Here is a 144,179-nt window from a genome sequence, read left to right as displayed (position 1 = left end):
ACACAGGAAGCGGCGCAGGTCCTAATCCAGGCACTTGTCATCTCCCGTCTGGATTACTGCAACTCGCTGTTGGCTGGGCTCCCTGCCTGTGCCATTAAACCCCTACAACTCATCCAGAACGCCGCAGCCCGTCTGGTGTTCAACCTTCCCAAGTTCTCTCACGTCACCCCGCTCCTCCGCTCTCTCCACTGGCTTCCAGTTGAAGCTCGCATCCGCTACAAGACCATGGTGATTGCCTACGGAGCTGTGAAGGGAACGGCACCTCCATACCTTCAGGCTCTGATCAGGCCCTACACCCAAACAAGGGCACTGCGTTCATCCACCACTGGCCTGCTGGCCCCCCTACCTCTGAGGAAGCACAGTTCCCGCTCAGCCCAGTCAAAACTGTTCGCTGCTCTGGCACCCCAATGGTGGAACAAGCTCCCTCACGACGCCAGGACAGCGGAGTCAATCACCACCTTCCGGAGACACCTGAAACCCCACCTCTTTAAGGAATACCTAGGATAGGATAAAGTAATCCTTCTAACCCCCCCCCCTTAAAAGATTTAGATGCACTATTGTAAAGTGGTTGTTCCACTGGATATCATAAGGTGAATGCAACCACTCCACCAATTTCTTGTTAACAAACTATTGTTTTGGCAAGTGGGTTAGGACATCTACTTTGTGCATGACACAAGTAATTTTTCCAACAGCTGTTTACAGACAGATTATTTCACTTATAATTCGCTGTATTACAATTCCAGTGGGTCAGAAGTTTACATACACGAAGTTGACTCTGCCTTTAAACAGCTTGGAAAATTCCAGAAAATGATGTCATGGCTTTAGAAGCTCCTGATAGGCTAATTGACATGATTTGAGTCAATTGGAGGTGTACCTGTGGATGTATTTAAAGGCCTACCTTCAAACTCAGTGCCTCTTTGCTTGACATCATGGGAAAATCAAAAGAAATCAGCCAAGACCTCCACAAGTCTGGTTCATCCTTGGGAGCAATTTCGAAACGCCTGAAGGTACCACGTTCATCTGTACAAACAATAGTACGCAAGTATAAACACCATGGAACCCAGGGGCGGAAATCCCGGGGGGGACGGGGGGGACACGACCCCCCCATCCTGGGAAAAATATGATTTGTCCCCCCCAATATATCACTGAAACATAACTATGTAATTTAAATAATATTAATAATACGCAATGAAAGCAATTGTGCTGATTATAGACACTTAATAGCGCGTTTTTAAGTTTCAAAAGATTGCGACCCCCCCCCCCGCCCTTTGCCTCACAATGGTTTGATCCACTGCCAGTTCCTTAGTTTGCACGTAACTGCCGTGAGGTTCATCCAGTCAATCGCGCACACACACACTAGCTGAATATGCAGAGCTAGCGTGCAAATATTAACTATTAAGCTAGCTAGTACCTATTCCATTTATGTGGCGTCGTCAAAGATGGAATCAGCATGCAGATGATGTAAGTTAGTGCTTCAAAGTCCCTGTGATAAGGTTAGCGATAAACTGAAGTCCAAACTGAACACAACTACACTCTCTTTTACCATTGTCTAAAATATATTTAATGGTCTCGTTGCAAAAGCTAAATTGTCGCAAGAGAACTGTTATTTATTTATTTTATTTCACCTTTATTTAACCCGGGTAGCAAAGATTATAGCAAACACCACTGAAACTGAATTGGTGCTCGCTAGCTTTGCAAATTCAGCTATTGTTGGAAGCCAGCCAATATGAAACAAACTATTAAAATTACAAAAGGTTGCAGCATATGTTGTGTAAATGGTGAACTCATACAGCTGTCAACTCTTGTCATTTTAATCCGTTTCACATTTGCTAGCTACCTTTTAGATCGAAGCCCAAATAGAATGATTGAAGATGATAGAAGCCCATCTCCTACTGTAAATAACCTACACACTGTGTGTGTAGCCAGCCAGCCAGCCAGGTAGAAAAATGGCAGAAAAATAAGACAGACATCAGAGTATTTTTCAATGCACCAAAACGCATAGTAAGAACCCTAGTAGCCTAATATCTCAAAGACTAGTTGATAAAATGTTCATAAGAAAGAAATTAAATTCTAATGGAAATGTTTCACAATGATGTCATTAGGCAGAGCAGGCAACAGATGGCACACAGACAGCAGAGTTGGGGACAGATATGCAGGGACAGACTGGCAGAGACAGGGAGTCTCAGGTAAGTTTGTTGAGTCTTTGTTTGGCAACATTATGAAAGGTTCTCCATTTTTTTGACTTGTAAAATAGGAACATATTTTAAACTTAAACTGGTGACTGAACTAAGATTTGTTAAAGGCAATGGTATTGCTGTTGTGATTAGTTGTGTAGTTTTGGGTACCGGTAGTTAGGAGTACGGCAAACACCTTATTTCTTTGGTTCCTCAATATACATTTACCATATTACAATGTAGGCTATGTGTTACAGCACTATTTTTGGTGTCCCCCTCAGGAATTGCTCTTGAAAGAATTTCATGTAATTGTCCCCTCCAAAGTGGATATCAGATTTTTGCCCCTGATGGGACCACACAGACGTCATACTGCTCAGGAAGGAGACGCGTTCTGTCTCCTAGAGATGAACGTACTTTGGTGAGAAAAGTGCAAATCAATCCCAGAATAACAGCAAAAGACCCTGTGAAGATGCTGGAGGAAAAAGTTACAAAAGGTTCTATATCCACAGTAAAACGAGTCCTATATCAACATAACCTGAAAGGCCGCTCAGCAAGGAAGAAGCCACTGCTCCAAAACTGCCATAAAAAAGCCAGACTACCGTTTGCAACTGCACATGGGGACACAAAGATTGTACATTTTGGAGAAATGTTCTCTTGTCTGATGGAACAAAAATAGAACTGTTTGGCCATAATGACCATCGTTATGCTTGGAGAAAAAAAGATGAGGCTTTAAGCTGAAGAACACCATCCCAACCATGAAGGATGGGGGTGGCAGCATCATGTTGTGGGGGTGCTTTTCTGCAAGAGGGACTGGTGCACTTCACAAAAAGATGGCATCATGAGGATGGAAAATTATGTGGATATGTTGAATCAACATCTCAAGACATCAGTCAGGAAGTTAAAGCTTGGTCGCAAGTGGGACTCCCAAATGGACAATGACCCCAAGCATACTTCCAAAGTTGTGGCAAAATGGCTTAAGGACAACAAAGTTAAGGTATTGGAGTGGCCATCACAAAGCTCTGACCTCAAACCTATAGAAAATGTGTGGTCAGAACTGAAAAAGCATGTGGGAGCAAGGAGGCCTACAAACCTGACTCAGTTACACCAGCTCTGTCAGGAGGAATGAGCCAAAATTCGCCCAATGGAAGGCTACCCGAAACGTTTGACCCATGTTAAATAATTTAAAGGCAATGCTACCAAATACTAATTGAGTGTATGTACAGTAAACTTCTGACCCACTGGGAATATAATGAAATAAATAAAAGCTGAAGTAAATCAATCTCTCTACTATTATTCTGACATTTCACATTCTTAAAATAAAGTGGGGATCCTAACTGACCTAAGACAGGGAATATTTTTACTAGGATTAAATGTCAGGAATTGTGACAAACTGAGTTTAAATGTATTTGGCTAAGGTGTATGTAAACTTCCGACTTCAACTGTAAGTGTGCAGAATTATTAGGAAACTAAATTACAAAAATAATTTCTCCCGACTCACTTGCTTATTCTCAATTTGTAGAGTAAGTGTAACAAATAAGTAACACAAAATGACAATTAAATAACATTTTTGGCCTTTCAAAAATATTTAGTGAGCAATGTAGCCACCCTTCTTTTAAATAACTGCCTTGAGCCTTCCATCCATGGAGTCTGTCAGTTTTTTGATCTGTTCACGATCAACTTTCGCTGAAGCAGCAACCACAGCCTCCCAAATGCTATTCAAAGAGGTGTATTGTCTTCCCTCACTGTAAATCTCACGTTTGGGAAGGACCCACAAGTTCTCAATAGGATTTAAGTCAGATGAGGAAGGGGGCCAGGTCATTATTTGGGCATCTTTGAGGCCCTTGCTGGCTATCCAAGCAGTGGGATACTTGGATGCATGCGATGGAGCATTGTCCTGCATAAAGATCATGGCCTTCTTGAATGCTGAGGACTTCTTCCTGTACCACTGCTTGAAGAAAGTATCTTCCAGTTTCAGTCCATCTTCAAACCGAAAAGGTCCAACTACCTCATCCTTAATGATAGCAGCCCATACCAGTACCTCTCCTTCACCTTGCCTGACTCGAAGTGGTGCCCTGTGTCCATTATTGATCTAGCCATGGGCCCATCTATCTGGTCCATCAAGAGTCACTCTCATTTTATCTGTCCATAAAACCATTGAAAAATCTATCTTTAGGTATTTCTTTGCTCAATCTTGACGCTTCAAATCTTGAATCTTATTCAGTGGTGGTCGTGTTTCAGCCTTCTTGACCTTGGCCATGTCTCTGAGCACTTGACACCTTGTAGATCTGGACACTCCAGGTAGGTTGCAGTTCTGGATTATGGTGGCACTGGAGGATAATGGGTTCCTGGTACCTTGACGGTTAATTAAGTATTTTGCAGTTAGTTTGCGCCTTTTCTTCTCCATGCATTTTTTGCACCCCAGTTGACTATTCGCAACAAAACGTTTGATTTTCCGGGGGTCACGCCTCAATAGTTTAGCTATTTCAAGAGTGTTGCATCTGTCTGAAAGGCATTTGACCATTTTTGACTTTTCGGTGTCAGTTAAATCTCTTTTGGCCAATTTTACCTGAGGTAATGAAGCTGCCTAATAATTATGCACACCTTGACATAAGGTGTTATTCACTTTCGCCACACCCTCCCTCATTACACAAATACATATCACCTGAAAATGATTCAATCCAATAAGCATTCAAGTGTATATGGTTTGGAGTTGGAAAATGTGCATAGAAATAATGAGAAGATCAGAATACTCACTTGTCTAATAATTGTGCATGCAGTGCAGAAACAGATTGAAAGCAGAAAATGTTGACTCATTGGGATGTAAACTTTAGGCACTGTACTTGTTTTGGGAGATTGTTAATACATGCACTTTGACATTTTCATTAGTGTACCTCTTGGGCACATGGATTTTCATTGGGTGGTGTTTGATGATTTCAAACCCAAAGGTCACGGGCAGTCCAGTAAGATCAACTTTGATCAGTTGAATCAATGTGTTGTCCCAGGTAAAACACATAGGAGGAAGGAACTTGTCAAACCTTGTTAGTGCTTCTTTCCACTGAGATAATTAGACAGCCAGGACTGAGTCGAGTTTGTTTGCAACGGTGCATGAAGATGCAATTGTGTGATGGCAGGATAAACAAGAGAACAATTTCCTGTCTGAGAGATTCTTAGTTGCTCCCTCTTAGACTGAATACTTCAGCCGCTGTGAGTTATCAAATTAGAGAGAGAGAGAGAGAGAGAGAGAGACAGAGAGAGAGAGAGAGAGAGAGAGAGAGAGTTGTTGTCTATAGTTCCGCATCTGATATGAACATACCCACAATTAATGCTCAAACTGACATGAAATGACCTGTCACTCATTCCATCTCTAGCAGCTGTCCTAATTTAGCTGCCTTTGGGATGCCTGTGATGTGTTACTGGGACAGAGAATAAGTCACATAATCAGGTCTCTGAGTCTGGACAGTCTGCCATATAGACCAGTCCGCTCATCTCCTGACCCCCTTCGTTCCCTCTGACCAGCCCTGCTAGCCCCCCATCTCCTCTAGTCAGGCTTCCAGTCACGTGGGCCCAAGGAGCCCCAGTCAGAGAGGCCCCATCACAGGCTCTCATCAGGGACAAGATAGCGGTCTGTGTTCTCCTCATAATCAAAGCAACAGATGCCATTAGTCTGTGGTGGGTTGGCACAGTTTGGCCTACCCCTGGGTAATCAATTTGCAATGGCAGATGCTCACAGGGGTACAAATTTCCATGCCTCGCAGCAGCTGTTCCCAAATAAATATCAAGGATCGTTCTTTTTCCGTCTCCCTCTCTTTTCCAATCTACTTTTATCTCCCTGAACTATGTTGTTTGGTATGCCAGCAGTAATCCCAATGCATGTTTGTATATGTATTGAAAAAGTTTGATCATATGCTTTTGTTTCTTTATCTTGTGCAAACAAGTCCGTCTGCAAATCACCCCCTCCTTTTTCTCTCTATTCTCCTGTCTCTTCAGTCCACGCTTTCCCTCTCTCAGGGATACGTGGTGCATCTGAGATCGATATCTCTCTCTGAGCTGCCAGCAGAGGATGGGTGGAGACAGATGAGATAACTTTGGCAGCCGCTCAAAAAAAGTTTCCTCCAACATCAACACTGATTAATGGCAATTAAAACATCAGCAGGTGAATGGATGAATGTATGAACCCACCAGTGGAGCAAAGTGGCAAAGCAAAGGCACTCATAAAACAAACTCAAGTCATTCATGTAAAGTCCAGGTTTGTTCAGCACAACTATGATAAATGTTACATCAACATCAGCATGCCTACCTGTCTTTACCTCCATGACTCTGCAGGACACTGGATTCATCAAGCCCTCCCTGTATAGCGTACAGCCCCAATCTGGCAACCATGATGGTGGGCTATTCTCTGAACCTTACGCATAGTCCACCTTCAATGACTCTAAATGTCTCGTTATTGTGATGAAAAGGCAATTATTTCCATTGTGCTTGTCACACACCCGAGGAGTTTTGACAGATGGCGGTGTGTCGCCTGGCAGCCGTGTCCATCCATTCTAATTAAGTGGTTGTGTTGGTGTGGTACCGGCACAGCGGGGAGCAGGCCGCAAGGAGAGGGCTGGGGGAGTGGTGGGTCGGGGACTGGGGAGGAGTGGTCAGGAGAACAGCGCCACCAAACAGGAGGTGCCAAACCTGGCATTCCAGCTGGTACACTGGCTGTGGTGAGACCTACTGTACACAAACCACCCAGACGAGAATTACTGAAGGTCTGGCTAGGATGGGACGTCTGCTCAACTTTCTGGTGAAACATTCGTTAACTTTGTTAAACATGATTGGAACACCTCCAATATCCTTTGAGTGCAGAGTGAGAGAGGGAACATGGCAAACAGACAAGGTCGTTGGATGATCCCTGCCCTTTTCTGCTCACTACAGAAACTCTGGTGTCAGGGGGCCAACCAAGGAGTGGGCAAATGTGTGTTGTCCTTGACTTATTGACTCCAGGAGTCAAGACCTGTGGGAATTGAGACACACAACACAGGGCTAAAAGTGGCTGAGAGTAAGGAACACACTCAGCTCTTGTTACTGTCACAGAGCAGCAAACACTGGTGCAAGTTCTTCATCCAGTTCCTTTCTCTCTCTTCTTCTCTCGTTCTCTCACACTCTTTCAAATTAGTGATCTATTAAAGTGTGATTAAATGTAGATGAAATGGCCTTCTGTTGCTGATAAAGAGGGCCTTACTACCAATCTCTCTCTCTTTCTCTCTCTCTCTCTCAAGCTCTAACCTCTGTGAGTAGGAAAATATAGACGGTAGTGCTGAAGGGTTTGCTCATTGAGCTGTCTGGACTGTTTTGCCTTATCTCTGTGTGAATTGCACTCAGAGAAAATTGGAATGGTGTCCCTGGTCTCACTGGGCGTGTCTTCCCTTCCTCACCAGGCTCAGTGTTGTAGCTAGTGGAGTCACACAGACCCATTACTGCTGTCTCAGTGGGCGCTGTGGACGAACTGTCAAAGCACTCTCACACCTGGGGCTTCTCTCTTGCTGCCGCCTCACACTACACTAGTAGAGGTTTACTGCTGTTTGGTGGTTACTGAAGTCTGAAGTCATTGACACAAGTAATATCTGCTGTGTTTTTGGTGGTAAAATACATTAGATAGATACAGCAAACACCTTTGTAGCAGAACCCTGATCTGTTTCCTTGAGTCTATTTATATCATTGTGATAAGATGATATTGATGTAGTCATTCATGACAATATGTTGTATCTCATTCTCTGGTGGTTACACTATATTTCCACTCTTCATCTCAGACTGAAATACGCTGATAAGGAGTTCAGAAATAGAGGGGTGTTGCATAACAACCACGTGGGGCAAAGAGTAGCTCTTAGCCCCGGGGTCAAGGTTGATGTGACCCTGCATCCAGAGATGTGGGGCTCGTATGGGATCGTTTACCAGTGATAGGGAGAACCGAACACATGAATGAATTTGGCTTCCCAGCTGATTTCCTTTGGGGAAACTTCCATCCGCCGCTCCAAAAAGCAGCATCCAGGGCACTGTAAACCCACTCTGTTATCTTTCCACCTCTCTCTCTCTCTCTCTCTCTCTCTCTCTCTCTCTCTCTCTCTCTCTCACACAAAACACTCTCTTGATCCCCCTCTCTCACTTTCCTCCTCCTCCGTTTCATCCCACGGTGTCTCCACACTCCTGCTTTTTATTAGCTCTTTTTAAGTTTCCAATTGAACGGTTGAAGAGCAGTACAGAGAAAAAAAGAGTTGATCCTACAACGCAAACAATGAGATTTCCCTCCCTCTCTCCTTCCTTCTCCTCTATCTGGGAGTGGAGAGGAGATTAATGAGACTCAAGCACTTCCTAATTAGACAGCCATTTGTTTCCGAGCGCTCCCCAGTAGGGTTGTGAAGTAGTGCCTCGCTCTTCAACGGGACCCTGCAGTGCTACGTCCTGGGGTTGGGTAATTCACTACTTACAAAGAGCCAAGCCTACCACTGGTGGCTCTGTACCCCACACAGGACATGGAGAGGAGCTGGAAGGGAGACAGAGGTGGAGTTTAGGCTGCTCGCTAGCTTGCCTTATCAGCAGACTGGTGTCAGTCAGAGTGATGTGGTGAGGCGCTAGCTAAAGCTGCTGCAGAGTCATTGACAGAGGATGAGTTGGACTGGCCTCCATCCATGTCCTTCAACCTCTACTTAATGTATACTGCAGTGACAATTACATTAGGGGTGGCGAACAACAATACATGGCTGTTTGCTGATGATGCTTGAGGGTTTTAAGCAGAGGAGGCTGCTTAAAACCACAGTGTTGTGTATGTATAAAGCCACAAAACCTTCCTACTGCATAGGAAACTTCACCGGGCTAAATAAAGCGTGTTTGGCACTGAACACATCTTTTGAGAGAGAGAGAGAGTTAACTTTGTGGAGTGGAACCTCCACTGTGCTGTACTTATCACAGTAGATTAATGTGGTAATTTCTCCCGAGGTGTCACAGGCCACATTTGGCCTTGTGAGGAAAATCAATAACAAAAATGATCAGGAGTCAACCATCTGGAATGTGTGTGATAGTGAAATCCATAGGAGCGTATGAGGATGAGTCGATTCCATGTAGCCAGACTACAGGCTCATTGACTGCAGGGCAGAAAACAATAAATGTATCAACCAGCGCTGATGGATCGTGCTGCCTACAGAGACAAAGGGAACTTGGAATGTGTTCTCGATGACACGGCTAACTGCATTTCCCTCTTTGCGGAAGGGATTTGAGATTTTAAAACCAGTGTGTCACCGGTGGGTGTAGCTGGTGCATGGAAGTCAGGCGCAGGAGAGCAGAGATGAGTGAACAAAGAAGCACTTTACTGAGGCAATTGTAAGAACAGAACGCAACCGCATCACAAAAACAAATGCCCAAAGAACAAGTGAGGCAGCACAAAGTACAACAACCTAGTACAAAGTACCGGCTGCCACAAATCACGGGTACAAAATAAACCCGGCGCAAACCAGCCGGAAGCGTGCCAACCTAGACAATAAACAATACCCCACACAGACATGGAGGGAACAGAGGGCTAAATACACATAGTAATCATGAGGAGATGTAAACCAGGTGTGCGGGAAAACAAGACAAAACAAATGGAAAATTAAAGGTGGAGTGGCGATGGCTAGAAGACCGGTGACGTCGACCGCCGAACGCCGCCCGAACAAGGAGAGGGACCAACTTCGGCGAAAGTCGTGACACAGTGTTGGAATGGGAAAAATGGACAATTATGGATCAACAGTTGTTAATTGAAGATTGATAATTCAGGGCTGCTGTTCATCATTTCACATTGCATTTTGTTCATCTAGACTAGTCTGCCACAATTGTGAATAGTAAGGTTGTGATGAATCCATATTCAAATAGGAAATAAATATTTGATAACATTTATTATTTTCTAAGTTGTCTCTATTCTTTATCAGACCAGATTGATTGACATGTTGAGAAGTGGGACATTCATCCACTGATATGGATCATTCAGATGCCATTGGTTCCACTTTGATCTATTTTTGACTTGGTATTACCAACACAATCTCTGGCATGCATACAAACACTGAACACAGTCCACCAATAGCATTAGCATGTCTCTCTGCTATGCATGTAAGTTGAAAAGTCAGGGGGAAAGTAGGAATGGAGGGAGGGAGGGAGGGGAAGGAGGGTCCAAGTCCCATTAGGGCACTCCCATTGCCCTTGTCTTGGGCACTGCCAAAGGCATGCTCGACAGGGGTTTACAGTCAGTAGTAAAGCTAGCAGCCAGTGGTAGAGCCAGCAGTGGAGCCAGCAGCCAGCCTTAGAGCCAGCCAGCAGTAGAGCCAGCCAGCAGTAGAGCCAGCAGGAAGCCTTAGAGCTTGGAGCTAGCAGCTAGCAGTAGAGCCAGCCAGCAGTGGAGCCAGCGGCCAGCTTTAGAGCCAGCCAGCAGTAGAGCCAGCCAGCAGTAGAGCCGTAGAGCTAGCAGCTAGCAGTAGAGGCAGCCAGCAGTGGAGCCAGCAGCCAGCCGTAGAGCCAGACAGCAGTAGAGCCAGCCAGCAGTAGAGCCAGCAGTAGAGCCAGCCGTAGAGCCAGACAGCAGTAGAGCCAGCAGGCAGCCGTAGAGCTTGGAGCTAGCAGCTAGCAGTTGAACCAGCCAGCAGTGGAGCCAGCGGCCAGCTTTAGAGCCAGCAGTAGATCCAGCAGGCAGCCGTAGAGCTAGCAGCTAGCAGTAGAGCCAGCCAGCAGTGGAGCCAGCAGTGGAGCCAGCAGCCAGCCGTAGAGCCAGCCAGCAGTAGAGCCAGCCAGCCGTAGAGCTAGCAGCCAGCAATAAAGCTAGCAGCTAGCAGTAGAGCCAGCAGTGGAGCCAGCAGTCAGTCGTAGAGCCAGACAGCAGTAGAGCCAGCCAGCAGTAGAGCCAGCAGGCAGCCGTAGATCTAGCAGCTAGCAGTAGAGCCAGCCTGCAGTGGAGCCAACAGCCAGCTTTAGAGCCAGCCAGCAGTAGAGTCAGCTAGCAGTAGCCAGCCAGCAGTAGAGCCAGCAGGCAGCCGTAGAGCTAGTAGCTAGCAGTAGAGCCAGCCAGCAGTGGAGCCAGCCGTAGAGCCAGACAGCAGTAGAGCTAGCCAGCAGTAGAGCCAGCAGTGGAGCCAGCAGCCAGCCGTAGAGCCAGACAGCAGTAGAGCCAGCCAGCAGCAGAGCCAGCAGGCAGCCGTAGAGGTAGCAGCTAGCAGTAGAGCCAGCCAGCAGTGGAGCCAGCAGCCAGCTTTAGAGCCAGACAGCAGTAGAGCCAGCCAGCAGTAGAGCCAGCAGGCAGCCGTAGAGCTAGCAGCTAGCAGTAGAGCCAACCAGCAGTGGAGCCAGCAGCCAGCCGTATAGCCAGCCAGCAGTAGAGCCAGCCAGCAGTAGAGCCAGCCGTAGAGCCAGCAGTGGAGCCAGCGGCCAACCGTAGAGCCAGCCAGCAGTAGAGCCAGCCAGCCGTAGAGCTAGCAGCCAGCAGTAGAGCCAGCAGTGGAGCTGGCGCCTGAGGGGATGGCTGCCATTTTACGGGCTCCTAACCAACTGTGTTATTTTGTTTGTTTTTTCGCAATGTTTGTAACTCATTTTGTACATGATGTGGCTGTCAAACTGGACGATCATTTTTTCTTTAATGAGTCCAATGCAAAGGATATAATGCTTTATCAAGACAAGGCCCAAATCCCTGTCATTAACGTGAAGAAAAGACGGAGAAAAGAGGGAGGAGGGTGGGGTGCCTTGTAAGAATTTGCCGACGAGTATGTAAACCCCCACTACCCTCCTTATTATTGGCCAACGTGCAATGATTGGAAAACAAACTGGATGATCTACGATTAAGTGTCACGATCGTCGTTGTAATGAGTAGACCAAGGCGCAGCGTGCGTAGAGTTCCACATGTTTTAATAAATGAAACTCACCAAAACAAATACAGCAGCAAACGAAACATGAAGTAATGGTGTGCACACAGGCACAACACAAAAACAAGATGCCACAACTAAAGGTGGAAAAAAGGGCTGCCTAAGTATGATTCCTAATCAGAGACAACGATAGACAGCTGCCTCTGATTAAGAACCATACTCGGCTCAACACAAAGAAATAGACCAACTAGATTGCCCACCCCACATCACACCCTGACCTAACCAAACTAGAGGAAAATAAACGTCTCTCTAAGGTCAGGGCGTGACATTAAGACTGTCCTACCAACGGGATGTGGCTGAACGACGACACGGATATTATAGAGCTGACTGGCTTCTCCGTGCATCGGCAGGCAGGACAGAGCAGCTACGTCTGGTAAGACGAGGGGCGGGGGTGTGTGTCTATTTGTCAATAACTGCTGGTGCGCGATGTCTAATATTAAAGAAGTCTCACGGTATTGCTCGCCTAAGGTAGAATACCTCATGATAAGCTGTAGACACTGAAGCAACACTGAAGCATGCATGATGCACTTTACAAATTACTTCGACTAACCTGTACCGCTGCACATTGACTAGGTACTGATACCACCTGTATATAGCCTCGTTATTGTCAAGTGGAACCATCCGGTTGGATAGAAATAACACCATTTTCGATGCACGGTCATTTGCAAATTGCTACTCTAAGAGCTTTGGATAAGAGCTAGGTAAATGAGTAAGCCGTTAGGATAAGGGGAATGTAAATATAAATGACAATTGTTTTAGATATATTTGACCTTATGGTCGCTGGAGACAAATGTGAAACCAGTCATATGGCAGCAAACTGAAGTCTATCAACATCTTTTCCACTGTGAAGTTTATGATATGTTGGCCTTATAACTTGCATTTGCAGGCCACGGATGCAATTTGGAGACCTAAGCTATAGGCTTCTGTAGTCATGCGCAAATGACAGTAAACCCACGGAGTTGATTTATGATTCATGGAATGTTTTAATTATATGCCCAGACTTTTCACTGTTTTTTTTTAAATATTAGCTACTATCCACCGTCAGTTATACCCACATACATTTATATCTGTCACTGACTTTACTGTTAGTTTCCTTACATTTTGTATCATTCCATTACATCATGTAGCCTGTCTGAATCATTATGGAATGTAGACCATATGTAGCAGTTTAAACCTGGAGCATGGCGCACTGTTTACGACTGGACCGTTGTCATCACAGTTCCTTGATTAGTGATGGTTATTAGGGTAGATTTTATAAGACTACTGTTCAACACCTATTGTACACTTTTCTCACCTTCCAATATTTAATGGATTGAATAATTGAATATGGTAACTTTCAGGATTAATCAAACCACTGTATGTTTTATTCACCAATATATTTAGTGCATAAAGGCTCTCCAACCCTGTTTTTTTTATTAATAAATACTTTCCTAACCCTAAATAATATACAAGATCAGAGTAAAGTACTGTAAAGGAGACTAATATGTGTGTATTTATATGGCTTTCTTTCATTTATGCCAAATATTCTGAACGTTCTCTTCATATATTCTAGTGCAGGGCTCTCCAACCCTGTTCCTGGAGAGCTACCTTCCTGTAGGTTTTCACTCCAACCTCATTTATAGCTAACCTGATTCAGTTTATCAACCAGCTAATTATTACAATCAGGCAGTGCTCTAGGAGCAGTGAGTCTGTCCAGAAAATTTCAAATTAAAGGTACACCAAATTTAAAGGGATGGCTTTAGATAAATGTACTGAAAACCCTATTGAATGAAAACTCCTTCAGAAAATCTATTGCCTAGCAAGTGGGAGGGTTTTCAGTAGTGTTTTCATCTTATTCCAACCAGTGTTGTAAACATTGAAATTAAATACATTGACTTCGTCATCAGAAATAGGTATACATTGAAATTGCATTGAAAATTCCACATAGAAATGTTAAACATATTTTTCATCCTATATTCAATATATATATATTGGGTGGTTGAAATTACGTAGAATTTTAAATTTGATTATACATTTTATTTGACCTTGTTTCAAGGTTGATAGTAAAATGTTATGCTTGAATCAACATCCCTCACAGTCCAATGATTTCTGCCTGGTCAGGGACTCCTACTGGTATAGGAGGAGTAATGCATTTCAGTGAGAACAAGTCCACCATCCAGATGCCTACCTCTATATACCCTGCTAAGCAAACAAGCTGTGTTGGTTTCAGCTGAACTATCATGTCAACACATTTAGACATTGATCAGCTTTCATACTCCTTTGTGTAGACTACCTAAATAACATAGAATAGTCGAAAGTAATTCTAACTTTTCATACCCAAGCAGTATGTGGAAGTAAATTCAGGGTGAGGTTGGGTTTATGACTACATTGACATCTGATTTGCCCAACAAAGGACACCATCATTTCAACGTGTAGCTAGATATACTATCATTCATCCATGGTTGATTGGATTATGGGATGTTTAGAAGTTGTTACCATTAGCCCTGTAAATAGGATGTCAAATTCATGATAATAATAAAACTCTTTTACCATAGGCGATGGTTGACCCCAGGTAGTATCAGGATAATCGAATTACATCTTCCAATTACTGCTACAGCAGATAGGCTGCTACGGTGTGCTACTGCTACTGTGGTGTCTGGGCTGTGATGAGAAATGAGGAGGAACACAAAACAGTAACCAAGTGTTGCCAACTTTATTACTATGCCCTGCTGGCATAAGCAATGGCCCTGATTAGATTTAGAGCAGTCCTCCACACAGAGGCCTTTTCAATGCCCCATGAATCATTAGCCCATTACAACCCAGGCTACGGTCTGAGGAGGATCCTGTCGTTTTAATGTATTTGTTTACTGTGTGATGGATTAGTATTTCATCAGATATTGGCGAAATGTTACAATTTGATCGACTTTAAGATAATTTACTATTCAGTTTGAATAGTAAAATATTTTGTGGATGATTTTTTTTTCTCACTACTTGATTGCTACTTCACTGGATTATATTGTAATGGTCAGCCTAGAGGATATTTCTGTAGCCTACACAGACGGACACAAATCTACTGTGCCCTTGCCCTTGCCATATACAGAATTTTATGGCTATTTTATTAAAATGCTCCACTACAAACACAGAGAAAGAAAGATTTATTCTGTAGCGTCCTGTTGTATATGTTTGAGGGATAAGTGAAGATTGTGCACACAGTCATGTGTTTTTTTTTAACCCTCCTGGATACAAAGTTTATGTGTGTGTATTTTTCATTTGCAAGCATTTGACAGCCATTTTCAGCTGCTCATGTTAGCTGGACTCTCTCTCTGGCTCGCCCCCTCCCCTGCCCTCATCCCCCCCCCCCCCCCCCCCCCCCCCCCCGCCACCACAACTGATAGGATCCTAAGCCCTATACTCAAGGTGACTTAGTGTCTGGGAAAATGTATGGAGTGTGAGGTACTGTAATTAATTCAAAGCACGGATGTGCCGAGAATGCCGTTACACAGCCCTTCTGTAGATGGCGCAGGACTCAGCCTGGAGTGTGGGAACGTATTAGCCAGCTGTGTGTGTGTGTGTGTGTGTGTGTGTGTGTGTGTGTGTGTGTGTGTGTGTGTGTGTGTGTGTGTGTGTGTGTGTGTGTGTGTGTGTGTGTGTGTGTGTGTGTGTGTGTGCATGTTTACAGCTCACTGATCCACATCAGAGATAAGTAACATGACATGAGCACTGTGAGAGGGGGAAGGGAGCGGAGCAGAAGAGTAATACAATGAAATGCGTTTTGAAACAGTCTGACTGCCATACGGATTAGAGGTCGACCGATTAATCGGAATGGCCGATTAATTGGGGCCGATTTCAAGTTAACAATCGGTAATCGGCATTTTTGGACACCGATTATGGCCGATTACATTGCACTCCACGAGGAGACTGCGTGGCAGGCTGACTACCTGTTATGCGAGTGCAGCAAGGAGCCAAGGTAAGGTGCTAGCTAGCATTAAACTTATCTTATAAAAAACAATCAATCTTAACATAATCACTAGTTAACTACACATGGTTGATGATAGTTTATCTAGCTTGTCCTGCGTTGCATATAATCGATGCGGTGCCTGTTAATTTATCATTGAATCACAGCCTACTTCACCAAACAGGTGATTTAACAAGCGCATTTGCGAAAAAAAGCACTGTCGTTGCACCAATGTGTACCTAAACATAAACATCAACGCCTTTCTTAAAATGAATACACAAGTATATATTTTTAAACCTGCATATTTAGTTAATATTGCCTGCTAACATGAATTTCTTTTAACTAGGGAAATTGTGTCACTTCTCTTGCTTTCTGTGCAACAGAGTCAGGGTATATGCAGCAGTTTGGGCCGCCTGGCTCATTGCGAACTGTGTGAAGAACATTTCTTCCTAACAAAGACAGCCAACTTCGCCAAACGGGGGATGATTTAACAAAAGCGCATTTGCGAAAAAAGCACAATCGTTGCACGAATGTACCTAACCATAAACATCAATGCCTTTCTTAAAATCAATACACAGAAGTATATATTTTTAAACCTGCATATTTAGTTAAAAGAAATTCATGTTAGCAGGCAATATTAACTAGGCAAATTGTGTCACTTCTCTTGCGTTCATTGCACGCAGAGTCAGGGTATATGCAACAGTTTGGGCCGCCTGGCTTGTTGCGAACTAATTTGCCAGAATTTTACATAATTATGACATAACATTGAAGGTTGTGCAATGTAACAGCAATATTTAGACTTAGGGATGCCACCCGTTCGATAAAATACGGAACAGTTGCGTATTTCACTGAAAGAATAAACGTTTTGTTTTCGAGATGATAGTTTCCTGATTTTACCATATTAATGACCTATGGCTCATATTTCTGTGTGTTATTATATTAGAATTAAGTCTATGATTTGATAGCGCAGTCTGACTGAGCGGTGGTAGGCAGCAGCAGGCTCGTAAGCATTCATTCAAACAGCACTTCCCTGCGTTTGCCAGCAGCTCTTCGTAATGCTTCAAACATTGCGCTGTTTATGACTTCAAGCCTATCAACTCCCGAGATTAGGCTGGCAATACTAAAGTACCTATTAGAACATCCAATAGTCAAAGGTATATGATATACAAATGGTATAGAGAGAAATAGTCCTATAATAACAACAACCTAAAACTTCTTACCTGGGAATATTGAATACTCATGTTAAAAGGAACCACCAGCTTTCATATGTTCTCATATTCTGAGCAAGGAACTTAAACGTTAGCTTTTTTACATATTGCACTTTTACTTTCTTCTCGAACACTTTATTTTTGCATTATTTAAACCAAATTGAACATGTTTCATTATTTATTTGAGACTAAATTAATTTTATTGATGTTTTATATTAAGTTAAAATAAAAGTGTTCATTGTTCATTCAGTATTGTTGTAATTGTCATTATTACACACATATATATATATATATATATATATATATATATATATATAAAAATCGGCCGATTAATTGGTATCGGCTTTTTTTGCTCCTCCAATAATCGATATTGGTATCGGCGTTGAAAAATCATAATCGGTCGACCTCTAATACGGATTAATGGATGAAACTGGTAGTTAATTGATGGCATGCCACTTCACTGGAGAATAAATAGCCATGGAGTCACAGGGTCAATAAGTCAACCTGACTTTGCCTTAGGAAATAATATGCAAGTATCATCCTCACCATTATCACCATTATCATCATCATCATCATCATCATCATCAACATTCTTCTTCTTCTTCTCATTCTTCCCATACTCATGTTGTGTCCTTTCCTGTGTGTCCCTTTGGCTGTTGTCCTCAGTAAGTGGTTCCACTTACACCGCCGTGGGAGTAGAGGGACCCATCTGCAGGGCCTGGGTAATGAATGATCACAATCAGCCTCCATCAGGACCCTCAATCTGCTACAGGGAAGACTGCATGCCAACGCACCTCCAGCACCAGCACACCCTGATGGGCTCGCACTAACCCTGGGACAAGATGTCAGGGCATCTGCCCCTCACAAACCCAGAGTAATGCTCATACCCTGGGGGACCAGCTCAATGTGGACAGCCTGGACTGGGGGCTTGATCATCAGAGGCCACCGGCCGGCTGGTCGGCCCAGAGACAGTCCCATGGTCTGATGGGGTTATGGGTCGGCAGTACAAGAGAGGCTAATATGTGCTCACGACAGTATGTGTTCCATCCAGACTCATTTCAACTTTGGCAAGAGATGAGACATGATGAGATGGACCATGAGGATCACATTTCATTATAAGGAATTTCAGTTGAATAGTCTCAGAAAGAGTACAATCTGTTTTGGTTAGTATTTGTCTCCTCAAGGGCAGCTGTCCAATAGACGTGATAAAATCTTCAGTGTCAATTTCAAAGTCAATGTGAATCATGAAGGTTTTTTACTACACGCCTCACTAATCTACAGGTGTCCTCTGTATGTTGTGCCACCCTGTTCCACCCATACCCAACAAGATCGGGCTAACACTGGCAGCGTCTCAGATCTCATCACCCTGAAAGCCTTTTAATGTCCACTAAAGCCTAGTAATGCCCCATAAACCTGATTCCCTTCTGGCCCTGGCCCTGCCATTCAACTGCCACTCAACACTGGCACCTCCTGTCACTGTTTGCCTCTGGGACTGTGAGCCAAGAATCAACAGTTTCAGTATGTGTTGTGGGTGCAACAAGTATCAGTCTCTCACATGGATGTATGTCTTCTATATTTAAGAAATGTCCATGTTATGCCCACTTGTCGGAAATGCATTAGCCAACAGAGCTAAGCGAGAATTTTTAATCTGAGCCAAAATGCAACCCAGCTATGAAAAATGATAATTCATATACTGTAGATATTTTGTATTGATATTTTCTCCACTGAGCAGTTCCGTCCACACATTACTTTAAACCTGAGGTATGATGAACAGGGGCTGATTTGGTGCTTAACCTCTATAGGCTAGGTGGGACGTGACGTCCCACTCTATTCAACAGCCAGAGGAACAGCGTGGCGCGAAATACAAAAACCTCAAAAATGCAATAATTTCAATTTTTCAAACATACAACTATTTTACACCATTTTAAAGATAAGACTCTCGTTAATCTAACCACATTGTCCGATTTCAAAAAGGCTTTACAGCGAAAACAAAACATTAGATTATGTCAGGAGAGTACCCTGCCAAAAATAATCACACAGCCATTTTCAAAGCAAGCATATATGTCACAAAAACCCAAAACACAGCTGAATGAAGCACTAACCTTTGATGATCTTCATCAGATGACACTCCTAGGACATTATGTTATACAATACATGTATGTTTTGTTCAATCAAGTTCATATTTATATCCAAAAACAGCTTTTTACATTGGCGTGTGATGTTCAGAACATGCATTCCAACCAAAAACTTACGGTGAATTTACTAAATTACTCATCATAAACGTTGACAAAATACATAACAATTATTTTAAGAATTATAGATACAGAACTCCTTTATGCAATCGCTATGTCAGATTTTAAAATAGCTTTTCGGCAAAAGCACATTTTTCAATATTCTGAGTACATAGCTCAGCCATCACGGCTAGCTATTTTGACACCCGCCAAGTTCGAGGCACACTAAACTCAGAATTAGTATTAGAAATATTGTATTACCTTAGCTGACCTTCGTCAGAATGCACTCCCAGGACTGCTACTTCCACAAGAAATGTTGTTTTTGTTCCAAATAATCCATAGTTATGTCCAAATACCTGCGTTCAGGTCACTATCCAAAGGGTAACGCGCGAGCGCATTTCGAGACAAAAAATTCAAAATGTTCCATTACCGTACTTAGAAGCATGTCAAACGCTGTTTAAAATCAATTTTTATGGTATTTTTCTCGTAAAATAGCGATAATATTCCAACCGGACAATAGTGTATTCATTCAAAGAGGAAAAGAAAAACAGCATGCTTGCGTGAAAGCGCATATCCAATCTCTTTGTCACCAGGCAGACCACTGAGAAACTGAGCTACTATACTCTGCCCAGAGACAGAAGACACCTCAATCCGCTTTCTGAAGGCTTTAGAGAGCCAATGGAAGCCTTAGAAAGTGCAACGTAACCCCACAGATACTGTAGTTTCGATAGAGAATCAAGAGAAGAACTACAAATTCTCAGACAGGCCACTTCCTGCTTGGAATTTTCTCAGGTTTTTGCCTGCCACATGAGTTCTGTTATACTCACAGACACCATTCAAACCATTCAACCATTTTAGAAACTTCAGAGTGTTTTCTATCCAAATCTACTAATAATATGCATATTCTCGTTTCTGGGCAAGAGTAGTAACCAGTTTAAATCGGGTACGTTTTTTATCCAGCCGTGAAAATACTGCCCCCTAGCCCAGACAGGTTAAAATCATATCCGTTCCCTTTCCCAACATCTTTTCCCCCTTTGTAACTCTTGACCTTCAACCCCTTCATCCTCCCTGCACCTCACCAGCAGTATGTTTCTGCTAGAGCCCTGTATAGAGCCAGGTGAAATAGATCCATCCATCCACATGGTGTCCTCTACACCACCACACTTAGTCATGTAACTCTTTATCCCTTCACTTAGCCTCGCCTGTCATTACCACCTGATTTATGTTGCATGAAAGATACATTCCATCATGAGAATACAATTTTGATGATAATTGTTGGAGCGAAATAGAAAATAAAGGGAAGGGGTATTCACATGGGATCTAGATTGCTTTTCCCCCACTATGATGATATTTATCTTCAAGATGAGACAATATATCAGGAGAAAGTATCAATTATAAAATTCTATGGAAATTAATTTCATAGTTACGTTCCAGAGGAAGATATAATCTAATGAGTATCTGTGTCTGTTTGGATGTTCTCTGATGTGTCATCGCATTTGTATGGAGGTGGTGGTGCAGTGACTACAGTAGTAGTAGTTGTAGCAGCAGTAGCAGTAGCAGTAGCAGCAGTAGCAGTAGCAGTAGTAGCAGTAGCAGTAGTAGCAGTAGTAGCAGCAGTAGCAGTAGTAGCAGCAGTAGCAGTAGTAGCAGTAGTAGCAGTAGTAGCAGTAGGATCAGTAGCAGTAGCAGCAGTAGTAGTAGTAGCAGTAGCAGCTGTAGTAGCAGTAGCAGTAGTAGTAGTAGCAGTAGTAGTAGTAGTAGTAGCAGCAGTAGCAGTAGTACCAGTAGTAGTAGTAGTAGCAGTAGTAGCAGCAGCAGTAGTAGCAGTAGCAGTTGTAGCAGTAGTAGCAGCAGTAGCAGTAGTAGCAGCAGTAGCAGTAGTAGCAATAGTAGTAGTAGTAGCAGCAGTAGTAGTAGTAGCAGCAGTAGCAGTAGCAGTAGTAGCAGTAGTAGCAGTAGCAGTAGCAGTAGCAGAAGCAGCAGTAGCAGTAGTAGTAGCAGTAGTAGTAGCAGTAGTAGCAGTAGTTGTAGTAGTAGCAGTAGGATCAGTAGCAGTAGCAGCTGTAGTAGCAGTAGCAGCAGTAGCAGTAGTAGTAGTAGTAGTAGCAGTAGTAGTAGTAGTAGCAGCAGTAGTAGCAGCAGTAGTAGTAGCAGTAGCAGTTGTAGCAGTAGTAGCAGCAGTAGCAGCAGTAGCAGTAGTAGCAGTAGTAGTAGTAGCAGTAGTAGTAGCAATAGCAGTTGCAGTAGTAGCAGTAGCAGTAGTAGTAGCAGCTGTAGTAGTAGTAGTAGCAGTAGTAGTAGCAGTAGCAGTAGTAGCAGTTGTAGTAGTAGTAGTAGTAGCAGCAGCAGCAGTAGTAGCAGTAGTAGTAGTAGTAGTCGTAGGAGTGTATAGCATGAACAGCTATTATCTTTCCCACCTATCCATGTACATGTATATGTAGCTAGCTGTCATCAGTGTGGTGGAAGGAGAGTTCAAGGATTCGTTAGACAAACTCCCAGCAGGGCCTGGTTTTGGTCTCCATGGTGACCTGCCCTGTTGGTTAGTTTGGGTCCACACATCATGGCTGGGCTAATGAGGGAGGGCTGCACAGGTCTGAACATGTTGATTAAACATACCACTAACCCTGTCCCAGGGTTAATCAGTCTATTCATCCAGCCATGCCTCATTGACCCCTGTGTTCTCAGATCCCTGCTCTGGGCCTGCCTGGGTGGGATTATACATTTGGGGCTGACCAACCTGTATGTTTTGTACACTCCAGCCCAGCACACGTAGGGCCAACAGAACCAGAACCATGGAGGAAGCAGCAGTCAGTGTGGCTGAGATAGGATGGGGTGAGGGGTAGTACTAAGGCAGAATTAAACCTATTTGCCACAGGATAAGGGGGTTAAGGTTTGCTGCAACTCTCACAGAATGAAAATCCTGTTTTGAATGCCCTCTAAAGTAACTGTGCATGAAGAACAGATAGATATATAGACCTTGGGTTTCTCTGACTACAGCTGTACATCAGGAGGGCTTCAGGCATCATCTTTTTTTTGTGATCTGGGCCTGAATGAACAGTAAAATATGTAGCACCATGCTGAGGGAATCAAGAGTGAAATTGTATTCATAAAATATTCCCTCAGGTTGGATATAATCTTGTCCTATATTTATGTGGTAATTCTGAGAAGTGAATTGGCGGGCATTGACCGCCTTTGTAGGCCTACCCCTCGTGAATTTCAACATTTCAAGAAGGAGCGCGAGAGGGAGCACATTTGTCACATTACAAAGCACGCAGATCACAGAATTAGTCATTAATTACTGTGTGAAATGAAAAAGATTGTTCTGAGCAGTGAGCATACTGAAAGAGTGCCTATATTGCTCTGAAAAGGTTCATTTTGGGGAACTTGAAAGGGTTTTATTCAGCCACGATGCGTTTCTCACACTTATTAAGTGCTAAATGCATTAATCTCTCTTTGTTGAATTAGAAATCACGTTTCAATGATATTTGGCTTAGCTGAGAAGCACTCATCGCTCAGTGATATCAGTGAAGGGATCCCAAGAGCTGGAGCATAAGAGCATAAGATGTTCAAATGAAGACCTTCAGAAATATTACCTCAATAGCACATCTTGATTTTCCCTCTTTGTATTGTACTGCATACAGTGCATTCTTTCATACAGTATCTTGAATACATAATACCTATTGTTGAATAATAATGTTTTTTACTAGACAAGTGGCATTCACACACATATTATAAAAACACCTGTGACTTAGTTGAACTAGCAGAGAAATAATCATCTTTCCATAGTGTGCAAAGCTGTCATCAATGCAAAGGGTGGCTACTTTGAAGAATCTAAAATCTAAAATAGATGTTGATTTGTTTAACACATTTCATGATACCATATGTGTTATTTCATAGTTTTGATGTCTTCACTATTATTCTACAATGTAGAAAATAGTAAAAATAAAGAAAAACCCTTTTGACTGGTACTATATAAACTCAGCAAAAAAAGAAACGTCCTCTCACTGTCAACTGCGTTTATTTTCAGCATACTTAACATGTGTAAATATTTGTATGAACTAGAGGTCGACCGATTATGATTTTTCAATGCCGATACCGATACCGATTATTGGAGGACCAAAAAAGGCCGGTACCGATTAATCGGACAATTACATTTTTTACATGTATTTTATTTATTTGTAATAATGACAATTACAACAATACTGAATGAACACTTATTTTAACTTAATATAATACATCAATAAAATCAATTTAGCCTCAAATAAATAATGAAAGCTGGTGGTTCCTTTTAACATGAGTCTTCAATATTCCCAGGTAAGAAGTTTTAGGTTGTAGTTATTATAGGAATTATAGGACTATTTCTCTCTATACGATTTGTATTTCATATACCTTTGACTATTGGATGTTCTTATAGGCACTTTAGTATTGCCAGTGTAACAGTATAGCTTCTGTCCCTCTCCTCACTCCTACCTGGGCTCGAACCAGGAACACATCGACAACAGCCACCCTCAAAGCAGCGTCACTCATGTAGAGCAAGGGGAACAACTACTCCAAGTCTCAGAGCGAGTGACGTTTGAAACGCTATTAACGCGCACCCGCTAACTAGCTAGCCATTTCACATCGGTTACACCAGCCTAATCTTGGGAGTTGACAGGCTTGAAGTCATAAACAGCGCAATGCATTGCAAAGAGCTGCTGGCAAAACGCACAAAAGTGCTGTTTCAAAGAATGCTTACGAGCCTGCTGGTGCCTACCACAGCTCAGTCAGACTGCTCTATCAAATCATAGACTTAATTATTATATAATAAACACACAGAAATACGAGCCTTAGGTCATTAATATGGTCGAATCCGGAAACTATCATCTCGAAAACAAAACGTTTTTTTCTTTCAGTGAAATACGGAACCGGTCCGTATTTTATCTAACGGGTGGCATCCCCAAATCTAAATATTCCTGTTACATTGCACAACCTTCAATGGTATGTCATAATTACGTAAAATTCTGGCAAATTAGTTCGCAACCAGCCAGGCAATGAACGCAAGAGCAGTGACACAATTTCATATTAGCAGGCAATATTAACTAAATATGCAGGTTTAAAAATATATACTTGTGTATTGATTTTAAAGAAAGGCATTGATGTTTATGGTTAGGTACATTGATGCAACGACAGTGCTTTTTCGCAAATGCGCTTGTTAAATCATCACCCGTTTGTCGAAGTAGGCTGTGATTCGATGAGAAATTAACAGCCACCGCATCGATTATATGCAACGCAGGACACGTTAGATAAACGGATAATATCATAAACCATGTGTAGTTAACTAGTGATTATGTTAAGATTGATAGTTTTAATAAGATAAGTTTAATGCTAGCTAGCAACTTACCTTGGCTTCTTGCTGCCCTCGCGTAACAGGTAGTCAGCCTGCCATGCAGGCTCCTCATGGAGTGCAATGTAAGGCAGGTGGTTAGAGCGTTGGACTAGTAACCAGAAGGTTGCAAAAACGAATCCCCGAATCCCCCCTGAACAAGGCAGTTAACCCCCGTTCCTAGGCCGTCATTGAAAATAAGAATGTGTTCTTAATCTGATTTGCCTAGTTAAATAAAGGTGTAAAAAAACAAAAATAATATCGGCAAATCGGTGGCCAAAAATACCGATTACCGATTGTTATGAAAACTTGAAATCGGCCCTAATTAATCGGCCATTCTGATTAATCGGTCGACCTCTAGTATGAACATAACAAAATTCAACAACTGAGACATGAACTGAACAAGTTCCACAGATATGTGACTAACAGAAATGGAATAATGTGTCCCTGAACAAAGGGGCGGGGGGGTTCAAAATCAAAAGTAACAGTCAGTGTCTGGTGTGGCCACCAGCTGCATTAAGTACTGCAGTGCATCTCCTCCTCATGGACTGCACCAGATTTGCCAGTTCTTGTTGTGAGATGTTAGCCCTCACCCTCCAATCCAACAGGTCCCAGACATGCTCAATGGGATTGGGATTGAGAACACTGACATTCCTGTCTTGCAGGAAATCAGGCACAGAACGAGCAGTATGGCTGATTACCATTGTCATGCTGGAGGACCATGTCAGGATGAGCCTGCAGGAAGGGTACCACATGAGGGAGGAGGATGTCTTCCGTGTAACGCACAGCGTTGAGATTTGCTGCAATGACAACAAGCTCAGTCCGATGATGCTGTGACACACCGCTCCAGACCATGATGGACCCTCCACCTCCAAATCCTCCAAGGCCTCGGTGTAATGCTCATTCCTTCAATGATAAACGCGAATCCGACCATCACTCCTGGTGAGACAAAACCATAATTTGTCAGTGAAGAGCACTTTTTGCCAGTCCTGTCTGGTCCAGCGACGGTGGGTTTGTGCCCATAGGCGACGTTGTTGCCAGGTGAGGAACTGCCTTACAACAGGCCTACAAGCCTTCAGTCCAGCCTCTCTCAGCCTATTGCAGACAGTCTGAGCACTGATGGAGGGATTGTGTGTTTCTTGGTGTAACTCAGGCAGTTGTTGTTGCCATCCTGTACCTGTCCCGCAGATGTGATGTTCAGATCTACCGATCCTGTGCAGGTGGTGTTACACGTGGTCTGCCACTGTGAGGACGATCAGCTGTCTGTCCTGTCTCCCTGTAGTGCTGTTTTAGGTGTCTCACAGTACAGACATTGCAATTTATTGCCCTGGCCACATCTGCAGTCCTCATGCCTCCTTGCAGCATGCCTAAGGCACATTCAAACAGATGTGCAGGGACCCTGGGCATCTTTCAGAGTCAGTAGAAAGGCCTCATTAGTGTTCTAAGTTTTCATAACTGTGAACTTAACTTATTTTTTTTTTACCTTTATTTAACTAATCAACTCAATTAAGAACACATTCTTATTTTCAATGACGGCCTAGAAACAGTGGGTTAACTGCCTTGTTCAGGGGTAGAATCACAGATTTTTACCTTGTCAGCTCGGCTATTTGATCTTGCAACCTTTCGGTTACAAGTCCAACGCTCTAACTGCTAGGCTACCTGCCACTCCCAATTGCCTACTGTCTGTAAGATGTTAGTGTCTTAACGACCGTTCCATAGGTGCATGTTCATTAATTGTTTATGGTTCATTGAACAAGCATGGGAAACAGTGTTTAAACCCTTAACAATGAAGATCTGTGAAGTTATTTGGATATTTACGAATTATCTTTGAAAGACAGGGTACTGAAAAAGGGCAGTTTCTTTTTTTGCTGAGTTTATATGGGTGGGGACTCAGTCAGGGTCTCAACTTAATGTTGAGGGTTAGAATAGTAGAATACACAAGTAAAAATGTTATATACACTGAGTGTGCAAAACATTAATAAGACCTGCTCTTTCGATGGCGTAGACTGACCAGGTGAATCCAGCTGAAAGCTATGATCCCTTATTGATGTCACTTGTTAAATCCACTTCAAAATGTATAAATGAATGGGCAAGACAAAGGATTGAAGTGCCCTTGAACGGGGTATGGTAGTAGGTGCCAGGCGCACTGGTTTGGGTGTGTCAAGAACTGCAACACTTCTGGGTTTTTCACGCTCAACAGTTTCCCGTGTGTATCAAGAATAGTCCACCACCCAAAGGACATCCAGCCAACTTGACACAACTGTGGGAAGCATTGGAGTCAACATGGGCCAGCATCCCTGTGGAACTCTTTCGACATCTTGTAGAGTCCATGCCCCGACAAATTCAGGCTGTTCTGAGGGCAACTCAATATTAGGAAGGTGCTCTTAATGTTTTGTACACTCAGTATATTTTTTGGAAGTTGATCCGGGGGCCATTTGCCCATCCCTGACCAGTGTGGACAATGATGGATGTGGTGTGCCAAAGCTCCCCCTAGTCATTGGTAAATAAGTAAAGTGAGGTGTTGATGAACACCACCCTTTGAAGCCTGTGTGTGTGTGTGTGTGTGTGTGTGTGTGTGTGTGTGTGTGTGTGTGTGTGTGTGTGTGTGTGTGTGTGTGTGTGTGTGTGTGTGTGTGTGTGTGTGTGTGTGCGTGTGTGTGCGTGCGTGCGTGCGTGCGTGCGTGCGTGCGTGCGTGCGTGCGTGCGTGCGTGCGTGCGTGCGTGCGTGCGTCTTGGCAGAATCACTGATAGGCTAATGTCATTGGAATCCCATGATGAGCCCTGAGGGAAGATTTACTGTCACAGGTATCACTGCTCAGACAATAGCATGGCCATCCTGGTCATATAGACAATTCAAAGCCTCTGTTTGGATTTGTTACCTAACTGAACATGTTTCTATTCCACTTCATCTTTTTAAAATGTATTTACGATGTTCAGCAGAATACTCATACAGTGATTTGATAGATTGATGACATATCACAGTTTCTGAACAGATTTTGTGGGGTGTTAGTAAAATACAAATGTGTTCTTGTCTTTTAAGGAGCTGTAGTTTACTTGTCTGCCCTATTGTTGGCATGTGAACTGAACACAGCGCTGTCTAGTGGATCTGATATCCAGTGACCTTTCTGGATGAGTCAACAGAGGTGGCCCACTTAATGAACTGAAGCAGACACAAACATCTAGAGTGCTGGGACCTGACCTGCTATTCCATTCTGCTGGCATTACAGACCATATGTGGAGTTTTACTCAGAAAAGGAAAATATAGACAATTCCAAAAGGGCCTTGAGGTGGCCTTGTCATTTATTAAAGAGTAGAGTAACAATGGAAATACAGATGATAATTAAAAATGTTCCCTTTTAAAATCCAAGTCAAATTACATCAGTGACCACGGGAGCCAAAAAGCCTTAAACAGACAGCTTTCCCTAGAGCTCCTGGACTTACAAAAGTTGTGGAAGACATTTATGTGGTTTGATAACAGAAGTATTATTTTCTTTTTATATGTGTCTAAATTTAAATGGAAGGATACCGAAATGATTGAAGAGAAAAGTAAAATGTGTCTAAACTGAGTGAGCGGCTACAGTGTATTGTCATCCAGGTCTCTCTCTCTCACAGCAAGACAGCATTTAAAAATATTTTAAATAACAATCAGCAGGTTAAATTTGAAGGTATTAAATACTATTCAACATTGTCTTTTCTTTTCGTATCGCTTAATGTTTACTTGACAATGTCCCAGCAGTAACAGCCTTTCAATGTCCTCTACTTCCTTCCATCAGCCAAGGATATTATTGCACTGAGTAAACACTCTCAAGTCATCCATATTCATAGCTAATTCATTCATTTTTGCCTAAACCAAAGGCTGAGGGGGAGGCCCCAGGTAGGCTTCCCCCTCCCCAGAGGGAGGGATAGTCCATCAGCCTGAAGGTATGAAGGGGGAGGGGCTTGGGGCTCAGACCTCAGACTCCAGACTGGATACCCTGCCCCAGGTCTTTGGCACATAGGGACTGTTGACTCTTCTGGCTACCAGGACCTCCCTTCGATCCCTGCTTCCAGATCCGGGTAGGGGGGGCTCCTCCCGTGACCGCCCCACCGCACCCTCGTAGCCCCCAAACATATTGTTCTGGTACACTACCTGCCGGTCCCCCATACGGGGCAACAGGGCATTGTTGTTAGGGCAGTGGCTTGCACAGGGGAACAAGTGGCACATGTCCTTGTCGTAGAACGGGCCGGGCCCCTGGGGCAGCGGCCCCACGTATACCGGCAGGTCTGTGTAGGAGTTCAGGTAGGTGGAGTAGTGTCTGTGCACCACAGTGGAGGAGGAGCGCCGCAATGCGGCTGCGTTCTGCAGGATAGCCTCCCTGTAGGATGGTAACCGGGTGGACTGGGAGCACTTGAGCTTCTGCTGCTTGTAGGGGTAGGAACGCATATGGGCTGGGTCTAGGTAGGCAGGCTCAGCGGCCAGGGGGTAGCACAGGTTGTTCCCCTGGCTGCCGTACAGCTTGTGGGGCTTGGGGTTGGCCACCACTACGCGGGGGAACAGGTCAGGCATAGTGGAGGTGGAGGGCTTCTCGCCCAGCTGGCGAATCCTGTCACTGCTCCAGGTGGCCTTGAGAAAAGAGGCCTGGCGGTTGACCTTGTCCTTCCCCAGCAAGGGCACATCCTCCATTTCAGGCTCCAGGTAGGGCTTCAAGCAGGAGTTGCAGCTGCCGCTGCCGCTGGGGTAGTGGCCCCCCATACAGGCCAATGTTGATGCAGAAGGGGCATGGTTGTTCAGGAGGTGGTTGGCCCTCAGCTCAGCCAGACAGGAGGTTGGCTCATCATAGTCGTTCCTCCCCCTGGTGTCTTGGGCCTCAGAAAACACGTAGCTGTGGGACCTCTTCTTCCTGCCCATGTGGTCAGGGGGGTAGCTGAACTTCCGTCCCAGGGGCCGCTTGTGGTGTTCCACATAGATGTCAGGCACCTGGAACTCTCTGTAGGGGACAAACGGGGAGGTGGGGTGCCGGGGATGGCTCTCCACGTACAGCCTGCTGCTGTGGTGGGGGTGTGGGTTGTGACTGGAGGTGCTGGGGGGAGCAGGGTCCCTCATGGCGATGTGGGGGCTGCTGAGGCTGGAGATGGGTAGGGTCCTCTCGTAGAAGTGGTGGCTGCCACGGGCCGGAAGGGTGTAGCGGAGCGGGGTAGGCCGTGTCACCACCCTGGATTTGTCCAGCAGGGGCTGGGTGGCGCTGTCCGAGTAGTGGATGGGGAAGGTGGAAGCGAGCGCCCTCTGGGGGTAGGGCGAGTGGTTGTCTGTGATGCTGGAGATGTAGGGCAGGCGGCTGTGGCCCATGTCTATAGTGGTTGCCACCCGAGGCGGAAGGCCAACCCGCACATTGTCGGCTCCTCGCCGGCTCCAGTTCTCTATGGTCTTGGTGGCATTGTCCAGGGAGTTCTCCACTCTGGTCGAGGTCACGATGTCCTTGGCTGTCTGCAGCATCTTCAGCATGTTGGCCTGGGTGTAGTTGGTGGTGACATCAGGGTTCTGCAAGTTTCCGTTGCGGTCAGATTCCTCCACACCGTTGAAGCAGCTGTAGATTCCCTGCAGAGACAGCGAAGGAGGAGGAGATTAGCATCCATCAAAAAGCCTTGTCAGGTGTTGGAACAGATCCACATTTCTCACCCTACACAAAGTTTGACAAGATTAAATCCCACAGGTGTTAATTATCTTTGGCCATTGTTTCTAATCATGACTTTACAAAACATTATTGCTTGTGTTGATAACATTCACTTTGAGCAAATGCAATTTCTATTAACCTGTCTGACCAATGAAGTGAAGACAATTACACAGAGAAGTGTGAAAGCCAAATTAGATTCAGTATTGTCCAAAAGAGTTTATAGACAATATGTTTTGTTTTGAAAGCTTGTATGCATTCAGGTCGGTGTTAAACACACAAAACTGTGCAAGACAGTAAATGAAAAAGCAGGAGCTGACCATGCACTTGCTAAATTAGTTTTCCAGTTTTTATTCGGACGGCTTTATGTTACTTTCAAATTGGGTCTCAGTCTAGAATGCTTAATCTCACCTCACCACTGTCAACACTGAGATGGATTGTTAATGGGCCTATTTAAATTCAATTTCAGATGGATCAGGACCGTAACAGTATTGCATGGTCTCCATAAATTAATTTTATGGCTTTTTACTCATTTTATTTTTGCATCAATTTTATTTTAGTGCCCTTGAAATATCCTGTTCATGTACACCTTTGACTTAGTGCATTACCAATATTTCCCAAGCATTACTGTGAGGCAAAAATCTAAGAAAGACTGAGAACTTTATGGTCAGGAAGTAGAAGATTTTTTTCTGCTGTGTTTGTGAAAAGAGAAACAACACATTTTGTGGTTTCTTAGACATTGCAAAATTATGCCGTTGTTGCTGCTTTCATTGAATTGTTGCTTACACTGTATGTAATTTCTTTATGGAATTCATTACTATAAAAAACGGGTTTGTACCTTAGATTAACAGATCAACTTTCCCATGGTGATTGGACCACATTCTCTCTGCAGAACCCAAGGCCTTCGCAATCTAAGACATGCCTCAGTGTGTACATCCCATTAGGCCTATGTACACCCCTGTCCCTCGGAAGAAGGATCAGCCACACCTACCCTGCTGATGGCGAGCAGGAAGTCGAGGCGTTCAGACTTGCGTACTGAGTGTCTCAGCTTCCAGTAGAGCAGATGTTCCCAGCTGAACACCAGGAGACTGAGCCCCATGGCCACCAGCAGCATGTAGAAGACGCCCGCCATGTTATCTATGTCCAGCTTACTGCTCATCACTTCCTTCTTCTCGTTACGACAGATCCCTGTGAGCCACACCGTCTGCAGCTTCTGTGTGTCACCTGCAGAGAGTGGGAAGAACAGAACACAGAGAGGCTTGAAGGTGTTCATTAAAACACTCTTGCGCCGGTTGTTGTCATTGTGTGTCAATGCCAATCTCACACCCTCATCACTCCCCTCGACACACCCTGACTCAGCATTTTACACTTGGATCACAGTCAAAACTCTATGTTACAGTACCTCTGAGTGATCCATGGTGCAATGTACGCCAGTATTTTCATTAAAGTTGAGTTTTTTCTAATCTTGAGGCTCTGCGGGCCTATACTAGCTTACTTGTGTGAGTTACGCATTTTTATCATTAATGGGCAGTTTACCAGTTTAGCAAATTTGTGAGTATTTGGGAACTAAAAGGATAAGTACACCTAAGAAGTACAATTAGCCGCCCATCCCACTCCACACGAGGTTAATTGTAATTTACCATCAGCTAGAAACTGGAGCAGGGCCAGGTCTATAGGACGTTTCCATCGGGACTCCTTCTGCAAGGCGATGCCGTAGCCAGTGGTGGCAAAGACCTTCCCACTGCCGATGGTCACCAGCTTACAGCCCTCGTCTTTACCTGCCATGTAGTTCAGCACAGCAGCGTCATAGATGAAGGCATCCAGTTTCCTATATATAATAACAATAGGGATTTATCTTGTGGGAAAATGCAATGATAGACAAATGTATTTTTAATTACTATTTAATTACCATGTAATAACTTATCTAATGAATTATAATTTCATCAAACATAAAATATTTACTTAGACATTTCAGAATGTGTTACGCTGATGTCTGTTTTCTGTCACTATAATGATTATTTACAGAGTGTTACCCTGATTTGAGGCTGTTGAGGGCGTCCTCCACACCCTTCTGGTTGTATTTGACCATGTGGGCATGCATCTCAGGGTAGTTGCTCCGGATGTTCCTCTCTGTGCTTCCATTTGGGACCGTACCAAAACGAAATGGTGGATACTGCTCCTGTGGCTTCTGGAACTGTTTGGGAAATGTAGAAGTTTGAATTATAAATGCATGAACAAGAAACATTTTGAACAGGATACCCAACATGTCTAGGAAGAATATATGCACTATTCATCATTTTTATATATTTTTTAAATATCAAATACATTGACATACTTGCATATTAAGTAATAACATTTTTTTTTTTCCACCCTCTCCTAAGATCTGATGTCTCAACCCTTTTAGGTTCAAGATAGCACTTTATTTCTAAGAGTGTATGATAGATATGCCAAGCAAACCCAGAGGAGTGAATATAAACCTCAAAGAAACGAACACAACGACACTGATGACCTTGTCCTTGACTACACTAGACCACTGTCTCTTTGATATCTGCCTGTACCCTCAAGTGCTGTTCACTCAATTAAGTGGTCAGCTAAGGTTACCCTCTCTATAATTCCTCTCTCAATTCGACAATTAGAGGGCACAATGAACAGAAATGAAGTCCAGGCCATACTTTCCAGAGAATTAGAAAATTACTTCTTCCCCCTTGACTGTAATAAAAACTCCTAATTTCTCCTTATTTTGCCATGCCCCTTTGACACAGAGTGGACCATGTTCATTTAAATACCCTGACTGTGCAATATACTGGAAATAAATTGTACTTGTTCATTAACGCAAATACTTCAGTGAGCGATAATTCCTAGTAACCTTGGCTTGTCAGAATGAGAGAAATGTCCTCTGAGCCATTTCACATGAATTAATGAGACCCTTGGTGCCAGTCTTATGCATCCCACGTCTCACTGCTGTCTGGTGGAGGAGCTGGAGAGATGACAGAGTGTTGTCCTCGTTCCCATTTGTCCTGTATCCTGTACACTGGCTGCATTAGGACACTCAGCCTGTGTTCCTCATCTCACCCAACAGACCAAGGTTACACTGCTGCTATGTGAATGAGGGAATGCTGTAGCAGTGTGATAGTGCCCCCAGGGCACAGGATGTCATACAGTGCTCTGTGTTGTAAATGCCTGTTGGGAAGCAGTGAAAACCCTGACTAAAAGTATGGATGACGGTTGACCCATAGAGCTTGAGTCTAGCTGGCCAAAGTTGTGTATAGGATTCTTACAAAAATCTGTTAACATCTGACAGCTTGTACAGAAAGGAGAGACTAGCACAGACAGGGTCTAAAGAGGGAGGTGCCTGTCTGTACATGATGTCACTCTGAGGAAATGGCAAGGTCTTGTCCATGCATGACTCCATGCCTGTGAAGTGAACAGTCCCAGGAGGAGAAACAATCATCTGTCACTACATAAACACCAGTTACTGTCCTTTAACCAGTTTGTATTCCGCACAAGCCTCTAGTTTGAAACACTTTCAGAGAACGTTCCTTTTTAGAGATCATACACCTCAATTTAAATGTTCCACCTGCAGTGTCCAGTCTGTCTATTCTCTCTGAGCTTCTGTGGAATCTGCCCTGGTTTTGATCTGTAGACTCACTGTCAAAAGACACTTTATGGGTTCTCGTCTTTTTTTCACAAAGTAGAGCTAATGGATTATGTGGGAAGAATATTAAATGAGTTCCCGGAATTATAATGAGCAGTGGACAGCTTGGTCTTTTCCCTCAAATGCCTCTCTAATCCCTCAGTGCCTTAAAGCAGAGAGTCTACAAATCATTTCTAACACTGAAGGTTTAACATGGATTTCCTTGTCAATACTGGTGTAGAGCACCTCCACAGGCCACACAAATATGCATAAGTTAATACTAGAATATATAATCACTGGCAGCTTGGCAAATCCACTGGTGTAATACAATCCAGGGGATTTTCACAGACATCATACCTAAAGACTTCAGGGATCTAATTTAATTTCACCACAGACGCTGGGTATCCTATTATGTTTTTAGTATGAGTGGAAAAAGTCACAGTCATGACATTGAGGCTTTGCCCGTGGTTATTTGTATTCTCTCAAACCGTTCGCAGCCAGGCACTGTTTGCTCATCAGAAATAGGCCACTCTATATTTTGCCTAAGCCTAACATCAAACACTACAGTATGTCCATAATTATTTTCCCTTTCAAAGACTGAACACAGACAGAATCACCAATGACTGATGAATCCTCCTACCTTTTTGTCACTCAGTCCAGAGACTGTGTCAGTGTATTGCTCCTGGATCATGAAGGCTGCCAGGTTGGCAGTGTAGGAGGCCAGGAAGATGACAGCGAAGAAGGCCCATACCAGGACCATGACCTTGCTGGTGGTGCCCTTGGGGTTCTCAATTGGAACAGAGTTGTTGAAGACGATGCCCCACAGCAGCCACACAGACTTCCCAATAGTGAAGGTGGGGCCTCCGGGATCTGGAGAAGACAGGATGGTGGTTGTGGTAAAGACAGAAGGGATTCAGAGCGGGCGTATATAACATGCGTTTGCATTCCATTTCAATGTCATTTAATATTTTCTGTGATATAATATAGAGTTCTTTCAACCTACTTTGCCGTGACTTTCTACCTTTGCTGATACGGGAGGGTAGAGGTAGAGGGAAAGGTGGTCGGAGCTGACACTCACCCTTGGCGCTCACCAGACTCCGGTTGTACCCCACAGGGCTGCAGTACTCAAAGATAAACACTGTGACAGCTACCACCGTTAAGCACATCACAAACATCATCACCCACACCGCCGGACTGTAGGGCTCTATAGAGGAGGAGGGAGAGAGGAATCAGAACACCTATAGAAGAATCAGAACATCTTTCTGGTAATTGTTGAAACCATGTGCTCTGACAGCTGCTTGCTAGATAATGGCTAGGACAACGTGGTATTGTATTACCATAGTAGCACACTGTCAGCAGCTTCTGAAAGGGATGCTCTTTAAGAAGTATTAAAGTAAGTAGCGTAGCCTTGAACGAGCCTTGAGCTTTTGCGAGTCGGAACCACTCATAGGAGAAGAATCTCCTGTTTCTGTAGCGTGAGGCAGCTTGTTGTACAATAAACTCAGTTTTGAGTTCTAAACTCTGTCCAGAGAAAGTACCATTTGCCATCTCTGTTTTCAGATGGTAAAACAAGCTTTTTTAAGCCAAGTCATTTGTTATCTCTGTAGAGAAACGTTTTGTTTGTTTACATGAGCAGGTTTAACATGCTCACCAAGAAAGGCAGAGGGTGAGACGGTCCCATTGCTCCTGGCGACCATCACACTGATCCCCGTCTCCACGAACGGCACGGAGAAGTCGATAATTTCTGAGCGCTCTTCGTTTATGGTCAGCGAGCCAATGGCCATGTCCGCCCGCTTGTATACCACCTAGGGAGAACGGAAGAGGACATTTTTATGACATAGAAAGTCTACAGTCTATATGTTCCATGATCTGTAATAAATCGAACACTGTAGTAGGTGGGATTAGGGATGCCCCCTGTTGACCTGTTTGATTCATTTTATCCATAAACATTGATATGCAAGACTTAAATCCCTGTAGGTGATATACAGTGTGTACAGTGTTATCCCTGATATACTACACAACCCATCCAGACAGATGCAGATAACAGCCCATGGCATCTACCCACCCATTCATGCAATGTCATCCATCATGCAATATCAATCCTAATTCCTAATCCATTAGATATTGTTGCATATAGCATAGACCTAATACCTGTTACATTAGTCCCTGACTCCGGCTGACAAATTGGGCATTGTAAACACTGGCATACCAGACACCCCCCGCAAGGCAGAGGGCCCACGAGCCATGGGGGCCCCACGAGCTCTTGGGGTCCATGCGCCTGCCATTGATGTCATCCTTTTGACAGTAACCCTCCAAAAAGTAATTCATAAAACTTTTACATTTTTCAGGAATGTGACTGAAAAAGTGATTTTTTTTTAATAAACTGATTAAAGGTATAATGGGATTACAGTGAACAAATGCTGTGGTCAAGGCTACGACGGCGCCATTGCAACGAGTGGCACTTACTCAGGTGTTCAAAAGCACATATCAGACTGAGAGCCTAATGCTTATTAGGTCGTTCTTCATCAGTTTTAGTTTATAAAATAATCTCTCTGCAGAAGTGACAGTTACAGAGATGGTAAAAAACAACTTGATTGCCATAGCAACATCAAGGAAACTGGGCAGAAGGGAGTTGTGCCAGTTTTGTAACATCTTTAATTGAGCCTCTCATTCTCCTTAATTGCCGGCCTCAAGATGTTAAAGAAAGAGATTAACTGTATAGGAAGCTATGGGGACAGGTCGTCTGGATACAGGACGGTCAATAAATTGGCAGATGCAAACAGATTATCATCTTTAGCAGACAACAGTTCCTGAGGGCTTGAACAACAAAAAATTGTTTGCAACTTCATTCATACTTGTGAATTGGCGTTTGACTTGTGTGGCTACAATATCAAGAGTCCCTTATCTCGGGTATATCTTGGCCTGCATCGTTCAAGACTAAGTTTAAATTGTGTGCAGCTGTCTTTCCTGACAGTCTCAGGAAAGACTGTCTGGGTTGGCAATACTCAGTACAGAAAAACAGTCTGGCCCGCAACCTGGACCTACAGGCTGTGGTGAAAACATTTACAGACAAAAAAAGGAGGACTTCAGGACACCAGGTTCAGGATCAAATTAAGGTAAATTTAATTGATTTAATGAAATTTACCTTGAATATTGCAGCCCATTTGTGTAGGCTATTAGCCAGACAAAACCCGCTGAGTTCAACAATAAAGAGTGACTGAATTTATCTTCAAGCCGATAACTTTTTTTACCTATAGTTAGGCTATTTGATGTGACATTTTAAAAAAGTTTATAAATAGCAGCTAAATACGGTATATAGTTATAGATAGTATACTGCATAATGAAACAATCCCTAGTAAGCTAGTGTTTTCAGGGTGGACTGATTGTATTATTTGGCATTATTGGTCTGGTTTTGTGCACAACTTTCTATCCAATCTGGGAGAGAGCGCGAGAACGTCTCATGTCATGCAGGTTAAGGTAGCCTATACAGGACAGTTGTATATTTAAAAAAAATCTATTGGTAGCTGATTAGTATGCTGTTGCATCTAATATTTATCTTACAATCTGCAATGGTTGAATTTCCAACTGTAATTACTGTAATTACATTATTGCCACGAGCCAGCAGTCTAAATATTACAGTGTATAGCTTTGTGAAATGTTAAGCTTAACATGAGAAAATGATGACGAAATAGGCCTACCAATAAACATTTATCCACTAGCTAATGCAAAGCTAAACCCTGGCACCACAGAAAGCCTATCATTGATTTGATAGGCATGCAGCTGCATAGACCTTGCGGAGATCCAGAGAAACTGCGGCATGCCAGTGGTTGTGAAGCTGATAACCCTATATAAAGGTTGTTGCTAGTCTAGTCAGAGTCAGTCCTGTTGTTCTACCCCTCCCTTCCCCGCAGTACGATATCTCCTCTTAATAACCTCTACTGACGTTTTCCCCTACACAACTGTAATGTTTAACATGCTGATGGACTCGCCAGTGGGTTTACAGTCCAGGCACTCTGCCTGGCATTGTGTCAGCCGTTACCGGTGCTACTGTGGCCAATGCCCCAGTGAGAACAATAGCTTCCCTGAAAACTAATGTTGTAACCTCAAACTCTTCCGGAACACGGTCAGCAAGAAGAATGAACTTTCAACAACTTCCTTCTGGAAAACTTCCCTGGTTTTCCAGAAATGATGGTTGGAGGATTCCAGATCTCCTGCTTATGCCCTCCTGATTCTGAGAATACACCAATGGGATTTTGGGAAAACCAGGGAGTTTATTGAATGTTGCAACCCTACACTCTAGTCTAGTTTCCCTTTATTTGGATTTGGACCATAATACCTATTTGTTTTTATTAAGGGCAATTAATTCATTGTTATTCATGACTTTTTCTTTTTAATGTTTATCTGAACTCAGCGCCAACATTGTCACACCCTGATCTGTTTCACCTGTCTTTGTGCTTGTCTCCACCCCCTCCAGGTGTTGCCCATTTTCCCCATTATGTGTATTTATACCTGTGTTCTCTGTTTGTCTGTTGCCAGTTTGTCTTGTCTCGTCAAGCCTACCAGCGTTTTCCCGTACTCCTGTTTTCTCTCTAGTCCATGTTTTCTTTTTCCCCCGGTTTTGACCATTCTGCCTGCCCTGAGCCTGCCTGCCGTTCTGTACCTTTCGGACTCTGCTCTAGATTACTGACCTCTTCCTGCCCTTGACCTATCGTTTGCCTGCCCCCTGTTTTTGTAATAAATGTTTGTTACTTCGAACTGTCTGCATCTGGGTCTTATCATGAGGTCTGATAAACATAAACCTAAATCATGTCAAGAATTGAAACACGACCACTTTTGAATGGTGTCTCTGAGCTCAGAGGAGGCAGAAAATGCTCTGTCATCAGTTATATGAAATGGGGCTAAATTGATCATATTTATTTTACAGTTATAGGAAATGTGAAATCTTACAGTAAGTCATTTATAATTTGATTGTTACTATATTTAGAAAGCATTTCAGTCATTTCAAGCCCTATTCCCACACTTTTGATGAATAGGAAAAAAAATCATATATGGTTTTTAATATTTTAATAATATTTGTACTATATACTTGAGCTTGTCCTCAAAATCCACCTCAGCAATTTATAACACCTTTTTACCAAAAAGGTGAGTGCCAGACATTTCTAGAACTATGCAGCATCACTAGTTATTGTTTATGGCCATCTCATGAGAAATAATTACTTTTGGGTATGTCTATATAAATGGAAATAAAAGTTTTGTATTATCCTTCAATTTAATTGGCTAAATCTAATGTATTTAATATGCTAACTTTTTAGCAGGTGGCTAATTATAATGCTTGTTAGAATAACCATCATCTCCTTACCTCTCCGATCATGCCGTTCCAACTGCCTCTGACCAGCTTGCCGTGCTTCCCGTTGGTGACCAGGTAGAGGTCGTATGAGAATTTGGTGGTGCGGGACAGCTTCTTCAGGATGTCTATGCAGAAACCCTTACAGCACAGTTTGGTGTAGGGCTCAGTATGACCTACAATACTGGGGAGACAGAGGACAAAATAATACACTAGAATAGTAAAGATTTCCAAAGCCTTCAACAGTAGCAATTTTATCACTTCTACTGTGACCTGGGTTAACACTAGAAGAGCTAACCCAGCAAACCAAAATTGGTTCTGTGAAAGTTACCAGAACATTCATTAGGTTGCGGCAACTGTTCTCATAAAACAAAAACTGTCCAGTCGTGCTGATGATTCAGGAATGTTTGTATAAAACATTTGCTCGATGTTGCAAGAACATTCCTAGAACGCATTTAATCTCTTCTTTAAAGGTTCTCAGAATGTTTTTTAGGTTGTGGGAACAATCTGGTGAGAACATTGTGGGGCCATAAGAAAAGATATGTTCCCAAAACACAAAATCTGTCCAGTTGTGCAGATAATTCTGTTTCTTTTAGGATAAAAAAAATACAAAGTATGCTCAGTTGTGATAACATGCATACAATGTTTAAGTTAGGTTGCACAGCACATTCCTATAATGTTGTAAGAATGTTGACAGAACACCTGGTATAAGTTCTTTAACCTCCCTGGGCAAGGTGGGACGTTTGCGTCCCACCTAGTCAACAGCCATTGGAATCGTGTGGTGCGAAATACAAATACCTCATAAATGCTATAACTTCAATTTCTCAAACATATGACTATTTTACACCATTTTAAAGACAAGACTCTCGTTAATCTAACCACACTGTCCGATTTCAAAAAGGCTTTACAGCGAAAGCAAAACATTAGATTATGTCAGGAGAGTACCCTGCCAAAAATAATCACACAGCCATTTTCAAAGCAAGCATATATGTCACAAAAACCCAAACCACAGCTAAATGCAGCACTAACCTTTGATGATCTTCATCAGATGACACTCCTAGGACATTATGTTATACAATACATGCATGTTTTGTTCAATCAAGTTCATATTTATATCAAAAAACAGCTTTTTACATTAGCATGTGATGTTCAGAACTAGCATACCCACTGCAAACTTCCGGTGAATTTACTAAATTACTCATGATAAACGTTTACAAAATACATAACAATTATTTTAAGAATTATAGATACAGAACTCCTTTATGCAATCGCGGTGTCAGATTTTAAAATAGCTTTTCGGCGAAAGCACATTTTGCAATATTCTGAGTAGATAGCCCGGCCATCATGGCTAGATAATTTGACACCCACCAAGTTTGGCCCTCACCAAACTCAGATTTACTATAAGAAAAATTGGATTACCTTTGCTGTTCTTCGTCAGAATGCAGTCCCAGGACTTCTACTTCAACAACAAATGTTGTTTTGGTTCGAAATAATCCATAGTTATATTGAAATAGCTCCGTTTTGTTCATGCGTTCAGGTAACTATCCGAAGGGTGACGCGCGGGCGTATTTCGTGACAAAAAAAAACAAAATATTCCATTACCGTACTTCGAAGCATGTCAAACGCTGTTTAAAATAAATTTTTATGCGATTTTTCTCGTAAAATAGCGATAATATTCCAACCGGGCGACGTTGTATTCGTTCAAAGACTGAAAGAACAAAATGGAGAATTCAGATGAACGCGCATCTCCAGTGTCACTGTCCCCAGGCAGGCCAGTAAGAAACAGAGCTGCTGTACTTAGCCCAGAGACTGCAGAGCTCTCATTCCACTTTCTGTCGCCTTCTGAGAGCCAATGGAAGCCTTAGAAAATGTCACGTTACAGCAGAGATGCTGTATTTTTGATAGAGATAACCTAGAAGGACAACAAATTGTCAGACAGGGCACTTCCTGCATGGAATCTTCTCAGGTTTTGGCCTGCCATATGAGTTCTGTTATACTCACAGACTAATATATGCATATTCTAGTTTCTGGGCAGGAGTAGTAACCAGATTAAATCGGGTACGTTTTTTATCCGGCCGTGCAAATACTGCCCCCTAGCCCCTACAGGTTCCCAGAACATTTAATTAAGTTATGGGAGTTGTCTGGGATGTTGCAAGAATATTCTTGTGATATTCATACAGGATGGAAAAAACATTCCCAGTGTTGCACAATTTCCAAATAAGTCAGTTTTTATGACGTTCATAGCATATTTATTTTAGGTTTAACATAATATTCCATTGAGGTTCACACAATATACATTTGACCTTGCCTTGAAGGTCCTCAGAAATGTTCAAAAATGTTATATTTAAGTTTTACCTAATATTACCACAACATTCTCAGCATGAGAATTTGTAGCTCCTTAAAGCATGATAAAGCAGACTGGAATACATCCCCATTATGTTTTATCTTCTGATTTAATGGCAATTTGCATTTGAAGGTGATCTAGAGTCACATGGCATGTTAATTTCTTTCAAAGGACATTGAACATTAACACATTATTTAATTCAGTCGCACATGACTCCAACACCATCGTTAAGTTTGCAGATGACACGACTGTGGTAGGGCTGATCACCGATGATGATGAGACAGCCACAGGGAGGAAGTCAGAGACCTGGCAGTGTGGTGCAAGCACAACAACTTTTCCCTCAACGTCAGCAAGACAAAAGAGCTGATCGTGGACTACAGGAAACGGAGAACCGAGCACACCCCCATTCACATCGACGGGGCTGTAGTGGACCGGGTCGAGAACTCCAAGTTCCTCGGTGTCCACATCACTAAGGACCTATCATGGTCCAAACACACCGACACAATTGTGAAGAGGGCACGACAACGCCTCTTCCCCCTCAGGAGGCTGAAAAGATTTGGCATGGGCCCTCAAAAAGTTATACAGCTGCACCATCGAGAGCATTTGACTGCCTGATCACCGCTTGGTATGGCAACTGCTTGGCATCCGACCGCAAGGCGCTACAGAGGAGAGTGCGTATAGCCCAGTACATCACTGGGGCCGAGCTCCCTGACACCCAGGACCTCTATATCAGGCGGTGTCAGAGGAAGTTGTCAAAGACTCCAGCCACCCAAGTCATAGACGGTAAGTGAGTATTTCACAGTAAAGTCTACACATGTTGTATTCAGTGCATGTGACAAGTACAATTTTAATTTGATCATAGGACATTTCATATGTTGACAATCTGCACATGTGGGTTCTGAACCTGCAATGTTCGGTTCTCAAGCCAGGTCTTTTATCCTCTGCAACACCAGGGAAGCTCTCTTACATTTTCTTTTTTCAGCATATAGCCATGGCAGTGTGGTCAGTCAGGAATTCCATTCTTCCTTTTTAGTTTTCTTAGACGTGTCACGTCCTGGCCAGTATAAGGTTAATTGTTTTTGTAGTTTGGTCAGGACGTGGCAGAGGGTATTTGTTTTATGTGGTTCGGGGTGGTGTGTTTGTGTAAAGGGTGTTTGATTTAGTATTTCCGGGTTTTTGGTTGATGGTCTATGTGTTTGTATTCTATGGTTAGTCTGGTGTGTGTGTTTCTATGTTTGGTTAATTGGGGTTGGGACTCTCAGTTGAAGGCAGGTGTTGTCTATCTGCCTTTGATTGAGAGTCCCATATATTAGGGTGTGTTTGTGTGTGTGATTTGTGGGTGATTGTTCTGTGTTGAGCCTATGCTTTGCAGACTGTCAGTTTATCGTTCGTTTTCTTGTTTGTTATTTTGTATTAGTTTTGATTGAATTAAATGTTCAAATTGAACAACTGCACACCTGCTGCGTATTGGTCTACCTTTTCCGACGATGATTTCGTTATATCGTCAGAAGACGAAGAAATCCGTGACAAGACGTGACTAAGCCAGGGAAATACTGGTAGCTGGGTTATACACCATCACATCACCCATCCTCTTTATATGCTGCGTACTTGGGGGCCCAAATTTACAAAGTATCCAAGACTATGAGTGCTGATCTAGGATCACGTTTGCTTTTCAGATCGTGAAAAATAGGGCAGGGGGACCATGGGAAGCGTCGCAAAATAGGAATTATATCGGATGTGTTTTTGATAAGTTGAACAGTCAATTTTTACACAACGCAATTTTTTTTACGGTTAGTCTAAATTCTGCATTTCTGTTGGATTTATACATTTGTATGAAATAAAGACTATCTTTTAGTAGATTATATCTGAGCCTCAATTTCATTAAAAAAAAAGAAACATGGTTAAAGAAAATGTGGGATTGAACCTGCAATCTTGCAGCCAAATCATTAACCATGTGCCACCAGGAGATAGCTGTGGTATTGTGGGGGTTTTCAGTCTAATATGGTCAATCAGGACACAGAACACAATTTCTGAGTTATTAAAAATGTTCCCATCCTATTCATAGTACGTGTAAAATATGGTTGTATTTCTATGATTAAATGTTGTTCAAATGAAATAATGTGCATTTTGTCAACATATGAAGTGTAAAAAATATGGTTGTCTTTGTAGGATAAACACTGTTCAAATGTCCTATTAATCAATTAAAATGCCATGTATTACCTTATAGTGGGCCTACAATATCTCACGCCCTGATCTGTTTCTCCTGTCCTTGTGATTGTCTTCACCCCCTCCAGGTGTCGCTTATTTTCCCCAGTGTATTTATCCCTGTGTTTCCTGTCTCTCTGTGCCAGTCTTGTATGTTTCCAAGTCAACCAGCGTTGTTCCCGTTCTCCTGCTTTTTGCATTCTCCTTTTTATAGTTCTCCTGGTTTTGACCCTTGCCTGTTTCTGGACTTTGTACCCGTCTGCCTGACCATTCTGCCTGCCTTGACCACGAGCCTGTCTGCCACTCTGTACTTCCTGGATTCTGATCTGGTTTTGACCTTTTTGCCTGGCCATGACCATTCTCTTGCCTACCCCTTTGGATGAATAAAAATTAAGACTCCAACAATCTGGCTCCTGTGTCTGCATTTGGGTCTCGCCTTGTGCCTTGATAAATAGTCTCAAATTTGGACTCATCAGACCAAAGTACAGATTTCAACGGGTCTAATGTCCATTGCTTGTGTTTCTTGGCCCAAGCAAGCCTCTTCTTATTATTGGTGTCTTTTAGTAGTGGTATCTTTGCAGCAATTTGACCATGAAGACCTGATTCACACAGTCTCCTCTGAACAGTTGATCTAGAGATGTCTCTGTTACTTGAACTCCGTAACTCTGGGTTTTCCTTTCCTGTGGCGGTCCCCATGAGAGCCAGTTTCATCATAGTGCTTGATGGTTTTTGCGACTGCACTTGGAGAATCTTTCAAAGTCCTTGAAATGTTCCGGATTGATTGACATTCATGTCTTAAAGTAATGATGGATGGTCATTTCTCTTTGCTTATTTGAGCTGTTATTGCCATAGTATGGACTTAGTCTTTTACCAAATAGGACTATTTTCTGTATACCACCCCTACCTTGTCACAACACAACTGATTGGCTCAAACGCATTAAGAAGAAAAGAAATTCCACAAATTAACTTTTAACAAGGCACACCTGATAATTGAAATGCTTTCCAGGTGACTACCTCATGAAGCTGGATGAGAGAATGCCAAGAGTGTGCAAAGCTGTCTTCAAGGCAAAGGGTGGCTACTTTGAAGAATCTCAAATATGAAATATGTTTGGATTTGTTTAACACTCTTTTGCTTACTACATGATTCCATATGTGTTATTTCATAGTTTTGATGTCCTCACTATTATTCTACAATGTAGAAATAAAGATAAACCCTTGAATGAGTTGGTGTGTCCAAACTTTTGACTGGTACTGTATATATTCTGCGTGAACATCATAAAAACGTACTTATTTGAAAATTGTGGACCATTATGCAACATTGTGGAAATGTTCTGTGCAACCTTCGTGAATATATCACAAAATATTTCTTGCAACGTTACGTGAATGTCCTGTGAAACCTAAGTTAAACATTGTATGAATGTCATCACAACTGAGCATATTTTGTGTTTTAGGAACCTGTTTCTTCGAATGTATCCACACTGTTCCAACAACCGAATGAAATGTTCTGGAAACCTTTAAAGAACTCAGAAAGGCTGTTCTGTTGACATTTTTGCAACATCAAAGGAATGTTTTGTGCACCCTGATACAAACATTATCTGAATGTCAGCACAACTGGACAGTTTTAGTGTTTTGGGAACCTATCTCTTGTCATATCCCCACAATGTAATCAATCATTCTGTGTAGATGTAATTCTGTGTGATTATTTAGGTATTTAGTAAATAAATAATTAAACCAAATTTTGTATTGCTGATTCAACTTGTTAGCCAGGGTTCGTAAAGATAACCAAGAATTTACAACTTTCAGATGAGACGAAATAAGGTGAAGATTAAATATATATATTTATTTTTTTATTTTTATTGACTGCTACTGATGTAAAAGATTACTAGGTCTTAATAAGAGTTTATTCGGAAGATAACAGCTCTATAAACATTATTTCGTGGTGCCCCGACTATTCTGGGAAATTTAATCGAACCAGTTTTGGCTTGCTGGGATAACATTACTGGTACATTGTGTTATTACATTACCTGGAAACATAGTGAGAACTTTTGGGGAATGTCCTGTGGTGGTTGATACATATGTTGTTCACAACATTTTAGTGAATGTTAGGAGAATATTACAAGGATATTTAATTTAAAACATAAAATTGTATAAATATATAAAAAAAACATTCATTAAATTATTTTGGAATGTTATCAACCCTAACTGGAACTTAAAGGGAATCTTTGCTAATGTTCGGGAAATGTTCACAGTTTGCTTGGAAGTGTGTCATTTTGACTCAATATGAATTTAAAATTGAAATATCTCTACCATTTTTGAAGTCATCCCCCACTCCGTACTTGACTTTTAAGAGTCACATGCAGGTAAAACGTTTTAAGCGTTTGGAGACATGAGCTCTATTTCAAAATATCACTTTTTCCAAGAATAACCACTGTTCCAGGAGCTCCACACTTGAGCATGAGGCAACAGATATCCTACAGTAACATAAACTCATGAAAATTATATACTTTGTTCTTTGAAATAATACTTTTTTCATTATCCAAGGCCTTCATTTACACAACCCAAATATTTTTTTCCCGATAGCATATATGAAATGTATGATCATATCTCCCTCAATGTGATCAAGACAAAGGAGATGATTGCGGACTACAGGAAAAGGAGGACCGAGCACACCCCCATTCTCATCTGTAGTGGAGATGGTTGAGAGCTTCAATTCCTTGGTGTCCACATCACCAACAAACTATCATGGTCCAAACACACCAAGACAGTCATGAAGAGGGCACGACAAAGCCTATTCCCCCTCAGGTGACTGAACAGATTTGGCATGGGTCCTCAGATCCTCAAAAAGTTCAAAAAGCTCAAAAAGTTCTACAGCTGCACCATCGAGAGCATCCTGACTGGTTGCATCACTGCCTGGTATGGCAACTGCTCAGCCGCTGACCGCAAGGCACTACAGAGGCCAGCCACCCTAGTCATAGACTGTTCTCTCTGCTACTGCACGGTAAGTGGTACCGGAGCGCCAAGTCTAGGTCCAAAAGGCTTCTTACCAGCTTCTACCCCCAAGCCATAAGACTCCTGAACAGCTAATCAAATGTCTCCACAGACTTTGCATTTTACACTGCTGCTACTCTCTGTTAATTATCTATGCATAATCACTTTAACTCTACCTACATGTACATATTACCTCAATTACCTCGACTAACCTGTGCCCCCGCACATTGACTCTGTACCAGTACCCCCTGTATATAGCTTCGCTACTGTTATTTTACTGCTGCTCTTTAATAATTTTTTATTTGTATTTTTTACTTATCTATGTTTTACTTAAAATCTCTTTAGGATCGGCCCCTTTTTAAAATGACGAACCCAAATCTAACTGCCTGACCTCAGGCCCTGAAGGAAGGATATGCATATTCTTGGTACCATTTCAAAGGAAACACTGTGAAAGGAATGTGAAAGGAATGTAGGAGAATATAACACAATAGATCTGGTAAAAGATAATACAAGAAAAAAAACATTATTTTGTAATTTTTTTTAACCATCATCTTTGAAATGCAAGAGAAAGGCCACAATGTATTATTCCAGCCCAGATGCAATTTAGATTTTGGCCACTAGATGGCAGCAGTGCATGTGCAAAGTTTTAGACTGATCCATTGAACCATGACATTTCTGTTCAAAATTTTGTATCAAGACTGCCCAAATGTGCCTAATTTGTTTATTAGTAACTTTTCGTGTTAAAAATTGTGCACTCTCCTCAAACAATAGCATGGCATTCTTTCACTGTAATAGCTACTGTAAATTGGACAGTACAGTTAGATTAACAGGAATTTAAGCTTTCTACCTGGGAAATGTTCTTGTCATTTACAACCTCATGCTAATCGCATTAGCCAACGTTAGCTCAACCGTCCCGTGGACGTGACACCGATCCCGAAGAAGTTTTAACACTTATTTTTCTTAAAACTGCATTGTTGGTTAAGGGCTTGTAAGTAAGAATTTCATTGTAAGGTCTACAACAAAAATTTCAAAGATTTGATTTGATTTGATATTTATTGGACCGTTAGAATGTTGGAGTCAAAATGACTAGGTTTGGCTTGAATGGGTTCCCTCTAGGCCAGGGTTTCTAGTGTTAAGGCCAATACAAAGGCAGTCTAATTATTTCCTAGATCTGAAAGGAACAGCTATGATTGAATCAAGAATGCAGACAACAAAAATATTGTTGTGAAATGTAATTAATCTGTTACCATTGCAGCTTGTTATTGATTGAGACAGACAGGTGTGAGTTGATTAATATAAAGGTGGCCATTTGTCGCTCTTCCAGGGTTATTAATCGGTGGAGAAATGTTATTGGCTGAGAGTTTTTGGGGATATTCACAAGTCTTCACCTGATTCATATTCTTATTGAATAGCGACTACAGAGCTCCTGTACATGGATTGGATGTGAATGGAAGAGATGAGTGACCAATGGCATGTCATAATGATTCGATAATGCATGGGGATGAATTAGGAACTCAGCTAATGTGGCCATTTTCAATCAAGATAGTCGATGCACCAATTCCCCCCATCAGGTTACAAACAGTAATAACATCTATTCTCGTTTCATAAAAGCCCATCGTTAACTTCATGCTCCTGGAGCAATAGAGCAAGAGGCTCCAGCTTATATGGCAAACATCTCATTAGCATGATTTCCTAAAGGAGATGTAGGAGGAAGAAACATACCAGAAGAAGGTGGAGGAGGGAGAGTGACAGAGAGAAACAGAATGGTATAAAAAGGCCTCCTTGATGTGTGCCCAGGAGCTGATGTCAGGAGTGGGGTTGCAGGGACAACTGGAGGGACTGGGACTGGGCGGCTCCACAGGCCTGCACATTATGTCATGGCTGCGACAGATGGACGGACAGCTGGGGCTGACCAAAACAAATCTGACACAAATTAATCACAAACAAACAAAGGCAGGGGTGAAACACAATGCTGTATTATTTGCTGCCTGGCTAATGGCGGGCTCATCCATGGCAGATAACCAGCCTACATACTCAGTCCTGTAGACCTTGCACCATTACCAATGTCTTTGGGGCTCAGGCATTGCTCTGTCTCTTTATCTCGACCCCCCCCTTCCCTACCCTGGGCGAAACGATTTGACCTAAACCTCAATGCAACACACACATCCTTATGCTAAACCATGGTAACGAAGTGTACACCAGCATGGGGCCCACTACATGTGGAGCGGCTGGAATGACCCTGACAAAGTAGCTTTACCTGTATACACAACCACTGTAATGATCTACAGAGAGAGAGAGAGAGAGAGAGAGAGAGAGAGAGAGAGAGAGAGAGAGAGAGAGAGAGAGAGAGAGAGAGAGAGAGAGAGAGAGAGAGAGAGAGAGAGAGAGAGAGAGAGAGAGAGAGAGAGAGAGAGAGAGAATCCAAGGGAACTAAATGGACAGCACTAGCTGTGCATATCAAGTGGAGGAAGCTGACGCTGGTATAATCCATGCCCTCCAGTTTCACGCTAACTGGATTATGGGAGCGTCGTTGGAATATGTGGGTGGAAAACATAGTGACGTCATTATCAAGTTGGAGACTTGAATAGGGTTCAAATTAAACATTGACTCTTGGGGGTGCCAAACGTCTCTTAGGGGCACACAATGTCTCTAGGAGGCGCACAACGTTGGCACATTGATATTGCAGCAGTTCGAGGATGTTAGAAACCTCCAGTATAGAGCGAAGGAGAAAACAGACAGTCAGAAAGAGGAGGGGCTCATTCCATAGCTCACTGACAGTGGCACATAGGGAGGGGCGGTGTGGGGGACCAAGTGAACCATGATGAGATGCAGAGAGCACTAATGACACATCACCCTTAACCTCCCTCAGACCTTCAGACTAATGGAGTGTGCCCTCAGCCCTCAGACACAGGGAAGAGGAGGAGGGCGAGGGGCAATGAGACGCGCAGACAGCCGATGGAGGCGCAGAGCTGCAGCCGCAACAAAAGGAAACAAATTAAGTGTTTGGAGGAAACGAGCGGGTGGTGTGAGACATCGCAGAGTAAACAGACAGGTCCCAACATCCCCTGTCTCACCAGCTGCTAGGGATCACCGCTGGGAGGTTAAGTGGGCTTCTGACTGCATCCAAACAGGTTTGGGAATATAAGAGAATGTGTGTGTGTGTGTGTGTGTGTGTGTGTGTGTGTGTGTGTGTGTGTGTGTGTGTGTGTGTGTGTGTGTGTGTGTGTGTGTGTGTGTGTGTGTGTGTGTGTCTGTTTGTGGTGTGTGGTGTGTGTTTGTGTGCATGTGGTGTGTGTGTGCGCATGTGTGTTCACGTGTTTGTGTGTTTGATACACATGTTTGTGTGTAGTTGTCACCACAGAAACAATTATTTGTGTAAATAGGTATCTGCTTGTTGTCTGAAAGATATCCAAAGGCACTGTTGTTTTGGGTCCCTATATCCAGCAGGAATCCCTTGAAACATTCACCTTTGAAACAAACTTAATTGGACTACGGTGCTGTGCATTGTTCCTGCCAATGTGTGGCTCGGAGGGGGCTCACCCACTGCTGAACCCAGTCTCAGTTTTAATCAAATCAACCGATTATCATCTCGCTCTAATTAGGCAAAATTGTTATATGATGACATCATCGTCTAACGTCAACGCTACTGTTCACCTAGGGATCACCAGCAATGGCAAGAGGCTAATGCGCTGACGTGTGGTCACTGTAAGGGTCTGTAACAAGCTAGTGAAGTGAAAAACGTTACAAAGAGCTTTACAGAAGAATAGGACTTGTCTCTCTGGACAACCTGACACATAAGGAGGAGTTATATCAGTCTGACCACAGTGGAGCAGAGTGAACAGAGTGACTGTTTGTTTTGTCTCTTCAAGGAGGAATAAGCGTGTCTCCATGCGAAGCCGCACAGATGGTCCGGTACGCAGGCTTCTCTCGTCTGCTGAGGGCTTGAGGGATTGGAACAGAGGGCCCAGAAATACTCCCGCCTGACGGATGGATCGTGGCGCTGGCACCCAGCTCGGACGAGTCGAGTAGGTGTGAGTTATGGGCGATACGTGCCTCGGCGGGAGTCTCGGGGCATGGAAGCGGTTTCTGAGAGAGGCCGCTGATGGCCCTTAATAAATGAGAATGCCAGGTCCTCTTGCTCCCTGTCCTGCCGGCCAGGAAATATGACTGGCGGCCAAGATTAAAAAAAACACCACAGCCCTGGGGTCCATTATTAGCATCAGCCCCCAGGGCTGGTCTTTAGTGGCAGGGCTGTTGGTGTTTTAACATTATCAATCATTGGGCCTCTATCTCAACCCACTAACTGCATCATTTAGTTGCTCACTTGGTTTAGCCAATTTCTCCCATATGAACTCAAGGAAAATGTTTCCTTGTTCAACATGGCAAACTGCAATCTAAGTCAACACAAAACACACTAGAACTATGCCGATTATAATAATGGGGTGTTTTGGTCAGTGCAAGCTAAAAAAAGATCTGGTCTGCTTCCCAAGCAGATTTTCACTGAATTGAGCTCATCCCGTCTTCTCATTAACAACCATTGTCAGTAATGGATAATGTTTCCTTTCCCCATATCCATTCACTAATGAACATCACTATCAGTCTCTAGGTGTCCAGGATTGATGAGGCGGCCTAATCGGCCCATCTAATTGATATCCCAGCAAGCAGCACATATATTTCCCTTATTGGGTCACACTGTGATTACTGTGATGTCGCACTCTGGCTGTCTGCTTTAATGAAGATCTCACCCCATTGTATGATAAGAACTCATGGCTGGGCTAATGGTAGGGGAAGACACTGTTCATCCTCTTCACACCTTATGGCACTCTCCAAGTTACAGTCCAAACGAATCAACCACAGCATGTTCTACATGTTGGACCGTATGTGGGATTGTAACACCAATGGGTTAGTATGGTGGTTATTAATATGGTGTCTGTAGTAGTTCTTAGCTCAGTTTACGTTCAACAAGTAGTGGTGACCCGTCATTCAGGGAAGGTGGGGGAGAGCCCCACCTGATTTGAGCCCCACCTGTTCAGCTAAATAATGTGTTGCCTGTTTTTTGTTATTTTGGGATCAATATGTGTCACTACGGGACACTACGTTACTGCAATATCTACAGGGAGAGCTCGAAAATTCAAACCCCATTGGGTGCTGTAATATTAGAAGTGCCCATCCAAGAAGGCTCAAGGTCATTGGCCACAGATAAAATGATGTCAAATCACATTATATCTACAATAGCTTTGATTGGACTCATCATGTCAACATCATACTTTCAAAATCTTAGCTAGCAAGCTAGACAAGCAGTCATCATCATGAATTACGTCAACAATCTACTGGCAAATTATTTTCATTCCTTGTCATATGAAGAAAAATTATAGATAAATTGTATCGGTGCTCATCGGCCATTCCACATAAACATTACACAACAAGTTGGAAATCGCAAATTCAACAATGAGTGTTTTGGAATAAATCAGTGGATAACTGCAAGCATTGCAAAGCAATCACTAGCCTGCTATTCAGTGGAGTGGGTGTGTGGTCCAAGTCTGGGTTTAAGGGTCTCTTTTCCAAGCTTAAAAGGATAAACACTCACATGCCATGAGCCAGAAAAGGTTGAATACATTGGTCATGCTGGGAACTCTGAAACAACTGGGAACTGGAAACTTTGAAAAAACCGAGCTCCGACTGGGAAAATACGTTTTGAACGGTCATCCAACTCGGAACTCCGGCCTCTTTCTAGAGCTCTGACCTGAAGATCACTGACTTCATGATTTGACCTTATTTATTTCCGAGTTCCCAATTGTCTTGAAAGGACCATAAATCCAGAGAATGCCAGACTTTGATGACAAAGTTTGATTACAAAATTTGCCCACAAATATTCCTGTTCAAGTGAGCACAACACAAGAAGTTGAGTCTAAAAAGTATTGTATGCTACTGCATAAATTATGTAATATGCCAGGGAGATATGTATACTGTAGCTAAGAAAGTAATACTAAGTGTATGTTGTGAAGTAATCTGTTAGTAGCCCATGTGCCTCACCCTAATAATTTGGCCCCTTTCCCCATCATAACTTAGCCAACTGTTCTGACTTAGTGATGCACATGTAGCCTATAGCCTGTTTTAGAGAAATGTAATAATTGAATATTGTAAGAGCTTTCATTGTCTGCTTATATGCCCCCTTTATTTATCCTATGCTTCTGACTTGGTATACAGGGAGAATACTGTAAGAACGACCCATGTTCTGAACTCTGTCACTGTACATTTCAAAAGTGGTGAACAAATAGTTATATTGACTATGTCCATCCTAGATCGCTCATTGTTGTCTTAATCAAAATTACCAATTGCCTCTTATCAGCTTGTGCCATAGTTTGTACATCTCAATTGTCAGTAGAAACCACATTTTTTTAAGCAAGTCAGCCATATCAGTTATGTGTTTTTTTTAAAGGCAGTAAACGAGGCTGAATGAACTGTTTCGCTGCCAGACAAGGCTCCACTGATAGCCAGGTGTAGCGGTGGTAAGGATTCACTGCATGGTGCTGAACAGCTTTATGCAAGCCCTAATGCCACTCTAAATAATGCCACTTTAATAATGTCTACATATCTTACATTACTCATATCACATGTATATACTGTATTGAGACCCAATCACTGGACACTTTAATAAATGGATCACTAGTCACTTTAAATAATGGCACTTTAAATAATGCCACTAATAATGTTTACATATCTTACATTACTCATATCACATGTATATACTGTATTTTATATAATCTACTGCACCTTGCCTACGCTGCTCGGCCATCGCTCATCCATATACGTATATGTATATATTCTCATTCACCCCTTTAGATTTATGTGTATTAGGTAGTTGTTGGGGAATTATTAGATTACATGTTAGATATTACTGCACTGTTGGAACTAGAAGCACAAGTATTTTGCTACACTCGCATTAACATCTGCTAACCATGTGTATGTGACCAATCAAATTTGATTTGAACAGATTTTGGGCACTGTTTGTCACCGTTATAGTGCAATTAATGTATTATTTAGTGTTGTTTTGTGTTGTGTAGTGGCTTGGCTGGAATGCATCTAAAAATGTTTTTCGGAGTTTGCCCCACCAAGATATACATGCTAAAATCGCCACTGACAACAGGTAATGGTTAGTGAAACAGGATAATGGATGTACATGACCATAGTAGTACACAACACTTTTATGCTCTGTTTCATCCTTCTCATCAGAAAACGTTTGTCGTCATTAATATCAGAGAAGACCAAAAGGTTTCAAGGAATATTGTTCCACTCACGTCTCTGTCTTGTTGGACTGGCGGCGGCAGGGCACAGTGTTGCTGACACAGGTCCCAGTCATGGGGTCGACAGCCTCCACTATGACAAAGGGACGTTCCTCCAGTGTGGCCACAGTCAAGTGTCTGTTATCTGATACGGGCTCCAGATAGGTGCCGTAGCGAGGCCACACCGGGTATCTCATCTGCAGGATCCCCATCTCATAGTTCCCCACCTGGAAGAGGAGAGAGAGAAGGGAAAATAACAGGCATGAGTCATACTTTAGCTTATCGGTATTCAAACCTGCAATACAATCACATCTCAAACTACTCCTCAGAGATTCGTGTCTGATTTTCATGCAGCCGTGTGGGAAATGCCAGGATAGATTATGTCGAGGAAATGTTATTTCCAGGTCTGCATTTTTTGTTATCAATTTTCCTGTGTATTTTATTATAGAAAAAAACTAAATACATTTTACTGTTGAATGCTAAGTGATGGATTCTCTCATTTCCACAAGGAAAACATACAGTCGATCAAATATATATCAGGATGCAGAAAGACAAGATCTTTGCCCATTTTAAATAGACCTCAAAAATCCTGAGGGACACACTGAGGAGTTGCACCACCTGTGACGTCTCCTTGCACTAAGTTAGAGAAGTTTGTCTAGTCTCACTCTGAACATCTGTACTTAAGCTGTGAGGATCAGCCGGTCACAGAGGACCAAACTCTTTATCTGTTGTTTCCTCCATTACCAAACACAGTTGTCCATCTCAGTGGTGATGAAGTAGTTCAGTATGCTGAACAGCACTTCTCTGCTTCATTGCAGTGACTCAGAAAAAAAGTGATCACACGCAGTAATTAAACTGTGGCTTTCACAGAGCCCAAAGCAGTAACACTTCTATTATTGTTCTCTGTGGTTTTATGTGTTGAGAATGAGGTTGTAAACTTTTACATAGTGATGATGATTTAACCGTTCTTAATGGCACACATATTGTGCCTTTAATCAGTGAAGTTCCATAATTAAGAGTTGTTTAAGGTTAAACAAAGAGTCGAATAAGTATTCTCTCCAGAATGTTTTTGTGTTAATTGTTTTTTATGCCTCCTAATTATTACGGAGCTACATTAAAATGGATCGTGAACTGTGTTGATAATTGTATTCATTGTTACTGTGTTTGCACATAGAGCATATTGATCCACTTTTATGTTTCTGTCAATATATTGGTGGATTGTCACATGTATCAGCAACAAAAGGCTGCAGGGTAAAACCATTTCATTGCTCACATTAACAACATGTTTGTGTTCAATCAACTACCTCTACAATGGCAGATACTGGTCAATAACTTTTTAGAATGTATGGATTGCACTGCCATCTTTAATTCATGTCAGGGGTCACTGAAAGGATGCTTGGCCAACTCTGAGGCATCTAAGATGCAATAAAGTGACCAATGAAGTTACAACCTTACAATAACAATAATACTATTTGACATATCCCGGCTGCCGAGCGGTCTAAGGCACTGCATCTCAGTGCTAGAGGAGTCACTACAGACACCCTGGTTCGAATACTGGAAGGTATCTGATTATTGCAGTCATTATTGTCAGATGTCACAAAGGACAACAAAATACAACTATTAGAATATCCTCTGTTTTACTGGTATGCTTAGTTATTCCTGTCTCTCCTGCTGGACTCTTGATTAATCCTCTTGTTTTCCTTTCTCACAGTTTATGGGCCTTGTCAATGGATCACAATGGTAAAAGAGAGCGTAAGAGTGTCCCCTCACTCTTTTTGCTGGCTTTACAGAGCCAAACCTCTTTGTTTGTGTCAAAGAACAGACTTGTCAGTTTGCCTTTGTAACATATTGGAGATGAGAGAGGAAACCAAGATCTCAAATACCTATAGCCTGTCTGGATCCCCAGACTTCTTCTCCTCCTCTTCTTCTTGTTCTTCTCTTCTTATCCTTCTCTTCTTCTCCTCCTCCTCTTCTTCTTCTTCTCCTCTTCTCCTCCCTTCTTCTCCTTCTCTTCTCCTGTTCTTCCTCTTCTGCTTCTTCTTCTCTTCTTCTCCTCCTCCTCTTCTTCTTCTTCTCCTCTTCTCCTCCCCTTCTTCTTCTTCTTCTCCTCTTCTTCTTCTCCTTCTCTTCTTCTCCTTCTCTTCTCCTCTTCTTTTCCGCTTCTCCTTCTCCTTCTCTTCTCCTTCTTCTTCTTCTCTTCTTCTCCTCCTCTTCTTCTCCTTCTCTTCTTCTTCTTTTCTTCTCCTTCTCTTCTTCTTCTCCTTCTTTTCTCATTCTCTTCTTCTTCTTTTCTTCTTCTTCTCTTCTTCTCCTTCTCTTCTTCTCCTCCTCTCCTTCTCTTTGTCTTCCTCTTCTTCTCTCATCTCCTCCTCTTCTTCTTCTCCTTCTCCTTTTCTTCTTCTTCTCCTCTTCTCCTTCTCCTTATCTTCTTCTTCTCTTCATCTCTTCTTCTTCTCCTATTTTTCTTCTTCTCCTCTTCTTCTCCTTCTCTTCTTCTTCTCTTCTTCTCCTCTTCTCCATCTCCTTATCTTCGTCTTCTTGTCTTCATTTCCTCCTCTTCTTCTCCTTCTCTTTTTCTTCTTCTTCTCTTCGTCTTCTCCTTCTATTCTTCTTCTTCTTCTTCATCATCTAATCCTCTTCTCTCTCCTTCTCTTCTTCTCTCTTCTCCTCTCTTCTTCTCCTTCCCCCCCCCCCCCCCCCCCGTCTCTCCTTCTCTCTCCTTCTCTCTTCTCCTCTCTTCTCCTTCTCTTCTCTCTTCTCCTCTCTCTCTCTTCTTCTTCTTCTTCCCTTGTCTTCTCCTTCTCTTCTCCTTCTCTCTTCTCCTCTCTTCTTCTCCTTCTCTTCTTCTCCTTCTCTTCTTCTTCTTCTTCTTCTTCTTCTCTTCTTCTCCTTCTCCTTCTTCTTCTTCTCTTCTTCTTCCCTTCTCCTTCTCTTCCTCTTCTCTTCTTTTCTTATTCTCCTCCTCTTCTCCTCTTTTCTTATTCTCCTTCTCTTCTTCTTTGAACCTCAATTCGTTGGGGCATGGACTCTACAAGGTGTCGAAAGCGTTCCATAGGGATTCTTGCCCATGTTGACTCCAATGCTTAGTTAGCTTGATGTCCTTTGGGTGGTGGATCATTCCTGATACACATGGGAAACTGTTGAGTGTGAAAAACCCAGCAGCGTTGCAGTTCTTGATACATACCTGCTGCGCCTGGCACCTACTACCATACCCTGTTCAAAGGCTCTTCAATATTTTGTCTTGTCTATTCACCCTCTGAATGGCACACATACACAATCCATGTCTCAATTGTCTCAAGGGTAAAAAAGTATTATTTAACCTGTCTCCTCCTCTTCATCTACACTGATTGAAGTGGATTTAACAAGTGACATCAATAAGAGATCATATCTTTCACCCGGATTCACCTGGTTGGTCTATGTCATGGAAAGAGCAGGTGTTCCTAATGTTTTATACACTCAGTGTAAGTTTGCCTCATTGATCTGCAATTGATCTGCAATGAGCTGAGCTGTGAGGGGTTGTTTCCGAGATGGCTGAACATAATGCGATGAGTGGCTGGGACTTCTAGTATAAATGACAAAAGCAATCAGAAGGAGAGATTGATTCTAAGCTCTTGGTGAAAAGACACAAGTAGTTTATCAGCTGTAAGAGGAAAAGAGAGCGTAAGAGTGTCCCCTCACTCTTTTTGCTGGCTTTACAGAGCCAAACCTCTTTGTTTGTGTCAAAGAACATACTTGTCAGTTTGCCTTTGTAACATATTGGAGACGAGAGAGGAAGCCAAGATCTCAAATACCTATAGCCTGAGCTTGGATAATACTTGGAGTGAGCAATGTTCCTAATGATTTGGTATTTTTGGTATCTTATTAGGATCCCCATTAGCTGTTGTCAAATCCAGAAACATACTTTAAGGCTCAGACTGGCTAAAATTAAGGAAAGATAAAGACTTCTTCTCCTTGTCTTCTTCTTCTTCTCTTCTTCTCCTTCTCTTCTCCTCCTCTTCCTCTTCTCTTCACTTCTTCACCTTCTCTTCTTTTCTTTCTCTTCTTTTCCTTCTCTTCTTCTTCGAGCCTCAATTCGTTGGGGCATGGACTCTACAAGGTGTCGAAAGCGTTCCATAGGGATTCTGGCCCATGTTGACTCCAGTGCTTCTCACTGTTGTGTCAAGTTAGCTTGATGTCCTTTGGGTGGTGGATCATTCCTGATACACATGGGAAACTGTTGAGCGTGAAAAAACCCAGCAGTGTTGCAGTTCTTGACACACCCAAACCGGTGTGCTTTGCAACTACTACCATACCCTGTTCAAAGGCACTTAAATATTTTGTCTTGTCTATTCACCCTCTGAATGGCACACTTACACAATCCATGTCTCAATTGTCTCAAGGGTAAAAAAGTATTATTTAACCTGTCTCCATCTACACTGACTGAAGTGGATAAATAAGTGACATCAATAAGGGATCATATCTTTCACCCGGATTCACCTGGTTGGTCTATGTCATGGAAAGAGCAGGTGTTCCTAATGTTTTATACACTCAGTGTAAGTTTGCCTCATTGATCTGCAATGAATGAATGAGCATGTTTTCTTGTTATTCTTTTGAAGTAACACTTCAGGTAATTTTTTGAGTAGCTCAGATATTTCCAGTAACAGAGTTTAAAGAGGAGTCTTTTAGATCACGTCCAGCAGTAAGTTTGTTGACTTCTCAACCTCAAAGTGGACTCACTACACTGCAACAGCTACGTTCATTTTCTGTTGTATTTTTAATTGCAACCTTTCCATTGGCACAAGCTGTCAATAGACTACTACTCTCTCTCTCTCTCTCTCTCTCTCTGACCAACCACACATCTGATAGCCTTCAGTACAGCCTGCTGTCAGACCCTCCAAATTACAGAGGCATAGGCCTCAGTTTCAATAACATACCTGAAATTAATAGGAACCAACCTTGAGAGAACATCGATGGCATGTAATAAGCTGGAGAAGGCCTGGAGCTGTTTACCCAGAGATGTGGTTTGGCCCAACATGCTCTGACACACATCAACCTCCATTCAACCACTGACTTCATTTAAGGAAGAAAACTAACCTCCACCTCCCTTCAGTGTCTACTCCCTACTGGGAACCTCCTGACAATATCAACCGTCAATAAGAAGGGCGTTACAGGGAGAGGGAAGGTGTGTTGTGAAGTTGGGATGAATATGTGAGACAAGGTTCCGTTCGCTAAGAGTCGGTGGCTCTGAGGTAGTGAAACGCTAGGCAGGCTCATTTGAATAGCTGGTGTTTGTAGAGAGATCAGTCAGACGTGTAATCACACTAGGCCTGTGGTATGGAGAGACACTGGGTATAGTGGCCGGTTAGGACACTGTGATTGGTAGGAGGCAGTTAGAGCAAAATGCTAGCCTATTAGGTGGACAGTCTGTATTTTGTAACAGGTGATGCAAAGGAAACGTAACAGCCCACAATATGCCCAAGTCAAGACCTGTCAGTGATAGTTCATGATAATACACAGTGAATGAGGCAGTAATTCATGTGTTGTTAATAACACTTTGTGGAGTTTTTCCTTTCGTAATGAGCAGAGTCAGATAACACAAAGACTAACCCTAGTTTTACTGATTGGGAGGAAAATAATGAAGTGTAATGTCTCACCTTATCCCACTGTCTCTCTCGATCTAAGGTGATGATGACCATAGCTGGGTTGATCAGGTACCCTTCAGGGTTGAACGAGAAGTCATTGTGTTCCCATGTTACGTTTAACATGTGCCTGAAAACAAAGGAAATCAATCAAAGAGTTAAATACTATTACAACATTATACTAATAGTCGTTACTGTCCATTAATCTAATCTTCCAATGGTTTCATCCTATTTCTAAAGCACTACCTGCTGCTTGTTGTGCACAAAGCTATCGACGTGTTGTGAACTCCCTGTCATCACGCCCTGCCAGGCTGCTCTCTCACCTCTCCTCCCTCTCTTTCAGTAAGCAGAGGTGATGAAAGCATGCTGGGTAATGAACGGGCCCTCTGTCTAGTCCATGTGAAAAGCTCGTTTAATCTGGTAATCTGTGATAATCTTATTAACAGGCGGAGTGATTTATAATCAAAAGCTCATTAAAAAGGGACCTAATTAAATGAGGTGTTGAGTCTATTGACCGCCGAGGAGAGAGCGAGGCACTGCACCGTTTGAAGCGCCTCCCTTTGAATAGGGAGGTCTGTCAGAAAGAACAACATTGTACCAGGGAGGGAAATAAAAGAGTGGACAGCAGAAAAAGAGTGCTACACCAGGCTTTGTCCTGCCTGCCGGACCCTCATATTACCAACTTTGGTCATTGCTATTCCACTCAGGATTTTTTGGTCTTTAAAGTGGAAAATCGTAGGGGTTGGAAACAGCAGCATGACTCAAATCAAAGGCTGAAATACAGCTGCTCAGACGGTTCTCCTTTTTCATGAAGGATTTCGATTTACAAAAAGAGAAGTTATCTTTCCCTCAGGCTAGCCACTTTCAGAAAAGAGAAAATTACTTCTGAGGAGAAAGTGATGTTTTAATACCACTGAACTGTGTCAGATTTCATATTACGATCCTGGTCCACAAAAATGTATAAAGAATAGCTCCTTGTACCCTGCCTGGAAACTCTCCAATCCTCCCAGTCCAGTCTCAATGACCTTGGCTAGTGCCAAATGCTGACGCTGAATCTGTTTTCCCTACAGAAGCCGAGCCTCCCTTTGACTGATTAAAAATGTTTTAGAACCAAATAGGATTTGCTCCATGTTCCCTGGCACAGATGGCGCCAGATTGCTCTTTTGGGCTGGGCTGGGCTGGGCAGGTATGACAGGCCACATCATCTCCCTGTGATGCCAGTGCTTCCAACAGTGAGGTGATGGGACAGAGGTAGGATGGATGAATTGGCAGGCAGGGGTTAAGGGAGTGACAGGGAGAGTACCATGTTGCCCCCCACCACAACATTAAGCAGATGGAAAGCCACAGCTAAATGACTGTTGAGCAACTGTTAACTGATGTTGCCAACTCTCTCTCTCTGTTTCAAGTCAGTCCTTCTCAATCTGCTACAGTTACAGTTGAAGTCAGAAGTTTACAAATACTTAGGTTGGAGTCATTAAAACTCATTTTTCAAACACTCCACAAATTTCTTGTTAACAAACTATAGTTTTGGCAAGTCGGTTAGGACATCTACTTTGTGCATGACACAAGTAATTTTTCCAACAATTGTTTACAGACAGATTATTCCACTTATAATTCACTGTATCACAATTCCAGTGGGTCAGAAGTTTACATACACTAAGTTGACTGTGCCTTTAAACAGCTTGGAAAATTCCAGAAAATGATGTGATGGCTTTAGAAGCTTCTGATACGCTAATTGACATCATTTGAGTTAATTGGAGGTGTACCTGTGGATATATTTCAAGGCCTACCTTCAAACTCAGTGCCTCTTTGCTTGACATCATGGGAAAATCAAAAGAAATCAGCCAAGACCTCAGAAAAAAATGGTAGACCTCCACAAGTCTGGTTCATCCTTGGGAGCAATTTCGAAACGCCTGAAGGTACCACGTTCATCTCTACAAACAATATACGCAAGTATAAACACCATGGGACCATGCAGCCGTCATACCGCTCAGGAAGGAGACGTGTTCTGTCTCCTAGAGATGAACGTACTTTGGTGAGAAAAGTGAAAATCAATCCCAGAACAACAGCAAAGGACTTTGTGAAGATGCTGTAGGAAACAGGTACAAAAGTATCTATATCCACAGTAAAATGAGTCCTATATCGACATAACCTGAAAGGACGCTCAGCAAGGAAGAAGCCACTGCTCCATAACCACCATAAAAATGCCAGACTACGGTTTGCAACTGTACATGGGGACAAAGATCGTACTTTTTGGAGAAATGTCCTCTGGTCGGATGAAACAAATATAGAACTGATTGGCCATAATGACCATCGTCATGTTTGGAGGAAAAAGGGGGAGACTTGCAAGCCAAAGAACACCATCCCAACCGTGAAGCACGGGGGTGGAAGCATAATGTTGTGGGGGTGCTTTGCTGCAGGAGGGACTGGTGCACTTCACAAAATAGATGGCATCATGAGGCGGGACAATTATGTGGATATATTGAAGCAACATCTCAAGACATCAGTCAGGAAGTTAAAGCTTGGTCGCAAATGGGTCTTCCAAATGGACAATGACCCCAAGCATACTTCCAAAGTTGTGTCAAAATGGCTTAAGGACAACAAAGTCAAGGTATTGGAGTGGCCATCACAAAGCCCTGACCTCAACCCTATAGAAAATGTGTGGGCAGAACTGAAAAAGCATATGTGAGCAAGGAGGCCTACAAACCTGACTCAGTTACACCAGCTCTGTCAGGAGGAATGGGCCAAATATCACCCAATTTATTGTGGGAAGCTTGTGGAAGGCTACCCGAAATGTTTGACCCAAGTTCAACAATTCTAAGGCAAATGCTACCAAATACTAATTGTGTGTTTGTAAACTTCTGACTCACTGGGAATGTGATGAAAGAAATAAAAGCTGAAATAAATCTTTCTTCACATTCTTAAAATAAAGTGGTGACCTAAGACAGGGACTTTTTTACTAGGATTAAATGTCAGGAATTGTGAAAAACTGTTGAACTTCCGACTTCAACTGTATCACTTAATCTCTCCATTTTGGTTGGCTTCTCTTATTGCAATGAACAATCTACAACATACAGTATGTCAGTATGCCCCCCTTCCATCCTCCCACCTCCACTCACCTGAACAGTGTATCATTAGAAGATGCCCTAACCGGGCTGTGGCAGTCGTTGTGGCCCTCGGGGATGAAGCCCCTCTGTTTGCGGAAGCTCTGCACCCCTTTGACCACGATGGCCACCCCATCCCGCACCCTCTTCCTCAAGCTCATCCGCCAGCGGTCGGTGATGATGCTGATGAGGCCCACAGGGAAGCTGTTTGGTGGGGGCATATCTGGGTTCCCCACGGCAAGGCTGGGGAGGATCCAGATGTAGCCAGGCCCCAGCAGGCCGGCCTCTCCGGCCATACTGAACAGGTACTGGGCCTCCTCGTGGGAGCAGTATACCAGCAGTACCTGGGCGTCGATCTGCTGCAGCAGGCGTCGTGCCCGGATGTCGTTCATGCCGTCGGCAGACATGTCGAAGGTCAGCACGTCCTGCAGTTCCCACATGAAGTAGCTGGTGTCAGTGAAGGTCTTGACATAGTCCACGTAGACCTCGTAGCCCGGGTACAGGCTGGTGATGACCACAAAGCTGTCCCAGTTGTACTCCTCCATCACCTTGAACATGCCGTTTATCTGTTGCTCGATGGAGGAGCCCAGCTGGAGGAACGTGGAGCCATCGCCCTGCAGAGAGACACAGACAGCAGAGTGAGCACAGATAACAGCCCTTAATGGATAGTTAATTTAAGCTCAATCAATTTGCTAAATTTATCTAACAAGCACAATTAAAACCTTCTAATGACCTAATGCAGTGACTTTCTTAATAGCCTGCTTAGTGGCAATTATATGATTGTGTTTTATGTAATTCAGCCAGTCATATGTAAAAAATTAAATAATAATCAAGAAATGACAGTAGAATCCTGAGGGTAGCTTGACAGTGTGTCTGTGTGCTCCGTCCACACCATCCAGCTCCTGACCACCAGCCAGCCCACCCAGAAGTAGTGTGTAGTCTCTGGGCTGAGATGCAGTACTCTACAGTAAGTGATTCTGTTTGGTGTTGCTCTCCCTGTAGCCCAGGCACCATTCATCACTTTAACCCAGGTGTCTCCCACTTGCCACAGCAACATTGGCCCTCATATATACTTGGCACTATCACTGAGCCCACTGTCACTGAGCCCAGCCCCTGTTTTCTCTTTTTATCTCTTTTTATCTCTTTTCTCAAGATGTCTCTCCTCTTTGACCTTGGAGAGAGGAGTATGAAAATGCTGTGTTGTGTTAACTAAAGTGATCCAGGAATTTTGGCTGGACCTCTACACCAGGCGGTGTCAGAGGAAGGCCCTAAAAATTGTCAAAGACCCCAGCCACCCCAGTCATAGACTGTTCTCTCTACTACCGCATGGCAAGCGGTACCGGAGGGCCAAGTCTAGGACAAAAAGGCTTCTCAACAGTTTTTACCCCCAAGCCATAAGACTCCTGAACAGGTAATCAAATGGTTACCCGGACTATTTGCATTGTGTGCCCCCCCCCCCCCCCCCCAACCTCTGTTTTACGCTGCTGCTACTCTCTGTTTATCATATATGCATAGTCACTTTAACCATACCTACATGTACCTCAATAAGCCTGACTAACCGGTGTCTGTATATAGCCTTGCTACAGTTATTTTCAAATGTGTTTTTACTGTTGTTTTATTTCTTTACTTACCTACACACACACACACACACACACACACACACACACACACACACACACACACACACACACACACACACACACACACACACACACACACACACACACACACACACACACACACACACACACACACACACACACACATACCTTTTTTTCGCACTATTGTTAGAGCCTGTAAGTAAGCATTTCACTGTAAGGTCTACACCTGTTGTGCGCACGTGACAAATACACTTTGATTTGATTTGAGGAGGAGGATTATTTAAGATACTGTTTGAAGAGGTAGGGTTCAGAGTTTTTGGAAGATGGGCAGGGACTCAGGGGGAAGCAGGTTCCACCATTGGGGTGCCAGGACAGAGAAGAACTTGGACTGGGCAGGGGTGGGGTGGGGTGGGAGGGCCAAGAGACCTGAGGTGGCAGAACGGAGTGCTCGGGTTGGGGTGTAGGGTTTGAGCATAGCCTGAAGGTAGGGAGTTGCAGTTCCCCTTGGTAAGCACCATGGTCTTGTAGTGGATGAGAGCTTCAACTGGAAGCCAGTGGAGTGTGCGGAGGAGCGGTGTGACATGAGAGAACTTGGGAAGGTTGAAAACCAGGCGGGCTGCAGCGTTTTGGATAAGTTGCAGGGGTTTGATGGCACAAGCGGGGAGCCCAGCCTACAGCGAGTTGCCATGTGCCTGGATTAGGACCTGCAGCGCTTCCTGCGTGAGGTAGGGTCGTACTCTACGGATGTTGTAGACCTGCAGGAGTGAGTCGCTGCTTTGATGTTTGCAGAGAACGACAGGGTGTTGTCCAGGGTCACGCCAAGGTTCGTTGCACTCTGGGAGGGCAACACTAGAGTTGTCAACCGTGATGGAGAGGTCTTTCCCGGAAGGAAGAGCAGCTCCGTCTTGTCGAGGTTAAGCTTGAGGTGATGGGCCGACATCCAAGTTCAGATATTTGCCAGGCACGCAGAGATGCGTGTCGCCACCTGGGTGTCAGAAGGGGGAAGGAGAAAAGTAGTTGAGTGTCATCCGCATAGCAATGATAGGAGAGACCATATCAGGATATGACGGAGCCGAGTGACTTGCTGTATAGAGAGAAGAGGAGAGGGCCTAGAACCGAGCCCTAGGGGACACCAGCAGTGAGAGTAAGTTGTGCAGGCAGATCCTCTCCACATCACCTGGTAGGAGCAGCCTGCCAGGAAGGATGCAATCCAAGAATATGCAGAGCTTGAGACGCCCAGCCCTGAGAGGGTGGAGAGGAGGATCTGATGGTTCACGGTGTCAAAGACAGTGTATAGATCTAGGAGGATGAGAACAGAGGAGAGAGAGTCAGCTTTGGCAGTGCGGAGAGTCTCCGTGACACAGAGAAGAGCAGTCTCGGTTGAGTGATCCGTCTTGAAGCCTGACTGGTTAGAGTCTAGAATATTATTTTGATAGAGATAATGAGAAAGTTGATCAGAGACAGCACTCTCAAGTGTTTTGGAAAGAAAAGAAGGAAGGAAAGAAAAACATTTACAGAGTTTAATGGCTGTGATAGGAGAAAACCTTCAGTATTAGTAATTTTAGTTACTCCACAATACTAACCTTATTGACAGAGTGAAAAAAAGTAAGTCTTTACCGAATAAAAATATTCCAAAACATGCATCTTGTTTGCAACAAGGCACTAAAATAATACTTCAAGAAAGTGTGGCAAAGCAATTAACTTTTATCCTGAATACAAAGTGTTATGTTTGGGGCAAATCCAATATAACATATTACTGAGTACCAGTCCATATTTTCAAGCATAGTGGTGGCTGCATCATGTTATGGGTATGCTTGAAATAGTTTCAGGATAAAAAAGAAGCTGAATGGAGCTAAGCACAGGCAAAATCCTAGAGGAAGACATGGTGCAGTCTGCTTTCCACCAGACACTGGGAGATTAATTCACCTTTCAGCAGGACAATAACCTTACACATAAGGCCAAAAATACACTGGAGTTGCTAACCAAGACGGCAGTGAATGTTCCTGAGCGGCCGAGTTACAGTTTTGACTTAAATCTACTTGAACATTTATGACAAGACCTGAAAATGGTTGTCTAGCAATGATCAACCACCAACTTGACAGAGCTTGAAGAATTTTTTAAAGAATAATGGAAAATGTTGCCCAATCCAGGTGTGGAACACTTTTAGAGACTTACCCAGAAAGACTCACAGCTGTAATCGCTGTCAAAGGTGATTCTAACATACTTATCTAATCAAGATATATATATGTAATACCCTTGTTTGAACCAGGTATTGAGTTTATTTGTTATAATTAATTGGTTATATATTTAAAAGATAAGTGAATAGTTTGTTTTACTTTGAATTGTAAGTTTTGCCCAATAAGGTCGCTCGTTAAGTTGTGGCCATGGGAGTTGACCTGGTTAACGGGAGGCCTGGGAAAAAAGAGGGAAAAAAGACGTTGATGAAAAGAATGGACGTTTTTACCTTAGGATGGTTGGTAAAGAAATTATAAAAGAAGACGACAGAACTAGAACAAAACCCATACCTACTGGGATATGAAGGGAAATACATGTTTTATTTTATAAAAGAGTTGTTATAATTTTGTTAAAACTTAGTAAAGACTGAAGCTACCGTCTCGTCGTGGAGGTATTTGTCAGCATTGAGGTTAGCCTAGCATCGTGTGACACTGGGAGATAATTGCTTGGGAAGCTTAACGAGTTCGTGTTCCCATGGGATATCAGTTACGGCTAAGGAGTACTGTCTGCATGGGTAGCTGTGCTTGCCTTGGACTTTGTGAGGAAACCTGCATGGAACTGCCATACTTCGCTGAGGGAATATCTACCAAGCAGTGAGTAACCACAACGTGAGGTGCTTCAGGATATTTTTTGGGTGTCATCATTTTTTGAGCTCCAACGCGCGCCAACGGTTTATTTAAGCGAACTTGAAATAATTTGGACTCATTGGGGTTTATTATTTTCTATTTCTTTTGTTGTGTCTGAAAATGTATTTGTGTTTGAAAATGTTTTAATACACATATGGAACGTTATGTATATTGAGTTGGTGGAGTCATTGATTGTCTCAATTTAATTTAATGCATGGGATGGTCTATCCTGATTCAATAACAGAAACCTATAATCATTTATTCTGAAGTTAATACCCTATTGTCATAACCCTAGATAGTTTACAATAGGAATTCTTATTGGAGATGTCCTTCTCACCTAACATCCCATGCTGCTGAGATACTCTGCATAAGTTAATATTGTGAGAGTCATATTCGAGCCTGGTGAGAGGGTTACATATATATATATTTTTGTTTATTTTTTTGTGAAGATTGTTGACAAAAAAAAAATTACAGTTAAATCCATTTTAATCCCACTTTGTAACACAACAAAATATGGAAAAAAGTCAAGAGGTGTGAATACTTTCTGAAGGCACCGTATGCCATTTTTCCTTGATGCTATCAGAGCAGTACCCAGAAGTCACTGCTTCACTCAAGCTGGACCTTACCTGTCCCTTTCCTTCTCTAGGGGACTGTGCTCTGTCTCTGTCATGGTCATCAAGCTTGTTGAGGTTTGGGGTTACAGAAAGCCAGGTATCCAGAGACCAGGACTACTCTGTTCTCTTGTTCTGCTGTTTCATTCTGTCTCCTTGTTGTCCTTCAGAGAAGTCTAAAGTAGGTTAGAACCATCTGTGTGTCTCCTGATGTCAGACATCATACTGGTCTATTCCTCTGAGTGTCTCCACTGACCGTTCTTATTGCTCTGAATATCACATCCTCTCTGTTTCTATTTCAATTAGTAACATTGAACATTTAGCAATTTGTGTTCTACCCTTTTCCATATACAAAATACCTCCTCCTATATTACCTTGGAGGTACTGTAGATGTGATACAGTAGAAGGGACAATAAAACATCTTGCAACATTAGCTTAGCAAGAGCAAGGGTGTTATGCAGGTTAGTAAAGGAGCAGGTTGCGAATATGACATAAATCTACAAATGTTCTAACTCCTCTCAGTGTCCCTCAGCAAATCTGTTTAAGTTACTGCCTTCTTTCTGTGTAAAATCAATTTGCTCCAAGGCATGTGTGTGCGTGTGTGTGTGTGTGTATGTGCCTGTGTGTAGTATGTGTACACGATCACACTGTGACTCTCAGCCAAAAACACCCTAAGGTTCTATCTAGAGAAGTGTGGTAGCAACCACTCAATTCCAACTGTACTGTAGTCCAAATGAGCCCTGAGCATGGACAGCAATAGGCTCAGCTACAGCCATGCCCAGCATGCTAAAGCTCTTTTTATTTATTTAACTAGGCAAGTCAGTTAAGAACAAATTCTTATTTACAATGACAGTCTACCCCGGACAACGCTGGGCCAATTGTGCAACACCCTATGGGACTCCCAATCACGGCCAGTTGTGATACAGCCTGGAATCGAACCAGGGTCTGTAGTGAAACCTCTAGCACTGATATACAGTGCCTTAGACTGCTGCACCACTCGGGAGCTCTTAACCATGATGCATCAGGACACAACCCATATCTGATGATACATTCTGTTGGACATGGACAATACTGCCCGAATCACATGGCTTGGGGGGATTTAAGAGAATCTGGTTGGAAACAGGTGTCCATTACCAATACTACGTTCTCCTATAGGTGTAGGGCCAGATGTTTGTTTCTTTATTTTGATGGCGATTAGTATACGGTGTTGTTGTTTCCATGAAACGGTTGTGACTATAGACTGACGTCCCATTGTGTCTCTTTACTGTAAGTGTGTACATTTCAGAAAGAAGATTAAAAGGCATCTAGTTAACAGCTTAGCTTCCACTGGCACTGTGAGAGTTTAGGACTGCAAGGTTCTATCTGCAAAAAAATATGATTCTGATATAACTGGCTTTAAAGTTCCATCCCGTTATTGGTTTGAATGGTGCCAGCAATTTTTGTATAGTATTCTTTTGAACTGAACACCATGAATTGGGGTATTTAGAGTAGTATCTGCAGAAATGCAGATAGAACCTTAGTTCCAAGCTGTGGAGTCTGGTCAGTGGTCAGTTTAACAAGAATGATATGTCTTCTGTAATTGGCTTACAAACAACAAGATAGAGTGATGTGTCTTTATATACTGTAACAAAAACACATATCTCATGTCTTCTCTCTAATTTTATGTTTTATATTAGCCAAATGGCTCTTTGCTTGAGTGCTTTGTGGGTAACAGACTAGCAGCTGAATGCTTTTCAAATGGGTTGAATCGGGGTCAGATGAGAGATTAAAGCCATATATATCACGGCACAGATGCTTTTATAGGACCACTGGTCAGTGGTCAAGAACCCCAATACAACAGATTTTCCTTTCAGAATACAATGCTCTCTACACACAAAGTTTAGGCTACTGATTTTTCTTTTTAACCTGGACCAATGGTGGGCATTTGAAGGACTCTCACAGAAACAAAGAGCTGTCACTAATTATTGGTGGAGATGGAATGATTTTTAAAAAAACAAAGGAAAAGAAACGAGGCTTTTCAATAAAACACAAAGTTGCAACTGCAAGGACACCTGAAATTGTGGTCCTAGGGGCTTGAGAGATTAGAGCAGGGGGTCTGTACTGTGTTGTAAATGATTCAGAAGTTGCACAATAAATCTGAGGGAGGGAGAGAGGGAGGGAGGCCGGCAGCGAGTAGCCCTTCCAGAAGGGCCGGTGGAGAGAAGAAGGCCGACGTGCTCTCCCTTGTTCTCTCTCTAGTTCTCTCTTTCTCTATTCTTCCTCCCTTAGTGCAAGAGCAGCACATGGCAACCTGCTCTCTTTCTCGCTCTTTCTCTGTCTCTCTCTCTCTCCCCCTCCCCCCTCTCTCTCTCTCTCTCCCTCTCTCTCCGATGTTGAGTAACTTCTGGACATGGATCTTTGCTGCGGCATATGTCTGCCTGCAACTCCCAGCGTGATGTGCCCTGGCACTGTCGTCATGTGCTCGTCCTATGTGCTGACGTCACAGGGACCCTGCGCAGGGCCAAGGAACAGACGTACACCGCCGTAGTCATTTGTCCTTCCTCACAACGATAGAGGAGATCCAAATGCAGTAACACATAGCACTGAATTACAATCATATTGTACGTTTGAGTGTTATTATGTCAATTTTGAATGCATTTATATTACATTGTAACACTAAAGTGAGCACAAACTCATTAGTCTGTCTGAATTGTATTGTACTCTGCAATTCTCATTCTAAATGATCTATTATTATGCGCTATAAACAATGTTTATTATATGCCTTTGACTTGCAGAAAACCAGGACAAACATATATTAGGTAATTTTTTTATGTATTCATGCATCCCTACTGAGATTGCAGATTCCCATACAGTTCCTCTGAATACCATCCCAGCCTATTTAGCCCTGTCTAGACAGTTCATACTGTATCTGTGTCACTGGCCCCAGGATGCAAAGCAACGAGGTGGAGAGGGACACAAGTAGGTTTAGGATGTGAAGAAAGGAAGGGAGAAAAAGGTTTCTCTACTTTAGGGATGGGCCTCAGGCTCCCCTTCCTGCTTTGAGAAATGAGGTCTGCTACTGCTGCTGCTCACCCTGCTTCCCAACACCTCTTCAGACAACTGAAACAAAGAGACTCTGGACCCAATCCTAACTTAAGATACATTTAAACGTATGCATAAATTATGCGTTAATGTCAATGGGAGATTTAAGATGTAATAAAAAAAATTGGGTTACATCCATAAATCTCAAGTTAGGATGCGGTCCCCAATTATAGAAGGTGTGTGAAGCGAGACGGCTGGACAGACACAGTCTGAAGGTTGTCTTGTCTATCTGGGACTACTATGTCTCCGTCTATTGGGCTTTGCTGCAAGTGTGTTGTGGTTAAACATTTGATACATGACTGTACCCTGCTATTCCCCTTGTGAATCATGTTAAACATGGCTTAGTCATGTAATATAGTACATATCAAATCACAATTTGGGTTCCGTTGTTTGTATCACAGGAGGTTGGTGACACCTTCTTTGGGGAGGACGGGCTTGTGGTAATGGCTGGAGCGTAATGGGTGGAATGGTATCAAATACAATAAACACATGGTTTCCTGTCACGCCTGCCCCCGCTCCCCCTCTCTGGAGCTCAAGGGTGCCAGGCGGCCCATCATTACGCACACCTGTCACCATCATTACATGCATCTGCGCAATATTGGACTCACCCGGACTCCATTACTTTGTTGATTGTCCCTCTAAATCTGTCTGCTCCTCAGTTTGTTCCCTGTGTCAGCATTGATGTCGTTACGTTTTCCCCTGCCAAGACGCTGTCCTTGTTTGTTTCTTGTCTATTATCCATTACATTTTCACTCCCTGTACTTGCTTCTCGTCTCCCAGGGTCGGTCCTTACAGTTTCCATGTGTATGATGCCATTCCATTTGCTCCGTTCCAGACATTATTATGAGCCGTCCTCCCCTCAGCAGCATCCACTGGTTTGTAAGTACATTTCCCTGGTATGCATGTGATTCTGTGTTTTGTCCTACATATGTAGGATCTTAATTTGATCACCCTGTTGGTGCAGGAAATGTCCTGTATAGCAGGAAATGCAAACGTGTAGTGTATTCAATGTTTAAAAATGCTTCTAAAGTTTGTAATTACCACTTAAAAATGTCAGACTTGATTTGCCCTAACAAAAAATGTATCAACCCCTACAAAAAATGTCCATTAATTATAATACACAAAATAATAATAATTTCCTGTTGCTGCAGGATTATTTTCCAGCTGTGAGAAATTGGTCAAATGAAGATCCTACAAATGTATTTCATCCTGAGAAGGAAGAGGATGATAAGGCTGAAGCATCTCTACCGCCATGTCGTACATAGCAGCCACCAGTCACCCCTGGTTGTAAATCCCCAGTGGGAATGAATGCACCAAAGCCCCCCTTGCATTTTAACATTCCAGGCATGCGTGTTAGCCATGATTGATTGGCAATAGTGAAGCAGATTTTACTTAAATTCCATCAGAAGGTGATATATGGCTGCATGCCTCACAGCTAGATTAGAATCCTCTATTCAGGATGTTCTCTCTCAGTTCAACGACTGCAGACAGACAACTAACAGACAACAGACAAGCACATTCAGTTTGGTTTGTCTGAATTTGTCCTATACTTCTTGTAAAACCCTGTTTGTCCTCACCCATATACATTCCATTGATTGGATTCTTTGTGTCTGCCAGGCTACTGATTATCCAATGATTGTTTTAACTTTTTCTAATTGCGAGAAAAAAAGGGAATAATAGGTTTCTAATGGGTTATTGTAATTTAGCTAATCAACATGCTAATTGAGCAAAATCTCCTCAGGATAGGAATCTGTTCTCTGTTAATTTTCGCCTTCCTCTTCGTGCAAGATCAAACTCCATGCTTTCTCAGAGACAACATTTTAAGTGATTGAGTTGGCTTGTCGACCACCTTGGTGTAACGAGTGTCGTGTGTGGAGGACCAAGACGCAACAGGAAAATGTATACTCATCTTTTTAATTATTGAAGAAGGTGAAACAAAAAACACGTATACAATATGAAAACGACACTGACAGTTCCGTCAGGTGAAAAACACAAAACAGAATACAACTACCCACAAAGGGACAGGTGAAAACAATCTCCCTAAGTATGACTCTCAATCAGAAACAACGATGTACAGCTGTTCCTGATTGAGAGCCACACCAGGCCAACAAAGAAATATACAACCTAGAATACCAAAGCAAGAACATACACCAAAAACTCCGGAACACATAAATACAACACCCCTCTACATAACATAACCCCCGAACCACATAAAACAAATACCCCCTGCCATGTCCTGACCAAACTACAATAACAAACTGTACAGTAGGGATGTAACTGTATAGTAGGGATGTAACGGTATAGATGTAACTGTATAGATGTAACTGTACAGTAGGGATGTAACTGTATAGTAGGGATGTAACTGTATAGATGTAACTGTATAGTAGGGATGTAACTGTATAGTAGGGATGTAACTGTATAGATGTAACTGTATAGTAGGGATGTAACTGTATAGTAGGGATGTAACTGTATAGATGTAACTGTATAGATATAACTGTACAGTAGGGATGTAACTGAATAGATGTAACTGTACAGTAGGGATGTAACTGTATAGATGTAACTGTATAGTAGGGATGTAACTGTATAGTAGGGATGTAACTGTACAGTAGGGATGTAACTGTATAGTAGGGATGTAACTGTATAGATGTAACTGTATAGTAGGGATGTAACTGTTTGGATGTAACTGTATAGACGTAACTGTACCGTAGGGATGTAACTGTATAGTAGGGATGTAACTGTATAGTAGGGACGTAACTGTATAGATGTAACTGTACAGTAGGGATGTAACTGTATCGTAGGGATGTAACTGTATAGTAGGGATGTAACTGTATAGTAGGGATGTAACTGTATAGATGTAACTGTACAGCAGGGACGTAACTGTATAGATGTAACTGTATAGATGTAACTGTATAGTAGGGATGTAACTGTATAGATGTAACTGTATAGTAGGGATGTAACTGTATAGTAGGGATGTAACTGTATAGTAGGGACGTAACTGTAGAGATGTAACTGTATAGTAGAGATGTAACTGTATAGTAGGGATGTAACTGTATAGTACGGATGTAACTGTACAGTAGGGATGTAACTGTATAGATGTAACTGTACAGTAGGGATGTAACTGTATAGATGTAACTGTATAGTAGGGATGTAACTGTTTAGATGTAACTGGATAGTAGGGATGTAACTGTATAGATGTAACTGTATAGTAGGGATGTAACTGTATAGATGTAACTGTATAGTAGGGATGTAACTGTATAGTAGGGATGTAACTGTATAGTAGGGATGTAACGGTATAGATGTAACTGTATAGATGTAACTGTACAGTAGGGATGTAACTGTATAGTAGGGATGTAACTGTATAGATGTAACTGTATAGTAGGGATGTAACTGTATAGATATAACTGTATAGTAGGCATGTAACTGTATAGTAGGGATGTAACTGTATAGATGTAACTGTATAGTAGGGATGTAACTGTATAGTTGGGATGTAACTGTATAGATGTAACTGTATAGATATAACTGTATAGTAGGGATGTAACTGAATAGATGTAACTGTACAGTAGGGATGTAACTGTATAGATGTAACTGTATAGTAGGGATGTAACTGTATAGTTGGGATGTAACTGTATAGATGTAACTGTATAGATATAACTGTATAGTAGGGATGTAACTGAATAGATGTAACTGTACAGTAGGGATGTAACTGTATAGATGTAACTGTATAGTAGGGATGTAACTGTATAGATGTAACTGTATAGTAGGGATGTTACTGTACAGTAGGGATGTAACTGTATAGTAGGGATGTAACTGTATAGATGTAACTGTACAGTAGGGATGTAACTGTATAGATGTAACTGTATAGTAGGGATGTAACTTTATAGATGTAACTGTATAGTAGGGATGTAACTGTATAGATGTAACTGTATAGTAGGGATGTAACTGTATAGATGTAACTGTATAGATGTAACTGTACAGTAGGGATGTAACTGTATAGTAGGGATGTAACTGTATAGTAGGGATGTAACTGTATAGTAGGGATGTAACTGTATAGATATAACTGTATAGTAGGGATGTAACTGTATAGATGTAACTGTACAGTAGGGATGTAACTGTATAGATGTAACTGTATAGTAGGGATGTAACTGTATCTGTGCCATTAAACCCCTACAACTCATCCAGAACGCCGCAGCCCGTCTGGTGTTCAACCTTCCCAAGTTCTCTCATGTCACCCCGCTCCGCCGCTCTCTCCACTGGCTTCCAGTTGAAGCTCGCATCCGCTACAAGACCATGGTGCTTGCCTACGGAGCTGTGAGGGGAACGGCACCTCCGTACCTTCAGGCTCTGATCAGGCCCTACACCCAAACAAGGGCACTGCGTTCATCCACCTCTGGCCTGCTCGCCCCCCTACCTCTGAGGAAGCACAGTTCCCGCTCAGCCCAGTCAAAACTGTTCGCTGCTCTGGCACCCCAATGGTGGAACAAGCTCCCACACGACGCCAGGACAGCGGAGTCAATCACCACCTTCCGGAGACACCTGAAACCCCACCTCTTTAAGGAATACCTAGGATAGGATAAAGTAATCCTTCTACCCCCCCCCCCTTAAAATATTTAGATGCACTATTGTAAAGTGGTTGTTCCACTGGATATCATAAGGTGAATGCACCAATTTGTAAGTCGCTCTGGATAAGAGCGTCTGCTAAATGACTTAAATGTAAATGTAAATGTAAACAAATAACCCCTATTACTGGTCAGGACGTGACAGTACCCCCCCCCAAAGGTGCAGACCCCGGATGCACCTAAACAAAACCCCCAAAATAAACCCCTAACTAAAGGGAGGGAAGGGAGGGTGGCTGCCGTCACCGACGGCACTCAGGCATACAGCCCCCCTCCCCAAACCTCCTACAGTGGAGATGGCTTAGGCTCGGGCCTAAGACCACCCCCTGACCAGTCCACTCCTCCCAAATACCTCGGCCTGACTCGTGTCCCTGTAGACCCTGGACTGTACTCTCGGAGCTCTGGACTGTAGAGCGATTCTGGAAGCTCCGGACTGTAGGGCGACTCAAGGAGCTCCAGATTGTAGGACGACTCACTCGGTTCCGGACCGTAGGCAGACTCACTCGGTTCCGGACCGTAGGCAGACTCACTCGGTTCCGGACCGTAGGCAGACTCACTCGGTGCCGGACCGTAGGCAGACTCACTCGGTGCCGGACCGTAGGCAGACTCACTCGGTGCCGGACCGTAGGCCGTCTCACTCGGTTCCGGACAGTAGGCCGTCTCACTCGGTTCCGGACAGTAGGCCGTCTCACTCGGTTCCGGACAGTAGGCCGTCTCACTCGGTTCCGGACAGTAGGCCGTCTCACTCAGTTCCGGACAGTAGGCCGTCTCACTCGGTTCCGGACTAGACACTGTTGCCGGATACTCTGGACGAGGTACTGTTGCCGGACACTCTGGACGAGGTACTGTTGCCGGACACTCTGGACGAGGTACTGTTGCCGGATACTCTGGACGAGGTACTGTTGCCGCACACTCTGGACGAGGTACTGTTGCCGGACACTCTGGACGAGGTACTGTTGCCGGACACTCTGGACGAGGTGCTGTTGCCGCACACTCGGGACGAGGTACTGTTGCCGCACACTCGGGACTGGGCTGACGCACTGGAAGCCTGATGCGTGGGGCTGGTAGTGAAGGTATCAGCCTGGGGACACACACCTCAGGGCTAGTGCGAGGAGCAGGAACCGGCCGAGTTGAACTGGGCTGACGCACTGGAAGCCTAGTGCGTCGGGCTGGTACTGGAGGTATCAGACTGGAGACACGCACTTTAAGGCTAGTGCGAGGAGCGGGATACACTGGACCGTAGAGATGCACTGGCGGTCTTGAGCGCTGGACTGACACCGCCCATACTGGCTGAGTGCTCACTTCCCCCTGGCAAATGCGGGGCGCTGGTACTGCGCACACCTGCCTGAAAATACTTGGCCTCGCCACGGTACGCATTACCCCGAAGCATGGGACTTGTCCATTAATAGGTTGCTTGACAAAAGCACGGGGATTTGGCTCCGGTCTGTCACCTGACCTAGCCAATACTCCCGTGTGCCCCCCCAAAAAAACATTTCTGGGGCTGCCTCTCAGACTTAAATGCCAATCATGTACCTATATAACAGTTCTTCTCCTCGTTGCTCCATTTGCGCCTTTCCTCCCTCGCTGTCTCCACCTGTTTCCCAGGCAGCCTCTTACAATAGTCCAAAGGTTTCTCCCACCTCCAGTCTATCCGTGCCTCCAATACCTCCAGCGGCCAGGATGCCATCTCCTCCCGAGCGCGCTGCTTGCTCCACTCCTCGTAGTCCACCTGCTGCTCCATCATCTGTTGCTTGGTCCGGGTTTGGTGGGTAGTTCTGTAACGAGTGTCATGTGTGGAGGACCAAGACGCAACAGGAAAATGTATACTCATCTTCTTTTTAATTATTGAAGAAGGTGAAACAAAACAAAACACGTATACAATATGAAAACGACACTGACAGTTCCGTCAGGTGAAAAACACAAAACAGAATACAACTACCCACAAAGGGACAGGTGAAAACAATCTCCCTAAGTATGACTCTCAATCAGAAACAACGATGTACAGCTGTTCCTGATTGAGAGCCACGCCAGGCCAACAAAGAAATACACAACCTAGAATCCTAGTATACCAAAGCAAGAACATACACCAAAAACCCCGGAACACATAAATACAACACCCCTCTACATACACATAACCCCCGAACCACATAAAACAAATACCCCCTGCCACGTCCTGACCAAACTACAATAACAAAATACCCCTATTACTGGTCAGGACGTGACACTTGGACTGCGTCCCACCAATCAATCAATGGTGAGCAATCGCTCAGCCTCATTGAAAAGCTAATTTAAAGGTATCTTAAAGGTTCACATAAATGGCTACATCTGTGGTGACATTTAAGTGCCATCACATTTTAAATGAAGTCATGAATATTCATTTCTAGTGCGTAAGCACACAAACACATTTTGTGAGCGTTAATTTCCATATTCTGTAAATTAACTCACTTTTCCATAGGATTGTATCTTTGAACATTTATATCACTCTGTTTGGTACTGGCACACATCGTGTAAGTAGCATATAGACCAGCCCAAGCCTGGATTTGAGTCCATGGTTCCACCAACAGTTAGTTAATTCTATGTAACACTAATTGTTCCAGTGCAGACAGTTTAGTTGACTTAAGCCATAGGAAGGATGACATCACTACACAAGGCTGCACTAGCTGCAAACTAACTCGGTTTCCTGTGGAAAGGTACCGTTTATGTTCAGGCTCAGGGACACGAAACAGACGTGCTGATGAACATCACATCCCGTCATACTTGTCTCCACCTGCTCTGGCAGAGGCTGTTGATGGCCTTGGTTTTTATGAAGATAGAGCTCTTCTAATCAGTCTGAGCCCGTGAGTGCCACCATGCTGTGGGCAAGGCTCTATGCCAGCCTCTAATAAGGTCTGTGCCACTTCAGTTTCTCTCTCTGCCATCAACTCTGGATCCAACAACATTAAGTGTTCTCTGCTCTGCTCTGCGTTTTGTATCGTACTATTGTTATTACATAGATACAATAACAAACGTTCTTATAACTGATTATAAGCCAAGTCACATGGCCCATTTGTCATTACGAACTAGCCTTCACAGTATTGTACATACAGTTGAAGTCGGAAGTTTACATACACCTTAGTCAAATACATTAAAATGTCATAATTCGTGACATTTATTCATAGCAACAATTCCGTCTTAGGTCAGTTAGGATCACCACTTTATTTTAAGAATGTGAAATGTCAGAATAATAGTAGAGAGAATGATTTATTTCAGCTTTTATTTATTTCATCACATTCCCAGTGGGTCAGAAGTTTACATACACTCAATTAGTATTTGGTAGCATTGCCTTTAAATTGTTTAACTTGGGTCAAACGTTTCTGGTAGCCTTCCACAAGGTTCCCACAATAAGTTGGGTGAATTTTGGCCCATTCCTCCTGACAGAGCTGGTGTAGAGCTGGTTTGTAGGGCTCCTTGCTCGCATACGCTTTTCCAGTTCTGCCCACATATTGTCTATAGGATTGAGGTCAGGGCTTTGTGATGGCCACTCCAATACCTTGACTTTGTTGTACTTAAGCCATTTTGCCACAACTTTGGAAGTATGCTTGGGGTCATTGTCCATTTGGAAGACCCATTTGCGACCAAGCTTTAACTTCCTGACTGATGTCTTGAGATGTTGCTTCAATAAATCCACCAGATTTTCCAAACCGTAGTCTGGCTTTTTTATGGAGGTTTTGGAGCAGTGGCTTCTTCCTTGATGAGCGGCCTTTCAGGTTATGTCGATATAGGACTCGTTTTGCTGTGGATATAGATACTTTTGTACCTGTTTCCTCCAGCATCTTCACAAGGTCCTTTGCTGTTGTTCTGGGATTGATTTGCACTTTTCGCACCAAAGTACGTTCATCTCTAGGAGACAGAACACGTCTCCTTCCTGAGCGGTATGACGGCTGCATGGTCCCATGGTGTTTATACTTGCGTACTATTGTTTGTGCAGATGAACATGGTACCTTCAGGCGTTTGGAAATTGCTCCCAATGATGAACCAGACTTGTGGAGGTCTTGGCTGATTTCTTTTGATTTTCCCATGATGTCAAGCAAAGAGGCAGTGAGTTTGAAGGTAGGCCTTGAAATACATCCACAGGTACACCTCCAATTGACTCAAATTATGTCAATTAGCCTATCAGAAGCTTCTAAAGCCATGACATCATTTTCTGGAATTTTCCAAGCTGTTTAAAGGCACAGTCAACTTAGTGTATGTAAACTTCTGACCCACTGGAATTGTGATACAGTGAATTATAAGTGAAATAATCTGTCTGTAAACAATTGTTGGAAAAATGATTTGTGTCATGCACAAAGTAGATGTCCTAACCGACTTGCCAAAACTATAGTTTGTTAACAAGAAATTTGTGGAGTGGTTGAAAAACTATTTTTAATGACTCCAACCTAAGTGTATGTAAACTTCTGACTTCAACTATAGTACACATAGTAATTACCACACACTATCAATTAAACTGCTGCCAACCTTTAGATAATTGCATTTTTCCTATTTTATTTATGTTGGATTTTATCATGAATGATTAGCTGTTGTGTTCCCCAACTTGGCGTAATTAAATGTGTAAATGACCTGCTGGAGGTATTAGCTAGCCTGTGACACTGCTTTTATTGCCCATAAGAAGCAATGCCCATGCCCTGATTGCCCAACATGTTTCCTTGACTTAATGTGGCTATTTGACAAGGGAGCAGTCCAGTAATGTGTGGACTGGAATAAGGAAATTCCAATTACAACGACAGCTGTTGGGAGACGAGGTTGCTGGATGTAACAAAGCACAGTGTCTAATACACCAGCCTATTGCCAGTCTGTTGGGCCCTATATCGATTACTGCTTTGTTGATGGACCCCGGGTTACTTCTAACAAATACACTTTCCCCCTCAATCGTCTCGGCCACACACAAAGTAAAGATTGAATCAATGAATCCATTTTTTGTTTAGAAAAAAGTATTTAAATTCAATTGAGTTGGAATGCATCCATTTTAACCAGCTCTCTATTGAACTGCAACCCCATGAGGATCTGTATGAATGTGAATGCATAATCAAGGTACTGTGAGTCATTGCCCTGGTCGTCTCCTGTTGTGGAGGAACACGTTTCTCACGTTTATTATGAAAATCTCACAAACATGAGGGATAGAAAATCCTATATGAGCTGTGGATTAACTGATGGAAATCGAGGGTGGCAGGCAGACCTCATATTTTCCGCTACTCAGTTCCCTGTGTGCCGCATACACAAACAGACAGTTACCGGAGCTGAAATTACTAGAATTGATTAGACATTACAATGCAGCAGTATTCTCTTCTTGCTCTGACCGGCCGAGGTCAGCCAGCCTGCTTTATCACCCTCCATTTTCCCCCGCTTAATAAACTCTTTGTTTATGGTCGGTGGATTGGTGAGCTATGCCTCACCAGTCCTCTGTATCCTCAGCCTACATCAATTTGCATAGAACCAATAAAGATGTGATGCTCATAACGTGCATTCTCTGTCTCTGTGAGTTGTATTGTGATGCTCATAACGTGCATTCTCTGTCTCTGTGAGTAGTATTGTGATGCTCATAACGTGCATTCTCGGTCTCTGTGAGTAGTATTGTGATGCTCATAATCTACATTCTCTGTCTCTGTGAGTAGTATTGTGATGCTCATAATCTGCATTCTCTGTCTCTGTGAGTAGTATTATGATGCTCATAACGTGCATTCTCTGTCTCTGTGAGTAGTATTGTGATGCTCATAACGTGCATTCTCTGTCTCTGTGAGTAGTATTGTGATGCTCATAATCTACATTCTCTGTCTCTGTGAGTAGTATTGTGATGCTCATAACGTGCATTCTCTGTCTCTGTGAGTAGTATTGTGATGCTCATAATCTACATTCTCTGTCTCTGTGAGTAGTATTATGATGCTCATAATCTGCATTCTCTGTCTCTGTGAGTAGTAATGTGATGCTCATAATCTGCATTCGCTGTCTCTGTGAGTAGTATTGTGATTCTCTGCAAAACGCAGAGCTGTGTTTGTCGTATGGGAAGATTGATGGGGATATAGTTAGAGAATACAGCCATTTCAGTCTAATTAAAGTTTCTCTCTGTGGCTGAGCCCTTTGTGTAACACTCTGGGAGAGGGATCATTGCTCCTAAACCTATGAGGCTTTACTCTAAAAGCAATTTAACGGCAGTCTAATCTGTATCACAAACATCCCTCTGACAATTTACTGGTGCCAAACTCCAGTGCATGATGCCGGGTAATACAACATTTCAAATCATTGCATAACTCTATTGACATGAGGGGTCCAACTGTAAACTGTACATTTGTTAGCAGCGAATACAAACAGATTTCTCTAGTTTAACATCTTTGTGTCTCGTGGGACCAGAAGTTTACAAATAGAACAAGGATGAAGTGGCAGAGGCTAACAGGTTTTGATTTTGACCATCATATTTTAATGAGTGTACTAGATGCAGTATTTGGACATCACTCTGCTTCCTGGTTTAACACCGTATGTTGTTGTTTCAGTCTTTCTGGCCTAGGACCGCCAGATACAAAAAACCCAGTGTCTGCATGGGCAGCGTTAACATTCAGTGAGTTTATAATCATGTGCTGTAAGTCACCTGGAAATGGCAATGTGTGTCTGCTAATGTTCATTATGACTGATAATCACCAGACTAATGACGGTTGGCCTGTGCGTGTGTGTGGTGGAGCGCTTTCAAGATCTGAGTGCTTTGCTCACCTTGGGGGACCTGTGTTGTTGTTTTGGTTTTATTATTTGTGCTGTGAGTTGTGCCAGGGGTCTTTACCGGTTCTTTATTTCCCGGACACTAGAATATAAAGGGTTTAAAACCTCTGATGTAATATGACTGTGTAGTCATAAACCACACATCAGTTAAGCTGCTACGTCCTACAGCAGTTTGGGGAAACAAATAATGTGGCATTCAAGATTATTTCAAAAATAAAAAGAAGATGAACTTAAGCATGTTCCTCAGGCAGCCTAGACACTAGGAGCCAAGTGTCCCCCAGCCCAATCCTGGTCACTGACCTTGTGTGGCAGGACCATGGCGGAGCCCCCGCTGATGCCCACGATGGGCACTGCCGTCTGCAGGGCAATGAAGTCCAGGATCTGTGCCACGGCTTCCGAGCCGATGTTGTCTTCAAACACTACACCGTGTACACGGTTGGCCGCCAGTGTGTCACAGATGCGTGTGAGCAGGGCCCGAGGGTTGGTGTTGTTTACCAGCACTGTGATGGGATTCACCTCCAAGGGCAGGTCCATGAAGTTCTCCCTGCTGAGACGCCCCTTGATCTCCTGCTGGTAGGCCGAGCCACTGAACACCACCGCCACGTTGACTGCTGGCAAGGGCGTTGCGAAAGGCCGACCTTGGCACCAGGGGGCAGTGCAGAGCAGCAACAGCAGCAGCAGCGGCCACCACCACGGGGAGTCACTCAAGCGGCCTAGACGAACGCCCATCTCAGTCACCTACTGCCTGAGAGAGGGGACGAGGGTGGGGATGACAGGAGGAGAGAAGAGAGATGAGTAAAGACATTTGTATTAGATACATGGGACCGTTTAGTGTAATTTGTGCAATGTTGTGATAATGCTTAGTAATCCCTCCAGGCAAGCTTACCAAACCAACTGCCTGTAGTTTAGAGACATTCTAGCTTCATCTGTGAGTCATGTGCTTCATGTGCAGGTGTGTCTCTATGTAAGCGGCCATGAGTGGTGGGTTGGGTCAGGTGGATGATGAGAGACCCAGGTACTATTTTCTGTGTGAGTGTTTAGCGTGCAACACAAGGCAGTGAGCAGGTTGCTGTGCCTGCGGATGGCAGCTGCGGCCCCACTACTGTTGTACTCTGCAGTCGAATACAGCAGATGGTGCCTACTGTTTAATGCAACAAATGGAGAACAAGGATTTACCATTTATCTCTCGTGACATTTTTTCCCCCTCTGAAATAATGCTGCAGAGCTATTCCAACTTAATCTGCAAAACATCTGAATGCATGGGTATTATGTGCTGTGAATAGGTGGAGACCTGGTTTTGGCCATGGAGGCTATTTTTAACGGCAGCTACATGCTGTATTTCTAAGGCATTGCTTACGGAAAAAACCTAATGCAACTTAAGTTGGATGACAGTTTTCCCTTAGATGAGCCTTTGAAATGAATTGATAAGATCAGTGTTTAAAAACACTGCATTGCTAATAGACTTCAATGCAATTTTCCCAAAGTACAGTGACACAGTGACAGTAACACAGTTTGTTAAGGGATTCACTTTTAGTTTGAAATCATAAATCCTACATTCATGTTCCAGGTAATGAATAAATTATCAAATCGACCAAACACTCTTTAGCTTGTTTTGATCTTCCAGATATGTATAGCTGTAGGGCAGAGTAGAAAAAATGATGTATTTCACAATAGAGTTGAATGGAGTTAGATCCTACAGCATTATATTCACCAATCCATTTAATGTCTGGTCAGATACTGTGTCCCTCTGTCAGACAGAGTCATCCTCTATGACTTATCTGTCACACTGCTGCCTGCGGGCCTGACTCTGTGTGGTGTGTGTGTGTGTGTGTGTGTGTGGTATCCTGTCAAGGGGACCTGATTTAGCATGCGTTTTAATCACAGTGGGGTGAATACAATGTAATCCTCAATATTCCTTGGCAGGTGTCATGGCCCACGACATGATTGTGTCTCCCTATCAAGACATGTAGGATAGCTGGGGACCCACTGCAGTCCCCCATTCCTCAACCCCTGCCTGATAGAGGGAATGGGATGAAGGGCTTGTGTTAGCGTAGATGGAGTGTACCAGTAAAGTGGCGGTGACGTTCTCACGGGGTAATTGGTTGGACTACGTGATAATATAGTCTCCACTCTGAAAAGCTGCCTCCCAGAGGACCGTAGGGATTTCTGCATCACACTGCTGGTCAGGGACCTTATCAGCAGCACATGGCTGAGAAAGGACCATTATAGATTGTCATTAGTAGCGGAGCAGCCTAGAATACCAATGATGGTAGGCTGCTGAGAATGGAAAGGCATTATGAAAGTTGCTAGATATTGACCATGTCAAAAACATGATGGATTTGTTGTGCTGATTGACATACATATTTTCCTTTTATGACATCATTGCTGAGTTTCCTCTGTCATAAAAATAGGCAATATTTCTGTCATTGATCATGCAGGCTGATTGATAATCCCTTAAATTGTTAAGAACACAGAGCAGGAATGTATTGCTTTCCTTCAATGACATTATCCATGTCTTATGCGGCCATTGTATGATGGAACACGTTAGGGTTAATGTCTTTGAGGAGGATCTCATTAAAAGAGCTTGACCTTCCACATGTTTAATCAAGGCAGTGAAACCGCTGAGGTGGTTGTCTGAAGGTCACCTACATGGGGGATTACTGTGGTCAAATGGGGATGTGGAATTAAACACAACAGCCAATGAGTCATCATCGACTTAATCAGATGACTTATGTTTGTCGATATGCCCCCTATTACCAAGGTGTATTCCAAACAGAGACACAGAACAGCTATCGGGAGGTAATTAAAGCACAGTGGAAACATTGATTTGACCATCTAGCCCAATTTGACCTTGCTGACAACAAAAGTGGAACACTGTGATTTGCAATAACGCTGGGCAATATAGTCATGAAACCTGTTCAAAGTTGTTGAACATTGCAGTCGTTCTGTAGCTTGGTCACAACCCAAAGTCTCCAAAACACAGGAAAGAGGCTTTTATTACTGTGCTACATGGAGCTAAATCCACCCCCAAACTCGTACATTGGCTTGAGGCTTTATTCCAATGTAAGGGATCAAAATTCACTGTGGATATTTATTTTAGTCAGGGATATTGTAATAGAAAATGCACGTCTGGGTACATCATTTACACTGTTCTTATTATATATTGATTTATTTTCAGATCACAGTTTATTTGTTTCTTAAGCCTGGTTGCCAGAGATGAGTGGTAAATACTGTAGTTTGGGACCATGGAAAAGAGACTGGTTGCTGTTTAGTCATGATGCAGTCATGAAAAGCTAGTTTTATGACTTTTGTGTCATGTTGAGTCAGTAGAAACAAACAAAATCCCACTGTGAAACTAGTGAAGATGAACATAAGCATACTCTATTACAATATATCTATGATACTCTAAGTATGCAAACAGTCATTACTGTGAGACATGCAGGCATAGGGAGAAGATGTGCCTGAAGGAGATTTTCCCCAATCTACACAGACAAGAGATAATTTGTCTTCATTGCTATGACCTCTGTAATCTGGGGTTGGATTTTGGAATGCATTACCATGTCAAATTCTTTGCACTCTAGAGATGTAATCCACTCTGTGAATCTGCAAGTCCCCAATTTTCAGCGCCTGGATTTGATATGTGTTAGTTGTCTGCTCGAGTTTTCACAGCTCCAGCTCCCAGCCTCCTATCAGTGGGATGTGTTCAGCTTAGCGACCTCTCTCTCTCACTTGACTCTGCCCATGTCACCGCTGGCTGGTGCGAGGGCACACAGACCAGATTAGATCAAAGCTTCTGCCACTGTTCCAGTCTGGCACTTAGAAGGCCTCAGACCGTTTCCCCATGCACCGTTACTACTGAGCAAATCCCTGGTGCGACCGCAAAGATTATGCCATGCCTTTTTAGAACTGGCATCCAGCTAAAAGTGTTAGGGAGAGGGAGATGACAGAGTAAAACAGATACCAGATCTAACTACGTGACAGTTGATATTTTATCTCTGTTTAATGGCACACAGTCCTAACAGAATCCTTCAAGATCTTTACCTTGGCTTTCAGACCGGATGGGTTTACAATGAGGAATTGCTTATCCCCCTCTAGTGGGTGAGTTGGTAAAAGCAGTTCACTTAGAATATCAGTTGTCCTCTGCTGTTTCCTTATGAAACCAGAGAAGCTGATTATTTCTGTCTCTGTACCACTTCACTTATGTAATCTGTGGGATAACTGTCTCTACTGTAACACATTTGACTAATAACAAGGGTCAAGGAGTTACATTTACATTTGTTATTGTAATAACACCTGCCAGATGTGTTTTGTTTTGTCTGGACTGGCCTGAGAAATGAAATGATTTTAGTTTTACACCTTTTCAGCTATTCCTTTGTCCTAAAGGTGATTGGTTGAAAGTCAGCTGAGATGACACATTTATTTATTTACAGTGTTACAATTATCACATCTGTTCAGGAGCCACTGCACAGATATTTGACTGTACTCTCCTCATGCCCAATTCCTAGCCCTGCTCAGTATCTTAAGACCACAGTGGTACAGTAAGTGCATCTTGTTATGGGGGGGTTGTTGTGCTCGTCACTGCTGACGTAATGGGTCATTTCGTATTCAGAGCATGAAACTGCTGCTAAGACTTACACCTGTCTCATCCTGGGCACAGTTTGGTCAATATGCTCCAAGCCTTGGATAGGCATGCTGGTGCCTCGTGGCTCTCTGCTGGTAACTTTACCTCTTCTCTTGCTTTTCATCAATGAAACATCAGCTGACGAGCCCAATGTTTAATACCTATCACATTTTAGACTTGAGTAAGTAAACCTTATAATTTGCAGGTACTCAACAATGGGTTAACATGAAAAAGACATACTTACATTAAATCCTATTAGAATTCCTTTATAATAAACCCTTTCAAGTCTAATCAGTATAAATCTCCTTTTCATTCCCATATATTATGCATGTGTTCAGTATAAAGGATTAGTTTAACCCTACACAGTGTAATTGACAATTTGACCTTCGCTAATGCAAAGACCGCCAACTATTTCATCCGATCATTGTGGTCACAGTTCATTTCCCATTCACCTGTGATTATGGGTTTAGCTAAGCCATGAAGATAAAATGTGTCATTCTAATCCCCAAAAATCCATTCCCTTTCAACTAATCTGGTAATTCATGAGCATTTTGAGTATATTTAAACAGGAATATGTCACGACTTCCGCCGAAGTCGGCACCTCTCCTTGCTCGGGCGGCGTTCGGCGGTCGACGTCACCGGCTTACTAGTTACCACCGATCTATGTTTCCCTGTTCGTTTGCTTTTGTCTTAATTATACACACCTGTTTAGGATTCCCTGATTATGTTCATTATTTAACCCTCTGGCTTCCCTGTTTGTCTTGTCCGTGATTGTTTCCTGTTTTGTGGTTGTTGGAGGTGTTTCTCCAAACCCTGTATTTTTGCTGTGGAAGAAGTTTTATTATGATTTTGAGTAAACACGTTTTTGTTTGCACTCATCCCTGTGTCCTGCGCCTAACTCCGATACTTCTTCTAACGAAAGCATTACAGAATCACGGACCATTAATACGGAGTCAGCAGGAGCAGCCAGCCCTCCTATTCCAGTAAAGGAGCGCGTCCAGCAGCACGCGATAATGTTACAGAGTCTCGGGACAGCCATGGATCGCGTGCTGCAGACTATGGAGAGAGTTGAGAGAAGAGGATTTCCCTTCAACCCAGCCATTCCACCAGCACCTCATCATACACCCATGCCCACCCATCCGTCGTCAATATCCGGTGGGATTCGGCTCTCGCTCTCGGGAGCGTATGATGGAACAGCTGCCGGGTGCCAGGGGTTCCTACTCTAGCTGGAGCTCTACCTGGCGGCTGTCCAGCCGGCACCTTCGGGACGCGAGAGAGTGAATGCCCTCATCTCCTGTCTGACTGGTAAAGCCCTGGAGTGGGCCAACACCATCTGGGGAGAGGAAGGTCCGACTCTGGATAATTACGAGGACTTCTCCCACCGCTTTCGGGCAGTATTTGATCATCCACCAGAAGGGAGAGCGGCGGGAGAGCGCTTGTTACATTTAAGACAGGTGATGAGGAGTGCTCAGGAGTTTGCACTGGACTTTAGAACTCTGGCGCCGGGTGCGGGATGGAATGAGCGGGCCCTGATCGACCACTACAGGTGTAGTTTGCGAGAGGACGTTCGTAGGGAGCTAGCCTGCAGGGACACCACCCTCCACCTGGACCAGCTGGTGGACTTATCGATCCGGCTGGATAACCTGTTGGCCTCCCGCGGACGTCCGGATCGGGGTCCGTTGGTTCCATCCCCCAGCCCCTTAGACCCAACACCTATGGAGTTGGGAGGGGCTGGTACGAGGGAGACTGGAGGGGGAACCATTCCATGCACTAGCGGTGACCGCAGAGGGCACACTGCTGGTCGGTGCTGGGGAGGTTCTCCAGGAAGTCGAGGTGGTAGGCGGAACACTGGTGGTTCATCTCAGGTGAGTAGGCACACGACTCACCCAGACCCCCCTGTTGCTCACATGTGGTTATCTATAGGATTTCCGGGGTTTTCCCCGCATTCCCAGCATAAGGCGCAAGTAGATTCAGGCGCAGCTGGGAACTTTATTGATCGGTCCTTGGCCCATAGATTAGGGATTCCTATTGTTCCCGTTGATGTTCCCTTCCCTGTACATGCCCTAGATAGTCGTCGTTTGGGGTCGGGGCTGATTAGGGAGGTCACAGCTCCCATTGCTATGGTAACACAGGGGTGTCATGAGGAGAGAATTAGTCTCTTTCTGATTGACTCTCCTGCGTTTCCCGTTGTGTTGGGTCTTCCCTGGTTGGCTTCTCATGATCCTATTATTTCGTGGCAACAGAGGGTTCTCAAAGGATGGTCCGGTCAGTGTTCAGGGAGGTGTTTAGGTGTTTCCTTAGGTGCCACTACGGTGGAAAGTCCAAACCAGGTTTCCATCATGCACATTCCCCCCGAATATGCCGATTTGGCAATCGCCTTCTGTAAAAAGAAGGCGACTCAATTACCACTCCATCGGCCGGGGGATTGTGCGATAAATCTCCGGGAGGGCGCTGCACTTCCCAGGAGTCACGTGTATCCTCTGTCACAGCAGGAGACGGAGGCTATGGAGACATATGTCATCGAATCTCTGGGACAAGGATACATTCGGCCCTCCATTTCACCTGTCTCCTCGAGTTTCTTTTTTGTGAAGGATGGAGGTTTACGCCCGTGCATTGACTATCGAGGTTTGAACCAGATTACTGTAAAATACAGTTACCCGCTGCCTCTTATCGCTAGTATGACAGAGTCATTGCATGGGGTGCGCTTCTTCACAAAATTGGACCTCAGGAGTGCGTACAGCCTGGTGCGTATCAAGGGAGGGGATGAGTGGAAAACGGCATTTAGCACCACTTCTGGGCACTATGAGGACCTCGTCATGCCGTATGGGTTAATGAATGCTCCGTCCGTCTTCCAATCATTTGTGGATGAGATCTTCAGGGACCTGCATGGGCGGGGTGTAGTGGTGTATATAGATGACATTCTAATATACTCCACTACCCGCGCTGAGCATGTGTCCCTTGTACGCATGGTGCTTGGCCGACTGTTGGAGCATGACCTTTACGCCAAGGCGGAGAAAGGTCTGTTCTTTCAACAGTCCGTCTCCTTCCTTGGGTACCGTTTGTCCGCGTCAGGGGTGGAGATGGAGACTGATCGCATTTCAGCCGTGCGTAATTGGCCGACTCCTACCACGGTAAAGGAGGTTCAGCAGTTTTTAGGGTTTGCCAACTACTACCGGAGGTTTATCTGGGGTTTTGGCCAGGTGGCGGCTCCCATTACCTCCTTACTGAAGGGGGGGACCGGTGCGACTGCGGTGGTCGGCTGAGGCGGACAGAGCTTTTGGTAACCTGAAGGCTCTGTTTACCACGGAACCAGTGCTGGCGCATCCTGATCCCTCCTTAGCGTTCATAGTTGAGGTGGACGCATCCGAGGCTGGAATAGGGGCTGTGCTATCTCAGAGCTCGGGTAAGCCACCAAAACTCCGCCCCTGTGCTTTCTTTTCGAAGAAGCTCAGCCCGGCGGAGCGAAACTATGATGTGGGGGATAGGGAGTTGTTGGCTGTTGTCGGGGCTCTGAAAGACATTGGAGACATTGGCTTGAGGGGGCTAGACACCCTTTCCTCATTTGGACTGACCACCGAAATCTGGAGTACATTCGGGCAGCGAGGAGACTGAACCCTCGCCAGGCTAGGTGGGCTATGTTTTTCACACGCTTTGTTTTCACCCTTTCCTACAAACCAGGTTCCCAGAACGTGAAGGCAGATGCACTGTCCCAGCTGTATGATACAGAGGAGCGGTCCACGGAGCCCACTCCCATAATTCCAGCTTCTTGCCTGGTGGCACCGGTGGTATGGGAGGTGGACGCGGACATCGAACGGGCTTCACGTGCAGAACCCACTCCCCCCCAGTGTCCCGTTGGGCACGTGTATGTTCCGTTTGATGTTCGCGATCGTTTGATCTGTTGGGCTCACATCACCCTCTGGTCATCCTGGTATCGGTCGGATGGTGCGTTGCCTTGCGGGAAGTACTGGTGGCCACGTTAGCTAAGGACGTGAGGGTTTATGTCTCCTCCTGTTCGGTATGCGCACAGTGCAAGGCACCTAGACATCTGCCCAGAGGGAAATTACAACCCCTTCCCGTTCCGCAACGACCGTGGTCACACCTATCGGTGGATTTTGTGACAGATCTTCCCCCATCACGGGGTAACACCACGATCCTGGTCGTTGTGGATCGTTTTTCTAAGTCCTGCCGTCTCCTTCCTTTGCCCGGTCTCCCTACGGCTCTACAAACTGCGGAGGCCCTGTTCACCCATGTATTCCGGCACTACGGGGTGCCTGAGGACATAGTGTCTGATCGGGGTCCCCAATTTACGTCTAGAGTCTGGAGGGTGTTTATGGAACGCCTGGGGGTCTCGGTCAGTCTTACCTCAGGTTTCCACCCCGAAAGTAACGGGCAGGTGGAAAGAGTCAACCAAGAGGTGGGTAGGTTTCTGCGGTCCTATTGCCAGGACCGGCCGGGAGAGTGGGCGTCGTTTATCCCCTGGGTGGAGATGGCCCAAAACTCCCTACGCCACTCTTCTACTAATCTTACCCCTTTTCAGTGTGTGCTAGGTTATCAGCCGGTCCTGGCACCATGGCATCAGAGCCAGATCGAGGCTCCTGCGGTGGATGAATGGTTTCGGCACTCGGAGGAGTCATGGAACGCTGCCCATGTATGACTACAACGAGCCATCAGGCGGCAAAAGGCGAGTGCTGACAGCCACCGCAGTGAGGCCCCGGTTTATGCACCGGGGCATCGGGTCTGGCTCTCGACCTGAAACCTGCCCCTTCACCTGCCCTGCCGGAAGCTGGGTTCGCGGTTTGTGGGGCCATTCAAAGTCCTGAGGAGATTGAACGAGGTTTGTTATAGGTTACACCTCCCCCCGATTATCATATTAACCCCTAGTTCCATGTGTCTCTCCTCAGGCCGGTGGTGGCTGGTCCGCTCCAGCAGTCTGAGGTGCCGGAGGTTCCTCCGCCCCCTCTGGACATCGAGGGGGCCCCGGCGTATACAGTACGAGCCATTATGGACTCCAGGCGAGGGGCCTTCAGTACCTTGTGGAGTGGGAGTGGTATGGCCCGGAGGAGCGAAGCTGGGTACTGGCGGAGGACATCCTGGACCCATCGTTAATCCAGGAGTTTCACCGCTTCCGTCCGGATCGCCCTGCTCCCCGTCCTCTGGGTCGTCCCCGAGGCCGGTGTCGGCGCGCTGCTGGAGCCGCGTGTCCTGGGGGGGGGGGGGGGGGGGGTACTGTCACGACTTCCGCCAAAGTCGGCACCTCTCCTTGTTCAGGCGGCGTTCGGCGGTCGACGTCACCGGCTTACTAGTTACCACCGATCTATGTTTCCCTGTTCGTTTGCTTTTGTCTTAATTATACACACCTGTTTAGGATTCCCTGATTATGTTCATTATTTAACCCTCTGGCTTCCCTGTTTGTCTTGTCTGTGATTGTTTCCTGTTTTGTGGTTGTTGGAGGTGTTTCTCCAAACCCTGTATTTTTGCTGTGGAAGAAGTTTTATTATGATTTTGAGTAAACACGTTTTTGTTTGCACTCATCCCTGTGTCCTGCGCCTGACTCCGATACTTCTTCTAACGAAAGCATTACAGAATAATAAAATGCTTTTCTGAATACAGTGAATCGGCTTCTTCCAGTCATGCACTGTCAAGTAAATTAGAATCAATTAGGCTTTTACTGTTAACCACTGAGTATCCTCTCAACTCCCATTCATTGGCCCTCACTGCTACCGTGGTTTCCAGACTTTGTTTAGCTTGGATCTATCTAAAGAGCTTTGTGGAACATCTGATAAACAAAACAACACTTGTAGACAGAACCCAGGCTTTAGCTGCGACCCAGGAGGATATAGCTTCAACCCAGGGGGATATACTGTAGCTGCGACCCAGCCTGGGTCCTGATCCACCATCTGGGGAACACTTAACTAGTCAATCGCCAATAACATGACTCCCTCATTGTGATGTAAAATAATGTCATATCAAGCTGGATCTAATATAATAATATAATCCTTAATGCCAAAAGCGTCTGCCTCTTTTTTCTCTACTTTAGACAACATTCAATAAACGTTCTATTGCACATCAAATAATATTACCTACATTCCTGGTACTACTGCCAGCTATACAAAGCACTCTGAGAATATTTTGACTTGGTATAGTCAATAGTTTAGTTCACAGAATTATTACTGTTAAGTGACATTTGTTTCCTGCCTTTTCAGATGGTGACCAAAATAGAACAAGTTGGGGAAGCAGCTTTGTGACAATACTGCACACTGATAAAAACAGACTAGAGTAGCCACACTCACAGAGTGTTTATATTCTATTTCCACTAACAGAACAACATGGTAGTTTGACAGTTAATATTTTCTCTTAAAGACATCTTAGCCTTTAGACACACTGCCTCATCTGGAAGGATGTGACTTCGACATATCTGCCATGTCTCAAATCAGACACATGCACCTGCTTGTCCCCTCCACCAAGACGTAATGTCTTGTATTGTTGTCACATTTTATCTAGGTCAATATTCAACTCAATTTTACATCCCGATGCCAGGTGTCACCACAATATTGGATGCAGTGCAAGGTGAGTCCCTCTCAGCTGTGACTCTATGTCCGTCGTCTGGTGATTTGATAATCGTGGGCCCTAGCGGAGCGTGGACAGGGCATGTCAACCTGTCATATCCCTGACACCTCCCTGTAGATTTACTTCTTTAGTCCTGATGAAATTATTCTCCATATCATGGCCTCATAATAAACTGGAGCTATAGGCTGTCATAGTAAAAATGTATCCTACTGTCCAATATTCAGCCCCATGTTCCCTCTACCCTAACTGCTTCCATACAGGGATCTCCCAGTCTGCATGTTTCCAATCCCAGCAGCCTCTGATTTATCTCCCACTCCATGACCCCAGGGAAGAAAATCACATCAAACTGATACACTCAATGATATTAGTTTATGTCATCATCCAAATCGAGATCCCTGCTCTGCTTTGCCACGAGCGTGCTGGACATATTTCAGACATGCTGTTGCTTTAAGTGTACATGACAAGTGATTGATCCGCCTTGGAATGAAAACCCGATAAACCCTATAAAACTGCCCTATCCCATCTGGACAAGAGAAATACCTGTTCATAATGCTGTTCATTGACTGTAGTTCAGCATTCAACACCATAGTCCCCTCTAAGCTCATCATTAAGCTTGGGGCCCTAGGGTCTGAACCCTGCCTTGTGCAACTGGGTCCTGGACTTCCTGACGGGCTGCCCCCAGGTGGTGAAGGTAGGAAACAACACCACCACTTCGCTGATTCTCAGCACAGGGGCCCCACAAGGGTGAGTGCTCAGCCCCCTCCTGTACTCCCTGTTCACCCATGACTGCGTGGCCACGCACACCTCCAGCTCAATCATCAAGTTTTCAGACGACACAACAGTAGTAGGCCTGATTACCAACAATGACGAGACAGCCAGCAGGGAGGTGAGGGCCCTGGGAGAGTGGTGCCAGGAACATAACCTCTCACTCAACATCAATGAAACAAAGGAGTTGATTGTGGACTTCAGGAAACAGCAGAGGGAGCATGCCCCTATCCACATCGACGGGACTGCAGTGGAGAAGGTGATTCCTTGGCGTACACATCACTGACGATCTGAAATGGTCCACCCACACAGACAGTGTGGTGAAGAAGGCACAACAGTGCCTCTTCAACCTCAGGAGGCTGAAGAAATTTGGCTTGACCTCTAAAACAAACTTTTACAGATGAGAGCACCCTGTCCAATTGAGAGCATCCTGTCGGGCTGTATCGCCGCTTGGTACAGCAACTGCACCGCCATCAACCTCAGGGCTCTCCAGACGGTGGTGAGGTCTACCCAAAACATCACCGGGGCAAACTACCTGCCCTCCAGGACACCTACAGCACCTGATGTCACAGGAAGGCCAAAAAGATCATCAAGGACATTAACCACCCCAGCCATGGCCTGTTCACCCCTCTATCATCCAGAAGGCGAGGTATGTACAGGTGCATCAAAGCTGGGACAGAGAGACTGGAAAAACAACTTCTATCTTAAGGCCATCAGACTGTTAGATAGCCATCACTAGCCGGCTTCCACCCGGTGATGCAACATTGCACCTTAGAGGGTGCTGCCCTATATACATAGACTTGGAATCACTGGCCACTTTAAGAAGGGAACACAAGTCACTTTAATAATGTTTAAATAATGTTTACATACTGCTTTACTCATCTCATATGTATATACTGTATTCTATTTTACTGTATTTTAGTCAATGCCACTCCGACAATGCTCAATCTAATATTTATATATTTTTTTAATTCCATTCTTTTACTTATAGATTTGTGTGTATTGTTGTGAATCGTTTTTAGATACTACTGCACTGTTGGAGCTAGGAACACAAGCATTTCGTTACACCCGCAATAAGATCTGCTAAATATGTGTATGTGACCAATACAATTTGATTTGAATTGAATACATTTTTAAAGGTGGAACAGTGATGCTGAAATGGTCACCGTTCTCATGGACTGGTAACACAGGAGGTTGGTGGCACCTTAATTGGGGAGGACCGGCTCGTGGTAATGGCTGGAGCGGAATAGGTGGAATGGTATCAAATACATCATACACATGGTGTTTGATGCCATTTCATTCGCACCGTTCCAGCCATTATTATGAGCAGTCCTCCCCTCTGCAGCCTCCACTGACTTACCAGTCAGTAAGTGTTAGGTTGTGTGTTTAGCCTGCTAGCTACGTTAGCTGCTAACCTTAGTGTGTTCAATGTTCAAGCTAGCTAACAAGGCTACTTAGCTGGCTAGCTAACATCTTCTGTATTCGGGTTGTTTTGTACTCAAAGGAATCTAACAATGGCATCATAAAATCTACACTGCACAAACCCCCCAATGCCTTTATTTCAACTAACTAACATTATCTAGCAAAAGCTAGATATGCAGATTGTTGACATGATAGTGTTTCATTTGTAGATAACTAGCTAGCTAGCTAGGTGGTCAACAGCATTTTCGGCCAATGTACACCCCAAAAAACACATCTATGCATAACATTTGGTAAAGTAACATCACACAAACCTCACACAGGGAGATACTGGTGGAGACGGTCGGATTTCGAGGGAATCTGAGGCTGTTTAAATTGTGGTTGTGCAAACCCCAACACTGAAAGAGAGGTAAGAAATGCTGTATGCATTTTCTGTTATGCTTTGTGATTCAATAATTATTTTGTTGTTAATCGACCAAGGTAAGAAATGCTGTATGCATTTTCTGTTGTGCTTTGTAATTCAATAATTGTTTTGTTGTTAATTGACCAAGGTAAGAAATGCTGTATGCATTTTCTGTTATGCTTTGTGATTCAGTAATTATTTTGCTTGAAATTGACCAAAATAGTTATCTATGTTTGCCTGTTCAGCACATTGCCTATCTGTATAGAGCATTGATTCCTACTTAGTGTGAATTACCCACCAGATCGGCTGAATGAATATCCAGCGTGGTCAGTCAAGTAAACAATGGTTCATCTTCATGACGTATTGGTGTACTATTGGCAATCAAGTGATAGGATGGTTACATTAGGATGTTACACTGGTTACTGCAAAACACCACATATTCCATCCATATTATGTTATCAAAATCAATGTTTATTTGGAATATGAACAGGATACAGTGGGATGTATACGGGAATATGGCATTGCATTGTACCATGTACTATTGAAGTAAAAATGTATCTTATGTTTTTCCACAGTGCCAACAACCCCCACAAACATACTTGTCCCTCCTGTCCCACTACCAACCAAGCAAGAGTATCTCCAGAAGCATCAGTGCCAAGGGCTTGGTAGGAAACTTTTGTTCATACAGAATGGCAGACATTACGCTCTTTACAAGTATTACATAGTTAGTATATTACCTACCCTCGCTCTCAGGTGAGACCACGGCCAGTATATTATTACCTACATCCTCTCTCTCAGGTGAGACCATGGCCAGTATATTATTACTTACAGTACATCTCTCTATTATTACCTACATCCTCTTTCCCAGGTGAGACTATGGCCAGTATATTACTACCTACATCCTCTCTCTCAGGTGAGACTATGGCCAGTATATTACTACCTACATCCTCTCTCTCAGGTGAGACTATGGCCAGTACATTATTACCTACATCCTCTCTTTCAGGTGAGACCATGGCCAGTATATTATTACCTACATCCTCTCTCAGGTGAGACCATGGTCAGTACATTATTACCTACATCCTCTCTCAGGTGAGACCATGGCCAGTATATTATTACCTACATCCTCTCTCAGGTGAGACCATGGTCAGTACATTATTACCTACATCCTCTCTCTCAGGTGAGACTATGGCCAGTATATTATTACCTACATCTTACCTACATCCTCTCTCTCAGGTGAGACCATGGCCAGTATATTCTTACCTACATCTTACCTACATCCTCTCTCTCAGGTGAGACTATGGCCAGTATATTATTACCTACATCTTACCTACAGCCTCTCTCTCAGGTGAGACCATGGCCAGTATGTTATTACCTACATCCTCTCTCTCAGGTGAGACCATGGCCAGTATATTATTACCTACATCCTCTCTCTCAGGTGAGACCATGGCCAGTATATTATTACCTACATCTTACCTACATCCTCTCTCTCAGGTGAGACCATGGCCAGTATGTTATTACCTACATCTTACCTACATCCTCTCTCTCAGGTGAGACTATGGCCAGTATGTTATTACCTACAACCTCTCTCTCAGGTGAGACCATGGCCAGTATATTACTACCTATATCCTCTTTGTCAGGTGAGACCATGGTCAGTATATTACTACCTCCTTCCTCTTTCTCAGGTGAGATCATTGCCAATATATTACCTAGCTTCTCTCTCCCAGGTGAGACTATGGCCAGTATTACCTACCTCCTCTCTCTTAGGTTAGACCATTGCCAGTATTACCTACCTTCTCTCTCTCAGGTTAGACCATGGCCAGTATTACCTACCTCCTCTCTCTCAGGTTAGACCATGGCCAATATGTTACCAAGCATCAATTCATTAGTGGTTAAATTCATAAACGGTGCATACGTTCTCACTATAATTAACTCAAATTCCATTACATTTTTTAATCAAATCTAAATCAAAGTTTATTTGGCATATACACAGGATACAGTGGGGTGTACGGGAATATGACATTGCATTTTACCATATACTTTTGAAGTAACAACTAATTTGATGATTTCCCACACAGTGCCAACAACCTCCAAATACTGACTTGTCCCTCCTGTCTCACTACTAACCAAACAAGAGTTCATCCAGGAACATCAGTGCTAAGGGCTTGGTGGGGAACTTTTATTCATACAGAATGGCAGACATTATGCTTGTTAGAGTATTTGACCTTTTCCTGCTGAAACTTGAGAAATTAATATACAATTACATTGGGTTAGAATCAATACTATGAAAACTTGGTTCTGAAAGGCCATTGACACTTGCGCTAATACAGTAAGTGATTCCAATATTTTGTTTTAAGTCAGTTAAGAACAAATTCGTATTTACAATGACGGCCTATACCAGCCAAACCCGGACGACGCTGGGCCAATTGTGCGCCACCCTACGGGACTCCAAATCACGGTAGGTTGTGATACAGCCTGGATTCAAACCAGGGTGTCTGTAGTGATGCAGTGCCTTAGACCGCTGCGCCACTCGGGAGCCCAATACATGTCAGTGATATGATTTTTTTTCTCCCATCAGCATCAACACTGCCGTAGTAACAGATTCATGGATGACTGGGACTGTTTGCCGCATGATAAAAGACTGACCACATAAATGCATCTCTGTTATGTAAAAATCCCCATAATTCATAATTTAAAAAAGTTACTGTTTTCATACAAAAACAATGAGACAATTACAATGACAACTGAACACTTAAAACAATAAAACACAAATACAAGGTAGGACATATACAGCTATCTCCCAGCTCCCAGGCAAAAAGCCTACATGTTGCCGCAGCGGATCACGGGAGGCAAGTACTCTCCACACACAGCAGTTTGGAATGACGACCATGTTGTTAGGTCCCACACCTCCAGGCCACAAACTGTTATGTGCTACTCCTGGTTCCCTCCTTTCACTCCCTACTAGGAGGTCATCAGAGCAAGTATGACTGCAATGCATCCTTACGGCCCTGCCACAGAGGTTCAATTCTCAAATAAGTCAGTGTCAAAACAGTGTCCTTGATGTTGTGCTGTAACCAGTTTAACATGTGTCATGCTAATGTACCATTCTGTGACATGATGGCCAATAGTACACCAATAGGCCATGCAGATTAACCATTGTTTACTTGACTGACCACACTAGTTATTAACTCAGTCATTCTGGTGGGTAGTTCACACTAAGTAGGAATCAAAGCTGTATATAGACAGGCAATATGCGGAACAGGCAAATATAGCTAACTATTTTGGTTGATTACCAACAAAATAATGATTGAATCACAAAGCATAACAGAAAATGCATACAGCATTTCTTTCCCTCTAAATCAGACTGTCCCCACCCATATCTCCCTGAGAAATACATGTTTGTGTGATGTTACCGTACCACGTGTATAGCTAGATGCATTTTTTGGCGTGGTCCTGGGCCAAAAATCCTGTTCACCACCTAGCTAGCTAGCATTATCATCTACATGCGAAACAATCTGCTAGCTAATGTTAGCTAGCTGAAATAAAGGCATTGGGCATCTTGTAGGGTTTATGCAGTGTAGCTACATGATGCCATCGTTAGATTCCTTTGAGTACAAAACAGTCTAAATACAGAAGATGTTAGTTAGCTTGCTACAGTGGGGGGGAAAAGTATTTGATCCCCTGCTGATTTTGTACGTTTGCCCACTTACAAAGAAAGGATCAGTCTATAGTTTTAATAGTAGGTTTATTTGAACAGTGAGAGACAGAATAACAACAAAAAATCCAGAAAACCGCATTTCAAAAATGTTATAAAAGGATTTGCATTTTAATGAGGGAAATAAGTATTTGACCCCTCTGCAAAACATGACTTAGTACTTGGTGGCAAAACCCTTGTTGGGAATCACAGAGGTCAGATGTTTCTTGTAGTTGGACACCAGGTTTGCACACATCTCAGGAGGGATTTTGTCCCACTCCTCTTGCAGATCTTCTCCAAGTCATTAAGGTTTCGAGGCTGATGTTTGGCAACTCGCACCTTCAGCTCCCTCCACAGATTTTCTATGGGATTAAGGTCTGGAGACTGGCTAGGCCACTCCAGGACCTTAATGTGCTTCTTCTTGAGCCACTCCTTTGTTGCCTTGGCCGTGTGTTTTGGGTCATTGTCATGCTGGAATACCCATCCACGACCCATTTTCAATGCCCTGGCTGAGGGAAGGAGGTTCTCACCCAAGAATGGCCCCGTCCATCGTCCCTTTGATGCGGTGAAGTTGTCCTGTCCTCTTAGCAGAAAAACACCCCCAAAGCATAATGTTTCCACCTCCATGTTTGACGGTGGAGATGGTGTTCTTGGGGTCATAGGCAGCATTCTTCCTCCTCCTCCAAAAATGGCGAGTTGAGTTGATGTCAAAGAGCTCCATTTTGGTCTCATCTGACCACAACACTTTCATTAAAATGCAAATCAATTAATAACATTTTTGACATGCGTTTTTCTGGATATTTTTGTTGTTATTCTGTCTCTCACTGTTCAAATAAACCTACCATTAAAATTATAGACTGATCCTTTCTTTGTCAGTGGGCAAACGAACAAAATCAGCAGGGAATCAAATACTTTCTCCCCCCCACTGTAAGTAGCCTTGTTAGCTAGCTTGAACATTGAACACTCTAAGGTTAGCAGCTAACATAGCTAGCAGGCTAAACATGTAATCCAACTCTTACCTAACATTACCAGTCCATGACAACGGTGGCCATCTGGGAGTCACTCTTCCACCTTTCAAAATGTATTCACATTTTTTCTGGAGTTTATGGATTGGTCATGAGCCTTCTTTTTCTCGCTTCTTTGTCTCTTTTGCGGTCGAGTTGATTCAGATCCAAGAACCGAGAATGATGCTTGTTGGCTTCACCTGCTCGGTTTGTTTCTGGCGGCTGTAATGTTAGGTTGCAAGTGACCAGCTCTGGGGCAGCAGGGTCGTTCGAGTTGGCGGGATTAACACAAAGACACTCCTAGCCCAGAAGGCCAGCCCAAGGCAGCTCAGGGCTCAACCCCCTTGTTTTCGTTCAAAGTGAAAACACAACAAAAGAAGTGTGGAGCATTGGGTCGCCCACAACCTGCCGATTTCTGATTTAAGATTATGCTTTTGGATTTGAGGGTGTGTAAGGTAGAATGAGTTTGGGGGTTTACAGTGTGTCCTGTCTCTGTGGTGTTAGTAGGGCAAAGGCCAGCAGGTTATGTTCTGTCTCTGTGTGTCAGTGGTACAATGACAGGCAGGTTGTTAATAACTTAGCAGATGGGTAATAATGCAGGACTACTACATTTTCATGTCATCTTCATGCAGCTGCAGCACAGGAGTTAGGTGATAATGTCTCATACTATATTGAAAGTGCACAGAACACATTTGTTGCCCTCACAAACAGACAGGTCATATAAAACCAATTTGTCATTATTGCCAGACCCATTAGGAAGGAAACCCAATGAAAGACTATATACTGTGTCATCAGCCAACATTTGATCATTAATCACATTTTCTGTTTGATCAATTATTTGAAGGGCAATACATCAAAGGCACAAGGGTATACAACTAATTTCTCACATCCAAGAATACAGTAACGTGTTGTCCTGTCATTTGACAAATGTTGATATACACTGTATATCCCTACACACCCTCATCACATTTATAGTACCAAACTCCATCCTCTGCATTTGCTGTGTCAGCACTCTCTGTGGCGAGATTGAACAGATTTTATGTGGAAGAGCGTGAGGGTAATAATCTTTGAGAGGCAGTAGCAGATTACAATGGTATCCGGGGTATAATCTATTTTACCTAACACGTGTTTACTTGAGCCTTTCTCAGCACTGGCCTGGCAGGATTCATCAGTCATGTCCTTCTCACCCTGGTCATGCTAACACAGATGTACAGCGCCTTCAGAAAGTATTCACACCGCTTGACTTTTTCCACATGTTGTTGTGTTACAGCCTGAATTTAAAATGGATTTCAATTGTGTGTCACTGATCTACACACAATACCGCATAATGTCAAAGTGGAATTATGTTTTTAGAAATGTTTACAAATGAATAAAAAACGTAAAGCTGAAATGTCTTGAGTCAATAGGTATTCAACCCTTTTGTTATGGCAAGCCTAAATAAGTTCAGGAATAAAAATGTGCTTAACAAGTCACATAATAAGTTGTGTGCAATAATAGTGTTTAATATGATTTTTAAATGACTACCCTATCTTTGTACCCCATACATAAGATTACCTGTAGACTTGCAGACTTGTTTACGTGCTGCTGTGCGTTTTGTTGCTAACCTTACTTTGCTACCTGACAACTTTACGTTTTTTACTTTTTAATTACGTTCATATTTTTTGTTTTCCCCTCGCTCTACTTTTTTTCATTCAACCTTTTCACTTCGGACGCTTTATCTGGACATGGTTCGTCAGGACCTCCAACAGCCGAAGCTAAGTAGTAACATTAACATGATGCCTTCTAATTGCAGTCGCTGTACTCATAATATACAGGAGAACGATTGCCTTACAGCGGGGATAGCTGTACCATTAGCTCTGACACATTGAAAACCCTAGTCATTGGCGACTCCATTACCCGTAGTATTAGACTTAAAACGAATCGTCCAGCGATCATACACTGTTTACCAGGGGGCAGGGCTAACAATGTTAAGGCTAATCTGAAGATAGTACTGGCTAAAGCTAAAACTGGCGAGTGTAGAGAGTATAAGGATATTGTTATCCACGTTGGCACCAACGATGTTAGGATGAAACAGTCAGAGATCACCAAGCGCAACATAGCTTCAGCGTGTAAATCAGCTAGAAAGATGTGTCGGCATCGAGTAATTGTCTCTGGCCCCCTCCCAGTTAGGGGGAGTGATGAGGTCTACAGCAGAGTCTCACAACTCAATCGCTGGTTGAAAACTGTTTTCTGCCCCTCCCAAAAGATAGAATTTGTAGATAATTGGCCCTCTTTCTGGGACTCACCCATGAACAGGACCAAGCCTGGCCTGTTGAGGAGTGACGGACTCTATCCTAGCTGGAGGGGTGCTCTCATCTTATCTACGAACATAGATGGGGCTCTAACTCCCCTATCTCCACAATGAGATAGGGTGCAGGCCAGGCAGCAGGCTGTTAGCCAGCCTGCCAGCTTAGCGGAGTCTGCCACTAGCACAGTCAGTGTAGTCAGCTCAGCTATCCCCATTGAGACCGTGTCTGTGCCTCGACCTAGGATGGGCAAAACTAAACATGGCGGTGTTCGCCTTAGCAATCTCACTGCAATAAAGACCTCCTCCATTCCTGCCATTATTGAAAGAGATTGTGATACCTTACATCTCAAAATAGGGCTACTTAATGTTAGATCCCTCACTTCCAAGGCAGTTATAGTCAATGAACTAATCACTGATCATTATCTTGATGTGATTGGCCTGACTGAAACATGGCTTAAGCCTGTTGAATTTACTGTGTTAAATGAGGCCTCACCTCCTGGTTACACTAGTGACCATATCCCCCGCGCATCCCGCAAAGGCAGAGGTGTTGCTAACATTTATGATAGCAAATTTCAATTTACAAAAAAAACGACGTTTTCATCTTTTGAGCTTCTAGTCATGAAATCTATGCAGCCTACTCAATCACTTTTTATAGCTACTGTTTACAGGCCTCCTGGGCCATATACAGCGTTCCTCACTGAGTTCCCTGAATTCCTATTGGACCTTGTAGTCATGGCAGATAATATTCACATTTTTGGTGACTTTAATATTTACATGGAAAAGTCAGCAGACCCCCTCCAAAAAGCTTTCGGAACCATCATTGACTCAGTGGGTTTTGTCCAACATGTCTCCGGACCTACTCACTGCCACAGTCATACTCTGGACCTAGTTTTGTTCCGTCGAATAAATGTTGTGGATCTTATTTTTTTCTCTCATAATCCTGGACCATTTTATTACGTTTGCAATTGCAACAAATAATCTGCTCAGACCCCAACCAAGGATCATCAAAAGCCGTGCCATAAACCCAAAGATTCCTAGATGCCCTTCCAGACTCCCTCCGCCTACCCAAGGACGTCAGAGTACAAAAATCAGTTAACCACCTAACTGAGGAACTCAATTTAACCTTGCGCAATACCCTAGATGCAGTCGCACCCATAAAAACAAAAAACACTTGTCATAAGAAACTAGCTCCCTGTTATACAGAAAATACCCGAGCTCTGAAAATTGGAACGGAACTGGCGCCACACCAAACTGGAAGTCTTCCGACTAGCTTGGAAAGACAGTACCGTGCAGTATCGAAGAGCCCTCACTGCTGCTCAAATCATCCTATTTTTCCAACTTAATTGTGGAAAATAAGAATAATCCAAAATGTATTTTTGATACTGTCGCAAAGCTAACTAAAAAGCAGCATTCCCCAAGAGAGGATGGCTTTCACTTCAGCAGTGATAAATTCATGAACTTCTTTGTGGAAAAGATCATGATCATTAGAAAGCAAATTATGGACTCCTCTTGAAATCTGCGTATTCCTCCAAACCTCAGTTGTCCTGAGTCTGCACAACTCTGCCAGGGCCTAGGATCAAGGGAGACACTCAAGTGTTTTAGTACTATATCTCTTGACACAATTATGAAAATAATCATGGCCTCTAAACCTTAAAGCTGCATACTGGACCCTATTCCAACTAAACTACTGAAAAAGCTGCTTCCTGTGCTTGGCCCTCCTATGTTGAACATAATAAACGGCTATCGATCCACCGGATGTGTACCAAACTCACTAAAAGTGGCAGCAATAAAGCCTCTCTTGAAAAAGCCAAACCTTGACCCAGAAAATATAAAAACTATCGGCCTATATCGAATCTCCCATTCCTCTCAAAAGAATTTGAAAAAGCTGTTGCACAGCAACTCACTGCCTTCCTGAAGACAAACAATGTATACGAAATGCTTCAGTCTGGTTTTAGACCCCATCATAGCACTGAGACTGCACTTGTGAAGGTGGTAAATGACATTTTAATGGCGTCAGACCGAGGCTCTGCATCTGTCCTCGTGCTCCTAGACCTTAATGCTGCTTTTGATACCATCGATCACCACATTCTTTTGGAGAGATTGGAAACCCAAATTGGTCTACACGGACAAGTTCTGGCCTGGTTTAGATTTTATCTGTCGGAAAGATATCAGTTTGTCTCTGTGGATGGTGTGTCCTCTGACAAATCAACTGTACATTTCGGTGTTCCTCAAGGTTCCATGCATCCTGTTTGCAATAATGTACTAAATAATACTGCAGAAAATGTGGCAAAGAAATTTACTTTTTGTCCTGAACACGAAGCGTAATGTTTGGGGCAAATCCAACACATCACTGAGTACTACTCTTCATATGTTCAAGCATGGTGGTGGCTGCATAATGTTAGGTGTATGCTTGTCATTGGAAAGGACTAGAGAGTATTTTAGGATAAATAAATGGAATAGAGCTAAGCACAGGCTAAATTTTAGAGGATAACTTGGTTCAGTCTGCTTTCCAACAGACACTGGGAGACAAATTCACCTTTCAGCATTACCTAAAACACAAGGCCAAATATACACTGGAGTTGCTTACCAAGACGGCATTGAATTTTCCTGAGTGGCCTAGTTACAGTTTTGAATTAAATTGGCTGGAAAATCTATGGCAAGACCTGAAAATGGCTGTCTAGCAATGATCAAAAACCAACTTGACAGAGCTTGAAGAATTTCTTAAAGAATAATGGGAAATAGTGTACAATCCAGGTGTCCAGAGCTGTAATCGCTGCCAAAGGTGATTCTAACCTGTATTGACTCAGGGGGTTGAATAATTTTCTAATCAAGATATATTAGTCCTTTATTTTCCATTCATTAAAAAAAACGTTCAAATGTTCTTCCACTTTGACATAACAGAGTATTTTGTGAAGATCTTTGTCAATAAAATCACAATTAAATCTATTTTAATCCCACTTTGTAACACAGCAAAATGTGGAAAAGGTCAAGGGGGTGTGAATGCTTTCTGAAGGCACTGTAAATCACAGTGTCAGGTAAGAAACGGTTGGGTCGACATGGTCATGGTGGTGTAAGCTTTGGGTTGTAGTCCTGGCCTTTGACCGTGCTGTCTGTGGCCCTCATGTGTGTCCGTATGGTATGTGGAGCAGAGATCAGGATAAAACCCTGGTTAAGCCGAGGTCCATGGCTGACGATGGAGATGGTAGAATCCCCTCCCGGTCCAGATGTCACCATCCTGCTCTGACAGCTGACTTGCTGGCTGCTGCCCACCCATCTGCCCTGACAGACCCCTCACACAAGCACTAACCCACGTATGAACATACCACTTTGTTTTATAATCAACCTCTGGGATACAGTATACTATACGGTAACCATCCCATCGAGTGTTTTCTGCTTTAAACATTGTGTTGCCATGTGCTGAGACCAGCGACAACACTAAGTTCCGCCTCTCTCCCTGACATCTCACTAACATGCCAAAACTGGGCCAAATACATGTCAAAGCTATCAGATTCTTCTCATACGCATGGTTACAAACGCTGTTCTACAGAAACCCATGAAAGCTATAGTCGTAAAGCATCTGACTTTTAGATGTTTTCAGTGGAGCTAAAGTATTGATTGAAGTGACCGTGTTGGTGCAAAACAAACTGAAGGTACTGATAAACTGAATGTACCCTTATTAAGTTCTTTAAATGAGCCCTGAGGGACTTATTTGCCCAAAACTCCAACTTTGTGGTTTTATCACTTTGTCAAGGCTGCATCACAGAACCCCAAAAATGATTCATATAAATGAATCATGTCCACTCCAAGCTATTCAAATGGAATAAGAGACGTTCTTTATATTTTGAAGTGGACAGCCATGGCATCGATATCTAATTGCAATAAGCAGCACATCAATTCTCAGGAATGGGTTCTAAGGTTGTAGTTGTAATTGTGAAATATTATGTACGACACAAACAAGCGTGAATAGATGGCAATTAGGCTACCACATTTTTTTCCATTACAAATCACACACGCACACACATTCTCACAGATGCACACGCATACGATCTAAGGTGGGTGTCAGTGTCCGAGAGAGAGAGAGAGAGAGAGAGAGAGAGAGAGAGAGAGAGAGAGAGAGACGGATGAGAAGACGCTGCTCTGCTCCCCCAGCCAGGCAACATTGTGTCAGTTTCCCTTTTCAACAGCGACAGGACGTTAGACAAGGTGCACACAGCACTGCACCCTGAATACAAATGGGGACCGGAGTCTCTGTTGCCCGTGAAGCAGTACAGCGGCAATAAACGTCTGGAGGAGAACGACACTGACTGAAGCCAGCCTCTAAATTCCCCTTTAAAATCTCACCAGAGACCTCTACCCCCTGCTATGTGAGTGCTACAGGGGCATACTGTAACATACACACCAGGCAGCAAACACGTATAACTGTTACAGTTCATGTGTTCCTCAACATGTATGGTGCCCTGTCAATTATTCCCTACTTTATGGGGGCCATATATCACTGGAAAAGGATTACGTGACGACGCAGCGTTGTTGGTTCTGGGTGGAATTTACTACTTCTTTGACGTTGGCTCGATTGCTCTGGTATGAAGCCACCTTCCCCCTGCAGTAAATTGTTTACTGCTCAGTGTGTGCTTGTCTGGCTGGTCCCTGTGGCTTGATCAATTTGCATCTCATGCATGTGTGTCTTGTTTGTTTGTTCAGGTGTAAAGGCCCCTTGTCATTTTACCAGCCTCCTGTCTCCACCTCCCTCCTATCCCCCTTCTCCATGCCCTTTCGCCACTCAGAGTTGAGGGATGTGTTGCTGTGTGGAGGGACGGGGGGACGGGGGGAGACTGGGTGAGGATAGGGTGAGGACTGATAGCTTTACCATTTCATTAAGTTGATCAGCTCTGAGTGTCGTGGGGCAGGCTGGACAGCTGACGAAGCAGCAGCTAACCCTGAGATAAGAGCTCTGGAGGTCATTGGAGACACACTGGGATGGGAGGGAACAAACAGCCAGCTAATGGGACTTGGTGCGGGGTCTCCTAGTTTGGCTCAGACAAGACAGAGTGCAAATTTCACAACTGACCAATGAGGACAGTTGTTTTAGACTGGAACCAACTTTTTCTTTCTCCCCAAAGACTCACCTTGGCAGCATGTATGTGTAACCGATGTGAAATGGCTAGCTAGTTAGCGGGGTGCGCGCTAATAGCGTTTCAATCTGTGACGTCACTCGCTCTGAGACCTTAAAGTAGTTGTTCCCCTTGCTTTGCAAGGGCTGCGGCTTTTGTGGAGCGATGGGTAACGATGCTTCCCTGGTTCGAGCCCAGGTAGGGGCGAGGAGAGGGACGGAAGCTATACTGTTTCATATGCACAGATTAGGTGCACATGCACGCACCATTAAAGCAGGACAAACACCCAGTGGAGAATGCTGTGATTATCCTCATGTTTGTGCTCTATGAGACTAAACTGCACAGCTAAAGAGAAAGCTAAGTGTAAACATTGGCTAACCCTTTCTGTGTGCAGTGCTGTGTGTGTAATAGTGTTTGAGTGTGACTGTGTGATGTAGTGGAGGAAGGCTGGATTAAGCCCAGCATCTGTTAAAAAACATCTCGGCTTGATTGCTGATTTGATTTATTCTCTAGGTGACCTACTGTACGCCCCTCCCCCTCCCCCAGTCCCGTGTCCTTCAGGGTTTAACCCTCTGTTGCCCTGCTCTATAGTGTCACTCAAGGTTGGGGACGTCTGGATATTTTCAACCCTTAAAGCCTCTTTTAAAAAAGCACTCCAAAAACAATATACAAGTAGACAGGTGAGATATTGTACATTTTGGTCTCCCATGGTAGGATGGATCGAATGAGTGTGTGTGCCTCTGTTCGTTGGTGAGTCCGAATGTGTATGTGTGTGTATGTATGTGTGCATGTGCGTGTCGGTGCTTGTGGGTGCTTGTGCTTTTGCATTAGTGTGTGTGTGTGCTTTTGCAATAGTGTGTGTGTGTGTGTGTGTGTGTGTGTGTGTGTGTGTGTTTTAGCATCAGTGTGTGAGTGCTTGTGTGTGCATCTGTGTGTGTGTATTCCATGCTGTGTGATGGACCAGTTCTAGAAGCGGGGAGCCAGCATACCCAGGGATCAATGCATCTGTTCCTCTGTCACACAGAGCCTTGCTACCAACGATGGGACGGTCTCATCTGTTAACCATCTCCCCCCCAACACACGCACGTACACACACACACACACACACACACACACCACACACACACACACACACACACACACACACACACACCCTTATACACTATACATCTCATCAGGGAAACCACGATATGGAAGGAATAACATAATGAACAGCCATTTTTCACTAGAACAACCGGTGCTAAGCTGTCTACTGTTTATAATACATTATTTCATTCTGCTCACACATTATTCTCTCCCAAGTGAAACACACAGAGAAAAGGTAGACACAGTAATGCATAATGCCAATGTACTGTATTGGCATACAAATATCCAACCTGAGGCAGGTAATGCTTGGCCATGCATGGAACTAGACAATCTGCCTTGGTTAGAACCAGGCTCACACACGCTTCAGCTCTTCTAAAAATACCACAGGTGTTAGGAAATGGTCTCGGAAGCACTCAGGTGAAATGCCCCCCCCCAAAAAATTATAAAACCGGGTGCTTGATCTTTTTTTCTTAACTGTCTTTTTTCAGAGCAGTGACACTGTCTTACAGGAAACCCTAAAGGGGTTCATACAGTGTATATGGATATCCAAGTTGACAAGTTCTCCCTGCTTGGGGTTCTCTCACCGGTATCTGACCTTGAACGTTGTTGTGGATACGGTCATTGTAGTTTGAATAACGTGTACAGTTAAACAATCCCATTTCAACAATCAATTTAACAAGCAAATTGTGAACAATTTGACAAGTTTCTCAAATTAAAGTGACTGAACATGTCCTGTGTAGTAGGTTGAGAAACAGAGATAGAACATTTGGGATTGATAACTGTGTCCACACCGAAATACACTTTTGAAATGCCCTTCAAGACAGGGCTGAGTGATAGCCACTGTCCTCACAAACTATGCCATCAAGGTACTTTCTAATAAATATTTCTCTCTCTCTCCCTCTCTGTCTTTCTCTTTCTCTCTTTCTCTCTCTCTCTCTCTCTCTCCCTCTCTCTTTCATTCATTCATTATTTCATTCTTCATCTTTCTCTTTCTTCCTTCAGTTGAAATAGAAATACAAACGCAGGGTGGGAGTGCCATAACAGAAGCCCATTGACAGGTAGAGTGTGTCTACAGAACATCAAGGAACTGCTCTGTATTCATGAAACTAAAGCACTGGGATGGATGCTAGTATAATTACAGAAGTCTCATTCACTCTCCTGTCCCAAAGGACCAAAGTCACTCCTCAGTGGCAATTCAATTTCTCTGGCAGTTTCAGCATGCAGTGTACAACTGCAGTCCTTCTCAGCTGTTCTGTTTTTCCTGTTTATAAGGATGAATCGATCAACTTTGCCAAATCCTCTGTGACACTGTGAAGTAAAGCACAGCCACAGACACACAGGCACAGTCACACTGCCACACGGTCACACAGCCAACAGCCATTCCTTTGATGCCTTACACAGGTCCTGTGATCTAGTCCCCACAGTTCACAGTAAACTGTTTATTTAGTTCCAACTTCCAAGCATACATTCCATTTCATCTGACTTGAGTGGGAGGAGGATGGGTCTGCTATCTACACCGTCTCTTTACTTTCGAAGAGCAAAACAAACACATGTAGCACCTGTGACAAAGCAGCAGCCTCCTCACTTCATTACAATATTAACAGCAGCCCATTGCAATTACATTTGTCATATGGAATTATTTCAATCCAGCCGACCCTCCCTCTCTGTCCGGTATAACAGGCAGTCTGAGATAGTAAAGTGTGGTGGGTCTGGGTACAGCGCTAGGCTAGGCAGTGGTAGGGGAAGGGAAAGGGAAGGTGATTCATTACCTGCGTTGGCAATCCGCATCCAGCCCTGGCTCCCACCGGCTCATTCCGTGTCCGTGGCTTCAGCTGTCCTGCTTCTCTTTTCTCCCTTCCCTCACTCCCCCGCTCCCTTCCTTTCGGCACTTGTTTGAGTCTATTTCAGTAGCAACAGAGGAGCCCGCTGCGACCGTGGCATGGTTTCCAGCACTTTGGCAGAAGGTCACATTATCTCTTGCTGGTAAGGGAGGTGGGGGGGGGGGGATGGATAAAGTGATAGAGGGTGATTGAAGAAAGCAGGTACCAGAGGAAAGAAGGAACAACTAATAAACAGACTGAAGCAGTCCACGGCCGTAGTGACAGGCTAATTTCCAGTGTAAGGCGTGAGGATAGAAGTTGGAACAGCTAACCCCAGAGAGGTTTGTTATGGTAACAAGTCCCCAAGCGTTGTGCGAGATGTGCTGTGTCTGTATGTGTGTATGTGAGTATGTTTGTGCTCAATAGGGCAGAGAGTGTATATATGTACTCATTATTATGAAGCATACCAAATAGGTGTGTGTGTGTGTGTGTGTGTGTGTGTGTGTGTGTGTGTGTGTGTGTGTGTGTGTGTGTGTGTGTGTGTGTGTGTGTGGTGTGTGTGTGTGTGTGTGTGTGTGTGTGTGTGTGTGTGTGTGTGTGTGTGTGTGTGTAATTTCTGTGTCTTGGCTGGTCTTCAGCAGCCTCTCACCTCTGATAACACATCTAATCTGTATCCACTTCCTGGCCAAGAGAAAATATCTCAGAAGTGGCCCAATAACGCAGAGTTAGAGCCATAAAAAAAACACCGAAAACAAGTGGTCGATTCAGTGAAATTCTTCACGTCTTCCGACAGTCAAGACTCTGCGCCCGACGCCCTCTTCCTTCTCTCACTGTCCACTGCTGTCTCGCCCAGTTGAAATAAACAGATGTACTCCATCTTTTTGACGACACACTCATCGACTATATGTCAATTTCTCATCGAATTCACGTCTGCAGGATAACCTGAGCCTCCGGTTGCTCCCCGTGCTCTCCAGCAGCACGCTGGCCCCTCCATTAAGTAAGACACAGTGCTGTCCAGATGCTGGGCTTGGGTCTGCTAGGTCCAACGCCCACAGACAGATGGCCCAGGCAGAGGACAGCAGCAGCAGGTCAGCCGGTGAGGTTCCAAATCGCTCTTGATGCAGGCTGTTGCATGGATCCCTGAAACCTTTAGTGGCCGTGTTCAATGCACTTGTTGTTCCCGTATGCCCCTTCCTCTTCTTGCACCTGTGTCCCTCCTTCCCCCTGTGTTGCCTGCAGCCTCTTTACTCTGTCCCGTTGTAATCCTGGCTTCTACACTCCATGTCACAGGAAGGGCTTGTGAGTCCAAATCATTATGTAGTAAGGATATATCCTTTGATTCTCTCTCTCCCTCTCTCACTTTCCCTCCCTGCTTACTATTTCTCCACCCCTCCCCTCGGTCTCTCCCTCCCTACTGCTCGGCACTGCCTGATATCTGCAACTCATTCAACGTGACTCCATATCCTTTCTCTCTCTCTCTCTCTCTCTCTCTCTCGCTCTCTCTCTCTCTCTCTCTAGTCTCACAGTGCAATGTATCTTTCTCTCTCAAGTGCCCCTTCACACTGATTCATTCATTCATTCATTCATTGAGCTCTGTCTGTCTTTCTCCTGCTGACTCCATCACATCAACAGGTCTAGTATTTAAATGCTCACCTGGAAAACATGGTATGCCTTACCTTCTCTCTACCTCTCCTCTCTCTCCCTCACTTAAACTCTCTCATGTCTCTCCTATGCTTTCTCCACTCTATTTTAATTTCTCCCACTCCTCTCTCCTATATATTTATCTGTTCTCTCTCTCTCTCTCGTGCTCTCTTTCTCTCCCTTTCTCTCTCTCTCTCTCTCTCTCTCTCTCTCTCTCTCCCCTCTGTCTCTCCCTCTCTCTCTCAATTTACATTTTAAATTGAAGGGCTTTATTGGCATAGGAAATGTATGTTTACATTGCCAAAGCAAGTTAAATAAATAGTAAACAAAAGTGAAATAAACAATAAAAATGAACAGTAAATATTACACTTACAAAAGTATTTCTCTCTCTCTCTCTCTCCCCTCTCTCTTTTTTAATTCCCCATTGTTTCTCTGTCTATAATTATTTTCTCTTTCCCTCTGTGTCGCTCCAAATCTCTGTCTCTCTCTCTCTTTTAGTCTGCCCTCTGTCTGTCCGTTATCTGACACTGAAGTGCACTCCAGTACTTTTGGGAGACACTATTATAAGTGAATGCAAATACTGTAGGTTTTGAGGAAAGGAACCAATGACAACATAATAAGTAGGGCACCATTCACAATCATCCCCCAGGTACACATCAGTACAGACTCAATGGCTTATTTACTCTTTAACTCTCTTTTAGAAGGGACTGATTCCCTCTCTTGTCTCATTTATGTAACATAGTGATTGATTCAGCTCACTGGGAGTGAATAAGCTACTTGGCGAAGAGCTCCAGAGCAGGAGCCAAATACCTGAATTTGGTGGATTTCCAGATGCTGCCTCGCCATTGAGTCAGCGTCAGAATCCTCAGTCTGGACAAGGAGTGAGCTGTGAAGTGAACTTATGCTTACAAGTGTAAGCGTTGTTTACATAATTTGGAGAGTCTGCATTTGATCATCCATCATCTCTTCCCTCTTTCTTATACTGTAGCATAGCGACTGTGAATGTGCCAATCTGTGGTAACCATAACAATGGTTCTAGTTATCTCAATTTTAATTGGTTTCCAGGGACTCTGATTTACATGTTCTCTATCATCTCTTATTTATATTGCATTTTTGGTTTGATAAATAGTCCCAGGTTTTGACCTGCTTGTCCCAACAAATACTATCATAAAACAGGGAAACTAGCAATTTCGAAGGAAGGAAGAGGCAATCATAAAAGGAGAGCCAAAATGATATTTTGGAGAGAAATACAGTGCTGGATAGAAGATTGAAATTGCTGTGAAAAAATGTCAGGGATACTTTAAATCATGTTTTGTACTGTGCTTCCTCTCTTCTCAGTAAAGTAGCAATGAAGTGAATCTGTACAGAAGATGTTTGTCTTGCAGTCTGGTTGGTGTTGTGCAGTGATATAAACATCTTGAGTAGCCTGCAAATTATTTGACTACGCCACACACGCAAGCACACATGCACATGAATACATGCATGCTTACGCACACAGGAATGAACACCCCTCATCAGGTGGCATTTTCATACTGTCATCTCCTCATCATAATATCCACAGAAGCAAGGCATGGGTTCAAAGAGTTTTTGAAGAATGACATGGGATTTTACTTCCTATTGCAAAAAACACTCTCCCACTTCTGTTCGAGACTAGGGACTGCCAAACAACACATTAAACTATCTCGTAAAGAAAATAACTGTAAAAATCTATATTTCTTTTCTCTCTCAATGTATCTCACCAAAAATGTATCTCGTTTCCAGGCAGGGGAACATCAGTGGCATTTTATGAGCCTGTCATGGCAGAGCTGAGAGATGTGTTGCTACTGTGATATGTTCCTCTTTAGCTGTTGGGAGAGGCCCGGGGGCTGTGATATGTTCCTCTTTAGCTGTTTAGAGGCCCGGTGGCTGTGATGTGTTCCTCTTTAGCTGTTGGGAGATGCCCAGGGGCTGTGATATGTTCCTCTTTAGCTGTTTGGAGAGGCCCGGGGGCTGTGATATGTTCCTCTTTAGCTGTTTAGAGGCCCGGGGGCTGTGATGTGTTCCTCTTTAGCTGTTGGGAGAGGCCCGGGGGCTGTGATATGTTCCTCTTTAGCTGTTTGGAGAGGCCCGGGGGCTGTGATATGTTCCTCTTTAGCTGTTTAGAGGCCCGGTGGCTGTGATGTGTTCCTCTTTAGCTGTTGGGAGATGCCCAGGGGCTGTGATATGTTCCTCTTTAGCTGTTTGGAGAGGCCCGGGGGCTGTGATATGTTCCTCTTTAGCTGTTTAGAGGCCCGGGGGCTGTGATGTGTTCCTCTTTAGCTGTTGGGAGAGGCCCAGGGGCTGTGATATGTTCCTCTTTAGCTGTTGGGAGAGGCCCGGGGGCTGTGATGTGCTCCTCTTTAGCTGTTGGGAGAGGCCCGGGGGCTGTGATATGTTCCTCTTTAGCTGTTGGGAGAGGCCCGGGGGCTGTGATATGTTCCTCTTTAGCTGTTGGGAGAGGCCCAGGGGCTGTGATATGTTCCTCTTTAGCTGTTGGGAGAGGCCCGGGGCCTGTGATATGTTCCTCTTTAGCTGTTTGGAGAGGCCCAGGGACTGTGATATGTTCCTCTTTAGCTGTTGGGAGAGGCCCGGGGGCTGTGATATGTTCCTCTTTAGCTGTTGGGAGAGGCCCAGGGGCTGTGATATGTTCCACTTTAGCTGTTGGGAGAGGCCCGGGGGCTGTGATATGTTCCTCTTTAGCTGTTGGGAGAGGCCCGGGGGCTGTGATATGTTCCTCTTTAGCTGTTTAGAGGCCCAGGGGCTGTGATATGTTCCTCTTTAGCTGTTGGGAGAGGCCCGGGGGCTGTGATAAGTTCCTCTTTAGCTGTTTGGAGAGGCCCGGGGGCTGTTGCTGTATGACCCCATCGATTTCCCCATATAATAAATATCTATCGATTCTCTGCTCTTGATCAACAGTTTATAAAGATGGCATTCCCTGATCGATAACTAATCAATAAGGCAAACAGATGGGAGAGATGTAAAGCAAGAGATAAGGAGAATGTAGGGAGCGGCTCTAATAGATACGTACAGTAATGTGTCTGCTTCTGAAGGTTGGTCCTTCCTCCCTGTGCCATTTTGAATAGAAGCATTTGGTAGACCCTCCATGTGGTCCCAGTATTAACGTCATTACAGCTGATGCCTCATATCTCATTGGCTCACCATATTTTCTCCACTCCATTATACATACTTACAGTAATTGGGGTTTACTTGAGTGCCAGGGTCTTAATGTCATCATCAGTGTTTCTTCCTGATTATATTAAAGCTTTAGGGGATGTTGGGAATGTAAAACAGCACAGATTACAGAGTCAGATATATAGTTCTAGAAAACCTGATATTGATCATTATAGGTTGTTAGCTCCTCCCTCAAAACAGCTACCATCCCTCCCTACATAGCTCCCTCAAAACAGCTACAATCCATCCCTCCCTACATAGCTCCCTCAAAACAGCTACCATCCCTCCCTACATAGCTCCCTCAAAACAGCTACCATCCATCCCTCCCTACATAGCTCCCTCAAAACAGCTACCATCCATCCCTCCCTACATAGCTCCCTCAAAACAGCTACCATCCCTCCCTACATAGCTCCCTCAAAACAGCTACCATCCATCCCTCCCTACATAACTCCTCCCTCAAACAGCTACCATCCATCCCTCATTACATAGCTCCCTCAAAACAGCTACCATCCCACCCTACATAGCTCCCTCAAAACAGCTACCATCCATCCCTCCCTACATAGCTCCCTCAAAACAGCTACCATCCATCCCTCCCTACATAGCTCCTCCCTCAAACAGCTACCATCCATCCCTCCTTACATAGCTCCCTCAAAACAGCTACCATCCCTCCCTACATAGCTCCCTCAAAACAGCTACCATCCATCCCTACATAGCTCCCTCAAAACAGCTACCATCCATCCCTCCCTACATAGCTCCATCAAAACAGCTACCATCCCTCCCTACATAGCTCCTCCCTCAAACAGCTACCATCCATCCCTCCCTACATAGCTCCCTCAAAACAGCTACCATCCCTCCCTACATAGCTCCCTCAAAACAGCTACCATCCATCCCTACATAGCTCCCTCAAAACAGCTACCATCCATCCCTCCCTACATAGCTCCCTCAAAACAGCTACCATCCCTCCCTACCCTGCTCCCTCAAAACAGCTACCATCCATCCCTCCCTACATAGCTCCATCAAATCAGCTACAATCCATCCCTCCCTACATAGCTCCCTCAAAACAGCTACAATCCATCCCTCCCTACATAGCTCCCTCAAAACAGCTACCATCCATCCCTCCCTACATAGCTCCCTCAAAACAGCTACCATCCATTCCTACATAGCTCCCTCAAAACAGCTACAATCCATCCCTCCCTACATAGCTCCCTCAAAACAGCTACCATCCCTCCCTACATAGCTCCCTCAAAACAGCTACCATCCATCCCTACATAGCTCCCTCAAAACAGCTACAATCCATCCCTCCCTACATAGCTCCCTCAAAACAGCTACAATCCATCCCTCCCTACATAGCTCCCTCAAAACAGCTACCATCCGTCCCCCCCTACATAGCTCCCTCAAAACAGCTACCATCCAACCCTCCCTACATAGCTCCCTCAAAACAGCTACCATCCAACCCTACATAGCTCCCTCAAAACAGCTACCATCCATCCCTCCCTACATAGCTCCCTCAAAACAGCTACCATCCAACCCTCCCTACATAGCTCCCTCAAAACAGCTACAATCCATCCCTCCCTACATAGCTCCCTCAAAACAGCTACAATCCATCCCTCCCTACATAGCTCCCTCAAAACAGCTACCATCCATCCATCCCTACATAGCTCCCTCAAAACAGCTACCATCCATCCCTCCCTACATAGCTCCCTCAAAACAGCTACCATCCCTCCCTACATAGCTCCCTCAAAACAGCTACCATCCATCCCTCCCTACATAGCTCCATCAAAACAGCTACCATCCCTCCCTACATAGCTCCTCCCTCAAACAGCTACCATCCATCCCTCCCTACATAGCTCCCTCAAAACAGCTACCATCCCTCCCTACATAGCTCCCTCAAAACAGCTACCATCCATCCCTACATAGCTCCCTCAAAACAGCTACCATCCATCCCTCCCTACATAGCTCCCTCAAAACAGCTACCATCCCTCCCTATATAGCTCCATCAAATCAGCTACAATCCATCCCTCCCTACATAGCTCCCTCAAAACAGCTACAATCCATCCCTCCCTACATAGCTCCCTCAAAACAGCTACCATCCATCCCTCCCTACATAGCTCCCTCAAAACAGCTACCATCCATCCATCCCTACATAGCTCCCTCAAAACAGCTACCATCCATCCCTCCCTACATAGCTCCCTCAAAACAGCTACCATCCCTCCCTACATAGCTCCCTCAAAACAGCTACCATCCATCCCTCCCTACATAGCTCCATCAAAACAGCTACCATCCCTCCCTACATAGCTCCTCCCTCAAACAGCTACCATCCATCCCTCCCTACATAGCTCCCTCAAAACAGCTACCATCCCTCCCTACATAGCTCCCTCAAAACAGCTACCATCCATCCCTACATAGCTCCCTCAAAACAGCTACCATCCATCCCTCCCTACATAGCTCCCTCAAAACAGCTACCATCCCTCCCTATATAGCTCCATCAAATCAGCTACAATCCATCCCTCCCTACATAGCTCCCTCAAAACAGCTACAATCCATCCCTCCCTACATAGCTCCCTCAAAACAGCTACCATCCATCCCTCCCTACATAGCTCCCTCAAAACAGCTACCATCCAACCCTCCCTACATAGCTCCCTCAAAACAGCTACCATCCCTCCCTACATAGCTCCCTCAAAACAGCTACCATCCATCCCTACATAGCTCCCTCAAAACAGCTACCATCCATCCCTACATAGCTCCCTCAAAACAGCTACCATCCATCCCTCCCTACATAGCTCCCTCAAAACAGCTACCATCCAACCCTCCCTACATAGCTACCTCAAAACAGCTACCATCCCTCCCTAAATAGCTCCCTCAAAACAGCTACCATCCATCCCTACATAGCTCCCTCAAAACAGCTACCATCCATCCCTCCCTACATAGCTCCCTCAAAACAGCTACCATCCATCCCTCCCTACATAGCTCCCTCAAAACAGCTACAATCCATCCCTCCATACATAGCTCCCTCAAAACAGCTACAATCCATCCCTCCCTACATAGCTCCCTCAAAACAGCTACCATCCATCCCTCCCTACATAGCTCCCTCAAAACAGCTACCATCCATCCCTCCCTACATAGCTCCCTCAAAACAGCTACCATCCATCCCTACCTACATAGCTCCCTCAAAATAGCTACCATCCATCCCTTCCTACATAGCTCCCTCAAAAATGCTACCATCCATCCCTCCCTACATAGCTCCCTCAAAACAGCTACCATCCCTCCCTACATAGCTCCCTCAAAACAGCTTCCATCCATCCCTACATAGCTCCCTCAAAACAGCTACCATCCATCCCTCCCTATATAGCTCCCTCAAAACAGCTACCATCCATCCCTACATAGCTCCCTCAAAACAGCTACCATCCATCCCTCCCTACATAACTCCCTCAAAACAGCTACCATCCATCCCTCCCTACATAGCTCCCTCAAAACAGCTACCATCCCTCCCTACATAGCTCCCTCAAAACAGCTTCCATCCATCCCTACAGAGCTCCCTCAAACAGCTACCATCCATCCCTCCCTACATAGCTCCATCAAAACAGCTACAATCCATCCCTCCCTACATAGCTCCCTCAAAACAGCTACAATCCATCCCTCCCTACATAGCTCCCTCAAAACAGCTACCATCCATCCCTCCCTACATAGCTCCCTCAAAACAGCTACCATCCATCCCTACATAGCTCCCTCAAAACAGCTACCATCCATCCCTCCCTACATAACTCCCTCAAAACAGCTACCATCCATCCCTCCCTACATAGCTCCCTCAAAACAGGTACCATCCCTCCCTACATAGCTCCCTCAAAACAGCTTCCATCCATCCCTCCCTACATAGCTCCCTCAAAACAGCTACAATCCATCCCTCCCTACATAGCTCCCTCAAAACAGCTACCATCCCTTCCTACATAGCTCCCTCAAAACAGCTACCATCCATCCCTCCCTACATAGCTCCCTCAAAACAGCTACCATCCCTCCCTACATAGCTCCCTCAAAACAGCTTCCATCCATCCCTACATAGCTCCCTCAAAACAGCTACCATCCATCCCTCCCTACATAGCTACCTCAAACAGCTACCATCCATCCCTCCCTACATAGCTCCCTCAAAACAGCTACCATCCCTCCCTACGTCGCTCCCTCAAAACAGCTACAATCCATCCCTACATAGCTCCCTCAAAACAGCTACCATCCATCCCTCCCTACATAGCTCCCTCAAAACAGCTACCATCCATCCCTCCCTACATAGCTCCCTCAAAACAGCTACCATCCATCCCTCCCTACATAGCTCCCTCAAAACAGCTACCATCCCTCCCTACATAGCTCCCTCAAAACAGCTTCCATCCATCCCTACATAGCTCCCTCAAACAGCTACCATCCATCCCTCCCTACATAGCTCCCTCAAAACAGCTACCATCCATCCCTACATAGCTCCCTCAAAACAGCTACCATCCATCCCTCCATTGTTCCTCACCTTCCTGTGTCATTAGAGCAGCCCTCACCCTTGGCTGGGAGTGTACTGTTTGGACACAGTGATTGTAGCTGTTAGATCATCACTAGGGGGTGAGTGGCGATGCTGAGGATTAGATGTGGAACAGGTGGGTCTGGGCGTGTCTGGGCTGGTCTGGTCACACATGTCAGGGGCAGGAGCAGTGGGAAAGAGAGGCATATGCGCTCTCTCCATGACCTGACTGTGCTGCTTTAACAGGCAATATGGCGGTGGGGCACCTCTGACCCAAAATAAAACTCAATAAAACTCAAACGGCATCACAAACAGCCATGCTTGAAACCCTGGCATTACTCTTTTTTTTCTACCCCCGATTTTGGGGCTATTTTAAGCCATGTTCCTGTGACAGGATCAGGAAAAACTGGAGGGAAAAGGCCACACTTGGCGTCACAGAGCCCAGGGGAGAAGCCAGATATATCCTGCCGTCTCTGAGTATTGACCAACGAAAGCTCCACTTACATCCTGAAACCTGCATCACCCCCCTGTACACTGAGCTCTCACTGACTCTCACCCTTTCTAAACCCTCTCTGTCTCTCTCTGTCTCACTGTATCTCTATCGCTCTCTTTCTCTCTCTCTTTCGCACCCTCCGTTCCTCCCTCCCTCTTTCTCTCCGTTTCTGTCTCTGTCTTTCTCTCTCTCCCCCTCTCTCTCTCTCTCTCCAACACACACACACACTACGATGAAAATGATAAGCAAATTGATCATCTTGACATCCCTCCATCACACTATATTACAGTGTTGGTATAATTGTTTCATTGTATTCACACTGTCTAATTGTTTAATTGTTTCACTGTATTCATACTGAATGTATCCAATGATCTGTCCCCTAACACTAACCCTAGGCTCATGTCCACATTCCAGCTCAATCCTAACCATAGCCTCAACCATAACCCTGACTCGAGCTTCATGTTTACATGCCAGTTCAACCCTAACCGTAGGGCTTGATTCAATCCGTAGTGCTGAATATCTGTGCTACAGCGCGATAGAAATTTAAAGACAATGTTCCTGCGTTAGTGGAGACCGCATTCATAGTAAACGGAGATACTGTAAACTTCAGCAATACGGATTGAATCAAGCCCCTAATCTTTTCCATAACCCTTTTCCCCTTGCATTAATCTAATGGTGCAATTTGGATATTCCGTCCCCTTCCACCTGAATTCTGTGTCTGCACATTTGTTTGTGCTGTGAATGTTGGTAGATGATTAACTCTCATTAACAAGAAACATCCCATCCAAACAGTAAATCTTGACACAGAGACACAGACTCTGCTTGGATGATGCTCCAGGCACAGCTCTCTGCTGTTTTCCATTCATCTCTCTGAAAGGGAGCGCTGCAGACAGGTGATTATTCAGGGCACAGGGCTATGGTGTGTCATGGCATTGAGAGGCAATAGATCCAGGGACTACAGGGCATTGTTCCACTACATCATAAGGAAGGGCCTGCAGCTGTACTGCAGCTGAGTCCAGTGCTGCAGAGGAAATGCCTGGTGGCGTATCCATTGTACTGCCCAGCAGATTTCATGAGACAGGTAAGGTTGGCATTGCTGGCATCTCCCTCTACCAGCCAGGGCCGAGAGTCCTGGGGGTCTGGACATAACCTGTCATGTCATTAAGCATCTGTGCGCTCAGGGGCCTAAGCCAAGTCCAGGTCTGTTGAACTGATGGATGATGCAATCACTGTAAACTACAGCACAAAACCCCACCAGCCACTGTTCCCTTTTAACCAATAAATATATACTGTGCTGGTGAATGTACGATCCTTTAACAATCAAAGCAACAATGATAACAACACAACTATAAAGGGACTACTTGCATCGTAATCATTCTAATGGCGGTTACTTGTGGTTTTGTTGTTGATATTTAGACTCAAGCCAAGGCATTAGTTACACATACCCGTGAGATGCTGTACATGGCATATGCTGGGGATAGTCCAGACAGACTGATCAATGCTGAGTAAAGTGCCAAATCTCAATACCCCATACCAGAATTCAGTTCACTATTCATCCAACCCACCATTACACTTCTAGCAGAAGCTTACCTCTTTGCATAGCAGCCTCATGTAAAAATGGATGTTAGCTCTAGTTGGACTATCTACGTGTGCATCCAGAATATGTCCCTGGGTAACAAGCACACATGGAATTCTCATGCTAGAAATCCAACTGTTCTCCCTCCATAACTATTTTCTATAGGGACAGCAGAGAATAGCAGAGAACCAGTAGGAGAGCTGGAGAGCGTTATTAACTCTTAAACCCATATGAATGTCCAGACGCCCTATTACTAGCCTGTTCAACCTCTCTTTCGTATCGTCTGAGATTCCTAAAGATTGGAAAGCGGCCGCGGTCATCCCCCTTTTCAAAGGGGGAGACACTCTAGACCCAAACTGTTTCAGACCTATATTCATCCTGCCCTGCCTTTCTAAAGTCTTCGAAAGCCAAGTGAACAAACAGATCATCGACCATTTCGAATCTCACCGTACCTTCTCCGCTATGCAATCCGGTTTCCGAGCTGGTCACGGGTGCACCTCAGCCACGCTCAAGGTCCTAAACGATATCATAACCGCCATCGATAAAAGACAGTACTGTGCAGCCGTCTTCATCGACCTGGCCAAGGCTTTCGACTCTGTCAATCACCGTATCCTTATCGGCAGACTCAACAGCCTTGGTTTCTCTAATGACTGCCTCGCCTGGTTCACCAACTACTTCTCAGATAGAGTTCAGTGTGTCAAATCGGAGGGCCTGTTGTCGGGACCTCTGGCAGTCTCTACAGGGGTGCCACTGGGTTCAATTCTCGGGCCGACTCTTTCCTCTGTATATATCAATGATGTCGCTCTTGCTGCGGGCGATTCTTTGATCCACCTTTACGCAGATGACACCATTCTGTATACATCTGGCCCTTCTTTGGACACTGTGTTAACAAACCTCCAAATGAGCTTCAATGCCATACAACACTCCTTCCGTGGCCTCCAACTGCTCTTAAATGCTAGTGAAACTAAATGCATGCACTTCAACCGATCGCTGCCCGCACCTGCTCGCCCGACTAGCACTACTCTGGATGGTTCTGACTTAGAATACGTGGACAACTACAAATACCTAGGTTTCTGGCTAGACTGTAAACTCTCCTTCCAGACTCATTTTAAGCATCTCCAATCCAAAAATACATCTATAATCGGCTTCTTTCGCAACAAAGCCTCTTTCACTCATGCTGCCAAACATGTCCTCGTAAAACTGACTATCCTACCGATCTTTGACTTCGGCGATGTCATTTACAAAATAGCCTCCAACACTCTACTCAGCAAATTGGATGCAGTCTATCACAGTGCCATCCATTTTGTCACCAAAGCCCCATATACTACACACCACTGCGCCCTGTATGCTCTCGTTGGCTGGTCCTCGCTACATATTCGTCGCCAAACCCACTGGATCCAGGTCATCTATAAATCTTTGCTAGGAAAAGCTCTGCCTTATCTCAGTTCATTGGTCACCATAGCAACACCCACCTGTAGCAAGCGCTCCAGCAGGTATAGTTCACGGGTCATCCCCAAAGCAAACACCCCCTTTGGCCGCCTTTCCTTCCTGTTCTCTGCTGGAAGGAATTTGCAATTTGCTGGAACAAATTGCAAAAATCACTGAAGTTGGAGACTTGTATCTCCCTCACTAACTTTAAGCATTAGCTGTCAGAGCAGCTTACCGATCGCTGCAGCTGTACATAGCCCATCTGTAAATAGCCCATCCAACCAACTACCTACCTCATCCCATATTTGATTTAGTTTTTCTGCTGTTTTGCACACCAGTATTTCTACTTGCACATCCTCTTCTGAACATATATCACTCTAGTGTTAATTGCTCAATTGTAATTACTTTGCCACTATGGCCTATTTATTGCCTTACCTCCTTACTTCATTCGCACACACTGTATACAGATTTTTCTATTGTGTTATTGACTGTACATTTGTTTATCCCATGTGAAACTCTGTGTTGTTGTTTTTGTCGCACTGCTTTGCTTCATCTTGGCCAGGTCGCAGTTGTAAATGAGAACTTGTTCTCAACTGGCCTACCTGGTTAAATAAAGGTGAAATAAAATAAAAAATATAATAAATGAAGTTACTATATATTCATTGGTAGCATGCATTCCTGGGGAACAAAGATAATGATAGTGTATTGGTATGATCTAGATATATGCATCCAATCTTAATACAAATGTGTTACAATGTTGTTACTATAGTAAATGCAGTGAAGAACAACATGACACTTAGAATTCCAACCCAGCACCATGTACAGTATTATGAAGGTGTATGGATCTCATTGAGGACACTCTCTGTAGGGGACCGTCACTTGTTAGCACCTGCCTGTCACACTGACTGTGTATGAGTGCTGTGGTGTCCCTATGACTTCACACACATGCCGAGACTGAGAAGTGTGTCCTCAGCACCAGTCTGGGTGCCTCGTCTCAACACCAGCGTGTCAGCGCCCTCTAAAGGCCAGCAGGGAGAATGCAACACTGAAGCTTTCCTCTAACAACTGAACAAATTTGTTTACTCATGATATAAAATGGAGTGGACACAGTATATAAAGTAGTCTAAAAACAAAAAGCTCAAGTCAAAAGGTATCCCTTCAGACTCCTATAAGAGTGGCCCTAGAGCTCCACCTGGCCAGTGCTTGGCTCAGATGACATGTTGGAGGAAGTGCCAAGTCAGTGCTGTAATCCACAGGGTGAATAAAAATGGATTTAGCTGACTACAGCTCAGAGACAGAATCGTACATATTAATCACCTCAGTCAACCTCAGTCATTACATATACTGTACATCCAGATATACAGTAAATAGACTGGAGCGGTAACTAACAATGTCTGTACCACAAATCAGTCTATGCACAACATATTCATACTCTGATTTCAGCACAGATATGGGTCTACATTATAACTCTAGACTGGAAGATAATATGGTAAGATAAGCTTTGGACGCAATGATTTTGGAGAGCCTTTTTCCTGGCGTCAAGCTCTCTCTCTCTCCGGCCGCTCTCTCTCCTGTCCTCCAACAGACGGTCGCAGCGAAGCCACACTCCAAATCCGGTGTGCAGATGGACACCAGTGCCAGATCTAATCCTGAGCCGCTTGGCACTGGGGAGAGAGAGAGAGAGAGAGAGAGAGAGAGAGAGAGAGAGAGAGAGAGAGTGTTGGGAAGAAGGAAACAGTACTGGACATTTGGTTAGGCGGTGCAAATTGAATCCTGCCCCTCATTCTGTTAGCAGCATAAGCAGCTGGGCCCTATAGCTCCCTGTACTGAGCCCAGGCAGCATCCAGACTGACGCTAGCAGATTGCTTGGATTTTATTATTTTCCGACCCTTGATTACGTGGCCAAAACACTAAACGTCTGGTAAACTCTCTTTTCCATTCGCTTCAAAGTCTGCAATTCCCTCTCCTCCAAGGAGTGACCTCGTCCTGTCTGTTCTGCAGCCCAGGAGAGGAGGAAAGGAGGAGAGAGGACAGGGGTTATCACAGAGCCCTCCATCACTCCCAGCAACACGTTCTCCTGTTCAATTCCTCATCAGCCACTCATGAACGAGGGGCACCATGCCAGAGACATGCCACTATACTCCTCGCACTCAGTCACATTGACATTGCGGACGATTTTCTTTAACATCAGCACACTTCCTCTTCCTCCTCTCTCTCTCTCTCTCTTTCTCGCTGTCTCTCTCTCTCTCTCTCTCATTCCTTCTCCCTCCCTCTCTCGGTCCAGTGGCTGAGGGAGAAGGCCTGTCCTGTGCCAAGGCAGGCAGTGTTCTAATGCATGCCTTTCGGAGCACCTAATTTCCCACCTGACCCCGCCACTACCCATAAAGCACTGGTCCACCAGCCGCCCACTCACCTCATCACACAAATTGTGTCAGCACAGGGCACCAGGGTCCTTTTCTGTCCAGCCCAGCACTTTTGTTTCCATTTATAGCGGGAGTCTTTTCAGCGATCCTTATCATTATTTCCCCTAATAGGTAGACGGAGGGTGGGTGGGTGGATTTCAATGACGCTGAATCCCGGTGCTAACGACAGCACCTTTAAAATGTTGGAATTGTTATTAAGCCCAAATCATATTAAGTCGTTCAGCTGGAGTTTGGCTCGGCCACTCTTTCCTCTTGCCTTTATAGTTCACGTCTGAAGGGTGCACACTTTTCTGACATGGCTGAAACAGAGACAACAAAATATACATAGTGTTTCATCCCGGTTTGCAGCCCTGTGTGTTACAGAGTGGCGCAGGACATTCAGTCATGTCGTTTGCAGCCCTGTGTGTTAAAGAGTGGCGCAGGACATTCAGTCATGTCGTTTGCAGCCCTGTGTGTTAAAGAGTGGCGCAGGACATTCAGTCATGTCGTTTGCAGCCCTGTGTGTTAAAGAGTGGCGCAGGACATTCAGTCATGTCGTTTGCAGCCCTGTGTGTTAAAGAGTGGCGCAGGACATTCAGTCATTTCGTTTGCAGCCCTGTGTGTTAAAGAGTGGCGCAGGACATTCAGTCATGTCGTTTGCAGCCCTGTGTGTTAAAGAGTGGTGCAGGACATTCAGTCATGTCCTTTTTATGCCCTCTGTGGGTCAAATTCAATCAAGCATCCCTTAAAGCCATCTTTATCTCTCACTGGCTCTATACCTCCCTGTTGGAGCTCACACCCAGGCTCGCTGTGGATACATTTGGCAAAGGGCCTGCAGAGTCTCTTGGCACATATATGTATTTCACTTACAGTACCAGTCAAAAGTTTGGACACACCTACTCATTCAAGGGTTTTGCTTTATTTTTACTATTTTCTACATTGTAGAATAATAGTGAAGATATCAGAACTATGAAATAACACATATGGAATCATGTAGTAACCAGAAAAGTGTTAAACAAATCAAAATATATTTCATATTTGAGATTCTTCAAAGTAGCCACCCTTTGTCTTGATGACAGGTTTGTACACTCTTGGCATTCTCTCAACCAGCATCACCTGGAATGCTTTTCCAACAGTCTTGAAGAAGTTCCCACATATACTGTACTGAGCACTTGTTGGCTGCTTTTTCTTCACTCTGCGGTCCAACTCATCCCAAACCATCTCAATTGGGTTGAGGTCTGGTGATTGTGGAGGCCAGGTCATCTGATGCATCTCTCCATCACTCTCCTTCTTGGTCAAATAGCCCTTACACAGCATGGAGGTGTGTTGGGTCATTGTCCTGTTGAAAAATAAATTATAGTCCCACTAAGCGCAAACCAGATGGGATGGCGTATCACTGAATAATGATGTGGTAGCCATGCTGGTTAAGTGGGCCTTAAATTCTAAATAAATCACAGACAGTGTCACCAGCAAAGCACCCTCACACCATCACACGTCCTCCTCTATGCTTCATGGTGGGAACCACACATGTAGAGATCATCCGTTCACCTACTCTGCGTCTCACAAAGACATGGCGGATGGAACCAAAAATCTCCAATTTGGACTCTAGACCAAAGGACAGATTTCCACCGGTCTAATGTCCATTGATTGTGTTTCTTGGCCCAAGCAAGTCTCTTCTTCTTATTGGTGTCATTCGGTAGTGGTTTCTTTGCAGCAATTTGACAATGAAGGCCTGATTCACAGTCTTCTCTGAACAGTTGATGTTGAGATGTGTTTGTTACTTGAACTCTGTGATGCATTTATTTGGGCTGCAATTTCTTAGGCTGGTAACTCTAATGAACTTATCCCCTGCAGCAGAGGTAACTGGGTCTTCCATTCCTGTGGCAGTCCTCATGAGAGCTAGTTTCATCATAGCGCTTGATGGTTTTTGCGACTGCATTTGAAGAAACTTTCAAAGTTCTTGACATTTTCCGGATTGACTGACTTTCATGTTTTAAAGTAATGATGGACTGTCGTTTCTCTTTGCTTATTTGAGCTGTTCTTGTCATAATATGGACTTGGTCTTTTACCAAATAGGGATATCTTCTGTATACCACCCTACCTTATCACAACACAACTGATTGACCTAAACGCATTAAGAAGGAAAGAAATTCCACAAATTGTAACGGCTGTCGTAGAGAGGGGACCAAAGCGCAGCGTGGTGAGTGTTCATGATTTTATTTCACTATGAAACACTCGAACAAAATAACAAAACCAAAACAAGCCATGGATCATCACTACAGGTTCCGCGCCATGGATCATCACTGAAGGCTTTGTGCCATGGATCATCACTGAAGGCTTTGTGCCATGGATCATCACTGGAGGCTTTGTGCCATGGATCATCACTGGAGGCTCCGGGCCATGGATTATCACTGGAGGCTTTGTGCCATGGATCATCACTGGAGGCTCCGGGCCATGGATTATCACTGGAGGCTTTGTGCCATGGGTCATCTCTACAGGCTCCGGGCCATGGATCATCCCTATAGGCTTCTTGCCATGGATTCTCCCAACAGGCTCCGGGCCATGGATTATCACAGGAGGCTTCGTGCCATGGATCATCACTGGAGGCTTCCTACGTGGAGCTGGGACCAGTCTCACCGGACTGGGGAGACGCACAGGAGACTGGGTGCGCAGAGCAGGCACAGGGTATACTGGGCCGTGGAGGCGCACTGGAGGTCTGGAGCTTAGGGCTGGCACACCCCGTCCTGGCTGGATTTACTTTAGCCCTGCAAGGGCGGAGCGCGGGCACAGGACGAACTGGTTTGTGCTGGTGGACCGGGGCTACCGTGCGTAGAGTTGGCGCAGAATAACCTGGGCCGAAGAGACGCACTGGAGACCAGGAACGCTGAGCCGGCACAATTCTTCCTGGCTCACTGCCAACTCTAGCACGGCAACTGTGGGAAGCTTGCATCGAGCTCACTGGGCTGTAGCTGCACACTGGCGTCACAGTGCGCATCCCCGCATAACACGATGCTTGCTCGGTCACTCGCTCCCCACGGTAAGCACGGGGAGTTGGCTCAGTTCTCAACCCCAACTTCGCCAATCTCCCCATGTGCCCCCCCCCCCCCCCCCCACACCCCCCACCCCAACAACGGGCTTCCGTCGTTGGGCTAGCTCCTCGTAATGTCGCCGTTCCGCTTTCGCTGCCTCTATTTCCTCCTTCGGACGGCGATACTCCCCATCCTGCCTCCAGGGTTCCTTGCCGTCTAGGATTTCCTCCCAGGTCCATTCATCCTGACCACGCTGCTTGGTTCTTTGGTGGTGGGTAGTTCTGTTACGGCTGTCGTAGAGAGGGGACCAAAGCGCAGCGTGGTGAGTGTCCATGATTTTCTTTCACTATGAAACACTCGAACAAAATAACAAAACGAAAACAAGCCAACAGTTCTGTCAGGTACAGAAAACTAAACAGAAAACAACTACCCACAAACACAGGTAAAGGCTGCCTAAGTATGATTCCTAATCAGAGACAACGATAGACAGCTGTCTCTGATTAGGAACCATACTCGGCCCAAAACAAAGAAATACAAACATAGAATGCCCAGCCCACACCCTGACCTAACAAAATAGAGAAATAAACCGTTTCTCTCAGGTCAGGGCGTGACACAAATTAACTTTTTAGAAGGCACACCTGTTAATTGAAATGCATTACAGGAGACTACCTCATGAAGCTAGTTGAGAGAATGCCAAGAGTGTGCAAAGCTGTCATCAAGGCAAAGGGTGGCTACTTTGAAGAATAATTGTTTAACACTTTTTTGGTTACTACATGATTCCATATGTGTTATTTAATAGTTTTGATGTCTTCAGTATTATTCTACAATATAAAAAAATGGTAAAGCTTTTGACTGGTACAGTATGTTAACGTCACACAATGACAAATATGTTACTTCATAGAATCCTGAAGGTGGTCTTGTTGGTTTGGCTTGGTGTTTCATTGTGTATGCATGATTGGATCACAGCCTCAGTAGATTAAAACCGCAAAGCATGAAATTATAGTCAGAGAGAAGCAGAGGAATTTCTTGCTACAGAGCAGCATGGACAGAGCAGTGAGATAAGAGTGGGTAAAGTGCTGAGTATTGGTGCTTGGCAAATCTGCTGACATCACAGTGGCTGCAAAAGCTGCTCTTCTGTGTAAGTTGCAAAAACTATTCTCCCGATACCTCTTCTTTCCTGATTGTGTGCTAGTCATTCACCAAGAGCCATCAAACTCAACTCTGGACTTCGAAGCCAGTGCCATTGTGTTTTTTCATTGTTCCCCTCTAATCAGGGACTGATTTATACCTGGGACACCAGGTAGGTGCAATTATTTTTCAGGTAGAATAGAAAACCAGCAGGCTCCAGACCTCGTACGGTAAGAGTTGAATACCATGACCTAGAGCAACATGATGAGGTGAGTTTAGAGAGGGATAGGATGCCCTCTCCTGGACAAGTAGTCTCAAAGCATAGTGCACAGAGCCAAACATACAACATGGGTGAGGTGATGTGAGATAACACATAACATCATTGATTAAATAACATTGATTACATAACTGCATTGATAATACATAACCGCATTGATCAAATAGCTAGACCATTCACACATTACATTTAGTTTCAATATCCTTGTTTTTCATCACTCATCCCTATGTGGCAGGTGTAGAAAGTTGTGTGCTATACATCATTACATCCTGTGCTAATCTCATAAGGACTTCCAGCCAGGTAGTGATGTGAAGCTACATCCATACTGTAGTAGCAGCAGCAGCAGCAGCAGCAGCAGCAGTGTCTAGACCAGATGGCTGAGTGGTGATCTGATGGATGAAGTATCGACTGCTCCAGACACCCAGCCTGATGGTCCCGCCTTCCTCTCTCTCTCTCTCTCTCTGAGCCCTGGACACAGGGATACAGGACCACAGGTACAGTATAGAGCAACGCAACTTATCTGTCCACAAAAACACTGACTACAAGTATAGCTGTGCAAGGCTGGCTAGTATTCACGCGTCAGTTAAAGCAACAAAAAGGTTGTAACAAGGCTTGGTCTATGAAATCCTGCTGACATCAGCCACACACTGCACACTGATATGTGAATGATCAATTAATATATTAATAGTGTTTCATCGTTGTCTCTGTTCACGCCATGTTCACATCAACTGGGTTTAAGGCAGATCAATACCTATATTCGTCATCGCTCCATGGGATTGGAGCGATGGTGTAAGCCTAAACGCAGTGGTCCATTCATATTTGATGGAGTGTTACGCAGGCTCTACTAAAATGTGATGTGGTCTATGGTTTACAATAAAGGGCTTTGAATAGATACAAACCTGATATTTCACGTTGAGTGTCACGGTCCAATCAAAAGTAGCATGTGGTCATTCAGTACTACAAAATGCAACAGCACGATTACCAGAGAAATCTAACCGCTTTCATTTAAACTCTATTAAAGTTATAGATTTGTTGTTCATTAGATAATTTCTATTTTTTTTATATCAAAGTTGATTATAACTCTTTATTAAAGAGGTACAATTGTAAGTATTTGTAGATTTTTTATATGGCTTATTATATTTTTATTTAAAGACTTAAAATTGTACCTCTTTAATAAAGAGTTTGTTAATACCTTTGTTAATATTACAGTAAATATAGGCATAATTAGTTACCTACTTGTTGCCTACATGTTTATTAAAAAGTTAACTGTTCAAAATGTTTTAGAATCTCAAGGGTCCTAAATAAGAAGGGACAGGTTGGAAAGTCCTGAGGTATTGGAATCATTTCAGCAGATCTTCATATCTAATCCTACTGTGTTCCATTTCTCCAGCACGCAGCACCTCAGGCAGCGTTGCCCTTCTATCAGGCACTGGAGGCTGCTGCTCTTTGTTCTATATGCCATGGCTTGATGTATAGGGTCTTTTAGCCCCCGGTTTGGCTCAAATCCGAGGGCCCATTTGTACAGATGGGCTTTTACATGGGCCATTTTAGCAAAGCACCCACCCCAAAGTGCCTCATAGCTTCATAATTGTGTGATTATGGTCATTTCCTGTGGTCGAGGTGATAGATTATAATTTAGTCCAACAGAGGCTTTTATCATTTTTTATCTTCTCGCTTGACCTTAATCAACCACGGGATGTTTGAACAAAGCCCAAAGACAATATTTCAGATAAAAGGTGTGCGTGGTCAGATCACACAATTGGTGATGGGGGAGCCTATTGTATTAAAGGACGTATGGCCTAATTGGAAACAAGTGATAAAACATGTAATGATGTTATATAGCTAAGTAATACTAACACGTAGTGGCTCTTGTAGGTTAAGGTACGAGGCTATGGTGCCACCAAGTGGGGGAACCTTGATATTACAGTCTGTAAAGCGGATGGACAACCCATTACATCACATTTACCGTCACAAAACAAGGCTCTGATGCTTTCTGATCCCCATTTTACAAACCAATTAAATCTAAAGATACTGCTAAATTAATACAATATAAATCCAATTTGATGATGTCAGCCAAACTTCACCTAATAAGCACACATGCGTTTCCCCTTCCTGTTCTTCTAAACCACTTATTCATCATATACACAGGTAACTGCCAAAATAAAGGAAACACCAACATAAAGTGTCTTAATAGGGTGTTGGGCCACCACGAGCCACCAGAACAGCTTCAATGCACCTTGACATAGATTCTGAAACTCTATTGGAGGGATGTGACACCATTTTTCCACGAGAAATTGCATTATTTGGTGTTTTGTTGATGGTGGTGGAAAACACTGTCTCAGGCACCACTCCAGAATCTCCTAAAAGTGTTCAACTGGGTTGAGATCTGGTGACTGAGGCACAGATACACACACACACACACACACACACACACACACACACACACACACACACACACACACACACACACTTTTTCTAGCCATGGTAGCCAAAATAATGGGCAACTGGGCATTTTTATACATGACCATAAGCATAATAGGATGTTTTAATTGCTTAATTAACTGAGGAACCACACCTGTTGGGAAGCAGCTGCTTTCAATATTTGCTGTACCCTTCATTAACTCAAGTGCTTTCTTTATGTTGGCAGTTACTTGTAGATCCCCTTACCATAATAAATGGAAGCATATATGCGGCGTTCACATGCTAGTCAAAACTAGGAAAACTCAGAAATGTTCGACTTGCTAACTGGCTGAATGTAGCATGTGTATAACTATACTGAACAAAAATATGAAGGCAACATGCAATAATTTCAGCGATTTTACTGAGTAACAGATCATATAAGGAAATCAGTCAATTGAAATAAATTAATTAGGCCATAATCTATGGATTTCACATGACTGGGCAGGGACGCTGCCATGGGCATAGGCCCACCCACTCGGGAGCCAGGTCCCCCCCGGGGTAAAACAAATGGGCTTAGGAGTTGTGCCCCACCCCCCTTCCACCTGGCACATCTCCCCCAGCTCTCAGTGTCATTGTCATTGTGATGTCCCATCAAGGGATGTTCTTTCCTTAGAGAGTCTACACACACTGCCACAGTAACTCATCTTCCTCTACACTGTATCACTCAGGCCAAAAATACACTACCTTTTGGTTGAAGTAGACAAGTTTATTAATGATAATAATGATGATGATGAGGATGATGATAATATTAATAATTAGTCATAATTATAATAACGTTAATGTCATAATAAATAGAACTCTTAATCTGAAGCACATAAGAGAAGCATACAGAAAGAGAAAAAAAGAAACACAAAGTTTAGAATACAGAGCCAGAGGAGAGGGGACTTTTAGAGACTTTTACCGTTCAATATATCCATTGAATTTTTTAACATTTTTTAACTTTATTTAACTGGAACATTTACAAAAAGGAGAAAGAGATATATTTAAAAAATTCTTATAAATAAATGTGTCATTATAGAACAAAATACAAGATTTTGGGAGTCAGAGGGGAGGGGGTATCGCGAGGGGGGATATTATGTACAGTAGGGTCAGGAATACAAAAGGGGCGGTAGACTCACACAGTAGAACGGGAGGGGGTGGTACAGTAGTAACTCTCTCTCAGAGGGATATCCTGCTCATGTCACAGCTCAAGCCATTGTGCTCAGGGCTCAGGAAGATAAGGACTGGTACTTGCAGTCTACACAGAGATCAGGAGGGTGGCCTACTGCCTGCCTGCCTGCCACCACACCTGTTTCTTCACACTCACATTTCACCTGAAACTGACTGGGAGTTAGTTAGCCACATACACTATGTAACTCTCACAATCAAATCTACATCTGTACACTAAACCTGCTTATGATCATTGCCTTCCTCAACAGGACCTGTTACTTAATGTGATGATGAATATACATGTTATTTCCATAAGGGTGTCTGTAATATAGCTGAGAGAAAGTAGCTGGGGCCCTTCAGGGCCAGAGTAGCTGGGGCCCTGCAGGGCCAGAGTAGTTGTGTATGACTATCTGGAGCACTAGCTATCTGTTGGCAATCAGCAAGTTGTTAAGCAGTTCTGTAGCATATTTCTTGGCCAAAACGTGTGTCTGTGATTCTCTGTATTTGAGTGTGTGTTCATGTGTGTTTGTTTAAAGATGCATTATGAAGGTTTCATTTAATTTCAGCCAGTAGTTTTTCGGTTCCCGAAAACTGTGCACAATTGTGTACAACGTCATCCATTTTGTCTTGCAAAAAGAATGTGCATGATATGTTACGAATTCCAATTCATACAGCATGTTACGAATTTGTAAGTGCTTAAGATCCTGTCCAATCTCTTTAAGTGCAGGGGGAGGGGAAGATCAGTTCACACAATCACCATCACGCTTTCAGTCATATAACACATGATCACATGTTACAGTATATCAGGGGTATAGCTTGTAGGAGGGTGCCCCTTATCTACCCCCTCTACTCCCTGACACCATCACAGCCCATATAATAGATATGTATATATATATATATATATATATATATATATATATATATATATATATATATATATATATATATATATATACACATATACAGAAAAAGAATACATACTTGTTGGACACCCTAGACATTAAAATACATTCAAGAACTGAACCAACATTCTTGTTTAAACACATGTTTACAGTGACTCCTGATATAAAGTAAGGTTGCTTCAACAAATTAAAACGTTTTTTTCTTCTTTAAAAGTTTTCAGTGCTGCAAATCACACAAATAAATATTCTCAGAATACATTGACAAAACAACATTGTAATTGACATGTTTCAGCCCTCATTCCTTTATTACCATTGGATGGGCACTAGTTCTATAATGTTTATCAAGCGACATAGTCCATATGCCTTAGGCTTGTGTTTTGGTTATGCACCTGCTGATGTATTACAATTAGATTATTCGATTATAATTCAATTGTTACATGGACATTGATGAGTATTTCTCTTCTCTGGAAACGTGCATCGTTAGTTAAATGCACCCTGGCTTGTTGGTCTGTCTGTTTGAGATACTTTGTCCACTGGTGCAGATAGAGACACAAAGGCTTGGGCTTTGACCCTGGCAGGTGAAGAAAGTCAGGGACTAACGCATCAAACTCTCTCTCTCTCTTTCTCTCGTGGTGAATCAGAGACCTCTGCTGGGGCTTGGAGAGGAAAGGGAGCTGGGAGAGGAACATATCTCATTTCTCTACTAGCCTACCCACAGACAAGTAGACCAGTGACAGTACTGCCCATGGAGAGTGGACCAGTGGTGCTGCCAGGAGGAAGTGGAGTCATGACGACAGTATCCACAGGGAAGTAGAGAACAGCAGTGACTACCCATAGGAAGCTGGCCAGTGACACTGCAACAGGAAGTGGAACAGTGGAACAGTGGCACCAGCGCAAGGAAGGAAGCGGACCAGTGAGACCACGAAAAGACCGCACACAGGAAGTGTAACCAGAGAGACATCCAGCTGGAAGTTAACCATTGACTCCGACCCACAGAAAGTGGACCTGTAATACAATGCTTCTGCCCGGATGCTGAACCCTCCAAACCTGCCACTGTAACATTACTGTGTGTATATATATATATATATATACATATATATATATCACCTCCTCTTGTCTGTCAGTGACAGGAGTGGTGTGCCAGAGAGAGAAGAGCAGGACTCTCCCTCTCCACCACAGAATCAGCATCGAGGGCCAACTGTTCGTCTTCCTTACCAAAAACATAAAAACATATTTGTACATATATACTGTTTTATACACACTTTTTACTTGTAAATCACAAGCTGTAAATCACAAAAGTATAGAAAAATAAAATGTGTTATAATAACAGGATGCTTTCTCTCTTTTTTTCTCTCGTTGTCTTTCTCTTCTACCCGGCAAAGGTGGTCCCTGGTGGAAACTGGCTCACTCCGTCTGTAGCGCTTGTGGCTGGTTTTGACACCGCCGCGGCACCACTCCACATGCACGCCTCCCGTCTTTCCTCACCAGCCTCAGTAGAGGGACTCCTTCTCTTGTTGTTTTCTTAAAGCTAGTTCTCCTCTTCTCGGTGTTTTCATCTGTGATGTCCATCAATACTGAGCACAGCGTTGCCTTTGTTATTTACTGGAGGTGAATAGGAAGAAGAGCAGGGAGACATGGGTAAGTATGCAGAACGTCGCATCTCTGATTGACACATATAGACAGACAACCTACTTGTGCATTTCACTACTTTTAATCATAAAGTTTGTCGTGTTAAGTTTGCTGTGTTTCCTATTCCAAAAAACCTATTCAATATGATGATTCCATACCAGAAACCAGAAAGTCATTTTTTAAATATATAAACATTGAGAAAATGTATAGAATAAAAAAGTACACTACTCTCACAAAAGTTCCCCTCCATCTTTGTTAAAGCACTGCACCCCAGGGAGGGGGAAAGGTACACAATGTCAGGTTAAGACGGGCTGACGGATTGATGTCAAACCACCCGATTGAGAAGCATGCTTAAAAAATCTTTTGAGGGAAAAAAAGAGAGCATTCTTTTTTTCATGCCAGTCTTAAAGTCATACAGCACAAAAGTGCGCTTTAAAGAGTGTAGGCCAAAGCAAATGCTACTTTTCTCCACAGAACAGAGGGCCATTATCACTCTACTGGAGTTCAGCAGTTTACAGTGAAAAGAGTTTTACTGAGGCCTATCGCAGTAGTGGAGAGTGGGAGAGAGGGGGAGAGGGAGGAGAGAGAGGAAGAGAGGGAGGAGAGAGAGGGAGAGAGGGAGGAGAGAGGGAGGAGAGAGAGGAAGGAGAGAGAGAGAGGGAGAGAGGGAGAAGAGAGGGAGGAGAGAGAGAGAGGGAGAAGAGAGGGAGAAGAGAGGGAGGAGAGAGAGGGAGAGAGGGAGGAGAGAGGGAGGAGAGAGAGAGAGAGAGAGGGAGAGAGGGAGAAGAGAGGGAGGAGAGAGGGAGGAGTGAGAGGGAGACATGGAGAAGAGAGGGAAAGAGGGAGGAGAGAGAGGGAGAGAGGGAGGAGACAGAGGGAAGAGAGAGAGGAGTCCTGGGACTCTTGTCATGACAGTCTCTCCCTAATTCAGCAGCGCGCCGAGCTGTAGAGGAAAACGAGGCGAGGCTTTCATTTTGACATGGCTTTGTAGTGCTTTTTCACACCTCCTCTGGAGAAGTAACAATTGAACGCGTGGCATGCTAATCTCAGCCCAGAATGACTCTTTGTCTCTTCCTCCATCTCCCTGTCTCTCCCTCCATCTCCCTCTGTCTCTCCATCCATCTACCTCTGTCACTCCCTCCATCTCCCTCTGTCTCTCCCTCCCTCCATCTCCCTCTCACTCCCTCCATCTCCCTCTGTCTCTCCCTCCCTCCATCTCCCTCTCACTCCCTCCATCTCCCTCTGTCTCTCCCTCTGTCTCTCCCTCCATACTCCCTCTGTCTCTCCATCCATCTCCCTCTCACTCACTCCCTCCATCTCCCTCTGTCTCTCCCTCCCTCCATCTCCCTCTCACTCCCTCCATCTCCCTCTGTCTCTCCCTCTGTCTCTCCCTCCATACTCCCTCTGTCTCTCCATCCATCTCCCTCTCACTCCCTCCATCTCCCTCTGTCTCTCCCTCCCTCCATCTCCCTCTGTCTCTCCCTCCTTCTCCCTCTCTCTCCCTCCATCTCCCTCTGTCTCTCCCTCCATGGAGCAGCCTGCCTCATCTTCAGTCCTACGGAGGTCTCACTGGGGACTCTCTATACTAAAATATCCCCCATCACTGTATCACTATATAGCAGAGCAGAGTGGGAACACAATAGCACCTGCGCTACATATAGTGCTCCTCACTGACAGGCAGACCAGCATTGGAGGAGCTGCAGTGACAAATATATTAATCACTCATGGACAAGTCAACTCAGGGGAGGGTTGGGTCGGTGCTGTAGCAAGTGGCCACTGTCACTGAGGACGTTCAATCCATTGCACTGTACCTAAATTGAACATCTACTTATCTATACAATGCTGGTTTAAATCTGTAGAAATATTGGGTTTCATTAAGCGTGAACAGGAATTGTAGAAGATTTCATTTTACTGTGCCTGATCAGGATTACAATCAACAAGCTGGCAACAGATTAAACATAGAGCTCTAATGACAAACAAAATGCTCTCAGAACCGCTTTATTCTGACACTCAAAACAATCAGAGGTTGCTTAGATATGTCACATATACTAACAACTAAGTCAATGATGAAAGAAGACAAAGGAAATGTAATATACTGTACCAATAAATCAAAAGCCAATTACTTACACCTTTCAGACAATATATACTTTTTTAGAAATGACATACTGTACAATTCATAGAACAAGTTCAGCTGAATTGAAAATACACAGATAAAACCACTATATATATGAATACATAGAAACCAGATAATCAGAGAATTGGTAATATATGTATATATACATGTATATATTTTACAGGAAGTGTAACTTTTTTGCTTATTTCCCTTTTTTTCTACAAATCTTTTGGATGGATAAAGAAATTAAACGGTCAGCTTATCAAGGCTTACTGACTATAATAGTAAATACATCATAATGAATTAACAAACTGTGCGTTCAATTTACACAAATAAACATGTTTAAATGTGAGCAAACTGTATATGACTGGGCATGTGGTTTAACACCTTCACTGAGTGTTTTTAATAATATAGCTAGCTATGAAAAACACATGTATATGGGATAGAGGATATTAGAAAACTGAAAAACCTTTCAGCCTCTACACTATAGATACACATTTTTAATATTTAGCAAAATATAATAAGACACAATATATATTAGCTATTTACATGTTATATGAAGCCTTGATAATTTGCCATTTGAACAGTGTAACAATGAAGACATTGATTATAAAGGGAGGAAGAGTTGTACGGACGCATTACAACTTTAACTGACAACACTCAAACCCATCCAAGTAAAAACATGACATCACTGCAATGTCCTCATGAATAAAACTGACCACGAGTAACCCTGAAAGTAGAGGATGTAAATGAAAAGGCGTGTTCTAGGCCGACTTTCTTTTTTAACTGTGAAATGTAGCTGCTGGTAGACTGAGATCTGCACATTGCTATAGTGAAGATGTAGTGTAGGAATGGCCTGTAAGTGAAGCTAGCGATACAGTGATTGATAGTGGCTAATTAGCCTGCTCTAATTTGTGGTGGTGAGGCATGGCGGCTAACACCCCTCCTGGGCATTGATGTTCCTCTCATAGGAGTTAGCATCTTATCAGGCTGGTTCATGTGCAGACAGGAAATGAGTGGCTGCTTAAAGTGGAAGATTCTGTTTTACTGTATCAAGGTTAGGTTATCAATGAGTTAGGAGTTATAAAGTGATTTATTGAGGCAAAGACTTGTCATGGAGAGAGATTTCAGGATGTCTAGACTAAAGGAAAGAAGTTGGCAAACCTCAAAAACACACAGCCAGTGAAAAACATGAATTACTATTCGTCACACTATGGCCTCCAGTGTATTTGCTAAACGATAGCTTCAGAAGAGCAGCATTCATTAAGATGTCTGCTCTCAGTCTCTGACACTGTGGCTTTTCTACTCAACTCATTTATGACTTATCTGCACCCAAACTGAACAGGGGGATTCAAATAGTCGATTTCCTTTCAAGCGGATCAACTGGTACTATAGTAATTACTAAGTTTCTCTCTCCAATTAAGTTCAGTGTAGAAGTAGCCGTCTGCAAAATAGGATTCTGAAACAACAGCTGTAATGACGGGCATCATTAGGAATTGGTAGGCAGTGAGAGGGAGAATTCAAAGCTACGAGGTTCTCTTTGACCAAGGCAGAGGGGAGTATTTTACTTGCCGTTCAGTGCATGCGTGTGGAGCTGTCTCTTTTATAATATATATATTTTATGTGTTCAAACAGCAGACTTCTACTGTTGTAAATTCAGCTTAAAACGTAGACGCTAATTGAGTTGAAGAAACAGTGGAACTTGGCTTCAGTGAGCCGTTGTTCTTGGGGGATTCTCTGTTAGTTCCCCTGGCGCTCAGAGCAGCCCTCCGTTTTATACTGGCGCAATGAAAGTGGATGGGGAGGAAAGTCATTTAAAATGGGTTGTGTCAACCCTACTATTCACACACACACACACACACACACACACACACACACACACACACACACACACACACACACACACACACACACACACACACACACACACACACACACAGTAATTTACTCAGAAACAGCTACAAATACATTCATAACTATGTCTGAAGCTTTTTTGAATCCTATAAAAGCCCCCATGGTAGAACCCTAAATACTGGTATATAAAAGGAAGAACAATGTTTTATGCTTTTCTTTGATCAAGTGATGATATATTATTTTGGTATACAACATTAATCTATATCATGTTCAACATGTTGACTAAACATAACTGCTTGTATAAGATGTCTTTATAAACATGTCACATCTTCAAAATGATCAAAATACACAAATAAAGTCTAACAAACAGAAAACACTTCAGAGGATACATTCGTAAATTATATCATTATACGAATAGTTGAGTAATTAAAGATTTCCATAGTTATATTCGGATCTTTATATCATGTCTCTTGGCTTGATCTACTTACAAAATAGTTGATTTGAAATGTTCCCATTTTCTCAAGAGTTCATATGGGTTAACTACTGAGTTGAAGACGTGTATTCGAGTACATTAATCTGGTATGACAACACGCACGTGTTATAATACATCAATGGAAGAAGTTTTGAACCACCAAGACTCTTCCTAGAGCTGTATGGAACAAGGTATTTTCTCCTGAAAGTGGAATATGATGCAATCATGTTCACAGTCCATTTCTCTCCTCATAATCAAAAGTCTATAATCTCTCTGTACCTGCTCTAGTAATTCAGCTCTTCCAGAGAGATTTGGGCAAAATAAACCAATAAGACAATGGTCTGTCATTGTAAAGTGGGGGAACCCACTGGTAGTGTTTGGTGGGTATGCTTGACTTGGACTGAAATAGGTGCCGGTACTCATTTTGGGTGCTGGTACTGTTTATATTTAGGTGCAGGAGCTCAAGCAGTAGAACATCTGAGGTCCCGGTGCTCAGCTCTGGTAAGCTCCTGCCCAAGTCAAGCACTGATTATGTCAAGAAAATAAACAGACAAGCATTCTACTGATACAATTAGTTGTCAGATCAAATCACTTGTAGTGGTTTATCCTGAGGTACAGAATGTTTTGTGCAATACTGAAAAGTGAATAGTTATCAGGAATTGCACTACAGTACTTCATAGATGAGTCGACAGTGTAGCCTACTAAAAATAATGATTAGCCACCTCTAAACGTCACATATAGTGCCTTCGGGAAGTATTCAGACAACTTGACTTTTTGAAAATGTTATGTTACAGCCTTATTCTAAAAATTATTAAATATATTTTTTTTCTTCAGCAATCTACAACCAATACCCCATAAGGCCTTAGTGAAGAGGTTTTTAGAAATGTTTGCAAATTTATTAAAAATAAAAAACTGAAATAAATAAGTATTCAGACCCTTTGCTATGAGACTCGAAATTGAGCTCAGGTGCATCCTGTTTCCATTGAACATCCATGAGATGTTTATACAACTTGATTGGAGTCCACCTATGGTAAATTCAATTGATTGGACATGATTTGGAAAGGCACACCTGTCATTATAAGGTCCCACAGCATGTCAGAGCAAAAACCAAGCCATGAGGTCGAAGGAATTGTCTGTAGAGCCAGGATTGTGTCGAGGCACAGATCTGGGGAAGGGTACCAAAACATTTCTGCAGCATTGAAGGTACCCAAGAACACAGTGGCCTCCACCATTCTTAAATGGAAGAAGTTTGGAACCACCAAGACCCTTCCTAGAGCTGGCCGCCCAGCCAAAATGAGCAATTGGGGGAGAAGGGCCTTGGTCAGGGAGGTGACCAAGAACCCAATGGTCACTCTGACAGAGCTCTAGAGTTCCTCTGTGGAGATGGGAGAATCTCCCAGAACGACAACCATCTCTGCATCACTCCACCAATCAGGCCTTTATGGTAGTGACCAGAAGGAAGCCACTCCCCAGTAAAAGGCACATGATAGCTCGCTTGGAGTTTGCCAAAAGGCACCTAAAGACTCTCAGACTATGAGAAACAAGATTCTCTGGTCTGATGAAACCAAGATTGAACTTTTTGGCCTGAATGCCAAGCGTCACGTTTGAAGGAAACCTGGCACCATCCCTACGGTGAAGCATGGTGGTGGCAGCATCAGGCTGTGGGGATGTTTTTAAGCGGCAGGGACTGGGAGACTAGTCAGGATCGAGGCAAATATAAATGGAGCAAAGTACAGAGAGATCCTTGATGAAAACCTGCTCCAGAGCGCTCAGGACCTCAGACTGGGGTGAAGGTTCACCTTCCAACAGGACAACAACCCTAAGCACACAGCCAAGACAACCCAGAAGTGGCTTCGGGACAAGTCTCTGAATCTCCTTAAGTGGCCCAGCCAGAGACCGGACTTGAACCCGATCAAACATCTCTGGAGAGATCTGAAAATAGCTGTGCAGCAACGCTCCACATCTAACCTGACAGAGCTTGAGAGGATCTGCAGAGAGGAATGGGAGAAACTCCCCACAGGTGTGCCAAGCTTACAGCGTCATAACCAAGAAGACTCGAGGCTGTAATTGCTACCAAAGGTGCTTCAACAAAGTACTTTGTAAAGGGTCTGAATACTTATGTAAATGTGATATTTCTGTTTTATTTTATATACATTTAAAAAAAATAAAAAATAAAAAAAAAGTTTTTGCTTTGTCATTATGGGGTACTGTGCATAGACTGATGGGGGAGACAATGTCATCAATTTTAGAATAAGGCTGTAACGTAACAAAATGTGGAAAAAGTCAAGGGGTCTGAATATTTTCTGAATGCACTGTACACCTCAGTTAATAATACGTGAACATGCAAATTAGTGTAGAAAAAATCTGCCTGAAATAAACAAAGACATTGAATACTTAAAAATCCTAAGTAATTTCGCATAGAGTGCCATTACATTAGCGAGAGCTAGCCCAGTCTCAACCCCAGGTGAACTCTGACCCCTCACTGTGGTGCAATGTCCCTCACTCTGCATGCTGTCACACCACATCACTGTTAGGACTCCAATTCAAGTGCATTAGGACACTCCAACATTACAGAGCAATCATACAGTTGACAGTGGCGTCTTGTGAAATAAGAATTAGCAGGGCATGTGCATCGTCTTTGTTATTATTATCATTATGTATTTCTAATGCTA

General features: G+C 43.8%; 2 protein-coding genes across 8 annotated transcripts in view; both read right to left on the bottom strand.

The window, feature by feature from the left end:
• Positions 1-28,109: 28,109 nt before the first annotated feature.
• On the bottom strand, positions 28,110-111,815 carry LOC106606927 (glutamate receptor ionotropic, NMDA 2C-like). The gene is made up of 13 exons (XM_082976501.1): positions 111,220-111,815; positions 82,800-83,244; positions 63,007-63,605; positions 59,903-60,017; positions 54,285-54,496; positions 39,465-39,633; positions 35,757-35,910; positions 35,184-35,309; positions 34,746-34,975; positions 32,505-32,665; positions 32,112-32,299; positions 31,463-31,695; positions 28,110-30,398 (listed from the first exon to the last, which is right to left on the bottom strand). The coding sequence occupies exons 2-13, from the start codon at positions 83,226-83,228 to the stop codon at positions 28,770-28,772; spliced, it is 4,245 nt and encodes a 1,414-aa protein (XP_082832627.1). The 5' UTR covers positions 83,229-83,244; positions 111,220-111,815; the 3' UTR covers positions 28,110-28,769.
• A 22,258-nt stretch (positions 111,816-134,073) lies between these two features.
• Positions 134,074-144,179, bottom strand: part of LOC106601438 (RNA binding protein fox-1 homolog 3) — a 393,335-nt gene continuing 383,229 nt past the window's right edge. For 3 of the 7 annotated variants that reach the window (XM_082976494.1, XM_082976495.1, XM_082976496.1), the window contains one exon: positions 137,788-144,179. This exon is cut by the window's right edge and continues 523 nt beyond it. Coding sequence is in view for 1 of the 7 variants with exons in the window: in XM_082976498.1 (XP_082832624.1) it covers positions 137,039-137,041 (3 nt within the window). In the remaining 6 variants the exon portion in view is untranslated. Of the gene's footprint in view, positions 137,042-137,781 lie in introns of those variants that run through there. The other 4 variants (XM_082976499.1, XM_082976497.1, XM_082976498.1 and 1 more) reach the window with 3 other exon arrangements.

This window comes from Salmo salar, chromosome 06 (genome assembly GCF_965601325.2).
Source record: "Salmo salar chromosome 06, fSalSal1, whole genome shotgun sequence".
NCBI lineage: Eukaryota > Metazoa > Chordata > Actinopteri > Salmoniformes > Salmonidae > Salmo > Salmo salar.
Note: the sequence above shows the minus strand (reverse complement) of the source record. Positions and strands in the feature narration are given on the sequence as shown.

What these genes read in the sequence shown, in the direction of transcription:
- LOC106606927 (XM_082976501.1), bottom strand. Translation starts at nt 83,228, where the DNA reads ATGGGCGTTCGTCTAGGCCGCTTGAGTGACTCCCCGTGGTGGTGGCCG. An exon ending in CCATGGTCCTGCCACACAAG is followed by an intron (nt 63,606 to 82,799) that starts GTCAGTGACCAG and finishes GTCTCTCTGCAG; the next exon opens with GGCGATGGCTCCACGTTCCT. An exon ending in GCTCCAGTTTCTAGCTGATG is followed by an intron (nt 31,696 to 32,111) that starts GTAAATTACAAT and finishes CACTCTCTGCAG; the next exon opens with GTGACACACAGAAGCTGCAG.